This window comes from Microtus oregoni, unplaced genomic scaffold, assembly GCF_018167655.1.
Source record: "Microtus oregoni isolate MIOR12 unplaced genomic scaffold, Mior012 000027F_ref0000203, whole genome shotgun sequence".
Classification (NCBI taxonomy): Eukaryota; Metazoa; Chordata; class Mammalia; order Rodentia; family Cricetidae; genus Microtus; species Microtus oregoni.
The window spans coordinates 19,842,168-19,960,476 of record NW_024543086.1 but is presented as its reverse complement, the minus strand read 5'-3'; the positions used below and the strand labels follow the sequence as shown (position 1 = coordinate 19,960,476).

General features: G+C 50.7%; 12 protein-coding genes, 1 long non-coding RNA gene and 2 other non-coding genes across 22 annotated transcripts; 7 read left to right on the top strand and 8 right to left on the bottom strand.

Annotated features, from left to right (window-relative positions):
- Nucleotides 1-5,850: 5,850 nt before the first annotated feature.
- Npw (neuropeptide W) lies at nt 5,851-7,014 on the bottom strand (the record flags this gene model as incomplete). Its single annotated transcript, XM_041676590.1, has 2 exons — nt 5,851-6,058; nt 6,509-7,014. Coding segments are annotated over 2 exons (618 nt in total), but the record flags the coding sequence as incomplete, so codon positions are not given.
- A 9,837-nt stretch (nt 7,015-16,851) lies between these two features.
- On the top strand, nt 16,852-29,334 carry Znf598 (zinc finger protein 598, E3 ubiquitin ligase). Of its 4 annotated transcripts, none has more exons than XM_041676452.1 (12): nt 16,852-17,126; nt 23,923-24,035; nt 24,416-24,545; nt 24,844-24,995; nt 25,157-25,374; nt 25,892-26,009; nt 26,381-26,568; nt 26,676-26,760; nt 26,869-27,632; nt 27,944-28,103; nt 28,215-28,362; nt 28,441-29,334. In XM_041676452.1, the coding sequence occupies exons 1-12, from the start codon at nt 16,911-16,913 to the stop codon at nt 28,792-28,794; spliced, it is 2,646 nt and encodes an 881-aa protein (XP_041532386.1). In that variant the 5' UTR covers nt 16,852-16,910; the 3' UTR covers nt 28,795-29,334. The 4 variants fall into 4 exon arrangements, with proteins under 4 accessions (XP_041532386.1, XP_041532383.1, XP_041532385.1 ...); XM_041676449.1 differs by having other exon boundaries at nt 24,784-24,995; nt 25,892-26,000; XM_041676451.1 differs by having other exon boundaries at nt 24,784-24,995; nt 28,001-28,103.
- Nucleotides 29,335-31,797: 2,463 nt separating this feature from the next.
- Syngr3 (synaptogyrin 3) lies at nt 31,798-36,738 on the bottom strand. Its single transcript, XM_041676630.1, has 4 exons — nt 36,505-36,738; nt 33,866-34,103; nt 33,241-33,383; nt 31,798-33,162 (listed from the first exon to the last, which is right to left on the bottom strand). Exons 1-4 carry the CDS (start codon nt 36,601-36,603, stop codon nt 32,953-32,955), a joined length of 690 nt encoding a protein of 229 aa, XP_041532564.1. The 5' UTR covers nt 36,604-36,738; the 3' UTR covers nt 31,798-32,952.
- Nucleotides 36,739-40,618: 3,880 nt separating this feature from the next.
- On the bottom strand, nt 40,619-43,195 carry Gfer (growth factor, augmenter of liver regeneration). Its single transcript, XM_041676207.1, has 3 exons — nt 42,793-43,195; nt 42,265-42,461; nt 40,619-41,341 (listed from the first exon to the last, which is right to left on the bottom strand). The coding sequence occupies exons 1-3, from the start codon at nt 43,036-43,038 to the stop codon at nt 41,179-41,181; spliced, it is 606 nt and encodes a 201-aa protein (XP_041532141.1). The 5' UTR covers nt 43,039-43,195; the 3' UTR covers nt 40,619-41,178.
- A 2,107-nt stretch (nt 43,196-45,302) lies between these two features.
- Nucleotides 45,303-47,593, top strand: Noxo1 (NADPH oxidase organizer 1). Of its 2 annotated transcripts, none has more exons than XM_041676535.1 (8): nt 45,303-45,585; nt 45,677-45,757; nt 45,929-46,001; nt 46,092-46,269; nt 46,411-46,592; nt 46,791-46,904; nt 47,057-47,174; nt 47,268-47,593. In XM_041676535.1, exons 1-8 carry the CDS (start codon nt 45,520-45,522, stop codon nt 47,497-47,499), a joined length of 1,044 nt encoding a protein of 347 aa, XP_041532469.1. In that variant the 5' UTR covers nt 45,303-45,519; the 3' UTR covers nt 47,500-47,593. The 2 variants fall into 2 exon arrangements, with proteins under 2 accessions (XP_041532469.1, XP_041532468.1); XM_041676534.1 differs by having other exon boundaries at nt 45,926-46,001.
- A 190-nt stretch (nt 47,594-47,783) lies between these two features.
- Nucleotides 47,784-53,931, bottom strand: Tbl3 (transducin beta like 3). Its single transcript, XM_041676533.1, has 22 exons — nt 53,779-53,931; nt 52,383-52,434; nt 52,205-52,300; nt 52,072-52,119; nt 51,827-51,968; nt 51,662-51,746; nt 51,412-51,582; nt 51,264-51,339; nt 51,087-51,180; nt 50,822-51,003; nt 50,593-50,734; nt 50,425-50,483; nt 50,220-50,323; nt 49,598-49,745; nt 49,279-49,509; nt 49,124-49,194; nt 48,887-49,043; nt 48,751-48,809; nt 48,433-48,536; nt 48,275-48,346; nt 48,012-48,170; nt 47,784-47,918 (listed from the first exon to the last, which is right to left on the bottom strand). The coding sequence occupies exons 1-22, from the start codon at nt 53,817-53,819 to the stop codon at nt 47,809-47,811; spliced, it is 2,403 nt and encodes an 800-aa protein (XP_041532467.1). The 5' UTR covers nt 53,820-53,931; the 3' UTR covers nt 47,784-47,808.
- A 5,114-nt stretch (nt 53,932-59,045) lies between these two features.
- Nucleotides 59,046-62,991, bottom strand: Rnf151 (ring finger protein 151). The gene is made up of 4 exons (XM_041676589.1): nt 62,890-62,991; nt 60,761-60,906; nt 60,368-60,464; nt 59,046-59,597 (listed from the first exon to the last, which is right to left on the bottom strand). Exons 1-4 carry the CDS (start codon nt 62,989-62,991, stop codon nt 59,127-59,129), a joined length of 816 nt encoding a protein of 271 aa, XP_041532523.1. The 3' UTR covers nt 59,046-59,126.
- Nucleotides 62,992-63,160: 169 nt separating this feature from the next.
- LOC121463797 lies at nt 63,161-63,545 on the bottom strand. The gene is made up of 2 exons (XR_005976473.1): nt 63,411-63,545; nt 63,161-63,256 (listed from the first exon to the last, which is right to left on the bottom strand). It is a non-coding gene; the product is annotated as an uncharacterized LOC121463797 (long non-coding RNA).
- Nucleotides 63,324-63,450, bottom strand: LOC121464089. The gene has a single exon (XR_005976492.1). It is a non-coding gene; the product is annotated as a small nucleolar RNA ACA64 (small nucleolar RNA).
- An 86-nt stretch (nt 63,546-63,631) lies between the features above and the next one.
- On the top strand, nt 63,632-65,604 carry Rps2 (ribosomal protein S2). Its single transcript, XM_041676276.1, has 7 exons — nt 63,632-63,769; nt 63,923-64,102; nt 64,178-64,267; nt 64,422-64,529; nt 64,793-65,126; nt 65,296-65,387; nt 65,481-65,604. Exons 2-7 carry the CDS (start codon nt 63,926-63,928, stop codon nt 65,559-65,561), a joined length of 882 nt encoding a protein of 293 aa, XP_041532210.1. The 5' UTR covers nt 63,632-63,769; nt 63,923-63,925; the 3' UTR covers nt 65,562-65,604.
- On the top strand, nt 64,591-64,724 carry LOC121464086. The gene has a single exon (XR_005976489.1). It is a non-coding gene; the product is annotated as a small nucleolar RNA SNORA64/SNORA10 family (small nucleolar RNA).
- Ndufb10 (NADH:ubiquinone oxidoreductase subunit B10) lies at nt 65,601-67,911 on the bottom strand. Its single transcript, XM_041676277.1, has 4 exons — nt 67,662-67,911; nt 66,181-66,319; nt 65,903-66,042; nt 65,601-65,786 (listed from the first exon to the last, which is right to left on the bottom strand). The coding sequence occupies exons 1-4, from the start codon at nt 67,807-67,809 to the stop codon at nt 65,683-65,685; spliced, it is 531 nt and encodes a 176-aa protein (XP_041532211.1). The 5' UTR covers nt 67,810-67,911; the 3' UTR covers nt 65,601-65,682.
- A 3,466-nt stretch (nt 67,912-71,377) lies between these two features.
- Nucleotides 71,378-81,417, top strand: Rpl3l (ribosomal protein L3 like). Its single transcript, XM_041676355.1, has 10 exons — nt 71,378-71,480; nt 71,915-72,107; nt 76,271-76,439; nt 77,660-77,795; nt 78,976-79,162; nt 79,248-79,408; nt 79,582-79,683; nt 80,652-80,747; nt 80,949-81,068; nt 81,257-81,417. Exons 1-10 carry the CDS (start codon nt 71,394-71,396, stop codon nt 81,311-81,313), a joined length of 1,308 nt encoding a protein of 435 aa, XP_041532289.1. The 5' UTR covers nt 71,378-71,393; the 3' UTR covers nt 81,314-81,417.
- A 399-nt stretch (nt 81,418-81,816) lies between these two features.
- Nucleotides 81,817-92,097, top strand: Msrb1 (methionine sulfoxide reductase B1). The gene is made up of 5 exons (XM_041676240.1): nt 81,817-81,948; nt 84,687-84,835; nt 85,271-85,385; nt 87,700-87,731; nt 91,624-92,097. Exons 1-5 carry the CDS (start codon nt 81,894-81,896, stop codon nt 91,642-91,644), a joined length of 372 nt encoding a protein of 123 aa, XP_041532174.1. The 5' UTR covers nt 81,817-81,893; the 3' UTR covers nt 91,645-92,097.
- An 8,649-nt stretch (nt 92,098-100,746) lies between these two features.
- Hs3st6 (heparan sulfate-glucosamine 3-sulfotransferase 6) lies at nt 100,747-107,032 on the top strand. 4 transcript variants are annotated; one of them, XM_041676329.1, is made up of 2 exons: nt 100,747-100,923; nt 106,283-107,032. In XM_041676329.1, the coding sequence occupies exons 1-2, from the start codon at nt 100,865-100,867 to the stop codon at nt 106,896-106,898; spliced, it is 675 nt and encodes a 224-aa protein (XP_041532263.1). In that variant the 5' UTR covers nt 100,747-100,864; the 3' UTR covers nt 106,899-107,032. The 4 variants fall into 4 exon arrangements, with proteins under 4 accessions (XP_041532263.1, XP_041532262.1, XP_041532265.1 ...); XM_041676328.1 differs by having other exon boundaries at nt 100,781-101,329; XM_041676331.1 differs by lacking the exon at nt 100,747-100,923 and adding an exon at nt 101,516-101,628.
- The last annotated feature ends 11,277 nt before the right edge of the window (nt 107,033-118,309 follow it).

The window sequence follows — 118,309 nt, the reverse complement described above, 5'->3', positions numbered from 1 at the left end:
GACACTAAAGAGACTGGCAAGATGGGAGCTCTCCAGACCAGGAGCTGAGGAGGACTGGTGACTTCTCACCTCAACCTTGGACCCTCTCTGGCTTTCTGCCAAGGACTCAGCCCATGAATGAAGACAGAAGAACAAAACCAGACCAGGAACATGCGGTCCCGGAGGGGACACTACACTGTAGTCACAGAGAAGTACCAAAGAAGCTCCCAACGCCAAAGGGCTGAAAAGTCTCGAGGAAGGTGACGGTAACAAGCCAGCAGCTTAGATGTGATGTGTGCTTGAGCCGCAGAGGAAGCCTGGGCCAACAGTGTGGAACAAGAAGGGGAAAGAGGCAGTCAGAGGCAGCGCCTCTGCAATCCCAACACTCCAGAGGCTGAGGCAAGAAGATGACCAGTTTGTAGCCAGCCTGGATATCATGTGTCCAAAACAAGGACAAACGATGGGCCTGGAGAGATGGCTCAGCCTTTCAGAGGACCAGGATTTGATTCCTAGCACCCACATGGCAGTTTATAACCCTCTGTATGGATCCAATGCCATCCTCTGGTGCGCAAACACTAAAAAAAAAAAAAAAAAAAAAAAAAAAAAAAAAAAGCCACCACCACCACCTGGCAACAAATTATATATATAGTTCAGTTTTTGGAGACAGTGTTTCTCTATGTAGCCCTGGAACTAGCTCTGTAGACCAGGCTGGCCTCAAACTCACAGAGATCCGCCTGCCTCTGCCTCCCCAGTGCTGGGATTAAAGGTGTGTGCCACCACTGCCCAACAACAAATCTTTTAAAGTGAACTAACAAAATGTTTTGAAAGTTATCATTTTTTTAAAAAAAATGGAACTTTAGGGCTAGAAAGATGTCTTGGCAGTTAAGAGCCCTTAGAGCATTTATTGTTCTTACGAGGGACCTGGATTTGACTTCCAAAATCCAAATGTCAACCCGCAACCATTCATAATTTCAGTCTTGGGGGTCCCATCCCCTCCCAGGACCTCCCAGCAAGTGGAATATAAATACACACGGAGGCCAAACACATAAAAAATAAATAATTCTATTCCAGGACAGGCTCCAAAGCCACAGAGAAACCCTGTCTCGAAAAACCAAAAAAATAAATAAATAAATAAATAAATAAATAATTCTAAAAAAAAAACTTAAAGACTTTAAAATTAGGCTGAATGGAAGCCAAGGTACTGAGGTAGGAAGGAAGCTGAGGTACTGAGGTAGGAAGACGAGAGACTGAGGCACTGAGGTAGGAAGCTGAGGTACCGAGGTAGGAAGCTGAGGTGCTGAGGTAGAAAGGACGCTGAGGTGCTGAGGTAGGAAAGATACCGAGGTACTGAGGTAGGAAGCTGAGGTACTGAGGTAGGAAGCCGAGGTACTGAGGTAGGATGCTGAGGTACTAAGATAGGAAGGACACTGAGGTACTGAGGTACTAAGGTAGGAAGCTGAGGTACTGAGGTAGGAAGCCGAGGTACTGAGGTAGGGTTGCCATGGGTTAGAGGCCAGCCTAAACTAGAGAAGGACCCTGTCTCAAAAACAAACACAGGAATGTAGCTCGGCTGGAGAAGGCTTGTTTGTCATGCAGGAAGCCCTACGTTGGATCTCTACCACTCCTTAGACCTAGTGTGACTCTGGGAGATGAAGTCAGGAGGATGAGACGTTCAAGACCATTTTCAACTACATAGTGACTTTGAGGCCAGCCTAGGCTACATGAGAATCTGATTCGTGAAAAAAATAAAACAGGAGCAGAAGAGGTGACTCGGTGATTAAGACCACTGCTGTCACGGAGGACCCGGGTTTGGTTCCCAGCCCATTCATGTAGCCCACAATGTAGCTCCAGCTCTAGGGGATTCAATGCCCTCTCCTGGCCTTTGCACCCCACACAGATACATATGCCTAATCAAAACACACACACCCTGCAAATCAAACTGGGCAAGAAAACGCCTCTTTAAACAATAAAATAGAACCAGATGCAGTGGCACACTCCTTTAATCCCAGCACTAGAGAAGCAGAGGCAACTGGATCTCTGTGAGTTCCAGGCCAGTCAGGACTACACAGTGAAATCCCGCCTCAAAATGAAAAGAAAACAGTGAGGACAGACCAAGAGTGTCTTTCTTTCTTTGAAGATTTATTTAATCTATCATTTATGCAATGTTCTGCTTGCAGATCAGAAGAGGGCACCAGATCTCATTACAGATGGTTGTGAGTCACCATGTGGTTGCCGGGAATTGAACCCAGGTCCTCTGGAAGAGCAGCCAGTGCTCTTAACCACTGAGGCACCTCTCCAGCCCCATTATTGTTTTTCAAGGGGAGCAGGAATGAGCGTCAGGCATAGTGGCAGGCATAGTGGAAGAGTGGAGCCCTGGTGCCTGGGAGGTAAGGGGGATCCCCACAGCTCTAAGACCACACCCCTTCTTCTCAAATCCTCCCAGAGGCTTTAGGCAGACAGGATACCCACGGACCTGAGAGGCAGGCAGAGTAGCAAGTAGAAACAGACCAAGGAGTCTTGAAGGGGTATCCTCCCTCGGGGTTAGGGCCTCAGAGAATGGGACAGGAAAGTGGCGTAAGGGTCAGTGGACTTTATTTTTCTAGAGTTGTTTTATTTTGTTTTTTGGGGGCTTGGTTTATCTAGAGAGGGTTTCTCTGTGTCGTCTTGGCTGTCCTGGAACTTGCTCTATAGACCAGGCGGGCCCTGCCTCTGCCTCCTGAGTGCTGGGATTAAAGGTGTGCACCCCCGCTGCCTGGCATTTTTCATCCCTTAAGGATGGAGAGACTGAGACCATCCAAGAAGGTCTTCAGAAGTTTTGAGGAACGTCGCCCACTCGGCCTCTCCCTCTCCAACAACTTATTATCCAAGTGGGTCACCTGTGTGACGAAGAGCTCGCATATCCGATCTCTCAGTCTCCCCTCTTTTGGATCATCTAAGGACACCCCAGACTGGGGCTGCCCTAAACCCCTGATGGGACAGAGAGTTTTTCACTAAACATTGAAAAAAAAAAAAAAAAAAAAAACCAAAGCTGGGTGTCCCAGGGGTGGAGCCATTTTCCTGACACTGGGTAAAGGCTGGGACGTCCTGGGAAAGCGCTAATACCCTAATGGGCAGTAATGGCCCTGCACGCATCCACAAGGTCTCGCTAGGACCTTCTCCCTCAGACTACATGGCGCCTCTCTTTGGAGCAGACGGGATCAGCGTAACGAAAGGAGAAAGAACAGAAACTCAGAGAAAATGAGACGGGGCAGGAAGAGAAAGGGTAGAAAGGAAGGACAGGAAACTGACCACCTTCAAGGATTCCGAGACCTCACCCCGCCCACTTCCCCCGCCCGGGTCTAGCTCCCTTCCCCGGCTACGGGCCGTCTATAGCAGTTGCGTAGCGCCACCTGGCGGAAATAAGTGTGATTGCGCCATCACGGGGAGGAACGGACTGGTGGGGCGGGGTTGGGGGGTGGTGGGGTAGGGGGTGAGGTAGCCCAAAAGTTCATCTTAGACCTCACTTCCCCGGTTTAAACCAATTCCAGTTCTGCAGAGTTGGAATTGTGAGGCCCTGGGGTTGGTTACAGCTCCCAAGCATAGGAATGCAAGCCTTGGGGAGTAATGGCGGAGAAGCTGGGCCTTTGCCCTTCCTCTTAGACCTAGCACCTACTTCTCTAGAATGGGATAGCTCTAGGCCACCTAGCCAAGTGCCCCAGCCCTTGTGACAAAACATTTGCTAACTACTTGGCACCAGCACTGGCAAGTACTGGGTAAACATTGCTCAGACCCAAGGAAACAGGTTTGTGTGCTTTGGCCTAAGCTTGGGAGGCCCAGAGCTGGAGAAGCCCCCAAAGAAACCTGAAGCCCTGGAGGGTCTTTTGTAGTGCACACTCGAGGCTGCCAGGCTGCTCTGGAATCTGCTTATGGATCTTACAAGCTTCCGTAGGAGGTAGGGGCAGCAGGGAACAAAGACAGCTAAGCATAGGGCATAAGATCATTGAGCTTATCTCATGGGCAGTGGGGAACGCTGGGAGACTTGTGGGATGACGAGGTCAGGTCACAGATGGTTTGGAAGGTTAAAGTTGTGGTGGATCACAGTCAAAAATGGAGAAAACTGGGTCAGGTGTGATGGTGCACACTTTTAATCCCAGCACTCAGGAGGCAGAGGCAGGTAGACCTCTGTGAGTTCGAGGTCAGCCTGGTCTACAGAGTGAGTTCAAGGACAGCCAGGGCTATGTAGAGAAACCCTGCTTCAAAAATAAAATAAAGCAAAATAAATAAAAAGTAGGGAAAAGTGGTTTATTTGAGGAGTCAGTCACCTCCAGTTCTCCTGCGCCAAAAAGGGCTATGTGACACCAAAGTAAATAGATTTAGAGCCCCACAGAGTTAGGATAAGGCAGTATTCCTGGGCCAGCAAAAAGGCAGTTGCTATCAAACCTGATAACCTGAATCTGATCTCTGGGATCTTGGTGGAAAAAGAGAACCAAGTTGTCCTCTGGCAGCTACATGTGTGCCCTGGAAGATGTACAGCCACACAAATAAATTAATAAAGAGATGGAATAAATGTAAAAATTCATAAAACTGGTGATATAGCTCAGTGGGTGCCAAGTCTGATGACCTAGATTTGTTTCCTGGGACCCGCATCGCAGAAGGAGAGGATTAATTTTAGCATGTTGTCTTCTTACCTCCAGAGGTGTGCACAAGAACAAAAGTAAAGAAATAAAATGTAATTTTAAAATCCTAGCATACAAGAGCACTACCTGTGTGTGGTACACTTGCATACATGCAGGTAAAACACTCATTCATATTTTTAACCTTTTAAAGGTGGGGAGCACTGACATCTAGGGGCCAAGTTGGGGAGAGGACATACAAGTTGTAGGTCAGAAGGGATGGCCAGAGTGGGCAGCAGGCAAGATCTACCTGCTCTTAGCCTCTGCTAAGTGACCAAGGGAAGACCATGCAACGTGTTTTCAGGAGAGTTTTAACAGCAGGTGACAGGGAGGTTTGAGGTCCCACAGGTAATCCCAGCACTCAGATCTCAGAAAAGACAGACTGAGGAAGTTTAAAGAGGCAGCAAAGGGTGAAGGGTCCCCAGGGTGTGAAGCTGAAGGGAGCCCGAAGATGTGTGTGTGTGTGTGTGTGTGTGTGTGTGTGTGTGTGTTGTTCCAAGCTAGCCTGGAAACTACTATGTAACTCAGGCTGGTCTCAAACTCACAGCAATCATCCTGTCTCAGTCAGCAAAGGTCCGGAGCCACAATGCACAGCTTGACAAAGCCTATTTTTGTGGGACCAGAGGCAATGACTGGAAATGCAGAGGAGGAGAAGTGCGGGCTTCTCTGCAGAGTGGAAGCGTAACTATACAGGAAGCTGACACCTTTTGCTTACCTCCAGGTGCTGAGGGGACGGGAGGGGGTCAAGAAAAGTCAGGCTTAAAACTAATACCAGGAAGAGGACAAAGGTCCTGGTGGGTTTCCTGGACTAGAGGAAAGCTCACGGTGTAGAGAAATCTCTTCAGTCTGGACAGAGGGCAGAGTGAGGGCCACCTGGAGAGCCACTCACTAGGTTCTTCCTCCTGTGTGCGTCAGTGGACAGTCAGGACCCCCGAGGATTGCAGGAGTTTGTAGGATGGGTCACCATATTCCGGTCCCTGAACTGATGTACGCATCAGTTCGCATCAGGGTAGGAATCACTATGCAGGAAGCAACCCAAGGCTCAGCAGCATCTTGCTCCCCCCTGCCCAACTGGGCCCCTAAGGACTGACTGATGAGCTGGTCTGGTCTGGGAGGGGGTTCTTGACATTTGCCAGGGCGTGGGCGCGCGGCTATGTGCGCCTTCAAGCTAGACGCAAAGTACACAACGGAGAAAAAGGGTCACAGGCGGGGGCGCAGGAATCAGGTTGGTTTTATTGACCAGACCAGACCACGAGGCTTGACTGTAGCTATAAGCTGCCCTCCCTGGAAACAGCCGTGACTGCGCCAGCCCAGGTTAGGCATGGGGGCGCCATAAATTCTTGGACCGGTTCTGGAGCCTGACACGGTCGGCAATGAGGATGTGCTGCAGGAACCATGGCTGGGCGCGAAGCGTCTCTCCGAGGGCTCTAGGAAAAAAAAAAAATCAGGACTCTGGAAAAAAGAGCAAAACTCTCTATTCTGCCATTCTGTCCTCAGGATGATAGGGAAAGGACTCTGGGAAATTCTAACATAACGGGAGAGTGGGGGCGTGGTGGCCACACCTGCAAAATCAGTACCCAGGAGGATGGGGAAGAATAATCCCTAACAAAACAAAACAAACAAGGGGCTGGAGATACGCTCTGTGAGCAGAGTGCTTGCTTAGGTCCTAGGTTCCATTCCTAGAACCACATAAACCGGTGTGGTGGTGCACACCTGTAATCCGACCATTTGGTAGGTGAGAAGAGGATCAGAAGGAGCTACAAAGCAAAAGAACAAAACAAAACAAACAAAAAACCAGTACGCAGGAACTAATGGTCACAGACCCCTGAAAACTCCCTTGGCGGCTGCCACCCCTGCCTCCCCCTTCTCCCGCTTACCTATCGGACTCCTCTGAGATCCAGGAACGGCGGCTCAGCGACTGCTCCGGTTGGCGGGCTCGCTCCAGGTCCCGCGGAATCCGGGGCGCATAGACGGGAGAGCCAGCCCGCCAGCTCCTGCGTCGTGCCTCCCACAGCTCCTGCACCGGTGAAGGAAGCAGGAGGAGAGCGCTGCCAGCGACCCGCCCCGGGACCAGAGAGTCTGGGGAGAGCGGTCCAACGGCCCCACCCAGGGCACGGCGCCACAGGTAAGGCGAGCGGCGCAACCCCATGAGCAGACCCGAGGCGCGACCCACGGTGTGATAGCGGGGACTCGCCACGTGCTTGTACCAGCTCCCGGCGGGCAGCGGCAGCAGGAGCAGAAGCAGCAGCAGCGGCAGCAGGGGCCGGTTCACAGGAGCCCCCGGCCCGGGGCACCGCACTTCTCCGTTCGGCGCCAGCGCGCTCACGTCTATGGCCCCTTGGTGGGTAGGCCAAGAACTGGGTTTATGCCAGCTGCAGTGGAATTAGGACGTCGGAGCTCAGGAGGCTGGAGGAGACTAGTCAGTCGGTGCGACTACAGTCTCTCAGTGACCACGCCCCGGCTCGCCCCCGCGGCACCTGCCACGCTCACCCAAGGGAGAGGAGGATGGAGAGTGAGAGGGAGGGAGGGAGAAGAGGGAACCCAGGCAACTAGAAGCATCTCACTGAGTAGGTCGCCAGCTGGACTGCTCTTGAGGCTCCAGGTTGGGATATCCCTGCTTACCCTTTAAGCTTTTATTTTTGTATTTTTTAAATTGTGTGTGTACTTAAGAGCAGGTGCGATAGGAGTTGGATATCCCTGGAGTGAGGTAGGCACAGTAACTAGAAGTATGCTATGTCTCTTCAGAAAGGCCACCCATTAAAATTATAGCTGTTGTGGGGCTGGAGAGATGGCCCAGAGGTTAAGAGTACTGGCTTCTCTTCGAAAGGTCCCGAGTTCAATTCCCAATACATGATGGCTCACAACCATCTGTAATGAGATCTGGTGCCCTCTTCTGGTGCTCATACATGTGGGCAGAACACTGTATACAAAGTAAATAAATCTGGGAGGTGGTGGTGCAGACCTTTAATCATATATATATATGCCGTTGTACAGGCAAGGTGTCCTGTGCCTATAATCCCAGCACTCCGGAGGCAGAAGAGTTACAAAGATTTTGAAGTCAATCTGAGATCTTTTTTTTTTTAAATTATTTATTTATTATATATACAATATTCTTCCTGCAAGCCAGAAGAGGGCACCAGACCTCATTACAGATGGTTGTGAGCCACCATGTGGTTGCTGGGAATTGAACTCAGGACCTTTGGAAGAGCAGGCAATGCTCTTAACCACTGAGCCATCTCTCCAGCCCCCTCAATTTGAGATCTTAACCACGGAGCCAGAGCCCTCACTCCAGGCCCCTGATTTTGGTGTTTTTTTTTTTTTAGATTTATTTATTATGTATACAACATTCTGCCTCTATGTATGCCTGAACGCCAGAGGAGGGCGCCAGATCTCAGTACAGATGGTTGTGAGCCACCATGTGGTTGCTGGGAATTGAACTCAGGACCTCTGGAAGAGCAGCCAGTGCTCTTAACCTCTGAACCATCTCTCCAGCCCCCTGGTTTTGGTTTCTTGAGAGGTTCTCATGTAGCCCAGACTAGCCTCGAATGTGCTATGTAGCTTAGAATGACTTTGAACTACTGATCCTCCTGTTTCTACCTCCAGTGCTAATATTACAGATGCAGGCCACCATTCCCATCTTGAAATACCTTATTTTGATCTCCAAACAAAAGGAGTCGGGGAGGAGGCTGGAGAGATGGTTCAGCAGTTAAGAGAACTGGCTGCTCTTCCAGAGCACCTAGGTGATTCTCAGCACCTACATAGTGGCTCACAACAGTCAGTAACTCTAGTGCTTCTTCTGGCCTCTTCAAGCACCAGGCATGAATGCAGCACAGAGGCGCACATTCAGGACAAACACCCATACATACATACATACATACACCATATATACATACAAACACCATACATACACATATATATGCAAACACCATACACACATACATACAAACACCCATACATACATAAATACACAAACACCATACATACATACAAACACCATGCATATACAAACACCATGCATACATACAAACACCATGCATACATACAAACACCCATACATACATACAAACACTATACATACATACAAACACCCATACATACATACATAAAAACACCCATACATACATGCCAACACCCATACATACATACATACATACATACATACAAACACCATACATACAAATACCATACATACATACAAACACCCATACATACATACAAACACCCATACATACAAACACCTATACATACATACAAACACCCATACATACATACATACAAACACCTATACATACATACAAACACCATACGTACATACAAACACTATATATACATACATACCAATACCCATGTATACATACAAACATCCATCCATACAAACACCCATACATACATAGAAACACCCATACATACAAAATGACAAAAATTTTAAAGATTGAGTTTTAAAAAGAGAGTGGAGGAGGAACCTATTTCAGAGACAGAAGGGTCCCAGGGGTCCTAGCAGGTTCTCTAGGCCTCCCTCACTTGGAGAACTTGACTCTGGGTTTGGGTGGCTTATGAGGGTGGAGAGAGGCCACAGTCTCCTCTGCCTCAGTTCAGCTTCCTCTTTTTTTTTTTTTTTTCGAGACAGGGTTTCTCTGTGTAAGAGCCCTGGTTGTCCTGGAACTCACTTTGTTGACCAGACTGGCCTCAAACTCACTAGTTTCCTCCTTTTAAATGAGGGAATGGTTGTTGGGCGGTGGTGGCGCACGGCTTAACCCAAGCACTCTATAGTCAGAGGCAGGTGGATCTCCGTGAGTCCAAGACCATCCTGGTCTACAGAGGAAGTTCCAGGAAATTCAGAGCTGTTATACAGAGAAACCGTGACTCGAAAAAAAACAAAAAGAAACACAGTCTCAAAAAACAAACAAAGAAAAACATAAAAGGACTGGAGGTGGTGACCACTTCATCTTGTATTTATAAACAAATCATGCCAGGTGTGAACAGTACATCTCTGCTACCCAAACACTTGGGAACCTGGGGCAGGAAGATGGTGCGGTCCAGGCCTGCCTGAGTCACACAGTGAGGACCTGATTTCTATCCGAGGCAGGCCAGGTCCCACACAGCCAAATTCAGGCTAGTAAGACCCCGTATCTAAACAAACAAATACAAAAAGTACACACACATCTGCAAGGTGAGGGTCTTGGTGCCATATCTGACACCCAGTAGGCACTCTGCGCTTGTAAGGGAGATTTTACTGTTGCTGTTTCAACAGCTCCGGGTCTGTCAAAGTGAACGCTTAAGTGAACACTTCTATGGGGTGGGCAGAGGATGCGAGGGGGCGGGCTGTTTGGCGTGAGGACCTTCGGGACCAGACAAGCGTCAATGAAAGCCGCCCCCATCAACCAACGTGTTCCTATGGGAGCCCTAGTCTTGGAGAGAGCGGCCTGGAGAATGCTGTGGGCGGCGGCGAGGCACGACACAGGCCATTAAGGTCCCCAGGCGCTGTTGCTCACTTCCAAATCAGGGACCTCAGGGAAAAGCAATGGAGCAGGGAAAGTGTGGGGCGCCCCCTGGAGGTAGCCTGGGAAATGCAGCTCCATATGACCATATCAATTGTATGGCCCATCCTGAGATTGACCCCCAAGTACTAGACAGGCTGAATTAGAAAGATAGAAAGTTGCCAGTGTGAACAACTTAGGGGAAGACCTTGTCTGCAATTAAAAACTTAAAAAGGGGTAGGAGACTGGAGAGATGGCTCAGTGGTTAAGGACATTTGTTGATACCTGCAGTCAAACACTCAGGCTGATCTCTGAGAGTTCAAGGCCAGCTTAGTCTAAAGAGCAAGTTCCAGGACAGCCAGGGCTACACAGAGAAAACCTGTCATGAAAAAGCAGACAAACAAGCAAACAAACGAAAGCCTGGAGGGAGGGGCAGGAACTGCCTATACGGTTCTGTGATAGAGCCCTTCTTAACATGTGCAAGTCCCTCAGTTCAATTCCAAAGAAAGAAGGGAGGATCCAGACAGAAGACTCAGCAGGTAAGGTGATTGCCACCAAGTCTACCGACTCCAGTTCAATTCCTGAGACTCACACGGTGAAAGGAGGGAGCCAGCTCCTGCAAGCTGTCCCGACTTCCACCCTTGTATCATGGCACACACAGTAAGCATGCACCTACCCACAGAAATAAATAGATAGAACAAGAAGGAAAAAAGAAAAAATTGGCACAGTGAGTGGATGAATAACAAAAGTGAGTGGGGCACAAAAATACAGTTTACATTCCTGACTCAGTGTGCTGCTGTTTCCTGGAGCCTAAAGGCCAGCCACCTCAGTCTGCGGCTGTGGTCCAAGGGAGGGAAAAGATACAAGTCAGGGTACGAGGGGAAGATAAAAGACATGGGCTGGGGGGGGGGGGGGGTGCACAGAAGCTGAACTGTTCAAAGGCAAATAGAAGCAACCCAAAGTGGGGTTAGAGGAGCAGGGCATAGGATTCTCCTGAAGATTAGGGCACAGAGGGGGTCTCTGTGTCCTGCCCCCTCTTTCTGCCCAGGGCCTAGCAACAAAGGATTTTGTTGCTCATCAGGAAACAAAACGCCATTCGATTAGAAAGCAAGGGGCTTGGTTTCTAATCTGCTTCCATCTCTTTCAGCCAGTATTGATTTAAAATTTTTCAGATTGTAAATCTAGTTGCAAGTATTTAACATGTGCACACACACACACACACCACAGCGTGCATGTGGAGGGCAGAGGACAACTAGCCAAGAATCGGCTCTCCCACTCATGTGGTTCTTCATGTGCTTAAGTGGTTAAGGCAGTGCTCTTAACCACTGAGCTGTCTCTCCAGCCCTTGGTTTGTGGTTTTTTAAGACAGGGTTTCAGTTTCTCTGTGTAACAGCTCTGGTTGTCCTGGAACTCACTTTGTGGACTAGGCTGACCTTGAATTCACAGAGATCCTCCTGCCTCTGCCTCCTGAGTGCTGGGATTAAAGGTGTGCTCCACCACCCCTTGTTTGTTTTATTGTGTGTATGTGGGTGTTTTGTCTGTGCATGCCAGAAAAGGGAGTCAGATCCCTTTGAGGTGGAGTGTAAGCAATTGTGAGGGGCCTGACATGGATGCTGGAACCAAACTCAGGTCCTTGGAAGATCAAGTGCTCTTAACTGCTGAGCCATCTCTCCAGTCCTCACGCAGGGTAATATTTACATTTCCTCTCTTCCTGAAAGCTACGTTATTTTCCTGTTTTTCTATACCCTACTTTGATATTTCCTAGATATTTCAATAGCTGATGAACTTTCTTGTAATATTCTTTCCCAGTCTCCAGGCACCTGAAGCGAACCATTACAGCAGCCCTACTCAAGAGACTCTGGAGCTTTCCTTAGAGAGCTGGTAGCTGCTGGCCCAGTCTGAGCCTCCACTCGAAAAGCCTCTACAGTGTCTGTGGCTTCAACTCAGGTTGAAATCCTGTTTTCTGAACTCTGGGTCTTCCATGATGTGTTTCCTAAGTTTGGAGAAGCAAGTACTGCAGGATCTCAGGGAATTCTAGCTGCCAGTGTTCTAGGTTCATAAGTCCACTGTCATTTTTATTTTTATACTTTATTCTTTTATTTAACATTTCTTCGTGTCATTTTTACTTTTTCTTGGTGGTTCTGGGGTTTGAAGCCAGCGTCTTTGGCGGTAAGCAGGCAGGCATTCTACTACAAGATCTACTCCCAAATCTTTCATTTTGACTATTTAGATTTGTGTTATTTTGTATGCACACGTGTATGTATGGCATGCATGCCACGATGTGCAAGTGGAAGCCAGAAGACAACTTGCAGGAATCAGTTCTTTTCCTCTGCCATGCAGGTCCCAGGCTGTTAGGCTTGGTGATAGTACATTCAACTACTCAGCTATCATAGACTCCCATTCTGATTCTAGCCCCTTCTTTTTTTTTTTTTTTAAGATTTATTTATTTTGTATACAGTGTTCTATTTGCATGTATGCCTGCAGGCCAGAAGAGGGCACCAGATTTCATTACAGATGGTTGTGAGCCACCATGTGGTTGCTGGGAATTGAACTCAGAGCCTCTGGAAGAACTATCAGTGCTCTTAACCTCTGAGCCATCTCTCCAGCCCTTCTAGCCCCTTCTTTTTTTTTTTTTTTTTTTTTTTTGGTTTTTCGAGACAGGGTTTCTCTGTGGCTTTGGAGCCTGTCCTGGAACTAGCTCTTGTAGACCAGGCTGGTCTCGAACTCACAGAGATCCGCCTACCTCTGCCTCCCGAGTGCTGGGATTAAAGGCGTGCGCCACCATCGCCCGGCTTCTAGCCCCTTCTTAAAACACTTTATTTATTTTTATTTATGTGTTGAGTGTTTTGCTGCACACATGTGCCCTACGTGCATGCCTGGTGCCCACAGAGGCCAGGAGAAGGTATCAGATCCCCTGAAACTGGACTTACAGATGGCTGTGAGTGCCACATGGGTGCTGGAAAGCCAACGCAGGTTCTCTGCACGAGCAGCAAGTGTTTGCTTTTGGTTTGTTTTTTGTTTTTGGAGACAGGGTTCCACTGTAGCTTTGGAGCCTGTCTTGGAACTACCTCTGTAGATCAGGATGGTCTCGAACTCACAGAGATACACCTGCCTTTGCCTTCTGAGTGTTGGAATTAAAGGCCACCACCACCACCACCACCCAGCCACAGCAGGTGTTTTTAACTATTAAACCATCATCTCTCCAGCTCCATGTTGATTTGTATACATATGTATACATTTGTATACATATGTACTGTGGGATAATGCTCTAGTACACTGTAAAGAATTGTCACTTATATTAGCTTAATAAAATGCTGATTGGCCAGCAACTAGGCAGGAAGTAAAAAAAGGGGAAATGCTGTGAGATAATGCTCTTGTACACTGACTGTAAAGAATCATTGCTTGTATTAGTTTAATAAAACGCTGATTGGCTAGTAGCCTGGCAGGAAATATATGCAGGGAGACCAATTCTGAGCGGAGGAAAGGCAGAGTCAGTCACAAGCCAGATGCAGAGGAAGCAAGATGAGAATGCCTCACTGTGAAAAGGTACCAACCAAGTCATGTGCTAAACATAGACAAGAATTTATGGGTTAATTTAAGTTGTAAGAGCTAGTTAATAATAAACCTGAGCTAATAGACCAAACAGTTTATAATTAACATAAGCCTCTGTGTGTGTCTTTGGGACTGAACAGCTGCAGAAACGGACGGGATAGAAACTTATGTCTACATGTATATTCAGGTGTGTGTGGTTCGAGGACAACTTGCAGGAGATGGTTCTCTCCAGGATCATTTGATAGCAGTGCTGGCACTTCACAAGACATCCAGTAACACTTCTTGTCTTTTTAAAAAAATATTTATTTTTATTTTATTTTATGTTTGTAAGTATTTTCCCTGCATGTATGTGTGTGCACTATGTCCATGTCTGGTGCCTGCAGAGGTCAGAAGCCAGAAGCACACCTTTAAACCCAGTACTTGAGGCAGAGGCAGGCAGATCTCTGTGAGTTCAAGGCTGGCCTGGTCTACATAACAAGTTCCAGGGCTGTGACACAGAAAATCCCTGTCTTGAGAAAAAGAAAAAAGAAAAGGTGGACAAACAGACAGACAGATAGGCAGTCTGTTGACCCTGACTGGCCTCACTGCTTTTGCCCTCAATGAAGGAGAAAAGAGCATGTGTACACCTAGAAGTAGATTCGATTCTTTACAGACTCAGGGATTAAATTCAGCTCCTTAGGCTTGTCCTGCAAATGCTTTTACCTGCTCAGCCATTGCACCAGCCCCACACCCAGCATTTTACATGGATCTAGAGATCGAACTTGGGTTATCATATTTGCAGTGTCTTAGGCACTGTTCTACTGCTGTGAAGAGACACCATGACCATGGCAACTCTTGCAAAGGAAAACATTTAATTGGTTATTATTTATCATTTAGGAGGTTATTCCATTGTCATCATGGTGGGGAGCATCACACAGCAAGCACTCTAGGACTGGTCTAGTTCCTAACCCTCCAAGAGAGCTTTCTTGTTGTCTGCGGTATTCTAGTCTCATGTCACAGGCCTAGTGTCTTTCCTGTGAACATCCAATGGAGTTCTTCCTGCTTCCTTTGACTCTCTCAGTTTGTCTGTTAGTTTGGCTTCTCTTTTGAAGCAGGTTTCTCTATATAGCCCTGGTTGTCCTGGAGCTTACTATGTAGCTGAGGCTTACCTTGATCTTATAGAGCTCTGTCTGCCTCTGATCCTAAGTACTGGGGTTAAAGTCATATGCTACAATGCCTGGCTCATTTGTCTCTTTTTGTTGTTGTTATTTGTTTTTTGAGACAGAGTTTCTCTATGGAGCCCTACCTGTCCTGGAACTCACTCTGTAAACCAGAGCCTCCAACTCAGAGACCTGCCTGCCTCTACCTTCCCTCCCAAGGGCTGGAATTAAAGGCATGTGCCACTATGCTTGGCATTCGTTTGTCTTATTCTCGCCTCATGAATCTGTGAGGCTAAATATCTGCACGCAGCTCCCGTCTTACCTGTCACACAGCAGGCTGCATGACCATCGAGGCCTGCGCGTGCTGACTGTTCTACTGTCGCGTTGTTCTACTGTCGCAGCGCCACAGCTATCGATCTACTGCTTTGTACTAGCGACTCGGCCAGCCCTACTAAAGTAGGTAAGAAAAGACCCCTGTAGAGAAGTCTTTTACTGAATCTAGAAGCAACACCAGGAGGGGCAGCAAAGGAAAGCATCCACGACCCACCAACAGAGCTAGGACAGCCTGCCTGTTTACACGCCAGAGAACAGTGTTTGCACCAATCACAGCCTTGCCACTTCAGTCATAGTAGTCCCCCTGCTGGACCGTCGTGGGAAATTCCCCCATTCTGGCTGCGATGATTACAGGGTCATCTAGAATTCAAGGTTTGTGATTTAAAAAAAAAAAAAAATCTGGGGCTTGCTTGAGGTTGTGCTTTTAGGAGGAGGGGTAACCAACTTTGACGCCGCATTGTCTTCTCAAGGGAGGTCTAAGGTTCAAAATGGTGGCAGGTGGGTAGTGTGGCTAGATGTTTTACTATCAGTCCCTTTGTTGAAAGTATCAAAAGCTGCCAACTAAGGAGTCACATTGTCCCATCCTTCAGTCTTCTCTTATTTTCAGAAATAGGAACAACATAATACTTATTATCAGATTCTAAAGAGCTTCCCATTAACATTCAATTGTTATTTTAACAGAATTTTTTCGTCTTTTAAAATTTATTTTTAGCCGGGCGGTGGTGGCGCAGCCTTTAATCCCAGCACTTGGGAAGCAGAGGCAGGCGGATCTCTGTGAGTTTGAGACCAGTCTGGTCTACAAGAGCTAGTTCCAGGACAGGCTCCAAAACCACATAGAAACCCTGCCTCGAAAAACAAAAACAAAAAATAAATAAATAAATAAAATAAAATTTATTTTTATAGTCAGTCAGTGGTGGCGCAAGTCTTAGGAGTCAGAGGCAGGCACATTTCTGAATTTGAGGCCAGCCTGGTCTACAGAGTGAGTTCCAGGACAGCCAGGGCTTCAGAGAAATTCAGTCTCAGAAAAATAAAATAAAATAAAAAATAAATAAAATGGATTTATTTTTATCTTACATGGATAGGTGTTTTGTCTTCATCTATGCCTGTGTGTCTGGTGCCCTCAAAGAGCAGGAAACCAGAAGAGGATAGTAAATCCCCTGGAATTGAAGTTACAGATAGTTGTGAGCCTTCATGTGGGTGCTGGGAATCGAACTTAGGACCTCTACAAGAACAGCCCCCCACTTTACTGTTTTTTTTTTTTAAGACAGGGTTTCTTTGTAACTTTGGAGCCTGTCCTGGAACTAGGTATATATATATATATATATATATATATAGAGAGAGAGAGAGAGAGAGAGAGAGAGAGAGAGTGTGCTAGGAATAGAACCCAGAGCCTCATGCATAGTAAGTCTCCAGTTAAATTTGAATTTCAGATATGAATATAACACGTCCAGTGTTTGTGTGATACTTAGCTTCTGTTCGTAGTTTATCGGAAATACTGGATTCCCTGAGCTTCATTTGGCGTCTCTAGAACTAGGGCCGGGAGAAAGAGAAGAGACTCCCGCGTCGGAATGACCAGGATGATTCTACGAGTCACAGGATAGAAGGCCTGGAACACGACCTGCTCTGCACCTTACCAAGCCCGGGAGGAAGTCGCAGTGCGTACTTCCGCCAGGCGGGGCGGTTGCCTGGAGGGGCAGTGACGTTGACGGAAGGGGCGGTTCTGTCGGGAGCCAGGCCGCGCCGTGCCGCGCCGGCCGGGAGGGGGCCGGAGCCCGGCCATGGCGGCGGCGGCTGTCGCCGAGGGGCGGCGCGCGGCTCTGGAGGCGGTGGCAGCGCCCGAGCGGGGCGGCGGGAGCTGCGTGCTGTGCTGCGGCGACCTGGAGGCTACGGCACTGGGCCGCTGCGATCACCCGGTGTGCTACCGGTGCTCTACCAAGATGCGGGTGCTGTGCGAGCAGCGCTACTGCGCCGTGTGCCGCGAGGAGCTGCGCCAGGTGCGCCAGCGGGGCACGCGACGGGGAGCGGAGCGGAGAGGGCGGGCTCAAAATGGCTTTGCCTGCTCGGTGTTCGGCCGCGGCCTGGCCGCGCCCGCTGCCGCCGGAGGCCCGGTGGTCGGTCCGAGCGGCATGCGATTGCCGGGTCTCCTGGGACTGGGGAAGCCAGAGGCGTCTGGGCCGGGGGAGGAGGAGCGATGCCTGTGGGAACTCGAAGCCTGTGACCCTCCGCGGGAAGGGCAGGGTCAGGTCGAAAGCTCTCTTGGTCTGTGAGTGTTCATGTTTTCGGGATCGTCACTAAGGTAGAGGAGACAGCCAGGGGGAACCTCCAGGGACTGTCTATCCTGGAAGCTGACTGTTCTGTAGAAAAGGATTAAACTGGACATTTCCAGAGTAGTCGGGCTTCTGGGCCCCACCGGTGACCCTTAGCTCCAGAGAGTGGAGGTGATGCCAGAACTTGATTCCCAGGTGCTTGGCGGTCCACAATGTTAGGAAGTTTTCCTCCTTCTTACTAGTTCTAGTTTTGGGGGTTCCTTCCTAAGTGGAGGGAAGGAGATGCTTCTTATTATCTAGGCTTGGAAACCCCTGAAGGGGTCAGAGGGCGCATGGAGTGTTCCCCCACACTCCAGCAGTGCCAGCTGTTGGTGAGCAGTATCCAGCTGGACTCCTTTGGTTTGCTGCCTTTAGAGATCTGTTTACTTCCAGCATTGTGAAATTACCTTGGTTGGTTCATGGAAGGCTTTGGCTAGTGGCATCTGCCAGGGAATCTCGCTTTCCTGTTCTTAGAAGTAATGCAGAGATAGAATAATGCTAAGAATATTCTCTCTCTCTCTCTCTCTCTCTCTCTCTCTCTTTCTGGTTTCTTGAGACAGGATTTCTTTGTATAGCTTTGACTATTCTAGAACTAGCTCTGTAGACCAGGGTGGCCTCAGATTAGAGATTGACCTGCTCTGCCTCCCTAGTTCTGGAATTTAAGGCATGTACTACCACCACTCGGCCTCTCCTTCAGTTTCTGCCTTCAAATTTTTGATTTGAGTTCTGCCCTGGCTCTTTTTTGAGACAGGGTCTCACTATATAGTCCTGGCTGGCCTGGAACTTGTTATGTTGACTGTGTTTGGCCTCTAAACCAGAGATTTACCTATGTCTGCCTCCTGAGTGCTGGGATTAAAGACAGTGCACCACCATGTCCCACATGTTTTTCTGTTTTGTTTCAAGACAGGATCTCACTACGTAGCTCTGGCTATCCTGGAACTCACCTGTATAGGCCAGGTTAGCCTTGAACTCAGAGATCCACCTGCCTCTGCCTCCTGAATGCTGGGATTAAGAGTTGTGCCACTATGCCTGGCTTTTCTTTCTTAATATTTATGTTAAAGGAGTCAGCTGAAACTCTGGAGCATTCCCTAAGCATCTGCCTATGTCAGATGGGGAAGAGCAACTGGAAGAACTTGGTCTGTAACGTGGTGGAAGGAACCTTACCTTTCTGGGTGAGATCTGGGGTTCAGAAACATTCCAGGAAGCCTTTGGCTGGTGACCTACCCAGAGGTCCTTGCTTTGCTGGCCAGTCGTGCATCATATACTGATGGGAAAGTCAAAACACTGGGGTTTTCTAGCCCGCCTTTAGCTTCCTTCTAGGAAGTAAGACGTTTCGGGGGGTCTTTACATTTGTAGTCGTAGCCCGGCTTTGGATTTCACTCAGGAAGTTAGTGAACACATACATGTGTCAGCTGTAGCCAGTGTCTGCCCTCCCTCGTTCCTTGTGGGCCCCACACCCTCTAAGCTCTGTGGCGGGGGCTGTTGACATGAGCTGTCAGCTTGCCCTGCCTGGGGTGTGGCTTGGCCAAGCCTGGGCTTCCTCGTGGGTTTGCACCACCATGCTGGGCAACAAGAGTTCTTGGGGAATTGGGTGAGGTGATACTGTCCAGCTCAGTCTCTTCATTCATCCTGCGGCTTCTTCACTTGTAACCTTGTAGCTTCCTTGTTCCTGAGTTCTGCATTACCTTGAGTATGACTTGTGTTCCTACCCAGAATCCCACAGTGACCCTTAGTTCCTGAACCCTGCCCTTGGCTTCCCTTAATGTGAATAAATGAAATCAGGAGGGATGTGTGTAAGATGTTGTATGGAGCCTTTAGTCCCTGCGCTTGAGAGGCAGAAACAGGCGGACTTCCGAGTTTGAGGCCAGCCAGAGCGACACAGAGAAACCCTGTCTCGAAAAAGTCATGTGGAACTAGCCAGCTTCCTTTGTTGGATGATCTGTCTACCTTGATCTTCTTTGTACAGACTTTGGAGTGGCGTCCAAGTATAGCAGAAAGACAGTGCACAACTTTGAAGCTGCGTCTGGTGCAGAACCAGGGCAGTCCTGACTTCAACACAGCAGCTTAGGTGGCCTGACATTTGGTGTGAGGCTGTGGAGGTAGTGGACAAAACTGATTCAATGCTGGGTGATGGAGAGCCTTGTGCTCAGTCTTTAGCACTGGGGAGAGAGACCAACACACCCTGGTGATTAAGCCATTGGGAGCTTCTTGTGTTCCTCTGGGCACATCTCTCCAGAGCCATTTTCTTTATCCTGTTGCTTGTCACATCTCTGGACAGGCCACACCCCTCGCCCACAAGCAGGGGAAGTGGGAGGGGAATGTTGAAGGCCTTCCCAGGGTTGCTGCAAGGCCCAGGTCAGCAGACCGTACCTGATGACTCATGGGTATTTTTCTGTTGTGAATTGTCTGCCATCTGTGATCCCTCCCACTCTCCCTTCCTTTCTTTGGACAGTCTCACTGTATACACAGGCTGGCCTGTAACTCATAAAGATCCATCTGTCTCTGCCTCTTGAATACTGAGATTAAATGTCTGTTCCACTATGCCTAGGGATCCTGGTCTTTCCAAAAGTTATCCCTGCTTCTGTCACCAGTTGGACTCCCACCAGGAGATCTAACATCCATTTCTGTCATCGGTGAGCACCACGCATGAACATGGTACACAAACATACATGCAAGCAAATATACACATAAAATAATTTTTAATTAAAAGATTTATTTTTCTTTTATGTGTATGTGTGCATGTTATTCCAGAAGAAGATGTTGAATCCTCTGGAACTGGAGTTACAGATGGTTGTAAGCTTCTATGTGGGTGCTATGAACTGAACCCAAGTTCTCTGGAAGAGAAGCAAACTCTCTTAACCACTGAACCATCTTTCCAGTCCAGTCCCGCTCGTCCCATTACACACACACACACCCATTGCACACTCTTTTTTTTTTTTTTTTGGTTTTTCGAGACAGGGTTTCTCTGTGGCTTTGGAGCCTGTCCTGGAACTAGCTCTGTAGACCAGGCTGGTCTCGAACTCACAGAGATCCGCCTGCCTCTGCCTCCCGAGTGCTGGGATTAAAGGCGTGCGCCACCACTGCCCGGCCCATTGCACACTCTTGATGCATGATGTCTCACCTGTCTTTTTTCAGGGATGGGTTTCCAGACAGGATTTCTTTGTATGTCCTGGAACTCACTCTGTAGACCAGGCTGGCCTCAAACTCACAGAGATCCACCTACCTCTGCCTCCCAAGTGCTGGGATTAAAGGCATGCGCCCCCACCGCCCAGCTTTATCTTCTCTTTACCTAACACACTGGAAGTTAGGAGGAGCAAGGTCCTCTGGCAGCCACTACCCGAGCAAGCTTCCCACCCCCGTCAGTCTCCCCTGGAACTGGGCTGCCAATCCCACATGGCTGATTCAGAAGCATCCTTGCCTGACCTCTGGACCCTATGCTGCCTAGCCCTGGGCTCCCCAGAGTAACCCAGCCTCACACCCAGACCTGACCTGGCCTAAGCTTCCTCCTCAGATCATGACCCTTTTCCTAGGACTCTTCTCTCCCTAACACCTTGTTTTTGTCTCCTTTGCACCTGCCTAGCCTCACAGGGATGTCCACAGGAAGGGAGGGTCTTGCTGCTGGGGATGCCCCAGGATGCCCTGCTCTTCTGTCGCCCACTAAGGCAGTCTAGATGGACAGTCTTGGTCTCTCTGCCTGGAAAAGGGCAGGTTTTGTTCGCCTAGAGCTCCAGGCCTGCTGGCATCAGACCCAACACACCCAGCCTTTGGCCTGCCCTGCCCATGAACCTTTTCCTAGGCCTTTTCCTGTACTTCCGTTCCCTTCTTGAACCAGCCCTGTGTCTCCTCCCCTACCTCTCAGCCTGACCCAGGTGTATGTAGATTAGATTTACCTCCACCAGACTGGTATGCCTGGGCCTTGATGGTCCTGTTTCTGCTTTGCAGATCCACACCCCATTCCTATGTAGACTTGGCTTAGTGGCCTCTTGACATCACTTCTGCCTGCAGTTGATAATTATGTTTCTTGGTTCTTAGCCTCGGTGGCACAAGGTAAAGCAGGTCTCTGGTTCCCTTGCACTCTCATCCCAGCCAGGCCCTTCATAAGAACTCTGTCTGGCTTCTGGTCATACTCATTACAGGATGTGTGCTATCTCCCTGCCTCTCCTCTGGGCACCTCGGGCTGTTCACGGAGATGTGCTGTGGGTGAGCAACAAGCCAGCATGTGTAGGGCATGAACGCACAAGGTGAGAGGTGGCTAGCACAGATGAGTGCTCTGCTCAGCATGTCTTGGCACTAGCTGCCCAACAGAGGTGTTCAAGGGGCTGTGCCCATAGCCCCAAGGTAGATCAACTCTTCCATGATAGCCTGAGATGCCACACAGAGTAGATCCAAGTGCACAGCTGAGCGAGGTCCCGGAGCTGGGAGCAGTGTCGGGGGCGTCCCTGGCGCTGCTTCCTTTAGGGAAGGAAGTTGATCCTCCGCTACGTCTGTTGGGCTTGGATGCTTTTTGGCAGCTTCAGGGAGTTTCCTCAGACTGCTCTTCTGCCCGTCTTGGAGGAGCTAAATGGGGGTGTGGCTGTGCCTGGTGCGTTTGCTTGTGTTGAGGAGCTTTCAAGCTGTTCCTACCAGCACTCTGCATGGTTCATGGCCCTGAGCTCCTCTTCTTGTTTGTTTTTGAGACAGGGTTTCTCTGTAGCCCTGACCATCCTTGATCTCACTCTGTAGACCAGGCTAGCCTCGAACTCACAGAGATCCACCTGCCTCTGCCTCCCAAATGCTTCCAGGGAACAGGAAAGCTGCATTATGGAGGGGGCAGCACAGCCATGTATGGAATCCCCACTGTGAGCCTTCATTGGTTTGCCTTTAGGAGGGCACGGCTGTGACCGCCATTTAAGCATCATCTGTAACGTGGTATTGTGGCTCATGCCTGTAAATTTGGAAACTTTGAAAGCTGAGGCAGTATCGGTTTTTGTTTATTTTTCAAGACAGGGTTTCTCTGTGTTATAGCCCTGGCTGCCCTGGAACTTGGTTTGTAGACCACGCTAGCCTCTCTAACTCTCAAGAAATTCACTTGCCCCTGCCTTCCAAGCACTGGGATTAAAGGTGTGTGCTGCCACCACCCAGCTTTTTTTTTTTTAATGGGTCAGTCAGAACTACTTATTAAGACACTGTCTAAATAAATAAAAGTCTAGATGGTCTTAAACCAGGTAGGTGATACACTCCTATAATCCTAGTACTTGGTAGGTGGAGGCAGGGAGAGTCTGGGAATTCAGAGCCAACTATGGCAACACAGCATGTTTCTGGCAAACCTGGTTTCTATAAAACCCTGTCTAAAAAAAAAAACCTAAAGATGATGTTGGGGGTATAGCTGCATCCAAGGTACTGCCTACTTGTATCCAGCCTTACCAGCTATGACAGTGAGGTTTGTTAGGCCTCTGCTGACTTGTTCCCACCCCTAACTGGGTGTGGCTAGATCATGGAGGTTCACTTGACTCCTGACAAGGGCTAGATTCTTGTCTGTGTGCCATTTCCAAGTATATCATGACAAAGTGGAGCTGGCCTCTCCCCCAGCTCCTCCAGAGAACCAGCTTTAGACGTTTTGCTGCTTGGGGCCCTATGTGTGGGCCATGTGTGTGAGTGGACCCACTTTGCCCTGTCACTCCTGAGCTGCCCGAACTCTTGTATATTTTGGCTCAAAATCCCCTCCTGGGCTAAGCCTAGCCGCAACAGGTGACCTTGCTGTGACCTTTCCCAGCAGGGATGTACTGAAAAGGCTGAGCTGAAGCCTGTGACCAGTGCCAGATGGGGGCCATGGCAGAGAGGCACCTGGCAAGGGCTTGAGTCAGAGAGGTGTGATAACGAGGGTCCCTGTGGTTGGCACTGTAAGTCACCACGTGGAGGAGCTTCATGGAGGAGATGGGGTCAGTCGGGGGAAGGCTTCAGTGTCCAGATCCCTCTCCCAGGCACTTGGTGTACCCGCTAGGCCCCTTCTCCACTGGCTGCAGTGTGTGTATGGCTCATGCCTGGACTTAGGCAGCCTACACAAGCAGAAGCACGGGGCTCTGACAGGAGTGGTCAAGTCCAGGTGCCAGTCTTGTGAGAGCCCTTTTCTCCTGTGGCATCATGGACAGGGTAGCCAGGTGTTGGTCAGCTGACAGCTCCCACATAACTTTTGCTATTTCCGTAGTTGCTCTCTAGGGTGCATGCCCTCCAACCCCACACCACCCAGTGGAAGTTCAGTACTCTGCTCTCCTCCGGGCCTTTACGGTGGATACGAGGCCTACCGAAAGCATGGCTGCCTCCTGGTGGAGAGCCTGGATATCACATCTGTCCTCTAGTTCTTGTATGCTGCTTCCAGTGAGAGGAGCCTTGGCTATCTGTGGAACCAGCGGTTGCTACCCACTTATTACTGTGAGGGCTCCTCTTCTGTCTCTGCTTGGTCCTTGGCCATCCCATCCAGTTCCTGCTCACCACTCTATCTCTCCAGGTGGTCTTTGGGAAGAAGCTTCCTGCCTTTGCCATGATCCCCATCCATCAGCTCCAGCACGAGAAGAAATACGACATCTATTTTGCAGATGGAAAGGTGTTTGCATTGTACAGGTGAGGGGTCCTCAGCTGGAGGGGCGGCAGCTACCTTGCATCTGTATGACCCCTCAGAATCAGAAATGGGGAGTACTTGGTGCTAGTGATCTCAGGCCCATCTTGCAAGACAAGGAGCTCGTTGCTCTCCACCAGGGTGGCAGTGGAAATGAGGGTGTGTGTTAGCTGTTTTAGCCTTTTGAGGGACACAAGAGTATGCAAACAGATATTTAATTTAGGGTCCCCAAAACTCCAAAAAGGGTTAGCTATAACCACAGACTTGGATCCTGTGTCCTGTGAGCACAATCATTGTCTCCCTGGGTGGGGGCCTGGCATGCGGCTCTGTTCTGGACAGTAACACTTAGAGCCCAGCACGGTGGGTGGCTCTGTTGTCTCCCCAGGCAACTGTTGCAGCATGAATGCCCACGGTGCCCCCACCTGCCATCCTTTGGCCTCTTCGGAGACTTGGAGCAGCACATGCGGAAGCAACATGAGCTCTTCTGCTGCAAGTTGTGCCTCAAGCACCTCAAGGTGTGCCCTGAGGATGAGGGGGCTGCCCCGGGGAATCCTCAGAAACTCCCAGGCCCCTACAGAGCCTTAGGTTGCTTATGAATGGGCAAGAAGGGGCCCCCAGTGGCTGCAAGGATCCTCCAGCCTTCAGTTGGCTCTAGGGCAGAGCTGATACTATCAGGGTCCTCTCATTGTCCATGATGCTCCACTGTGAGACTTGGGAGCCCCAACCCTGTGTCTAGCCTTGTGTTTTCTGCAGATCTTCACCTATGAGCGCAAGTGGTACTCACGCAAGGACCTGGCTCGTCACCGCATGCAGGGTGACCCTGATGATACATCCCATCGAGGACATCCACTCTGTAAGTTCTGTGATGAGCGTTACCTGGACAATGATGAGCTGCTCAAGCACTTGCGCCGTGACCACTACTTCTGCCATTTCTGTGACTCTGATGGGGCCCAGGATTACTATAGGTGGGTGAGCCTGGGCTGCTGCAGGGGGTGGAGCCTGGAAGTCCTATAGGTGGGTGAGCCTGGGATGCTGCAGGGAAGGTAGTGGTGATGCTCCTAGGACTTTTCTGGGAGTTACCCGTTGTGCAGTAGATGATCTGGCTTCTGCTGACTCTGTCTGACAGTGATTATGCATACCTGCGTGAACACTTCCGGGAGAAGCACTTTCTGTGTGAGGAGGGCCGCTGCAGCACTGAACAGTTCACCCATGCCTTCCGCACTGAGATAGACCTCAAGGCTCATAAAACAGCTTGCCACAGCCGCAGCCGGGCTGAGGCACGCCAGAACCGGCAGATTGACCTTCAATTTAGCTTTGCACCACGGCACTCACGCCGGAGTGAGGGTGAGCTAAGTGCCTATAGGCTCAGCTAGGCTTAGTTGCTGGGGCCTTCTGTGAGTCCTTGCTTCCCAGACCTCAGATCCAGGTCTCAGTTAGACCCCTGCTCAACTGAGACACACTGGAGGCACCCACTCAGCCTGAGCACCTAAACCTAGTGAGAATTCGTTTCTTTCCTGTCCACTTACACTCCTCTCCTGTGTTTTGCATCTTTGGCTCTGGAATCCCTAGGCTACTTCTCTACCTCAGGAGACTATCACTGAGGCCCACTCTGTATTTCCCATCTCCTAAGGTAGGGACTAGACCTGTCCTTGCACTAACTGGGCACCAGTTTCTAAAGGTCATGGCGGGTTTGGATTCTGCAGTGTCTGGCCTATCGTTACAGATAATATAAGTTTTGGGGGTGGGGAAGCCTCTGCCATCCAGACAGGAGCATGGCCATCAGTATGGTCTGGACCATACTGTTTTTTGGTCCTGCTGCTCTGTTAATCTGGGACAATGACAAGCTATGTACTGACCACAGGAGTCGTCAGTGGTGAGGACTACGAGGAGGTGGACAGGTACAACCGCCAGGGCCGAGCTGGCCGGGCCAGCGGGCGTGGAGCCCAGCAGAACCGCCGGGGAAGCTGGAGGTACAAGAGGTGGGAGGATTTGCATACCACTGACATTCTCCTGGCACCACCTCCACATGGTGGCAGCTGCCAGTAGTCAAGCTGGGAATAGGCATGAGGTCAGTGGGCTCCAGCCAGAGTTCCTGGGGTCCTGAGGGTGGCAACAATGTCTGCTCAGCAAGTAGAATGTTCTTTCTTCTTTATCTATTGCTAGCCAGAGACAGCAGAATCTGGGGGAGGAATGGCACTCAGAAGCAGGGTGCAGTTATGTCAGGAAGTACCTGCGAAGCAACGATGTGCCCAGGCTACAGCAGGGATTGAGCCCAGACACTGCCTGTCTGAGGCTGTGCCTTTGGGTCTTGCCCAGTCTGATGTCTTCCCCCACCCCTGCTCCGTCCTAGGGAAGAAGAAGACCGAGAAGTGGCAGCTGCTATCCGGGCCTCCGTGGCTGTTCAACAGCAAGAGGATACTCATAGGGCTGAGGACCGGGAAGAGGGTAGCAGGCCTAAGAAAGAGGATGCAACAGCCAGGGGGTCTGAGGAGCCCCGTGGCTCCCGGCGCCTGCCTCGGACTCAGGGTGAAGGCACAGGTAACAGCAACCCGCCTGGGTGGGAAAAGCTGCCAGCTCCTAGTCAACATCTCATCTTCCCCAAGCCTGTTCTCACAGACTTCCCTGAACTCATTTCATGTCTGTAGGCTCCAAGGAAGCCTCAACAAATGGTCCTGTAAGCCAAGAAGCCTTCCCAACCACAGGCCCAGGACCAGTGGCTGCCCCCTCAAAGTATGTTTGGGAATTGGGAAGGAGGGTGTGGTGTCTATGATAGACAGGACAGATTTGACCAAGTCCTGCTGATGAACCACTGACCAGTTCTCCCTTCCCTGGATCCAGCACCCTCCCACCACCTAACCCCAAGCTCAAGGATGAAGACTTCCCCAGTCTCTGTGCCTCCACTTCCTCCTGCTGCACAGCGGTTACCCCAGGTTCTGTGGGCCTGGCACTGGCTTATCCTGGTCCTCCCAGGGGCAAAAACACCTTCCAGGAAGAGGACTTCCCTGCCTTGGTTTCCTCGGCACCCAAGCTCAGCAGTGCCCCCTCTAGCCTCATCTCAGCTTGGAACAGCAGCTGCAGCAAGAAAGGGAACCCACCTACACCAGGGGCCCAGGCTGTAGTTGGTGGCAGCCAGCCTCCCCGGAAGGCAGGGAAGGGGAACAGGGGTGGCCGGAAGGGTGACCCAGCCCCAGTGGATGAGGAGGAGGGTGGTGGCCTCACTGTGCAGGAGCTTCGGAGTGTGCCTACTACAGTGGCTGTTTCTTCTTTGCTGGCACCAACTGCCAACCAGAGTTCTACCAAGGTTGGCAAGAAGAAGAAGGTGGGCTCTGAGAAGACTGGTGCTGCGTCATCCCCACTGCTGCCCCCTGATCACATCCCAAAGCCCTCTGGGGCTGAGCAGGCCCCTGACTCCTCTCTAAGCAAAGCTGAAGTGCCAGTAACCATTGTCAATGGACATTCGGAGGGGCCAGCCCTGGCCCGGAGCACCCCAAAGGAGCCTCCAGGGCTTCCGAGGCCTCTGGGTCCCCTCCCCTGCCCCATAGCACAGGAGGACTTCCCAGCACTTGGAGGCCCTTGTCCACCCAGGATGCCTCCTCCCCCAGGTATGTGTTCCTCAGGTTTCTGAGAAGCGCTAGCGTCCTAGGGTCAGGCAGGAGGTCAGCCCACGGTGGGAATGTGTGGTGGACTCCCAGTTCTCCCAAAGAGGAAACCTGTGTGCTGCTGTGTCCACTCTGGATGCAGGAGCCACCCTGAGCTGCCACAGCTAACTACTTCTTAGTGCTTTGTAGGGCAGGGAGTTCCCTACAGTGGTGAGTCCCCCACATAGGGTTCTGGTCCTGAACCTGCTACAGGGTTGGGCACTCAGAAAAACTGGACCAGTTGGGACCACGTTGAGGTTCTTGTCACCCTGCAGGCTTTAACACCGTGGTGTTCTCGAAGAGTACACCGTCTCCACCCCCACTCCCACCAGGCCTGGTGCCTCCCGTCAGCAAGCCACCCCCTGGCTTCTCCAGTTTCCTGCCCAGTTCCCACTCAGCCTGTATTCCCAGTCCCACCACCACCACCATGAAAGCGTAAGTGGGGTGGGCTCCATGACCTTCTGATCTGCCACTGGTCACTGGGTACTCATGGGAGGGTGCAACCTAAGTCACCCTAAATGCTCAAGCCTCCTCATCTGACCTCAGACCCCGGCTAGCACCCACACCACGAGCCTACTTAGTTCCTGAGAACTTCCGGGAGAGGAACCTACAGCTCATCCAGTCCATCAAGGACTTTCTGCAGAGTGAGGCCTGCTTCAGCAAGTTTAAGAGCCATTCAGGGGAGTTCAGACAGGTGAGGTGAGAGCAGTTGGGAGGCTGGCCTGTCTTTGCCAAGGGTGAAAATGACTGGCTGTGGCTCTCTGGGTGGCAGGGGATGATCTCTGCGGCTCAGTACTACAAAAGCTGCCGAGACCTGCTTGGGGAGAACTTCCAAAAGATCTTCAGTGAGCTGCTGGCGCTCCTCCCAGACATAGCCAAACAACAGGAGCTGCTGTCCGCACACACTGACTTCTGCAGTCGTGAGAAGCCTCCCAGCTCCAAGTCTAAGAAGAACAAGAAGAATGTGTGGCAGACCAGCACCAAACAGCTGGGCCTGGACTGCTGCGTGTGCCCCACCTGCCAGCAGGTACTGGCACACGGTGACATCAGCAGCCACCAGGCACTGCACGCTGCCCGGGACGATGACTTCCCCTCCCTTCAAGCCATTGCCAGGATCATTACGTAGCTCCTGTTGGTGAGGGCAAGAGCTGTCACACCCTAGCGCCTCCTTCCTCTTCCCAGCTGCCAGGCAGCTAGGCTGGGCCCTGGGAAGGCTGAGGCTCAGGCCTCCTGGTTATCCAGGCCTGCCAGGAGGGCATCAGGGAAGGTCTACTCTGTGCACCATCACTTATGTTCTGTCCCCTGCTTGGAAGAGAGCCAATCTTGGTTTGTATTGGGATTTTGAAATGTGCCAGGGGAGGGAAGGACTAGGATGTCGGGACCTGAACCTGTGGTCATAGCTAGATGTCTCAGTGGCCTGAAGAGCCCTCCTGAGTCGAGCCCACAGCCGACAGCTTCGGGTGTACTGGTGCTGGAGTCAGAGTCAGTGTGCTGTGTAGACAATTGGCTGTTTCAGAGAGAATGTTCCAGATTAAAACCACACACAAAATTGTGCTACTTGAAGTTCAATCTTTTTATGAGACAAGTTAAACTAAGATCTCAAATTGCCTCTGACATTTTATAAAAGACAGTTTATCTTCAAATAAATTTATTTTACAGTACTGCACATAAGTGGTGTCCTGAGTATCTCTGCCTCTGAGTGTATCAGGAAGCCTGGATACATGCACTGTGTATGCTGGGGTGCAAGGAGGCCTAGAGGAGTGGCTTGGCAGCAGGGGTTTGTTCACAGGAAGAGGTTGGCAGCCCTGGGTCCCACATGGAGCTAAGGCACTGCCCAGATTTCCCAGAACAGACCTGGCCGTGCATGACCTAACAACTGATTATCAATGAAACTGCTTTTCAAAAATAGGGTTACATGGCTGGGAGGTGGTGGCACATACCTTTAATCCCACCACATGGGAGACAAGGGCAGGTGATCTCTTGAGTTCAAGGCCAGCCTGGTCTATAGAGTGAGTTCCAGGATAACAGTGCTATACAGAAAAACTCTGCCTCGATAAATGAATAAATGAATGAATAAAACGAATGAGTAAAACTTGTTAAATAAATAAGCAAGTAAGTAAATAAATAAAGGGGTGTGCGGGCCAGCAAAATGTTTTAGTGGGGGGGCTGGAGAGATGGCTCAGCGGTTAAGAGCACTGCCTGCTCTTCCAAAGGTCCTGAGTTCAGTTCCCAGCAACCACATGGTGGCTAACAACCATCTGTAATGAGATCTGGTGCCCTCTTCTGGCCTGTAGACAGAATACTGAGAATACTGTATACATAATAAATGAATAAATCTAAAAAAAAAAATGTTTTAGTGGGTAAAGGTGCTTGCTGCCAAACTTTGCAACTTGTTTGATCTCCTAGAACCTACCCAGTAGGAGAGACAGCTCCTACAAGGTGGTCCCTAATGTTTACGCACAAGCATACATAAAAGTTTTTTGAGTTTTTCTTTTGTTTTCTTTCTTGAAACAGGATCTTTACAGAATCCTGGTTGTCTTAGAACTTGCTTTGTAGACCATGCTGGTGTCAAACTCCCTGAGATCCGCCTGCCTCTGTTGGGGTTAAAGGCATATGCCACCACTGCCCTGCAAGTTTCTTAACAGGACTAAGGAAAGAGCCCCAGGGAACTAGAAAGTACTACAGAGATCAAATAAAGTCAGAGATTTAGGAAAATGACCCCAGAAAGTAATGAGGTCAAAGTTCATGTCCCAGGTACCCATATACCCTCCACATTTTGCCACCAATCCTGTATCAGACTGGACATTGGGATGTTCACATGAGCCAGGTCTGAATAGCACCCTAACATCTAAAAGATCCAGAACTGATAGTCACCCAATGGAAGGAGCCGCCTGGACCAACCATGTCAATTAGTTACTAAAGCAAGATAAACATTTTTAAAAGCGGGGCGGGGGGGGGGGGTGGGGGGGGGTGGGGGGGAGGACACGACACGTTGAGCCTGGCAGTGGTGGTGAATGCCTTTAATCTCAGCCTTCAGGAGGCAGAGACGGGAGGATCTCTAAGTTCCAGGCCAGTCTGTTGTCACGTTGAGCCTGACAGTGGTAGTGAATGCCTTTAATCTCAGCCTTCAGGAGGCAGAGACGGAGGATCTCTAAGTTCCAGGCCAGTCTGTTGTTTCACGGAAAAACCAAAGGCCGGGCGGGCCGGGCGGGCCGGGTGGTGGTGGCGCACGCCTTTAATCCCAGCGGGAGGCAGAGGCAGGTGGATCTCTGTGAGTTTGAGACCAGCCTGGTCTACAAGAGCTAGTTCCAGGACAGGCTCCAAAGCTACAGAGAAACCCTGTCTATAAGACCAAGAAAAGAAAAAACGGTTGTTTGTATTGAGACTAGATGTAGCTCAATTTGGAAAGTGTTTGAACAAAGTCCTGAGTTCAATCTCTAGCAGCATGTGAAACAAGTGTGGTGATTGATGTGCTTGATGCAAGCCTGTACTCTCAGCAGTTAGCTATCAGAGTCAAGGGAATCATCTCAAATTCGAGGCCAGCCTGGTCTACACATCAATTTCTAAGCCAACCAGGACTATATAGTGAGTCCCTGACTATCTCAAGGAAAAAAAAAATTTGTGTGATTCCATTTATATGGAATTTAAATATATAAATATGGACTTATTCTTTTTTTTTTTTTTTTTTTGGTTTTTCGAGACAGGGTTTCTCTGCGGCTTTGGAGCCTGTCCTGGAACTAGCTCTGTAGACCAGGCTGGTCTCGAACTCACAGAGATCTGCCTCCCGAGTGCTGGGATTAAAGGTGTGCGCCACCAACGCCCGGCTTTGCGACACATCTTTGTATCATTAAACACAGGTTTCACAGCATAAACGAATGTAACACATCTTCAGCTAATTAATACTCCACAGCAGTCTCCAGCATTTCCGAGAGCTTGCACTGAGTAGCAGATTTCACCAGACCAATGTGATCTATTAAGGGATCATAGTCCTGTGGTGTTTCTCTAAAACCTAGTAGTCAGCCTAACTTCCATCTTCCTACCCCCTGCCAAATTCTGGGTCCTGATGTCCTGAGACCCCAGCACAGTAGGGATGGGGGGAAAATGATTCTAGGAGTACCTTAGCTGTGGTCAATGCATTTACAGTCTTTATTGTAAAGAAGTTGCAGTTTTAACAGGGGACACTGAAAATACACAATCACGGATTGTTCTTTCAGAAGAGAGAGAAATAGATCCATATATACAAAAACTGTAAACATGATCACTTAAATATCCACATAATTGGTCTATGCTACAACGTACAGGGTTGTCATTCAACTGCAACTCCACAGGGAGGCATTTTGTCTGGAAGAATGAGATATGGCAACGCATTTGGTTTGACTTGATGTGAAAAGCCAGCTTCAAGCAATGCATGAGTAGTCTGCTATGCACAGGGACCTGGTCTGGGCCTTAAAAGGGAACAGACAATAGAATAGGGGGACTGGTTCAGGAAGCAAGGTTAAGCCATTTACAGGAATGACCCTTCAGCAACACCCTGGGCAGATGAGACCTTGTAAGAGGCTTGTCTTGCCTGTTACCCAGGTACCCAGCTGTCTCACTCTTCCCTAGGGAAGGTCTTACTGAAGAGTGAGTACCCAGGCTCATAGCTGTCTATGCCTTCCTGGGCTTCTGCACCCACACCTGGGCAGGAGCCACACAGAGGGGGGCAGCTTATGGGAGCACTATGAGATGAAATCTGAAGGCTTAATCACAATCACAATACCGACAGGGCTGAGCTGTTCTAGGGAATCCTGCAAGAGGAAGTAGAAGGGGGCCTCTGGACAGGGTGGACCACAATGATAGGAGCCAGGGCAGTCACTGTCCACAGAGACATGGGACTGGGAACAAGGGCCACAACCCCACCTAAGGGTGCAAATAGACTCCCTTTCCCTGGTCCTCAGAAGCCCTTGCACCCTGCCCTGGAAGGCCGCTGGACTTCTGACCCTAGAGTGGACAGGTGAGCCCGTGGTTCGCTGGCCCATGAAAGGAATGTTCCCAGGACAGCCCACTTCAGGCAGTACTGTTTTCTTCTCAGAGGGCCTTAGAACTGGGACCTCTAACTAGGGGAAACTTTGTGGGGACAGTCCAGGAATCCTAGGGAGGCTACTCCCCTTGGTCCCAGAGACCCACAGTGGCCACTTTCTCTGTCCTTGGCACTGGGACGGTAGGACCCAGGAAAGGTCCCAGGAGGCCTCGAGGCCTACGATGGTGAGGTGGCCTTCCAGCCCTGGCCGAAGCGTAACAGCTACTAGTAGGCAGGCACCTGGTACCCTTTGGGGCTGGTGTCCAGGGTTTCGGTGAAGGGCGGGCTCTGGTATGTTTCTGTGCCCTCCACACCACTGCCCACTGGGTAGCCTGGGTAGGCCTGGGCAGCCCCAGCACCTAGCTGATCTGTGGCAAACAGAGACATATCGGTGCCCAGGCGGAACCGCTGCAGGGCCTTCACGGTGAGTGCCACCTGGGTGAGAGAGCCAGGATCAGCTGGAGCAAACCCGGAGACACTCCAGGCCCCACCACCCACGGGACCCGCACTCACCCAGCTGAGTATGGAGAAGAAGCTGAACGCGATGGCGGCCCGCGCCGCATCCCCAGCCTGTGCAGTGCCTGGTCCCGGCGCTGTGCGCTGCCACTGATTGGTGAGGAAACAGAAGCCTACGAACCACAGGAAGGACCAGACACCTGCAGGTGGGGACTGGTGATCAGATGGTGTTCCACCACCAGGATCGGTGGTCTAGTTGAACCAGAGAAGGTCCCTCCGGTTCACCGGAAAATCCCTGTTTACAGGACCTCCAAGACCCCGCCCCTTTGCAGCTCACCCTTGCACCTTGCGTCAGACATTCCATTTACTGTGTTAGCCGTGAGCCCTGAGACCCCCGGCGCTCCCAACACAGGGCTCCCTCCGTACCTCTAGGTGGTTGGGTCCTACGGGCTCAAAATCCTGAGGCGCATCTGGAAACCTGCTACATTCCCCGGAAGAAGCCCCGCGGCAGTCCCCACGCCTGGTCCCATTTCTTAGAGGACCAGTCACGCCCCCCCCCGACCCTTTGATCTCCCCGATTAAGTCAGACTGTACCTCTTCATGCCCCTTCAGCTCAACGCACCAGGTCCCGCCCCACCCCACTCTTCATTAGGCCACGCCTCTCACCGCCGGCCCCGCCCACCTGAGAAGCCCAGGTCCAGAAGCACAGCGCGGCGACGGTCTCGGACGCTGCTGATCTGCTGAAAACGCGCGTCCAGCAGCAGGAAGGCAGCGCAGGCGATGAAGGCCCCGAGACCCAGCACGACGCCGAAGCGACAGGCGCCCGCGTTTCCGTTGAAGACGCAACGCAACTCTGGACCGCTGTCCGCGTTTACATAGCCTTCGTTGACTATGGGCCCGAACACGGCAATAGAGAAAACCTGCCAGCAGCAGGCGGCGTTTAGGGCTATGAGGCCTCCTCATGCCACTGCCCGAAGGCATCTGTTGCCCCTGTCAAAAGCCCCAAGTCTCTATGCCTGTCCCAGAGTTCTCCTGCAGCATCTAACCCATCTTCCCACCCTCTTGCATATTGAGAAATTATTGAAAATAAAGAAGCTGGGTGGGGGTGGCACACACCTTTAATACCAATATTCAGGAGGCAGAGACAGGCGGATCTCGAGTTCGAGGTCAACCTGGTCTATAAAGAAATAAAAAGAAAGAGGCATTTACAGAGTAGCTAAAACCGCTACTTTGCTTAGGTTTGCATGGAGGTAATACTGTATGTCTGTAATCACAACACTCCGGAGGTGGAGTAAGAAGGATCAGAGGAAGACAGCCTTGGCTACCTAAGACACTAATAAAACAATAATACAGAGCTCAAATGAGATGGCTCAATAGTTAAAAGCACTGGCTAGGTCTGATTCCCAGCACCCATGTGGAAGCTCAAGACTGTAACTTGGTGACAGGGAATCCGATGCCCTCTCTGGTCTCTGCCAGTACCAAACACACACATGGTGCACAGACATACATGCAGGAAAACACTCATAAACATAAAATATCTGAGACACCACTCTTCCTATTCCCTTTAGAGGAGGCATATTAGAGTTCCCATGGTGAAGTCGGTCATATGACTGCTAAGAGCCATAGCTCCTTGGCTCCTCTGCAGGTCTTGGAACCTATGGCCTCCCAGAGTTTACTTAAAAGAGACAGAAGCCTTCACCTATATGGGTGACTTCCGGGCTTATGGTAGGCCAGGGCACTGTTGAGGGTAAAGCCAAGGGGCAGCTGTCTAGGTAAATATGCAAGTATGCCAGCCTTTCCCCTTCTGAACTGGACCTCTGCATATGGCAGCTGCGTGTGTCTGCTCCTTAGAGTACCACATGAAGTAAACTGACCTGGCTAGGAATGCTGGGTCCAAGAGTGTCCTCTAGCAATAGTGGACACCAGAAATGATCCCTGTGAGTAACCAGTTAAAATATCAGTCAAAGCCAGGTGGTGGTGGTGGTGCGCGTTTTTAATCCCAGCACCCAGGAGGCAGAGACAAGCAGATATCAGAGTTTGAGGCCAGCCTGGTCTACAGAGCAAGTTCCAGGACAGGCTCCAAAAGCTATAGAGAGACTCTGTCTCAAAAAAAAAAAAAATCAGTCAAAAGCAATGATTCTAAAGCTTTAGAAAATTGGGCTCTCTAAAGTTGAACACTGACCTTTTTTTCTTTTTGGTTATCTGAAACATGGTTTCTCTGTGAAACAGTCCTGGCTGTCCTGGAACTCGTTTTGTAGACCAGGCTGGCCTCAAACTCTGATATCTGCCTGTCTCTGCCTCCTGAGTACTAGGATTAAAGGCGAGCACCACCACTGCCTGGTGACCACTGACTTCCAAGGTTTAGTCTGACTTCAGTACCTCCTGCCCACTAGTTCTCCAGGGCAGGATGGAAGCACACACTAAGTCTAGGCAGGCCTGTGTCTCCAAGAAATGTCCTCCAGTCTCAAATCATATTTCACTCCTTTCTCACCCAAACTTCTTGATAATGTAGCCATGGAACATGCCACAGCATGGACAAGTCCCTTGAGAGCAATGCACAAGTCAGGACCAGAAGAGTCTTGCTTCAGTCCTCGCAATCTTGCGGGGAGGGGATGCCCCACCCTGGGAACCGCCCTCCTCCAAGACAGCTGTGGAAATTAGACGAGTATCAGCTGGACAAAATCCAGAACTTGGCACCCATCTCCTAAATCTTCTGCCCTAGGGGTTAGGACAGGCAAAACATGCTCAATGGGATAGATTACCCCTAGTCTGCAGCTTCCATGCCATTTCCGGGAAGCCTTCCCGGATGAGCCCCTTCTAACTACACCAGCCAGGAGCCCCCTTGCCCTCCTTCAACTGAGACCTAAGGGGTCTAGGAAGGACCACCTCCCTTTAAATGAACCTGGTGAATTTATGATCCAGCAAAGGAAGGAACTGTGCTCCCATGCCCCCTTTCCCATCTGGAATTTAGTCCCTGAACCCCTCGGAGAACCACATCCGCAACCCTATGCCCACTTCCAGGTTTTGGGAACCTGAAAAATGAAGAGAATGCTGAGGAAGGGAACTGGATTAGATCTAAAGAACTGAGGGCAGGGGGAGACCAGCGGTGACCTCTCAAGGTCTATTGGTAACAGTCGGCCCTTCCCCCGTCCGCAGGTGGGCGCGCCTAGCTATGTGACGTCACCCCAACCTGCGGTCGGGGGGGGAGGGGCCGACGGAGAGGAGGGTGAGGGGCTATGGGCAGGGGGCGGGTGAGGGTGGGAGACAGGGATGCTAGGAGAGATGGGGGACCAGGAAGGGGCCTGCTTTGGGGCCACTCACCCAAGACACTGCCCGCAACAGGGTCTGGGGCCGCTTCGCGAAGCTCACGGGATCGAAGGCAGCTCCCGCACGGCCCGCGCCGAAGGAGGCTCCCTCCATGGCAGGACCGGTGCCTTCTGTCCGTTTGTCCCGCCGGTCTACCCTGCCAGAGACTGCCCGGGGCTGCTGCTGAGGCTGCTGATGCTACGGATGCTGCCGCTACCGCCGCCTCCCGGGAGCGCGCGTCGGCTGCGGCGGGGGCGCGCGGGGCGGGGCCGAGCCAGCGCCCCCGACAGGGTCCACGCGCCTGGGACCTAAGCCCTTCCCTGCGTCCTTCCTGCTCACTGTCCCCTGCGTGACAAAGTCGGAGATGGAGACATTCTCTGGAAAGACAAAGCGAGGTCCTCATGGGGTTTAGAGGTGGGCAAGAGAAGGTAAGGACTGAACTCAGATTTTGTCATGGCCAAGATCATTGACAGAAGGATGAGCACATCATCAGTGTGCTTCTCTGACCAGGAGGGCCTTTTGGTGAGTATATAAGGGGAAACTGAGGCCTAGCATCTTGCCCTTTGCATTCAGGGAAAGACAACCAGTCCCCATCCCCTAGTCTCAGAAGACCGGGGGTAAGTCACTGGGGGCCTTTCTCATTAGCCCTTTCATCACTATAGAAAGAAAATCAAAGAACATGTAAGGAAAGAAGCCCCTGTCCTCTTTCTGACTGAGAAAGAAGAAAATCTCAGCTCAGAAATGTGGTACACACTTGTATTGCTGCGGCTCACATCCCCACTGCATTCTGACTTCTCCTTCACAGGTTGTACCTTCCTAACAGAGTCAGGTGAGAAGAGTGGCGTTTGCCTTCAGGGACACTCGTCTGGGAGGCAGAGACCACTGTGGCCAGCAGGAGTGAAGGTTGAACATCTCTGTTCCTTTCCTCTGGTGGGGTCATGTCTTCCACAAGCTTTTTCCATCTCTGGTCTCCAGAATTGATCTGTGGCCATTTAATTCTGAGTTCACGGAGGGGAGAAGCAGCAGAGATACCATCTTGTTCCAGATGTTACCTAGTTACCCTGGCCACTGCTGGGAATCCCACAGACCCGCTTCATGCTTCCAGTGCCAGGCTGGTAGGAGACTGAATGACGCTACCTTCATGGTCACTGCAGAAGTGGGGGTAGAGTAAAAGATGATGGGTGAGACCCCCAGTTGTCTGTCTCTGTCTTCCCTGGGAACAGAGCCAGATATAAGCAAAGTTTACACACATTAAGACTGTGCAGTGCCGGGAGCTGGAGAGATGGCTCAGTGGTTAAGAGCGTTGCCTGCTCTTCCAAAGGTCCTGAGTTCAATTCCCAGCAACCACATGGTGGCTCACAGCCATCTGAAATGAGGTCTGGTGCCCTCTTCTGGCCTTCAGGCATACACGCAGAAAGAATATTGTATACATAATAAAAAAAAAAAAAAAAAAGACTGTGCAGTGCCAAGCACTTTACTGTGACCTGTTGTTCATTCTTCAGAGGGAAGGGCAGCTGTGGTGTCCAGTCCCTAGGAAACCAATTGTTTCTGGGACACAGGTGAACAGAGCAGGTGCAGCCCACCAGTTTGGTCAACTCCCTGATACCTTGAATCCCATTTTAGCTGTGGGCAGATCTGTGTTATCATCCATTCTCCCCTTTTCCTCCATCATTTATATCCGCATTCAGGAAAAAAATGCAGCACATTCTCTGAAAAACAGTTCTTGGGCTGAGTATATAGCCTGGAGGCAGAACACTTGCCTAGCATGCATGGGGTGGGTGTCTCAGATTAAATTCCTAATACCACCAAATAAACAGCTTCTGTTCCCCTTAGCAGCAAATTCAGGCTGTTGCCCATCTATTTCTAGTACCTCTCCCTCCCCTTTTCCCTCAGTACCTGCAATATAATTAAGTCCCTACCCTGCACCTAGCCGGGCTCCTCCGCCTGCCATTTCAGAATCGAGCTTGATTCTCCTCATTCATACACACAGCTCACACCTCCAATGTCTATCTCAGCCTTCTTATTTCCCCATTGCTGGGAAAAGAACCTGGGGTATTATGCATGCCAGGCAAGCATTTCCCCTCAGAGCTACATCCCTAGCCATCGTGAGCCTCTTTTTTAAAAAATTTCTTTAGATTTATTTATAATAAATAAATACAACATTCTGCCTCCATGTATGCCCACACGCCAGAGGAGGGCGCCAGACCTCAGTACAGATGGTTGTGAGCCACCATGTGGTTGCTGGGAATTGAACTCAGGACCTCTGGAAGAGCAGTAAGTGCTCTTTTTTTTTTTTTTTAAGTATTTGTTTATTTATTATGCATACAATATTCTGTCTGCATGTACACCTGTATGCCAGAAGAGGGCACCAGACCTCATTACAGATGGTTGTGAACCACCATGTGGTTGCTGGGAATTGAACTCAGGACCTTTGGAAGAGCAGGCAATGCTCTTAACCACTAAACCATCTCTCCAGCCCCCGAGCAGTAAGTGCTCTTAACCACTGAGCCATCTCTCCAGCCCCTATGAGGCTCTTCTTGAAAGCCCTTTCCTGTCCTCCATTTGCCAGATCTATAGGCTTGTGATCAATCCCTCTGTTGACAGGGTTTCACTATGAGGAACTGGAATTAAAGTGTGTACCATCATGCTGGGCTCGTATTCCTGTGTTGCCTATGTGCTGACCACTGACAGCTCAGACCATAACCTTGCTTTACACTACAGCTTCACTTGTCTTGTGGATGCCCTGTGAACAGGGACAAAATGAAAGTTTTGAGGGTTCTTTTTTTAATATTTATTTATTATGTATATAATATTCTGTGTGTATGCCTGCAGGCCAGAAGAGGGCACCAGAATTTTTTTTTTTTTTTTTTTTTTTTTTTTTTTTTTTTTTTTTTGGTTTTTCGAGACAGGGTTTCTCTGTGGCTTTGGAGCCTGTCCTGGAACTAGCTCTTGTAGACCAGGCTGGTCTCGAACTCACAGAGATCCGCCTGCCTCTGCCTCCCGAGTGCTGAGATTAAAGGCGTGCGCCACCATCGCCCGGCCGGCACCAGACCTCATTATAGATGGTTGTGAGCCATCCAGCCCTTGAGGCTTTTTTTTTTAAGATTTATTTATTATATATACAACATTCCATGTATCTTCTGCACACCAGATCTCATTTCGGATGGTTGCGAGCCACCATGTGGTTGCTGGGAATTGAACTCAGGACCTCTGGAAGAGCAGTAAGTGCTCTTAACCTCTGAGCCATCTCTCCAGCCCCAAGTTTTGAGTTTTTTAAAAATAAATTGAGTTATTGGTTTTCCCTCTCTTGTTTTAAGGCAGGATCTATGTAGACCAAGCTGTCCTCAGACTTCCCAGAGATCTGACCACCTCTGCATCCTGAGCGCTGGTGCTGAAGGCAAAGGCACATGTGTCACACCTGGCTTTTCCTTTTCTTTTTGTAATGTTTTGAACTAAGCAGTGGTGGTGCACACCTTTAATCCCATCATTCAGGAGGCAGAGGCAGGTGGATTTCTGTGAGTTCAAGGCAAGCCTGGTCTACAGAGAGAGTTCTAGACCAGCCAGGGCTACACAGAGAAAACAAGCGGGGGGGGGGGGGGGGACAACAGACACAGACAACAAATAAATGTGTTTTGAGTGTTTGCCCTTGTATGTATTTCTGTATGGGCTTTTGTACCTGGTACCCATGGTATTGGATCCCCTGGGACTGGAGTCACTACATGGGTGCTGGAGAAACAGCCAGCACAAGGAAGTCATACCCAGCTAGTCCTCACCCACAGAAGGGCCATCACAGGAAAGAATAGTAAGTATCTTTACACACTGCTGCTGGGATGCTCTAGTTGGGAGCCTCGCCCAAGGACAGACTGAACTGAGCTGAGCAGATCCAGAGGAGCCCAACTGGAGGGTGTACCCCAAATTCCTAGCTGCCAACACTCTGGCCGCTCCCCATTTGTATCCCATAGTGTCCTAGTCATCTTCAGCTTCTTTCTCGCCCTGGGAATTCTGACTCCACGAAGAGCTTGTCTCAGCCGCTCCATAGTGACTTCTGCCAGTACAAAATGATCCAACCAATCACAGAAAAGCAAAAGCAGGCCTGTCCATCAGTACAAAGCACACAAAGACCAGGCCCTACGTCACTTCATTTTATTTTGGTCTCCAACTCCTAAGGGAGCAGATACTCAGGATCATCTGCTGTCAGGCATGTCACAGCTGTGGAAGAACATGTGCCAGGCAGGCAGTGGGCAGTACGGTGGGCACACCCTCAGAGAAAAACCCTCCTAGAGCTGGGAACAGAGTGCAGAATAGACAGCTCGGTGAAATGGCATAGTTCTGTAGGCACCCCTGGCAATGCAGTAGGATGGCAATGGTCTAGCCTGTCTTCCTATGGGCAGCCATGTCCAAACTGTGTAATGGGCAAGAGGCTGCATTATAAAGGATATGGGGCAGCCTGTGGAAAGATGCCTCTCATCTTCATGGCACCTTAGCTGAGGAGGCCACAGTGGGTACCTCCACTTCTCAATCTTGTGGGTAAGGTTCCCATTGGCAGTGTCCTAGGGACCCTACCTCCCCCACCCCACCGAAGAAAAGCTTTGGCTCAGATGCACTTTAATCGATAGGCTGTCCCTCCCTCTCTAGCCAGGTTGCCCATGGATCCTGGCCAGATGCCCCACACGCTCTGCTGACAATCTTCTAGTCACAGGAGCCGTCCTTCCAGCCGTCACGCCATCGCTCATCTACTCTGGAGCAGTCAAAATCAGGCTTGCCCAGCTTCCGATTCACCTCATTGTGCAGGCGGCACAGCCACTGGCTGAAGGAGACCCGAGTGCTTGTGTCTGGCTGGTTCCTGCTTATCCTTTGTGAGAGAAGCACAGGAAGACGGTAAGGAGGTGTTGACTCTGTTCTTGCCAATGCCTAGAGACAGGGAGCTGGGGCACTGCTATGAATTAAACTTGGGAATGCATTCGTGTTCCAAGCAGATGATGAGCAGGGTTGACTCTGGAGTTTCCTGGGCTTGGGCAACTTGGGCAACTTCCAGGGCTGCTCACTCATTCACCTGACTTGGCAAGAGCCCAGAGAAAGATATACTGACTGAGGCAGGCAACTTTACAACCTTGTAACAATCAGGGAGCACTGTCCCATGGTCTCTAGCCCCAGGCAGAGTAGAGACAGGTGGGGCCTGGCCCAAGAGAGTGTTTCGTAGTACCATGGGCCCAGTTAGCAAGATCACCCTCATTCCTAACTGTCCAGGCCTCAAATAGCAAGCACAACTGCCCAACAGGTCCAACCTAGAAACACAGGTTAAGCCACTGAGAGTGATAGTTTATTTCATTCCTGTTTTTTTGTTTGCTTGGTTTTCTTAAGACAGGGTTTCTCCGAGTAGCCCTGGTTGTCCTTGAACTCACTTTGAAGACCAGACTGGCCTTGAACTCTCAGAGAAGCACCTTCCTCTGCCTCACGGTGCTGGGATTAAAGACGTGTGCCACCACCACCCAGTTCATTCCCGTTTTTAAAATCAGTAACCACGCTGAGGGATTAGGGAAGTTAGGCAAAGTGGAATCTTCGTCAATCTTTAGGAAGTGGAAGGAAGCCCTTCCTAAAAACCTTAAGGATAAGGATCCACAGAACTGGGCTTTTTGAGGAGAAAGGAGAAGGATCCCATGACCCAACATCCCTTTTGGTGACCCCTCTCTCCTGCAACCATTTTCCTAGGCCCCTCTTATGACATCTGCCAGGCCCCCATCAGGGGCCTTACTGGCAGAGATACTGCACACTTACCTCTTCCTTATGTCTTCCGCACACTCCTCGCAGGGGTAAAACTTGGAAAATATATGTATGAACTGGGCCATATCTTGCTGCTGTTCTGGGGTGGGCATGTCCGGGTAATAGGCGGCCAGCGTGTGGAGGAAAGCCCAGGTGTGGCGACCCAGTTCCTCCCGATCCTGTGGGCAATCCTCCCTAAACTTGATGTCCCGCTGCAGAAGTAGGCCGACTAAGGGTCAGTTCATTCTTCCCCAACCAAAAGCCCACAAAATTCCAACCCAGTGGCATACTGTTTGCGTTGCACGCCAGAGGACTTGGGTTCGGATTCCCAGGATCACCAAAAAAATAAAATTGACAAGAATGCTCCCTTTTTCAGTTGACAGCCCACTAAATCGATCCAGCCAGCCGGTGGCTGAAAACTCAAAGTTCGAGCCTAACGGTGTGTGTGGGTGAGGGGATGGACGTGTTTAGGCATAGCCAACCCTGAGAAACCCGGTGTGGGGCTGGGAACCGCGACCGGGCGGCCAGGTGGGGCATCTGCACCTTCTGCTGGGTCCGCATCCACGACTTGAAGTCCACACAGGCCCGGCACGGCCGCTTCCCGTGCTTCAAACCTTGCGGGGCCGAGGCCGAGGCCGAGGCGGAGGCGGCGGCGTCTCGATGCCCTGCGCCCCGGCCCCGCGCGTCAGTCACCAAGTCGTCGTCGGTCATCTGGGAGCGCGCGCCGCCGGGCAGGAAGGAGAAGAGACCGCTGCGAGAGAAGCCCGCGGGTTCGCTGGGCGCCGCCATCTTGCCGGCGTACGGACGGCGGGGCCAAGAGAGGCTCCGGAAGGTCGGCCGGGCCAGCGCGCACGCCAAGGCCAGCGCGCGGCGGCAGGAGCGGCAACCGCGGCCCGGGGCTGGGCTCACGCTGGATCGGGAGGCGGAGCCTGGCGGCGGGGCGGGGCTGGGGGCCGAGGCGGCCGCCCCGGTTGGGGAGGAGCGGGAGGCATGGACGCGGGAGGAGGCCTGGGTGCGGGAGGAGGCGGGGCGGGAGGCAGGGGCAGAGGCGGCGTGCACTTGCGCCTGGCTGCCCGCAGCGGGCCGGGCGCGCGTGGTCCATGGTGGCGCTCGGGCTTCCTCCAGCAGAAGTGTCGTGGGTTGTGGGAGGTGCGCTGCGGCCCCGCTGAGAACTCGGGCTGAGACGAGGTCCGAGAAGCTTCTCGCGTCGCCCCCAAGGCTCGGTTCACACCCTAACCAGCGGCCAAGTTTTGGGTTTTTCTGCCATAGGACGCTTCTGGGTGCCTTGGCAACGCGGGGCGGGGCGTGGTCTCACGGACCAGACAGCGCCGGAGGACCAGGGTCGACCTTTGCCCTAGTAATTGGGGCCCGGGAACCTTAGTAGAGTCTGCGGGCGGGTCCCCAACCTAAAACCTGGAAATAAAAAGTTATTATGCCTATTTCAGCCGCAGGTATTCCTTTTTTTTTCTTTTGAGACAAGGTCTCATGTGACTTGGGCTAACTTCGAACTCTATGTAGTTGAGTGAAGATGACGCTAAATTCTTCAGTCTTCTGCCACCACCAGCAACTCCTCAAGAACTTGACTTAAAAGCCTGGGTCATCACAGGAAGAGTTCCTTTCCCTGCCTCCATGTGTTCATTCATTCATCTGCAAATATTTGTACAGTGGTACCCTGCTCCAAGCGCTGCTTCCGGCACTGAGCAGAACAAGGAACAAGCTTCTGTCCCTGGCCTCTTTGGCCTTTGACCAGGGGTGAAGACGGGGAAAACCCAGTCACTGGAATAAATTTTATTTCCGAACTAGTGAAAACCATGTATAGAGTATGGAAGTACAGCTCTCCTAAATTGGAGACCCTGAGGCACAGGCCTGTAGGGAGAGGTACCAACTCAGGCTATCTGCATTTTACAGAAACACTAGGCCACTGGGGACAGAACTCTGGGGAGGAAGATGGAGGCCAGGATTCAGAGTTGGGCAGTATCCCACCACCATGCTAGAAACTGGGATTTGCTCTAAAACAGGAGGAGACGTTGGACAATTTGGGACAAAGCTGTCTTGACCTGATCCCATTTCTATTTTTCAGTATTTCTCCTATTTTGTGAGAGTGAGTGTGTGTGTGTATCTTTGGTTGTCCTGGAATTCTTTCTTTAGACCAGGCTGACCCCAAACTCAGGAGATTCTCCTGCCTCTGCTTCCCTTTGTGTGCTGGGATTAAAGGTGTGCACCACCTGTAATTATCTGCCCAGCCCAGCTTTTTTTTTTTTAATTCTTATTTTGTGTGCATTGGTGTTTGTCCTGCATGTATGCCTGTGTGAGTATGTCAGATTCCCTGGAACTAGAGTTACAAACAGTGGTGAGCTGCCAATGTGGGCACTGGGAATTGAACCTGGGTCCTCTGGAAGAGCAGCCAGTGCTCTTATCTGACCCACCTCTCCAGTTGTGAGGAACCTCTGGCCAGAGTTGGGCTCCTCCGTGTGCATCTATGTGAGAGGAGGTGGCGGCTGTGGTGGATGAGTAGAGGGCGGCTCTGGTTGGTAGGGCTGACAGGCCACCTGTTGGTGGTGAGGCCCTAGTGGTAGGGACTCAGCCCTTTCCTGTTGCTCTTACATCTTCCAATGCTTCTGAAAGAACCAGTTGATTAAGGCGATACCAAGACTTGACCAAGGAAAGAGGTAGGTTTCATGGCCATGGCCTTGTTACACAGGTCTGAGCCTCAGATGCTCAGGACACTGAGGCAGGAATATCGCAAGTTTAAAGCCAGCCTTTGCGAATTAGCAAAACCCTATCTCAACCCCCCCCCCCAAAACAAACAAAAACCAGACCTAAAAGGACCCAGGGGTGAAATAGTTGGCTCGGAGGACAGCAGCATATGGCCCACAGGCAAATTTAAAAACCATGCTGTTAGGCACACCTTGGGAGGAGGTAATAGCAGGGTGGGGAAGAGGCCGAGGGGGCAGGTGAGGCGGAGACAGCACTTGGTCAAGTAACTGCCTACCTCCTTTCTTCAGCTGGCTAGGGGAGGAGAGGCCCCCGGTGGCAGTTCCAGTACAAAGGACTTCATTTATCCTCCCACCTGCCCTGGCTTGCCCCTCCCCCAACACTAGTCCTCCGGTGATGAATCCTTAGATTTTGTGCTTGACGAACAACCAGGAAACTGAGAAGTTTCCAGGTGTGAACGCTCTGCAGGGACTCGGGTTTAGGGCAGTGCGGGGAAATTCCATTTCACTTCTTCCGGCTGCTCTGAGCCCCTTCGAGCACCCAGCAGAAGGCACAATGGCAGGTCCACGACACCCGGTATCAGCGCATGCGGTAGCCCTGGTGCAGATGGAGCGACTCCAGGTAGAACCACACGGCCCGCCCTCCTCCCCTGCCCGAAGGGTAAGGTGACAAAGTCTGAGGGGAGATGGCACCTCCACTTTTCCTCACGCAGACATTTGTCTTCTCCGTGCGCTGGTCAGACGACAGTGATTCGTCTGTTCTCAGGAGCTGGGATGAGTTCAGGCAGCTCCAGGTGAGTAACACTGGGACTACTTCAACTGGGGGGGCTCACCCCCCAATCCAGAGGCCTCTAGATACACGACCTCCCTGCCTGCTTGTAGGAACTCTTCCAGGGACCCTTCCTCCCTCTCCCTGGGGTTCTCTCCACTTTTGGAGACTGATGCCTGCCTCTCCCCCTCAGAAGAGCCTTAAGAAAATCTTCCCGGTGGAGGCGGGCCTGCTCCGGAGATCTGACCGCGTACTTCCCAAGCTTCCTGGTCAGGCCTACAGGGGTTACAGGGTGGTCACAGGGGAGGTCTGGCAAACAAGCGTGGGGGCGTGGTCCCAGTGTGTTTCCGTCCGGGCAGATGCTCCACTGCTGACGCGCCGGGGGCATACTGGCCGAGGCCTGGCGCGGTTGCGGCTGCTGAAGACCTACGTACAGGCACTGCTGGCAACCTCCGAGCACGTATTGAGGAGCTCGGCGCTCAGTGACTTCTTCGCACCCAGACCTCTGGATCTGGAGCCTATGCTGCCTCCGGGCAGGTGACTAATATACACCCTTCTCCCAGCCCATGCACTTGTTGGAAGGGCGGATGAGAAGGCTGGGCTGGCCTATGCATAGGTGGGGAGAGGGGTTCCCATCCTGTCTTCTCATTTTTCACACGTGCTGGCTGCCCTGCCCAGCCTGGTGATCCTGCCCACACCAGAGGAGCCGTTATCTCAACCCGCAAGCAGCCTTACCATTCATAGCCTGGAGGCTCAGAGCATGCGCTGTTTACAGCCATTCTACACCCATGACACAAGAGACAGGCCTTTTCACACAGAGGCTCAAGAAATTCTGGATGTATTATTTCGACATCCATCAGGTAGGGCCACAGTATTAAGAACCTGGGACAACTGGGTGATGGTGGCGCGTGCCTTTAATCCAAGCACCTAAGGCAGAAGCAGGTGGATCTCTGAGAGTTCAGGGCCAGTTCCAAAAACAAAATAAACAAAACATCTGCTCTCTGACCAAGATGGGTACAGGCCTTGGCATCTGAGCCCTTTCCTGGCCTCTTGAACAGGCTGGTGGCTGGTGGAGAATAAGGATCAGCAGACGGCCTGGTTTCCAGCTCCCTACCTGGAGGAGGGAGCCCTAGGCCAGGACCAGGAATCAGGCCTGGCTTTGCAATGCAGAGGTATGAGACCATCCCTACCATAAGCTCACCATTAAGAATGGGCCTGCAGCAAGGCTGAGAGCAAGCTCAGGAGGGAGGTGACAGTGGGGCACCAGGAGAAAGGTCAGGACTCTGGCCTTACAGTTCCAGTGACCCCCAAACACCCACCCTAGGGATGCAATTCTGTGCTACTCAGGCCTATGAGGGCAGTCGTACTGATGAGCTATCAGTGCCTGCAGGGGCACGCGTGCATGTGCTGGAACCCTCAGACCGCGGCTGGTGGCTGTGCAGGTACAGTGTGCGTGTGTTGGAGCAATGGCAGGTGCTGCCTGGCAGGAGGGGCACATCAGGTAAATCCTTAACCAAGCCCTGCCTTTCTCGTAGGTACAATGGCCAGGAAGGTCTGTTTCCTGCAGTGCTGCTGCAGCCTGAAGGGCTGGGTTCCCTCCTGGGCAGGCCAGGGCTCCCAGATGGCAGGGAAGACAAGGTGGCTGCAGACAGGCCTGTTCCCCCTGTAGTACCAACTCACCCCTGTGTGAGTACCATTCAAAGCCGATGCTGCACCATCACCCGCAGGGCACTGGGACAGGACCAAAGGACCCTGGGTTCCCTTTGAGGATTTGTGTAGCCCTGCAGAGAGGTTGTATTGTCAACCCCAACCATAAGCAAAGCAGGGATTCAGACCTGCCAAGAGGGTGGGGCTGGATGGATGACAGGGCCAAGGGGCCACAACTTCCCATTTTCTCTAAATAAAAGTGGAATGATTTCACCTAATCTCATTGTGCCATGAGGGCTTGAAATGGGGTGGGAGGGCTTGAACTTCTACAGTTGAAATTACGGTGGACCAATGTGGCCAGTGATTTTGGGGGAGACTGGTCAGATTCATATGAGAAGCAGAGATAGAAAAGTGCAACTTTTATGTGCCTCACAGGGCTGGGGGAACAGCAGGGAGTGGGGACAGCTTCATGTTGTGCCACAGGAAGTCCAAGAAGGTGGCTGCTTGTAGCGTCCGGCTAAGCCGCTGAAAGTGCCGCTCTGGAGGAAGACAGAGGAGTTGGGGCTGGGGGAAGAGGGGGCTGTCTGCGAACCCACCAGGGGCGTCCCAGGGTCTAAGGCCATGTCCCATACCGGTATAAGGCAGCAGGGCCTCCAGTGTACCCCGCACCCCGTCATAGGCCAGCAGCTCCTCGGGGGCCTCATGCCGCAGCAGCACACCCAGCACAGCCTGGGCGTCGTGACAGTGTCTGGAGTTGGTGTTCCACGTGACACAGAAGCGCAGCAGGGCCTCTGTGAGTATAGGGACAGACACCCGGTTTATTGGGCCATTCCACCGTGTTCTGCCCACCAGGTCACCCCCTCCCCTGGCTGATCCCTTCCAGCTTGCCCACAACCTTTCTGGTCTCGTCGCAGTTGGAGCACAGTGGCCTCCAGCTTCTCACAGGCCTCAGGATCCCTCCGGATGGCTGTGAGAGGGAAGTCAGCTTAAAGAAAGGGTTTGTTGGTCCCTGGGGCTATCCCAACCCCAGCCTGCACTGGGGCAGGTACTGACCCTGGATAACAGTCAGTACAGTGTGGGGGCGGTCCAGGGAGATGGCAAGTCCTAGTGCCCGGAGATACCGCTTCTCATGGAGCAGGTTGTCCAGTTCTTGCTGCCTGGTGGGATAGAAGAAAAAGACATCAATCGGAGACACTGGCTGGGCCCAAGAGCCACAGGTGTGAGTCCTACCTCAACCTGCTTCCTATGCCTCACAGGGGCTACCGCTGCTGAGGGCTCTAGGAGATGCTATGCTGGAGACGTGCAAGGGTGCTGTGGGCATGAAGAGGTCTGCTGAGGGTATGCAGCGGGTGCCACTGAGCCCAGACTTACTTGATCACCTGCTCTTCCCGTTTGGCCTGCTCTTCTGCCTGGTCGGCCTCTGTCACATCCTGGGATCAAATTAGGATCAGACAAGCCCCAGTGCTGTCCCATGCCCTGCCTCATCCCACCCCTTAGGATTCACAACCTTCCAGAGAATGATTCGGGAGTCACTGCCCCCAGTGATGGCGTGGTCATCTAGTCGGCTACAGTGCAGCCCCCAGACCTTATCTTCATGAGCATCCAGTGTCCGTACACACTCATTGCTCTTAATGGTCCACAGCTTCAGAAGCCCATCAGAACCACTGAGGTTGAAAACGGAAGGACTTAGTTTTGAGGCATGACCCCCCACTACACACCCCCAGCCCTCTCCTAGCCCACTCACCTAGACAGCAGCTGTGAGCCACGGCTCACAAAGGCCACCTTCAGCACAGAAGCATCATGGCCCTCAAAGGTCTGCAGGGGAGAAAGAGAGGAACCCAAGCCTTATGAGTATGAACTGTTACCAGAGGGGGAAACAGGATAAGGGGAAACACTTACTTTGAGACAACTGAAGTCCTGCAGTGCCCAGAGCTTGATGGTGCCATCAGCAGAGGCTGTGGCTAGCACCTGGTCTGTGGGTGAGAACTGGACATTCCAGAGGCCACGTCGGTGGCCGGAAAAAACACCCAACAATTGGCACTGAGGCAAGGCCCAGAGCTTAGCTGTGCGGTCCTGTGAGCCCGTGGCTAACAGCTTATCATTGGGGGAGACAGCCAGACTGTTGATGTCCTGGTGATGAGAGCAGGTGGTAAAACTCAGACACTCACTCCAAGCTAGGGATCAGTCACACCCCATCCCAGAGGCCATGTGCGGCTACTTTGTCATGGCAGCGCTGGGTGGTCTGGGACTGCAGAAGCATTGGGCCACTGTCCACAGCTGTGTTCTTGGACAACAGGGCTTCAGGGAGGGGCCACAGCTTCACAGTGCAGTCCTGGCTGCCCGTCACCAGGAAAGATTCTTTTAGCCTGTAGCCAACAAGAAAGGGAGACATTGTTCAGGTCCAAGGACACTGTCTGCAGTATAACAAGCTCTGGCCTTCCAGACCATCATCAGGACCAGAGGGATCATCTCAGGATGTAGATTGGTCTACATCGCCCCCAATGCCTCTACTTGCACCACCTATCCTTAGAGTCACCACATCTAGCAACTGGTTCCAACCAGAGTCAAACTCTTAGTGAAGGTCACCTCCCCCAGCAGGACCTTGTTCAGTGCCATTTTGTCTGTCTCAAGTCCTTCCTATGTTGTCCACCTTCCAAGGCCACTTCCAAGAAATCTGCCATGGCACCTGAGTCTCCTTGGGCCTCTTCTCTGTTCTACATCCTTGTGAAAGCCTCAGAGTGTGGTCAAACCAGCACACCCATTCTCCACCCTGGGCTAGAAACCAATGGCTTGGGCCTCTACCTCCTTGGATACCCCTGGGTCCGGTCCTGATCCAGTACCTAGAACAGCAGATAGTGCCCACGCTGTGTGTGTGTCCGGAGCCCTGAGCGACACAGGCCACCTGGCCAGCCTTGTTCATCCTCCAGATGCGTATGCTCTGATCCTGTAGACAGTAGGGATGGAAGAAAGGCGATGGGTCATGGGGCCATTGCCTTTGTTTTCACTTGGGAGGCCTGTTCCTTTGTATCTCGTATGGAGTCTCACCTTGGCACAGCTAGCAAAAAGCCACCCCTTCCGGAACACATCCAGGGCCAGGACAATGTCTGGAAGAGAGGGGAAGAGTGGTCAGAGATGAACTATACAAAGGGGGCAGGGAAGGGAAGCTGTCAAAGCCAGGCTAAGGTGCCAGGGATGTCAGAGGGCATGACCTGCCTGTGTGACCGTGGAGGATCTGACAGGCCAAAGTCTGCAGCTCAAACACTTTTAGGCAAGGGCTGTTGGAAGCCACGACAATATGAGAGTCATTGGGCCCAAGGAACCGAACATCCAACACCTCCTCGCTATAGCCAGCAAACTGCGGGAGATAGGAAGGTCATAGTGAGGGCCTGTAAGAAAGGAAGCCTAACCCCCAATCCCTGCACCGGCAGAAGGAAGTGCTAACCTGTTTCTGAAGCTGTAAGGAACGTGCCTCATAAAGAAGCAGGTTGTGATCAGTGGTGACCGTGAGGAGCAGGCCCGCAGAGCGGGCCAGGGTACAATGGGTCAGCTCCTGCCCTAGTCCTGGCATCTGTGGCTGGGTGTACACACACTGCCCAGAAGCAGCCTCCCACACACGGAGGATCCCTATATGAAGACAAGGCTGTTGGGGGATGAGGTCCACAGGCTTCTCCCCGCCCTTCATGTACATGTGGCCAGCCTCCCCACACCTTGGTCACCAGCTGTTAAGAAGTGTAGGCCTGAGTTCTTCACACCCAGCTCAGGTGCCGGCTCCTCGGGCAACAGCACAGCAGCTTCCACGCTCTGTGGATGAGCAGGGTCAGGGCCTATACAGCCAGGACTCCCATCCCTGCCCCCTTCGCTGGCCCTGGCTTGTCAGGCCATACCTCAAACACCGGCACTGTCCTCTTGGCCTGGTAGCTCTGAAGGTCCCAGACTATGCAGATCTTATCACGGCCAGAACTGAGGAGAAACAGATCCCTCAGTTCCAGATCCCTCCCCTTCCACCCGAGCCCTGTGTGGCCAGCCGCTGACCTGAGCATGGTATGGCCATCCTCACTAAAGGAGAGGGACGTGACAGCACTGTAGTGCGAGGTCAGAATGGCCAGACACGAGCGGTCCTGCAGGGACCACACACGGATAGAGGTGTCCACGGCTGAGGAGAAGAGCAGCAGACGAGTGGGGTCTGGATGGAAGGCCACCAAACTGGAGCAAGATAGAGACGAATTAGCCGTACTTCCAAGGGCGGTACTTCTAGCCACCCTTCCTCCACCGACCCACTCACTGAACGACACCGGGGGAGCCTCGGAGGTGGTGTGTCCCATAATGTTGCACAATGTCCCAGACACGTACGGCGCCATCACAGCCACCTGTGGGAATGTTTGAGGTAAAGGTGTACAGAGTCCTTGCCCTTGTGCCCTCCAGCACCCCCACCTAGCTGGGGTCCCACCTGTAGCTAACAGTGTAGAGGTGGTGTCGAAAGCCATGGAGGCCACAGGGGCTGTGTGTATCGCCTTCCACAGACGAGTGACGGTGCCTTCTCGCCAGGCCCACTGAGCCAGCAGCAGTGCCCGGCTGGCTGTTACCAGGACCTGGGGGCAGGGTAAGACAGTACAGCCAGAGGATAAGACACATTTGCCAATTCAGTGTGGAAGGGAGGTACCAGCGCTTACCCACCACCCCTACCCATCATACTTCATCATTAGGACTGAGGTCAAAGGCAGTAATGTCCTCTTGGTCCTCCTAAGGGGAGAGTGGGAATACAGAGCGCCATAAGAATATGCTACCTTCCCTTCAAGCCCCTCACACCTGCCTAGCCTGTCCTCACCTGCTCCAGGCTCCGAAGCAAAGCCCCTGAGGCCACATCTAGGATGTTGACTTTGGTACCACAGACACAAAAGAGGTAATTGCCGGTCTGGTCCAGCTAGGGACAAAGAGGTCTCAGTCAAGGAACCACTCAGTATTCCCTATCCCTTTGCCCCCTAACTGCCCGTGGAGATAGTTACCTGCGCTTTCCCGCCCTTGTAGAAAGGTTCAATCTTTCGCTCAACAGCATAGCTGGAAAGAGAATACGATACTGAGTGATTGCCCAAGTCCCTCGGCCCATTCCACGCCCTGTCCTGGGTGTTCTCCCAGAGATGAGTCAAATCCTTGACCTTGCAGAGTACCTAGGCATCGGCAGGAACCTAGAGATAAAAACTAATAGCTCAGCCAGGCAGTGGTGGCGAGCGCCTTTAAACCCAGCACTTGAGAGGCAGAGGCAGGTGGATCTCTGTGAGTTTGAGGCCAGCCTGGTCTACAAGAGCTAATTCCAGGACAGCTAGGACTATTATATAGAGAAAACCTGTCTCGAGAAAAACAAAACAAAAAACCTACACACAAAACAAAAAAACAACAAACAAACAAAAAAACCCTAACAGCTCAGAGGGTGGATGCTATCATCACTTTACAGAAAGGTTGAGACTCAAGGCTAGTTGGTGATCATGCCTCTTGGCCTTCAAGGGGTGGTCATATAACTTGAAGAGGTAGGCCTGAATAAGGTGAAGGCAACAGACCAGGCTTCGGAAGAGAGGCTTTTGGGGGCTCCCTGCTAGCTGTGGGAGGCCAGAAAAAGGTAACACACTCTCGAGGTCTTCACCAGTGAGGCCCAGCATGCCACTACACTACCAAGTCTCCCTCCTCCTGCCTCAGCCTCATTTGGTTTCTCCCCAACTAGCTGTCCTCTTTCCCATTTTCTCCACTGCTTTGGTCCAAGCCAAGCCACTGCAGTTTCCTGGGAGGTGCGGGAAGTGGCCTTACCAAACTCCTTACTGGGTGCCCTGCCTACCCTTCCATCTCTATTGTCTAGTGCCCTTTAGAACAGTCGATGGGTGACATCGCAGTGCTCAAAGCTTCCCTTCGTCTCACGTGCTTCCGCGACCCTGCCCAGGAAGGACTTCTGCCCATCTTTCTGAACTGTCAACTTGTTCCTGGCCCAGGTCCTGTGACAGGTCTTCTGCCTCTATCCTCTATGTGGGCTGGGCTGGTCTTCCCAAATCCAATGCTCACCTCCCGCAATGCCCCCAGCCCCAAGTCCACTCTCTGGAGGTCTGCCCATCAGGATAAAACCAGCCTCCCGTGCTCTGCACCCAGTGAACCCACCAACAGCGGTGCTTTCTTTGCTAACAATAATCTAATCTACTCAGCGACCGGTAAAAACTGTCTGGAAACTACACTACGGATAAAGGCAGGGCCTGTTCCCATCCTAGCACTAAACAGAGCTGCACACAGCCAGGGGGGCTGACTGAGCACAGGCCTCAGCCCCCTGTATCACCGTGAACGCCCTCCTAAACTGGCTCTTCCCGGTTCCTCAGACAGCGAACCCGTCTCCCTTCGCCGCCGGCGCCTCCGCCCAGGGCTTACTTGGCTTTGAAGCGGCTCACTCCGGCCGCAGGCTCGGCCATCTCCGAGTGCAGTCGATTCCTCCAAGCTCAGCAGCCCTTGGCCGCGTGAAACAGACAACGCGGTGCTCTGTACTTCATGGCACGTTCTGATGACATCACGAGCTGCAACTACTTTGACATCATCAGTACTCGCCCTGGGAGACTACTGTGGGTACCGGCTTTGGCGACCGGAAGTGGAAGCTGAAAGCAGCGGCCAACTTGCTGAACGTCTTGCATTTTTTGACTACTTATTTACTATTTTTTTAATTTATTATTTATTTTCATTTTGTCTTTTCTTTTTTTAAGAATTATTTATTTATTATGTATACACTGTTCTGTCTGCGTGTATGCCTGCATGCCAGAAGAGAACACCAGATCTTATTACAGATAGTTGTGAGCTGTCATGTGGTTGCTGGGAAAGGAACTCAGGGCCTCTGGAAGTACAGCCAGTGCTCTTAACCTCTGAGCCATCTATCCAGCCCTCATTTTGTCTTTTCTATTTATTTGTTTTAATTTTGTCTTGTTTTTTTCTTCTTTTTTTTTGTTTGTTTTTTTTTTTGTTTTGTTTTGTTTTGTTTTTTCGAGACAGGATTTTTCTGTGCAGCCGTGGAACTCGCTCTGTAGTCCAGACGGGTCTCGAACTCATGAAATTCCTCTGCCCTCTGCCTCTCCAGTGCTGGGATTTAAAGGTGTGGGCTACCAACACCCCAACATCAGGCTGTCTTGTTTTCTTTTCATTAAAAAAATATTTGAGCCGGGCGATGGTGGCGCACGCCTTTAATTCCAGCACTCGGGAGGCAGAGGCAGGCGGATCTATGTGAGTTCGAGACCAGCCTGGTCTACAGAGCTAGTTCCAGGACAGGCTCCAAAGCCACAGAGAAACCCTGTCTCGAAAAACCAAAAAATAAAAAAAAAAAAAATATTTGAAACCGGATGGTGGTGGCGCACGCACCCTGTTTCTACCCTGCCCTCAGGAAGCAGAGGCAGATGGGTTTCTGAGTTCGAGGCCAGCCTGGGTCTACAGAGCTAGTTCCAGGACAGACAGTGCTACACACAGACAAACACTGACTCAAAAAACATGAATAAATAAAATTTAATTTAAGCCAGGTAGTTGTGGTAAACACCTTTAATCCCAGCACTTGGAGGCAGAGGCAGGAAGATCACTGAGTTTAAGGCCACCCTGGTCTACAGAGTGAGTTCCAGGGCTACTCAGAGAAGCCCTATCTTGAAAAACAAAACAATTTAACTTAAGGAAAATTCTGGTTATGTATTGTTAGTTTTAGGCTGGTCTGGAACTGTGTGGTAGCAAGGTTGGCTTCAGGCTCAAGATTTTTCTGTTTCAGGGGCTGGAGAGATGGATGGCTCAGTGGTTAAGAGCACTTCCAGAGCTCAGTGGTTAAGAGGACTTCCAGAGGTCCTGAGTTTAATTCCCAGCAACCACATGGTGATTCACAATCATCTGTAATGAGATCTGGCGCCCTCCTCTGGTGTGTGGGCATACATGGAGGCAGAATGTTGTATACATAATAAATAAATGAATCTTTAAAAAAAAAAAAGATTTTTCTGTTTCAGCCTCTGAATACCATACCCTCAATTTATCACTAAGTGTGTATGTGTATGCCACCTGACCTCCCACTCTCCATAGTGTGTGTGGAGATAGAAGACATGGAAGTAGGCTTTTTCTTCCACTGTGTAGGTCTCATGAATGAAACTCAGATTATCAGACTTGGTAGTGTTGGACCCTACTGTCCGATTACCAAGGAGGAGGAGTCGCCCCAAGAGACATCTCTCATCACAGCTGATGTAAAAGCATGAGGATTTTATTAATTCTGTCATGACAGGGTCCTCCAGCAGTCGGGAGGCTAGAAGACCCTGAATGTCTGGTACAGGCTATTTTTAAAGGAAAAAACCACAGAAGGAAGGGGTGTCAGGGGGTTGTCCTTTAACTATTATGATTGGCTTATTCAAAAAGGCTATTACCAATAATTGGCTGGAGAGTGGTTGCCAGATCAGATGAGGTAAGGGAAAACATCTGAGGGTCACTTTGCCCCTTCCCAGGGCCTAAGTCAAAACATCAGTCACTGAATCGATACCTAAGGGTTATCTTGCCCCCCTATTTAATAACTGAGATCTATTTGGAGAACATTCACAAGGACTCAGGAAGGTGATGGAACGTTCCCAACATTTCAGTATGTGTGTGGGTAATTGTTAGGTGCTTGGTTCCCAGAGGGGAAGGGGGAGCATTACTGCTGAGACTGAGAGTTGTCAGAAATGGCTTCAGAATTGTCTTACAGTTCTACAGTAGCAGGTACTTAGTGAGCCATCTCTCTGGCCCAGGCCATTTAGAGACAGGGTTGCTCTGTGTAGCTCTGGTCGTCCTAGAACTCCCTCAGGCTGGCCTTCAACTCTCAGAGATCTGCCTCTAACTCCCGAGCGTGTACAGCTCTTTAAAATGCTTCTGAGCCGGGAGGTGGTGGCGCACGCAGGCCTTTAATCCCAGCACTCGGGAGGCAGAGGCAGGCGGATCTCTGTGAGTTCGAGGCCAGCCTGGTCTAGAAGAGCTAGTTCCAGGACAGGAACCAAAAAAGCTACAGAGAAACCCTGTCTCGAAAATCCAAAAAAAAAAAAAAAAAAAAAAAATTGCTTCTGGCCTGGGCATGGTTGCAACAGTTTTTAATCCCTGCACTCAGGAGGCAGAACCAAGATCTCTTTAGAATTCAGGGCCTGCCTGGTATACAAAGCAAGTTCCAGGACAGCCAGAGTTATACACATAGAAACTTTGTTTCAAAAAATAACAAAACAAAGTCTACAAAGCTTTTGTTTTAAACTGCCAGGGGTTTATTTTAGGTCAGGAGGGTGAGAAGAAGCCAGCTATCTGGGAAGTTCACTATCCCGTGATGGGCGTTCTTGGTTCTCAACTTGACTACATCTGTAACTAACTAGGTAGATTATTTTTTCTTTCTTTCTTTCTTTTTTCTTTCTTTCTTTCTTTTTTTTTTTTGGTTTTTCAAGACAGGGCTTCTCTGTGTTGTCCTGTCCTGGAACTCACTATGTAAGAGCAGGTTAGCCTCAAACTCACAGAGGTCTGCTTACCACTGTTTCCTGAGTGCTTGGAATAAAGGTGTGGGCAGCCACCACCACCCTCCTGGTTAAAAGCTTTTATTTATTTATCTATTTATGTATTCACTTGGTTTTTCCAGACAGGGTTTCTCTGTGTATCAGCTCTTGACTTTCCTGAGGAACTTTTTCTTTTTCTTTTTTTTTTTTTTTGTTTTTTGTTTTTTTGAGACAGGGTAGAAACTTTTTCTTAATTAAATCATTTGAAGTTACTACCCAATTGTAATCTGAATTTTTTTCTTTTATTTTGGTTTTCTGAGACAAGCTTTCTCTATATATAACAGTCCTAGCTGTACTGGAACTTGCTCTGTAGGCCTTGAACTCACAGAGATCTGCCTGCTTCTATCTCTGAGTGAGTGCTGGGATTAAAGGTGTGCACTACCAGCACCTGGCTTAATCTGAATCTTTTGAGATGGAAAGATCCACCTTTGATCTGAGACACATCTTCTGGCAGCCTATAAAAAGAACGTGGGGGGCTGGAGAGATGGCTCAGTGGTTAAGAGCATTGCCTGCTCTTGCAAAGGTCCTGAGTTCAATTCCCAGCAACCACATGGTGGCTCACAACCATCTGTAAAGAGGTCTGGCGCCTTCTTCTGGCCTTCAGGCATACAGACAGAATATTGTATACATAATAAAAAAAAAAAAAGAACGTGGAAGAAGGGTGCTTGCTCTTTGCCTGCTTGCTTGCTGGTTTCACTAGCCAGTCCTTTTTCCTTTCCTCTCTTCTTTCCTCTTCCTTTACCTTTCCTTTCCTTTTTCTTTTCCTTCCCTTCCCTTCCTTTTCCTTTCCTTTCCTTGCCTACTTCCTCAGGATTCTGGTATATACTGAAGACCATCTGAGACATCAGCTTCGTGGAGTGAACACCTACTGGATTCTTGGACCTTCCCAATGGTCACTGCTCAGCAGTTTAGAACACTCATTCTTGAAGAGGACCTGGGATTGATTCCCAGCAATCACATGGTGACTCACAACCATCCATAACTCCGTTTCCAGGGTACTCAATGTCCTCTTCTGACTTCTAGGGCACCAGGAATGCATATACAAACATTCATACACTCCAAGTGGTGGTGGCATACACCTTTAATCCGAGCACTCAGGAGGCAGAGACAGGTGGATCTCTGAGTTTGAGGCCAGCCTGGTCTACAAAGTGAGTTCCTGGACAGTCAGAGATACACAAAGAAATTCTGTGTCAAAACAAGAAAAACATTGATAAACATGAAGTCAATCTACAGAGCTACTTGTGGCCAGGCATGGTGGTACATGCCTTTAATCCCAGGCCTTGGAAGAGGGTCTAGGATCCTTGTGAGTCTGAGACAGCCTGGTCTACATAATGTTTTAGTATAGCTAGGACAGCATAGAGATCCTGCCTCCAGAGGCATAGTTTGTCTTCTGGAAAGAGATCTCAAATTCTAAAAGCGTGTCAGACCACCTTACAGGATATACTGACTCACATAATGATGGGTCAATAATTGGACCACACCTTTTTTTTCTTGCATCTCTGTGGAAGCCAGAAGAAAGCATAAGTTCCCCTGGAGCCCTGGACTAGAGTTACAGATTATATTAATAGCTGGATGCTGGGAATCAAACCTGGGAATAAAATCCAAGTCCTCTAGAAGATCAGCCAGTGGTTTTGTTTTGTTTTTTGTTAGAGACAGGGTTTATCTGTATAGACAGACTGGCCTTAAACTCAGAGATCATCCTGCCTCTGCCTCCCGAGTGCTGAGATTAAAAGTATGTACTGCCACTGAATGACATGTCATCTACTCTTGATTTAGAGTTTTGAGTTATTTGTGTAACTAGCTAGGAAGCTATTAGGCCGAGAGAAAAGCGGAAAGAAGAGTGAGTTCAAGAAGGGAACAGCTGCCGGCCGGTGGTGGCACACGCCTTTATTCCCAGCACTCGGGAGGCAGAGGCAGGCGGATCTCTGTGAGTTCGAGACCAGCTTGGTCTACAAGAGCTAGTTCCAGGACAGGCTCCAAAACCACAGAGAAACCCTGTCTCGAAAAACCAAAAAAAAAAAAAAAAAAAAAGAAGGGAACAGCTTTGCAGGGTCTACTCAGTGGTAGATCCAGTCAGAGGAAAAAACGTCTGGGGGAGGAAAATGCCATTGTCTGGTATTGAAGGTTAGCAGAGGTGACAAGGACAACAAAGAACAGCACACACAGGATATGAGGTGGGCTAGGCCTGGGCTTAGCGTCTATATAACTCCTTTATAAGACACCTTGGCCCTGCACACCCCACATCTCAGCCTCCTGGGCAACCCCAGTTTCCTGTGCCCTGGAACTCAGAAGCAGGGAATCATCCTCCAGGAAGTCGCCCAGCTGTGCCAGCTGCCGGCGGATGAAGTTGGTGGTGCGGTGCACCCGACGCACACGCCTCAGCAGGCTCAGTAGCAGGGTCCGGTTGCGCTCGTGGCGCTGTTCCCAAGCATCACGGAGCTCACGGTAGCAGTTGTGTTGCTCACCCTCCGAGGCAGCCAAAGTGGCTCCACAGCCTAAGGGGCAGCGTTGCTGGCCATCCTGCTGGCAATGCTGGCGGTGTTCATCCAGGTCCCCACGCAGAATCCGTGCAGTACAGCCCTCATTGGGGCAGGTCATCAGCTCAAAGGGGCATGAGTTTTGGTGACTCTTGCGATGAGCCAGAGGGCATGTCACCAAGCAGCCAGCTGCAGCGTTCTTGCACTAGGGAGTATAAGAAAGCAGGGTGTGAATTAAACTAGGTTAAGGTATTGTCACGTGGGGCTCCTGTATAATCTCTAATCTATGATATTCCCTGACAGGGGAACAGTGAACTCTGGAACCTCCTATGCTTTCTGTTTGCTTGCTTTTTGGTTTTTCAAGACACGGTTTCTCTGCAGCTTTGGAGCCTGTCCTGAAACTAGTTCTTGTAGATCAGACTGGTCTTGAACTCACAGAGATCCTCCCGCATCTGCCTCCTGGGTGCTGGGATTAAAGGCATGCACTACCACTGCCCGGCTTGCCTCATAAGCTTTTTATTGGTTTTTGGAGACAGGGTTTGTCTATGTACTCTTGGCTGTCCTGGAACTTGCTCTGTAGACCAGCTGGCCCTCTCAAACTCAGATCAGCCTGCTTCTGCTTCTTCAGTGCTGGGATTAAAGGTGTGCGCCACCACACCTTGCTGCCTGCTAACTTTTTGATTCCAAGTTTCTCCATTTTGTAAGTTAGAGGGCCAAGGGCTAGTGACCAGGCACTTTATCTCTGAAATTCATTTATGATTCCCACATTACACCTGAAGTTCCAAGGAACCAAGGAAGAATAAGCAGCTTGCCCAGTCACACAGCAAATGGTAGACCCTAATTCATGTCTTTAACCATGTCTATGACCTTTGCCTTCTACTCAGTTCTGACAAGGGGCTTCTTGACAACTCTTCTGGCTCTGCTCCACCCCCCCCCCCGCCCCCAGGACAGGAGTGGATGGATGCCCTGAGCTACCTTGACTTGTAGGCGGCCAATGGTTTTCCGGAGTTTATTCACTTGGACCATCTTTCTTCTTTTCACCTCTTGTCTACAGCATGGACAGGAGTTTTGTCTAGAAAGAGGTATCAGTGTGATGTTGGAAGTGGTAAAGTCATGTGACTTCCAGAGCAGCCTTCATGGGGGCAACCCAGCTAGTCCCTCCTTTCTGGCTGGAGGAGACATCATGGGGGTGGGGCTAGAGTGAGGATGTGGGACTTCAGACACCAGAGAGGGAGGCACACACATTCTGAGTGTCCCAGATTTTGCAGCTGAGTCTTATAGCCATTGGAACCCAGTTTTGGATAGCCCTTCCCTTCCCATTCTTGGCTGCAGGAGTTGCCCCCCACCCTCCTGGATTCCCAATGGCACCTGGCTAGCCACTGGAAGATGCACTTTTTGCAGAAGATGTGACTGCATGGCAACCTCATTGGCTTCTTGAGAACCCCATGGCAGACGGAACACAGGAAGTTGTAGTCAGGAGGGCTGGTAAAGAGGTTGAGATCATACCCACCACTCTGCAAAGGCCAGGTCAGTGTTAAGGCCTGGGTGAGACCAGACTCCATGCCTCCTGCCCCCAAGCACTCATACCAACAAGATACCTCAGCAATTTTTTTGGTAGGGAGGCAAGCTACATGAAGAAACCTAATTACAGAGCCCCCAAGGACCAGACCCCACTTCAAGGGTGAATCTGTGGGAGTTGACTCTCCCAAGATTTGACTGAAGAGGCTGGGAATAGCTCAGGCTATACCACCTAGAGCCTTCTGAAAGGTGTTCTTGTCCCATAAAACAGCTGGCATCCATTCTCAAGCGTGAGATACCATGGATTCCTGATGGCATCAGGGCAGGTGGAAAGAGACCCGGGGCTCACCATGATCTGCGTCTGGACGGCAGCTCCACTGAGGCTTAGCGGTCAGGAGTGTCCATTTCACAGCACATGGGGATTGACATCACAGTGGCATTGTCTAGCTTTGGCCAATCACAGCTCTGGCCCAGGGCCACCTTACCCTTTCCCTCTGAAGGTGGGTGGTAGAGTAGCCTCAACTCAGGGTAGTCTATGGTTTCTCCCTTGCCGCCTAGGTTTTGGCTGACAGCTTCTAGTTCCCCAAGGCCAGCAGGATCACAGGGATTGAAGCCTCCTCCATTATCATCCCTTCCCAAGGACTAGGCCATCCTGTAAAAGAGCCCAGGCTTTTCAACTTAACTGTAAAACCAAGAAACAAAAAAGGCCTTGGTTTTTGGAGACAGGGCTTCTCTGTGTACCCCTGGCTGACCTCAAACTCAGAGATCCACATGCTTCTGCCTCCCAAGTGCTGAGATTAGAGGCATGCACCACCACCACCTAGTTAATAAATTTTAGTATACGTGTTGCAGTTTCTTCTTTACTATAACAGTCTCCATATTAGTATAGAGGTCACACTGGCCAAATAACCATAACTAAGCAGAATACAAAGGAGGCCTACGGGAACAGTAGCGGAGCCACTGACATTCACAGACAATCCGCTCCTTCAGCTGCAGGCTTGGGAGATTCCAAAGCACACACCAAGTAACTACAAAGGTCACTCCACCATGCAGCTTCTAGGTCATCTCTGATGGGGTAGGACTGCTGTTTTGGGGCCGCATATGCTCAGTGAAGTCACACACTTTGGCCATCACTGGTGCCCTATTTGGGGTGGACAGATGTCTCCCTAGGGAAAAAGATGCCAACACATTCCTTCAAGATCACTTTTTGTATAGGTGGTCAGGTCAGTCATTTAAAAAAAAAAAAAATTATATAGTGTTCTGTCTACAGGCCAGAAGAGGGCGCCAGATCTCATTACAGATGGCCGTGAACCACCATGTGGCTGCTGGGAATTGAACTTGGGATCTCTGAGAAGGCAGCCAGTCTCTTAAGCCTCAGCCATCTCTTCAGTCCCTAGGTGGTCACTTTCTAAATAATTTTAAAATAGTTGGGTGGTGGTGTTGCACACCTTAATCCCTCCAGCACTCGGGAGGCAGATGGATCTCTGAGTTTGAGGTTAGCCTGGTCTACAAAGCAAGGTCCAGGACAGGCTCCAAAGCTATACAGAGGAACCCTGCCTCAAAAAAAATATATATATAGCCGGGCGATGGTGGCGCACACCTTTAATCCCAGCACTCGGGAGGCAGAGGCAGGCGGATCTCTGTGAGTTCGAGACCAACTTGGTCTACAGAGCTAGTTCCAGGAGAGGCTCCAAAGCCACAGAGAAACCCTGTCTCGAAAAACCAAAAAAAAAAAAAAAATAATTAAAAAATAAAATATAACCCGGCTTAAAGCTGTCACATAAACTCCCTAATTCTACCTGTATAGTGTCCAAAACAGTTGGAAACCCAGGTGTGATCTGAGCATTTGGAAGGCTGAAGCAGGATTGTTAAATTCTATGCCTTCACTGAATACAGACCAAGACCTGCCCTCCAAACAAAAACAAAAAAGCTATGCCCGGGGCTGGAGATGGCTCAGAACCGGAGTTCTTTCAAAGGACCTGGGTTTGGTTTCCAACAGCCACATGGACGCTTTCAACTACACGAAACTCCAGTTCCACAGGATCCGAGGTCATATCCATGGGGACATCAGGGACGCACATGGTACACATACATACATGTAGGCGAAATAAAAACACATTTTAAAAAAGCTAGTTTTGAAAGAGATCCGACTGCGTCTGCCTTCCAGATGCTGACCGCTGGGACCAATACACCTGGCCACGAATGCATATCTCACTTAAACTGAAAGGAACACCCCAAAACACAAATACATACACGGAAAGTTAAACCACTTTATTTAACAGGACGCCGGAACCCTGCCATTTTCGCGGGCGAAGCGGCGGTAGCAGTCTCCAGATCCGGTGGAACCTGCGGAGAAATGACGTGGTTAGGATCGATGGCACCAGCCAGGCAGCCAGAGCGGCGAGGCGATCCGGAGTGTAGGGGCCTGGGTTTCACCCTCCCACACTGGGGCAGCGGGCGGTGAGCTGAGGCCCCTGTGGCTCTGGGCGCCGAATCTCACCTCCGGCCACAGCCAATGCAGAAGATGATTTTCAACGAACGCCCATTTACCGGGACAACAGCGAACGCGGATAGAGGCCGGTGAGGCGCAACCTACCTGACACACAGCGCGGTGAGACACACTCTTGAGCACGACGGGGCCCGAGAGGCGCCCGCCCGAGCTCTTTATAGTCCCGCCCCGTCGCGGCTTCGGCGAGGGAAAACGCGCAGGCGCAGAGAGAACGTGGCGGGGGCGGGATAACACTCAGCCAATTACAGCTCGGGATGATCTGCGCCGGCAGTCGAGATATCGCGGCGCTTGGTGCACTATAAAAACTCCCTTCCGCGCACCCTTGCTCTTCTTCTTCTTCTGGAAAACACGTGAGTCTGTGTGGCTGGGGCGGGCGTGAGGCCTGGGCAGTGGAAATCCGAGGACATCCGGAGCGAGACACCCCTAGCCGGAAAGACCGGCTTCGGAACCCCAAGCGGCCGCGGCGTTTAGGGTCCTGCTGAGTTGCTTCCTTTTGTCTCTAGCAAATGGCGGATGACGCCGGTGCAGCGGGAGGGCCCGGAGGACCCGGGGGCCCAGGATTAGGAGGCCGTGGCGGCTTCCGCGGAGGATTTGGCAGCGGTCTGAGGGGCCGCGGCCGTGGTCGAGGCCGTGGCCGAGGCCGAGGCCGCGGGGCTCGCGGAGGTAAAGCTGAAGACAAGGAGGTAGGTCTGGGCCGTGGGCGGGCCGGGCCATGCGCTCTTGCCTGAGGCAGCCTTTTGACTGGCGTCTTCCTGCAGTGGATTCCCGTCACCAAGCTGGGCCGCCTGGTTAAGGACATGAAGATCAAGTCCCTAGAGGAGATCTACCTGTTCTCCCTGCCCATTAAGGTACAGACACACCTCGGTGCTGAAAGGTCGCTTGGGGTGGGAAGGTTGCTATCGTGATGACCCTCTGCTGCCACATCCGTTATCGGGGTGAGAAGACTACTTGGCAATAGCTTCCTTTACTATCTAGTGACATGTTTCCCACTATCTGTTTTAGGAATCTGAGATTATTGACTTTTTCCTGGGAGCTTCCCTAAAGGATGAGGTTCTGAAGATCATGCCCGTGCAGAAGCAGACGAGGGCAGGCCAGCGGACCAGGTTCAAGGTATTCAAGTCTGTCCTTTGGCAGGGTGAAGGTTTAAGATCAAGTGGTGGGGTTGAGCAAAACTCTCTCACTCTGCATAGTCACACTAGGTTTCACCCGTGTGACTTTCGTACCGGGAGAGAGAGAAAAAGAGTTCCTCAAGTACCTTGGATTGGCCTCCCAGTGGCCTCTCTTGCCTAGAGGAGCACCACAGATCCTAGAGTCGAGATATGCTGGATCTGTGAAACACCACCAGCCATTCCACCTAAGTCTCCTCTTCACAGGCTTTCGTCGCTATTGGGGACTACAATGGTCACGTAGGTCTCGGTGTCAAGTGCTCCAAGGAGGTAGCCACTGCCATCCGAGGGGCCATCATCTTGGCCAAGCTTTCCATTGTCCCTGTGCGGAGAGGCTACTGGGGGAACAAGATTGGCAAGCCCCACACTGTTCCTTGCAAAGTGACAGGCCGCTGTGGTTCTGTGCTGGTGCGTCTCATCCCTGCCCCCAGAGGCACTGGCATAGTCTCTGCTCCTGTGCCCAAGAAGCTACTGATGATGGCTGGCATTGATGACTGCTACACATCAGCCAGGGGCTGCACTGCCACCCTGGGCAACTTTGGTAGGTGGATCACACACAGGCCATGGGTGCTTGGTGTGTTTTTAAGGGATGGAGATCGGACCTGTCACCAAAGTGACCTCTGCTCCAAGGAGTGCAACAGCTCCTTAGTGGGAGGGACTTTTATCTTCAGAAATCAAGCCACCAACCCTTTTCGCTTTTTTTTTTCCAGCCAAAGCCACCTTTGATGCCATCTCTAAGACCTACAGCTACCTGACCCCCGACCTCTGGAAAGAGACTGTTTTCACCAAGTCTCCTTATCAGGTACACTGATTTAGCTGGTGTTGGTGTTGGCTGGCTTTGACTTTCTTCAAGAGTAGGGAATGTGTTGTATTAATATTTTACTTCTCTTTTTAGGAATTCACTGACCATCTTGTGAAAACCCACACCAGAGTCTCTGTTCAGAGGACCCAGGCTCCAGCTGTGGCCACCACATAAGGGTTTTTATACAAGGAAAATAAAAGTGAATTAAGTCTGTTAACATTTATTTGTCTCTTGCATTTATTTAGAGGACAATAAAATAGGTAGGGTACACCCAGTCACGAGAGTTCTTGGAGTCCTAGGCAGCAGCCGATTGCTTGGCAGCCTTTCTCTCTTCCAGCATCCTCTGCTTCTGCTTTGCCAAGCACTTTCTGGCAGAATAATAGGCTCCCAGGTCATAATCTGTAGAAGAGATGGGGTGGAGAGAGCTTGTTAAAGGATGGGAATTTGGGTGAGGTTTTAGCGGCTAGGAAAAGCCATAAGATCCCAAACCCTGGAAAGAGCTTAGGGTCACTCACAGCGGTCATGGAAGGCTTTAGCCACCTTGTGGAACTGCTCCAGTTCCTTGGCACAATTCTGCTTTGAGCTCTCTCCTTCTCTCTGTTGACAAGCCTTAAGTCTCTCCTGGATGATGTTCATAATTTCCTGGTCAACTTTGCTGAAAGAACAAGGGCTATCAGTGACTGTCAAGAATTTGAAAGGATGGAGGCTTGTTCCAGTTTGTATGGGTTCTTTATTGGAAGGGGGGTATGCTGGATAAAGCCATTCAGTCAATTGTTCCCTGCTGTGAACTTACTAGTCCCTTCTCCATTGCATCTCAGCCTCAAAGACACACAGGATATCACCCTCTTTGCATTCCGTGATGTCTGGCACACGTCGGTACTGCCGGTGATAGTAGTAGGTTCGGTTCTTGGCATGTTGTCGCTCAATAAACTCTGCAAAGAAAAACACCTCAAACTCAAGGCCTGTCTGAAGTCCCAAGGTTTTACAGTAACAGGCACCTTCAGTGGCATATCTCACCTCGTGCCCCTAGCCACCTTAGAGGGCAGGTCCTTATATACAAGAGACATAGCTGGGTATTTAGAACGCAGTTAGGCCTATGTGCCCCACAGTACAGATAGGGTTTGAACAGGCAAGGAAGCTCCATTGGGAATTCAGCAGTAGGACCCAATGTTTTCCATTGGTTAGTTAAAGAGCACAGGGTTCACACACGCGTTTAGACATCCTAAAATGTTACTAAAAAATGAGCTGACCTTAATGCAGTAATCCACCTGGCACTGGCTTGAAAACTTAACTTTTCCTAAGCCAAGGACCATCTGTAAACCTGGGGCAGTGACTTGTCTGGGAAGCTGACAAAAGTATTTGCTATGTTGTCCTGGACAATAATGAAGGTGCTGTATCAAATAATCTACCTTAGCAGAGCCTCAACACTTGGAAGAAGGAAAAGCAAAAACAACCACCTGAGTATGCTCTGTACCCCAAATGCTTAACAGATGAGCCGCTTAGTCCACTGGACATAGTGCCCAGCATGTCCCAACTGTTTACCATGCTGGCAAACTGGGCCATCAAGGGTTGAATGGAGCACTCTCTGGGACCAGGGATAAAGAGCAGTCATTTAAAACACAAACTTTGGACAAATGAAGCTGTGACCCAAAAAGAACGAATGAACACCCTGCCCATGCAAATGGACAAACACCGTCCATTTCAACCGGGGCTTACTGGCCGGCTACTCGTGACACAGAGATGACTGGTGGTGGGCTAGATTCCTGACCACTACCGTTTTGTTTCCTTTCAAGACAGGGTTTTTCTGTGTAACCCTGGCCGTCCTGGAACTCGCTCTTTAGATCAGTCTGGCTTCGAACTCATCACCGGCCCTACCACCACCCGCCCAGCTTCCCGCTACTACCGTTTAAAAGAGCGACCAGGGTCAAGAGTAGTCAGGGTTCTGCTGAAGGCAGAAAGAATTATGGGCAGGGTGTAGTCCCGCAAAGGGGACTATTCCGCGGGGGCGACGGGAGGGCCTGGGAAGTGGTCTGGGGTGCAGCGGGGAAACAAAAAGTGACGGCTCGGTTCCGGGGTGTCTCAGATTCAGTGTCATAAGTGCACTGGGGAGGTTAAGAGACAATTTGGAAAAGGAAAAAGAATCGATTTAGACTCGGGGGCTCTGGATGAGGGGCAGCAACATGCATCGGGTGGTGGTTCCTGGGGACGGGAACTGGACGTGGGATCCGTGGGGGACCAGGAGCTACTGAGCGGGCGGAATCCTAGACCCTGTACCTCTCACGAGGGTCACGGGCCGGTCCACGACGAGATCGAAGGCCTTCATAAAGTAGGTCAGGGGGTTGGGGAGCGAGGTTTGTGGCGAGGGAGCCGGCGTGCGGCGCGGGGGCTCGGGGTACACATCCTTGTCCCAAGAGTCCGGCATGGGTGCAGCAAGCCCTCCCCGCAGACCTTCAATTTCGCTCCGCGTCCGGACCAGCCCGGCCAGAGGACGCGGAGACCTCTACGCCTGCGCGGAAAGGCGGCACCGCGCCTGCGCAGTGCTTAGCCGCGGGGCACCACGGGATCGTGGCCAGCCTCTCGGGCACCCCCTTGTGGTTCCTAGCGCTATTCCACAAAGGCAAAGTTCACCAGACGCTACGAAGTGCTCTTCCCTGAACCACCAGCTAAGTCAGCAGGGAGCAAGTAGAACACGACTTGGCAAGAGAACACACACAAATCAACAAGTAATAGAAACAGCAAACGCCCTCACTACTCCAGGAAGCCACTCTGGACTGCCCAGCCGTCTGGCCTGTTACGGGCTCTGCTGGTGGGTGCCAGTGAACCTGGGGGCTTCTCTGAAAAGGCGGGGCTTGTCCCATTGTAGTCTGTGGGGGGAAAAGGGTCTCCTACCCTAGGCACGGAGTACCTTTTCCTGCTTCTGGGGGTTCTCCTCTAGTCTTCAGCTCATGTGCCCCCAGCTGTCCACTGTCCAGGACTGCACTGCCCAAACTCTGAGTTTACGTGTTTAGAACTGGTTTTGCAGCCTGGGTAGTGGAAATCCTTACCTGTCATCTTGGTGCTGGTCACCTCCTGCCAGTGCTGGGGACTAAGAACATAGAGCTATCACCTGCGGTGACTTACCAAATCTAGTATTACACAAAAATCAGTTTATGACACTAAAGTCAGACCCACAAATCTTAACATTTTGGTAGCATAGACAGAATCTTTTTTCCCCAAAGACTGGGTTTCCTTGTAGCTTTGGAGCCTATCCTGGAACTAGCTCTTATAGACCAGGCTGGCCTTGAGCTCACAGAGATCTACCTGCCTCTGTCTTCCGAGTGCTGGCATTAAGGGTTTGTGCCACCAACGCCCGGCTGGTAGCATAGAATTTTAGTACCTAATGCAAAACCGCTGTTCCTGAGGATATCTTAAGCCTGGTGGACTCGGTGATTCTACAACTATAGAACCTTGATTCTGTAACAATAGACTCTCAGGATTGAAAAATAACAGGGGGGTGTGGGGGTGGCACACGTCTTTAATCCCAGCACTCTGGAGGCAGAGGCGGGCACAGTGGCACAAACCTGTGGGAGGAGCTACACAAGGGCTGAGCTGGGATGATCATTCGAGTCCAGGAGTTCAAGATCAGTTTGGAGAGCCAGATGTGTAGGTTCACACCTGTAAACCTGCCTGCCATTTTGGTAGCCAAGGTAGAAGGATTGCCAAGAGTTCAAGGCCAGATAGGCTATAGTGTGAGACCTTTCCTCAAAAGAAAAAGAAGGAGCTGGAGAGATGGCTTAGCAGTTAAGAGGTTTTCCAGAGAACATGGGTTTGATATCCACCACTCGGTTTGTAACCGGCTGTAAATCCAAGTCCAGAGGATCTGATTCCCTCTTCTGGCCTTCAATGACACCAGGCAGGCAAATGGTGCACAGATATACATGTAGGCAAAACACCCATACACATAAAATAAAATTTAATTTAAAAAAAGGGAGCCAGGCAGTGGTGGTGCACGTCTTTAATCCCAGCATTTGGGAGGTAGAGGCAAGTGGATCTCTGAATTCAAGGTCGGCTTGATCTATAGAAATAGTTCCAGGACAGTCAAGGCTACACAAAGAAACCTGGTCTCTAAAAACCAAAAAGGCTTATATAATTTGCGGGGTGATGGTAGCAAATGCCTTTAATCCCAGTAATTGGGAGGCAGAGGCAGATGGATCTCTGAGTTTGAGGCCAGCCTGATCTACAGAGTAAGTTTCAGGACAGCCAAGCAAGGCTACACAATAAAAGGACGGTCTCCAAAAACCAAAGGAAAAGAGAAAGGAAGAAAGAAAGAATATCAGAGCTAAGAGTGTAGCTCAGGTAATAGAGTGCTTGCCTAGCATGCACAAAGCCCTAGGTTTAATCTCCAGCACTGTGTAACCAGGCATGGTAATACCAACACTTGCCCTTGGGAGGTGGAGGCAGGAGGATCAGAAATTCAAAGTCATCCTTACCTATATACTAAGTTCCAGGCCAGCCTGTGATGCAGAAGACCCTGAGACAAAGAAGCAAAGAAACGTGAAAACAGATTCATTCAAGTACTTGTTCTGGCTAGGTTCATGTCAACTTGACACAAGCCAGGGTCACCTGGGAAGAGAGAACCTCAACTGAGAAAATGCTTCCATCATACTGGCTATAGATAGGCCTGTAGGGCATTTTCTTGATTAATAACTGATGTGGAAGGACCCAGACCATTGTGGGTGGTCCCAGGTTCTATAAGAAAGGCTGAATCAGTCATAAAGAGCAAGCCAGAGGGGCTGGGGAGATGGCTCAGTGGTTAAGAGCACTGCCTGCTCTTCCAAAGGTCCTGAGTTCAATTCCCAGCAACCACATGGTGGCTCTAGTGAGATCTGGTGCCCTCTTCTGGACTGTAGGAATACATGCAGACAGAATACTGAGAATACTGTATACATAATAAATAAATTTAAAAAAAAAAAAAAGAGCAAGCCAGTGAACAGCATTTTTTTTTTTCATGGCCTCTACTTCAGTCTCTTTCTTTCTGTTTTTTGTTTTTCATGGCAGGGTTTCTTTGTGTAGCCTTGGCTGTCTTGAAACTAGCTCTGTAGACCAGGCTGGCCTCAAACTCACAGAGACCTGTCTGCCTCTGCCTCCCCCAAGTGCTGGGATTAAAGGCGTATGCCACCACCCCCGTCTTCTACTTCAGTTTCTGCCTTCAAATTTTTGACTTGAGTTCTGCCTCAGTTTTCCCTCAATGATAGGCTGTGATCAGGACATGTAAGCCAAATAAATGTTTTCCTTCTCAAGTTAATTTTGATTATGATGCCTTTATTTATTTATCTTTTTTTTTTTTGAGACAGGGTTTTCCTGTAGCTTTGGAGCCTGTCCTGGAACTTGTGCTGTAGACTAAGTTGGCCTTGAACTCACAGAGATCTGCTTGTCTCTGCCTCCTGATATGCGGAGATGAAAGAGCACACACCGCCACCGCCTGGTAAGTTTTTTTTTTTTAAGTTTTATTTTGTGTGTGAGTGTTTTGCCTGCATGTATGTCTTTGCCCCATGTGCATGCTTGCAGTGTTCACGGTGGTGAAGAGAATGCCAGATCCCCAGGGACTGGAGTTACAGACAGTGTGAGCGGCCACACAATTCCCCTCTGCTGGGAATTGAACTTGGGTCTTTTGGAAGAGCAGCTAATGCTCTTAACAGCTGAGCTATCGCTCCAGAATCAATCATGGTGTTTCTATTGCAGCAATAGAGCTCTAGCTTACAACTCTCCGGGCAGGAGACCTCTTTACTGGACTCAGATTTTCCTTCTGGCTGTGGCCTGAGAACAGGACCCTCATCAGGCCACAGTTGCCTGTCCTTGAAGAGTTATCCCCCAGGCCCCTGGAAGAAAAAAATATGATCCCTGGTCCCAGGTGTTCTTACCACTGTAGACTGCCCATCTAATGCCCCTCCCAGGTTTGTTCCTGGCACCAAAGGCCATGCTGGCTACAGGAGCCAGCCAAGGAGCCTGCCAGGTGCTAAATCTGGGATGTGGCAGCTGAGTGTTCTGGCCCTGTCATTCTACCTCTGGTGCCCCGTGGGGAGGCCCCTTCCTGACCTGCAGGGACCGGCCATGGTCAGTGGGCTGGGACTACCTCCTGAACAAACTGGCCTTCCGGGGGAGGGGGAAGGGGCAGCCCTGGAGCTGTGAGGAATGGGTCTGAAGAGATAGCAAAGGGCCAGGGGCCGCGCTTTGGGTCTGGAAGGGGCGTGAGAAGGAGAGGTCACGGTAGTCACCTGCTCTTGACACATTACTTTACTGTCTTTGGTCCATCCAGGCCTCGCCAGCCTGAGTTCACAAGAGCAGGAAGTCTGCGATTTTAAAGAAACCCCGTCCCTAACCCTGCATCATTTGCATAATTTGATGGGGTAGCACGGAGGACTGCCTGGACCCCTCCCTCAGGCCTCTAGCCCACATTGTATTTGAGGTGCTGAGTCTCCTGGATCATCCTGAAGCCACCACAGGGAGATCCCAGTTCTGAACTCCTTTTTCTCCTATCCTATCCCAAGTCCCACCGGAAGTTCTCTGCCCCTCGACATGGACACCTGGGCTTCCTGCCCCACAAGAGGAGCCGGAGGCACAGGGGCAAGGTGAAGAGCTGGCCACGGGATGACCCCAGCCAACCTGTGCACCTCACGGCTTTCCTGGGCTACAAGGCTGGCATGACCCACACCCTTCGAGAAGTGCACCGCCCTGGACTCAGTGAGTCACTGCGGGGGACACAGGGCAGAGTGGGGAATGGAATCTTGTAACTGATAGGAGCCAGAAACTGTTCGTGTGGTCCAAGCGGAGCCACAGTTCCACAAAAGATGATGGTCTGTGCATGGAAATTGCCTTGGGACGGGAGGATCCATGCTGAACTTTGTCAAGCCCTGACCATGAGCAATACCCGGAGGGAGGGGTTTCTAACAGTACTTACCATGGAGAGGCTAGAAGAGTGGCCCCAGGTAGGTAGTAAGCAGAGCTACTGGGGTTCAAAGATGGGCACCCTTGTGGGGCTCAGGACTGTAATCCTACCTTCTTGGGATACTGAGGCAGGAGGATCACTAGTCTAAGACTAGCCTGAGTAACTTAGTTAGCCTGTCTCAAAATAAAGGAAAAAAAAAGATTTGGGGAATGTGGCTCAGTAGTAGGAGTTTACCTTGTATACTCAGAGTCCCAGGTTCAATCTCCAGTACTGTTAAGAATAATATAACAGAAATTTAAAAAGTGGGTTGGTTACCCATCTTCCTCAAAGCCTCCTGTGTAGTGTCTCTGTAGAACTCTAGAACACATATTTTAGAAGAACTAGTATACAGATGTGGATTGCTGTGTGACAGTTTCCGTGAGTTTGAAACATTCCGTCTTGCAGGGAAAACTCCTTAAGCAGGGAGGGTAACAACTCAAAATAGTTCTAGAAAGTCCCTGAAACTGACCAGATTTACTAGGCCTCTCCCTGCAGGAGTCAGCAATAAAAGCCAAGTGTACCCCTTCAGAGGGCCAGAGCTGGCCCGCCAAGAAACTCTCAGAAGTCTGGAAGAAGCAGAGACCAGTGGAGTTACCTGGAAGAGGTTAAGACGAGGAAGAGGTTTAGACCAGAGTCACTTGGAAAGGACAACCTGTTGAACTGCCTGTGGGTTGTGCAGTGTGCTCCAGGTTTAGTTTTGTGACCTGTCCCCCATGCGGGAGTGGGTTTTGGTGAGGCATCTGTCTCTGAGCCATTTCTACTTCTGTAAATAGCCCCTCAACCATATTCCTGAAATAACACCAGTACAATTCTATTGGTCCACAGCTGAACTTTGGTGGTAGCCGTACTTTGACCTGTTGTGGAGAAGATAAGTAGTGTCTCCCCAGGAAAGTTTTGTCACACAAGATATAGTTCAGGGACTGGAGAGATGGCTCAGTGGTTAAGAGCACTGACTGCTCTTCTAGAGGACCCAGGGTTCAATTCCCAGCACCCATATGGCAGCTTACAACTGTCTGTAACTCCAGGATCCAGCACCCTCACACAGATATACATACAGGCCAAAACACCAATAAAACAATAAAAAAAGATATAGGTCAATCCCTCATACTGTTTGCTTGATGTTAAAAGACTTAATTTTAATTATGCATGTGTATGTTTGTTCTGGGCATATGCACACAGGAGCGCAAGTTTGCAGAGACCAGAAGGGGGTGGTAGAGATCCTGGAGCTGGAGTTACATGTGGTTGTGCTATCTAATTTTTTTTTTTTTTTTGGTTTTTCGAGACAGGGTTTCTCTGTGGCTTTGGAGCTCGTCCTGGAACTAGCTCTGTAGACCAGGCTGGTCTCGAACTCACAGAGATCCGCCTGCCTCTGCCTCCCGAGTGCTGGGATTAAAGGCGTGCGCCACCATCGCCCGGCGGTGTGCTATCTAATTTTATGTCAAATTGACACAAGCTAGAGTCATTTGGAAAGAAAAAAAAAAACTAAATTGAAAAAACTGCCCCCATAAGAATGGCCGTGATGCATTTAAAACTTACTGATTGAGGTGTGAGGGCTGGTGGTTCTGGGTGCTAAAAAGCAGGCTGAGAAGCAAGCAGTAAGCAGGACTCCTCCATGGCCTCTGTTTCTGTTCCGGCCTCCAGATTCTTGTCCTGCTTGAGCCCGGCTCTGACTTCCCTCAGCGATGGAGTAGAACCCGAGAGCCAACAGAAACCCTTTCTTTCCCAGGTTTCTTTGGTCATGCTTTATTACATCACCAGGAAACACTAAGCCAGTCAACACGTGTGCTAGGAACCAAACTTGGTTCCTCTGAAAGAGCATTATGTGGATTTTGTTGTTGTTGTTTTGTTTTACTAAGACAAGGTTTCACTATGTAGCCCTGGCTGTCCTGGAACTCATGCTGGTCTTGAATTCACAGAGATCTGCCTGCTGCTGCCTCCTGAGTGCTGGGGTTACAGGCGTGTGTACTGTGTCTATTCAGCTTGCCTAAATTCTGTTGCATGCACTTATGTGTCACTTGTGTACCTGCTACCTGTTCTGTGTCAGACTTTTCCTGGGAAGATACAACACATGCACACACACATGTACACACACACATGCACACACACATGCGCACACACACATGCGCACACGCACATGCACACATGCACATGCACACAGACATGTACACACATGCACACTCGCACATGCACACACACATGCACACATGCACACACAGTACACTCATGCACACAATGCACACACATGTACACACACATGTACACACATGCACACACATGCACACATGCACATCTATTCACTCTAGATAGGAAGCCCATAACAGACAAACTCCAACTTGATGAATCAAAGAGTTTTACTGGGATTACTACAGGAATATGGGTGAGGGGTTACACACAAGAGCTGAAATGACTCAAAGACAGCTACATTACCCAGATCCATCCCAGCATGGTGACAGCTCACAAAAGCTGGGAACCTGGAGTACACAGCACAGCCTGCAGGCAGCTCAGTTGGTTGGAAGGTGGTCTTTCCAGGTGACTCAGTTTGTTTGAGCTTCTTCCAGGCAGCTCAGCTACTCTGTTTTTTACAGGCTTTTGGGCTGGTCTCAGTTGGCTAGGCTTGTCTGAGAGTTTGCCGTGCAGTTTGGCGTGTCTCCATGTGATGCTTAGCATCCTTGATGTTTCTATACTCTTGGGGAGTGAGGGTCCCAGTGGATCTGGTCAGTTTCAGGGACTCCATGAAGTTATTCTGAGTTGTTTATTTACTGCTTTTACTACCCTATTTGCAGTATCTCTCCTTCCCTTGGGATGTTCTGTGCTTTGACCCCTTTGTTGAAAATAGTTTCTTGCTGGGCGCTGGTGGTGCACACCTTTAATCCCAGCACTTGGGAGGCAGAGGCAGGCGGATCTCTGGGAGTTCGAGTTCTACAAGAGCGAGTTCCAGGACAGGCCCCAAAGCTATAGAGAAACCCTGTCTCAAAAAAAAAAAAAAAAAAACAACAACAACAACAACAAAAGAAGTTTCCCTCTAGCCGGGTTTTTATTTTTGAGACCTGTTTCTCTGTGTAGCTCTAGTTGTCCTGTTCTGTAGACCAGGCTGGCCTTGAAATCACAGTCAACCTGCTGGGATTAAAGGCAGTCCAAACCCTAGCTAGCTCATATATTGGAAACTTTGTTTTGTTTTTATTTCTTTTTTGGGGGGGTTGGAAACAGGAGTTCCCTGTGTAACAGTCCTAGCTGTCCTGGAACTAGCCCTTATAGACCAGGCTGGCCTCGAACTCACAGGGATTCACCTGCCTCTGCCTCCCGAGTACTGGGATTAAAGGTGTGTGCCACCACCGCCTGGCTTGTTTTGTTTTTAGAGACAGGTTTCTCTGTGTAATAGCTCTGGCTATCCTGGAATTCGTTTTGAAGACCAGGCTGGCCTCAAATTTAGAGAGATCCTCTTGCCTCTGCCTCCTGAGTGCTGGGATTAAAGGTGTGCGCCACCACCGCCTGGCTTCCTATCTTCTTTCATTTTTAGAACACATACTTCGGTTGGGCATGGTGGTGGATGCCCATAATACCAACACTTGGGAGGTCGAGGCAGGAGGATCAGGAATTCAAGGCTGTTCCCAACTACATAGCAAGTTCAAGGCCAGCCTGGGCTACAGGAGATGCCCCCCAAATAAACCTAAACAAAAGAAAACGCCATGATGAAATCCATGGCGGCCTAAGACTCTCCATGAAATGATGGGTCTCTGGTTTCCCTGGTGCTTATGACACTATATTTAGAATTATTAAAAATAAAATAAGATTTTGGTGGTCTAATTAGTCGGCCAGGCAACAGCTCTGTCTCTTGGGCTGCCTTGTGTAGTTGACCCTTGTGGTTCCTTCCCCATTGGCTGAGAAGGTCCCCTCAACTCTTGTTCCTTGGTCCAAACAGAAATTTCCAAACGAGAGGAGGTAGAAGCTGTGACCATTGTGGAGACGCCACCGCTGGTGGTGGTGGGCGTGGTGGGCTACGTGGCCACTCCTCGAGGTCTTCGGAGCTTCAAGACCATCTTTGCCGAACATCTCAGTGATGAGTGCCGCCGACGCTTCTACAAGGATTGGTGAGAGCCTCGCCCTGGCTCTGTGCTAGAGCAATGGAGGGGGAGGGGAGCCTTGCCCAGGTAGAGAGTCTGTGTGGTGCCTTCAGTGCAGCAAGACAGGAAGAAGTATCAGAGAGCTGGAGAGGACATTGGAATCCAGAGATAGGAAGAATCAAATATTCAGCCTAGGGTTGGGCTGGTGGGATGACTCGGGTGTTTGCTGCCCAGCCTGCCAACCTGTGTGCCATACCTGGGATAAGGCGGAGGAGAGAACTAATTCTTGAGTTGTCCTCTGACTACCACATGTGCACTGCGGTGCTTGTAAACATATACATACAATATATCAAAATAAGTGCAAAAAGTTTAAAATCACCAGTCATTATATTCATGGCGATAACTGGATGAAATTTCAGAATTGACATGCGTGGACTGGAAGCCAGCCTGGCCTACAGAGCGAGTTCCAGAACAGCCAAGGCTACACAGAGAAACTGTGTTTCAGAAAACGAAAAACAAACAAACAAATTAAAAACACCCCCCCCACACACACACACAGAGCAGGACTATATGACTGAAGCAATATGGCTGACATCTTGAGTTCCTTGCATGGCTAGATGAAGGGTGTAGAATGTGGCTCCCCCCTACTCCCCAAAGTGACTGGTGAGCAGCAAGGATGCCGATTTTACTGTTTGTACCATGAATTTGCTCTTCATCCAGAGTTTAGCCTCTGGGACCCGTGGCTTCTTCATCTCTAGGATTGGGCTCATCATTCTACCTGAGCCCCAGTGAGGGGTGGGAAGGGTATCTGCCTAACTGGAGGGACAGCATTTGCCCACAGTGTCTGAGGGAGGTGTTAGAGCCCCAGAGAGGGGTGGGAAGGGTGTCTGCCTAACTGGAGGGACAGCATTTGCTCACCGTGTCTGAGGGAGGTTAGAGGTCTGATTACTGCTGGGCACACACCTGGAATCCTAACATTTTAGAAGGATTTGGAGTGTTAGTCCAGCCTGGATGACATAGTGGGACCCTCTTGAGACACACACGCCCACACACATACAAAGAGGAGAAGTGGGGAAGGAGGGCTGGAGGGAGAGGACATGATCACCAATGGTGCCTGGAAACATCCCAGGCTCTTCGGGAGGGCCTGGGCCAGGCCTCTGGCTTGGTGGGCTGCAGGTAGGGTGAGGCAGGCAGGACAACACAGAGAGCTACCTGGCTGGGTGTTGAGCACTCTGTGTGTGGCTCAGGCACAAGAGTAAGAAGAAGGCCTTTACCAAAGCCTGCAAGAGGTGGCGAGACACCAACGGCAAGAAGCAAATCCAGAAGGACTTTGCGGCCCTGAAGAAGTACTGCAAGGTCATTCGGGTCATTGTCCACACCCAGGTCAGCCCAACCCCCACCTCCAGCCCATCCCCCACATCCAAATAAAGAGCCCTGACAAATGTCAGCTTAAAAATAGCACCAGCCTTGGGAACAGGCTCAAGATCTGGCCAGCTACCTCACTAGCCACTCTTGTCCCAGAGTTGAGAGGTCACTGGCATGTGATGTTATATGCCAGTGTCGTCAACAGCTATTGTGCCCCACGGACGACTCAGGTGCCCAACCGTCCTGAAAGGCTTGAGTCTTCAGTCAAAAGTCCAGCATGGAGAACTGGCTGTACCTGGGGTCCAGCTTGATGCTGACTGAAATTTAACCAGAACACTCGCTCTGGAATTTTCCTACACATCTTGTCTTCAGAGAAGTATTCCCCGGCTGCAACCCTATCCTCACCCCTCCTGGGCGCCTCCCCTGCTCTGTGAACACGGGGCTCTTGTTCACTCTCATACCTGTAGCTCATGGGGAAGCAAGTCAGGGCTTGATGTTTGCCAGTTTGCCCTCCAGGGATCATGGAGGCAAGGGTCACACTCATCTAATTCCCCTGTGAGCCCCAGGCCATACAGTATACATAATAGCCTGGTAGGAGCTCTATAAATACTGTGCTGTGACCTAACAGGTGTGTTTACACTGGTATATCCTCTTAGCATATGAAGCTCACAGCAGCCAGGGACTTGCCCAATGGTCTAGTTGGCACCCTACACTTGGAAGGAAGTTGGAGCCCACTCCTACATCTGCCTGTCCTGGCAGCCTCCTGCTCCCATCTGGCCAGATGATCCCAGCAACTTTCCAAGATCTTTCCTAACACAGTGCCTTTCTGCATGCTGCTTGCGTCCTCGTAAACTCACGTGGAGTTCTGTGTAGTGACTTTTTGCTGGTTTTGGTCACTTCTTCAGAGAGGCCCTTCCTGACCACTCTACCTGAGGTGCTATCTGTTGTTTACCAGAACACTGAGCCCTCTCCAAGAGTTTACTTGGCTTTAATCTGTCCTGAAAGGAGACGGCAGAACTCCCTGAGATACAGGATGCTGCCTGCCCCAATCTGTGGTGTACCTCCAGCACCCAGCATGTGGCAGGAGCACAATAATGTCTGAATAGACACAAAGGGGAAAGACTTGGGGTTACCAGCGGGCTAGCCATCTGGAGTGGGGGGGGGGGCTTGTGAAGTGACCTTCCCACTGTGTCTGCAGATGAAGCTGCTGCCCTTTCGGCAGAAGAAGGCCCACATCATGGAGATTCAGCTGAATGGTGGTACCGTGGCTGAGAAGGTGGCCTGGGCTCAGGCACGGCTGGAGAAGCAGGTGCCTGTACACAGTGTGTTCAGCCAGAGTGAGGTCATTGATGTCATTGCTGTGACGAAGGGCCGGGGTGTTAAAGGTAAGGCCTGGTAGAGACAGTAGCTCCAGGGAAGAGTGTTTAGTGGGGGCCAGAGTGGCCTCTTAGCCTCCCTTCCTCTCTACAGGGGTCACTAGCCGCTGGCATACCAAAAAGCTGCCAAGGAAGACCCACAAAGGCCTGCGCAAGGTGGCCTGCATTGGTGCCTGGCACCCTGCCCGAGTAGGCTGCTCCATTGCCCGGGCTGGGCAGAAGGGATACCACCACCGTACAGAGCTGAACAAGAAGGTGTGTCCATAGCTCTGAGTGGTATCTAGTGGGACGGCACGATTCAAACTCTGATTGGGTTCATGAAATATCATTACTAGTTCCAGAGTCTGAGCATGCGTGCTTGGGGATGTGTGTGGCTGTGTTGCTAGCCCAAAACCCACCTCTGGTTCCTACTGCTGTTTTCCCGGCAGATCTACAGAATTGGCAGGGGGCTGCACATGGAAGATGGGAAGATGGTTAAAAACAATGCGTCCACCAGCTATGATATTACTGACAAGTCTATCACACCTCTGGTGAGGCTGGCAAACGGGATCTAATGGGGGCTGGAGGTATACCCGAGGTGGTGCTACCCTGCCCCCCCCCAGTTCCATTATGTAAGCTCCGCAACTGGATATAGGCCCCCACACAGACTAGGCCTAGGGCCTTAGCAGGAAGTCAGTGATGGGAGGCCTGATATGCCAGTGAGCAACCACTTGGAAGCCCCATTCCTTGTTTGTTCCTGCACCCTTTATACCTGCTGAGAGGAGACATGCATACAGCTGCATACAGCAGTACCGCGGTGGCCTAGGAACCAGCTCTGAACTAGCGGGAAGCAGCCATGGAGCCTAAGCATGTGACTGCATTTCCCGTAGCCCGAGTCGACCTCCAACTCCCCATACAGCTGAGGATGACCTTGAAATGCTGATCCTGTTTCTACCTTTTTCTGAGTGCTGAGAGCATGTGGCCGCACACCGTTTATTCCTCTGTGTAGCTCTGGCTGTCCTGGAACTTGCTCTGTAGACCAGGGTGGCCTCAAACTCTAAGATCCTCCTGCCTCCTCCCAAGTTCTGGGATTAAAGGCATGTTCCACCATGCCCAATTATCACCTAAGTTTTTAATGTGGTGCCCAGGATCGAACACGGGGGCTTGTGAACACTAAGCTAGCATTCTTCCAGCTGAGCTACGGAGCCAGGAACTCACTGTTATGCAGGCTGGCCTTAAGTGATCCTGCTGTATCGGTCTCTCAAGTGCTAGATTTATAGAGGTATACTACCGTGCTCAGCATTCCCAAACTTCTGAGCTTCAGTGTCCCCCACAAAAAGGCATGTTAATGTTAAGTGAGATAAGGCAGGAAGAAGAATACTAAAAACAGGGCTCAAATGCTGTTGCCCTGACAAGTGGTCCAGTGTGAGGTACCCTGGGGTCTGAGCATGGGGCTCCTACACATCAGTCGCCTAACCTGTCTGCCTTGTACCTGCTTGGTGTGATCTTCTCCCTGCAGGGTGGCTTCCCCCACTATGGGGAAGTGAACAATGACTTCGTCATGTTAAAGGGCTGCATTGCAGGCACCAAGAAGAGGGTGATCACACTGAGGAAGGTAAGCGCAGCATGGCAAGCAGGGTCGAGGGCTCCATCCAGTAGCCTGTCCTGTAGCCTGCTCTGCTGCGGGTGGGGTGGTGGGAGAGTGGAGGAAGGGATCTGGCAGGGGCAGGTGATCGACTGAGTCCTTCTTGGTGTGGAGCAGGGGGTCCGGGGGAGTTGGGGCTCTCCATCCTTGACGTCTCTCTTGGATCCCCAGTCCCTCCTAGTGCACCACAGCCGCCGAGCTCTGGAGAATATCGAACTCAAGTTCATTGACACCACTTCCAAGTTTGGCTATGGACGCTTCCAAACAGCGCAGGAGAAGAGAGCCTTCATGGTGAGCTAGTCCCACTTGTTCTCTGGGTCCCAAAACTCCATACCCCGCTTGTTTCGGAGAGGAGCTGGGGAAGGGCGCTTTTAGGGATCTAGCAGAGAGGCCCTCGGTAGCCTTGGTGACGGTCGTAGACAGTATTTCTTGATTGATTCTGGTCACTAACACTCCTCCTGTCCCTCCACTTGAACCAGGGCCCCCAAAAGAAGCATCTGGAGAAAGAGAAGCCGGAGACCTCGGGAAACATATAAGATGCCTGGAATGGAGCACACTAGGGAGTGCTTCTGCTGCGCATCCTGTCGTTTTTATCTAATAAAGTCCTGAGGCAACTCTTAAGCCTGGGTCAGAGGGTTGCAGGGTGGAGGCGCCAAAAGGCGGGCAGACGTCTCAAGGCGCAAGGTTTACGGCCAGATTACGGCGGACTAGGCATGCAGCTGGGTGGATGTGCTCCCACTCCAGTCCCGAGTCATTACCACTGGGGTCCTGAGGTCTACTGGAGCCCTGGCTGAACCCCGGTTTCTGCTGAAGGAGAGAGGCTCCACGGAAGAGGCTCTCAGAGCGGGACCTCCTGGAGGCGGAAGTGGGAAACCTGGTTCCTGGGAAGGATTGGTTGGACGGGTGGAGTTTAGGACCTACCGGAGGAAAGACAGACAGGTCGAGGGCGGGGCTTCTAGGAGGAGGGTAGTGGGAAATCCTGGAGTGATTCTTCTCTAGGGGCGGGGCTTAGAGCAGACCGGTACGTGATTGGTTATTAGGAAGGGGGCGGGTTTGCGTCTAGAGCTGAGGGATTTCGTGTTCCGGAGGGGTGCTTTGGTTTGTCCTATTGCGGCCATGTCGTTCTGCAGCTTCTTCGGGGGCGAGGTTTTCCAGAATCACTTCGAGCCAGGTACAGCCTGTGGCATTAAAGCAGGCATCGCCTTCTGGATGGTGGTGGAGTCCCCGAGCCAGGATGGGGCGACCGTGGCTGCTGAGGAGAAGCGAGCTTGGGAAAGAAGGACTAAGAAGGACTAAGAAGGCTGGCGAGGGCTGGAGCAGGAGGACTTGAGAGGAGAGGGGGCATTCCAGTAATATCTGTTTTCGTGGGGGGCAGGCCTTGAACCTCAGTGTAGATCTCACTGGGGATCCTCCGGGCCGAGTGCTTTGGGGTGGTACTATCCATATGGTTTCAGAGTGGAGCGGGATTCCGAGGATATGTGGTCCAAGGTTCCCTGTTGTGTGTTCCTTCCCGGACTCGTTCGGCACTTTCCGTTGAGTCCTGAATGTGCCTGCCCGGGTGTCTCCCTGTCCTCTCTTTTAGCTGTCAGTAAAGAGTAACCCGTCCAGCCTGGGCGCAGTAGACCCAGGCTGGGAGAGACTCTGGTGAGTCCCCTTCTGTTGATGCGCGACTAATTTGGTAAAAGTATGGCATTGGCATTCCTGGGGCCGGATTTGTTGGATGTCTGTTCTCTAGAGGGCTGAGCTGTGACACTGGGCATCTGTATATGCCAGCTGTAATACAGGGTCACTCCCTTGAGTCCGTCTTGGCTGCAGGACTCCAGATGCTCCCAGGCTGCCCTGGCAAGCTGAATACTCCACTATGTTTTGCCTCCTCTCCAGTTCCTGGTACAGTCTGAACAGTTCACACCCTCAAGGGGTGGGTGGTGGATGATTCAGTACCCTGCAACTTCCCATTTTTTAGTCTTTCAAGTAGTTATGCAATTCAGTTTTGTAACCTTAAAGACTCCTTCCACTCAGGTGATCTTTTGGGGACAGGTTGAAACCTTTCTTCTGAGCAGCTGTTTTTCTGGGGTTCCCTGTTTGGCTCAGAAGACTGTTCCCTAAGGCCAGTGTGTTCCTGCTCAGAGAGTAAGGCCATGGCTGGGTATCCACTTTGAAACTTTGTAGAGTAGCAGAGATGCCCACTCGAGGGAGACCAAATGGTTACACTGGCAGTGTTAGGGGCCCTGCTGCGTGGATCTTGTCCAGGAGTAAAGGAAGGCTATCATCAGGTATTTAGGGTTCTCTCTTGGCCACACACCTTATTGTGTGTCTGCAGCACCAGCCTTCCACCTTCTTGCCCATAAATGGATATGTTAGCCAAGTATGGTTCACATCTGTAATCCCAGGGTATAGGAAGCTCAGGCAGAAGCATTGCCTTTATTTTATATTTTTTTATTTTTTAGTTTCTCGCGACAGGGTTTTTCTGTCCTGGAACTCGCTCTGTAGGCCTCAAACTCACAGAGATCCACCTGTCTCTGCCTCCTGAGTGCTGGGATTAGAGGCGTGCGCCATTACCACCCAGGGCATTGCCTTAGATATGAGGCCAGCCTGGATTACAGAGTTTCAGGCTAGCCTGGGCTACAGTGTGAGACGTGTCCTACTTTTTAGTGTCTCTGTTGTGATAACACTGGCCAAAACCTGTCCGGGGAGGAAAGAGTTTATTTCAGTTTGCAAGTCACTGTCCATCATGGAGGGAAGCCAAACCGGGAGGCAGGAACTTAGCAGAGACCACAGAGAAATGCTGCTTACTGGTTTGCTGCCCTAGCTTGCTCAGCTTCCTTCCTTTCTTCCTTTTCTTCCTTCCTTTTCATTTTTTCTTTTTCTTCTTCTTCTTTTTTTTTTTTTTTTCAAGACAGGATTTCTCCTTGTAGCCTTGGCTGTCCTGGAACTCACCTCGAACTCAGAGATCTTCCTGCTTCTGCCTCTCCAGTGCTGGGGTTAAAAGTGTGCACCACCACACCTGTCTCAGCTACCTTTCTTCTATAGATAGTCTAGACCCACTTACTTAGGGGTGGTACCACCCACAGTGAGCTGGGCCCTCCCACAGCCGTCATTAATCAAGAAAATGCCCCCATAGACATGCTCACCGACCAGTTTGATCAGGTAAGGCCTCGTCTGGAGTCCTCTGCCTGGGCAACTCCAGTTTGTTTCAAGTTAACAGAAACTGACCACACAAATGATGGCACAAGATGTTGTTTCAGAACAAATGAAACACACCCCCAAGGGGCCGGGGTTTTATTCCCACATGATGGTTCACTCCAGTCTCAGGGAATCTGACCCTTTATTCTGGTCTCTTCCAGTGTCTGTGCGCACTGCATACATGTGGTACGTGCAGGCAAAACATACATAGATGTACATGCAGGCAAAACAGCCATATGCATAAAATAAAGTCTTAAAACATCCAAAACTAAATAATTAAATTAAAAGGTTAAAGATTTCATCACGGGCCGGGCGATGGTGGCGCACGCCTTTAATCCCAGCACTCGGGAGGCAGAGGCAGGTGGATCTCTGTGAGTTCGAGACCAGCCTGGTCTACAAGAGCTAGTTCCAGGACAGGCTCCAAAACCACAGAGAAACCTTGTCTCGAAAAACCAAAAAAAAAAAAAAAGATTTCATCACGGGCCACTGAGAGTAGCAGAAATGAGCGCAGAGAGTGATTCCTCATCTCCTGTGACCCAGCCAGGCCTTGCTGGGTCTCCCAGAGCCAATCAATGGGCTATGAGCAGGGATACATGGGGACGGCGTGCTCTACCACCACGATGGGACGGTGCTAGTGTTGTCGTTTCCTGGGTCCAAAGACAAGGAAAACTGCACAGACAGATGGAGCTGACGGTTGACTCTGCGCTTGTTCTTCCCCTGCTGCAGGCGTCTATGTCTGCACCAAGTGTGGCTATGAGCTGTTCTCCAGCCGCTCCAAATATGCACACTCCTCCCCATGGCCAGCGTTCACTGAGACCGTCCATGCAGACAGTGTGACCAAGCGCCCCGAGAAGAACCGGCCTGAAGCTTTAAAGGTGGGTGCGATCGTCCTGGGGAGTGCCAGCCAGGGAGGGTCTTGGCACCAGTTACGCTTTTCTTCCTTTGCTCCCTCATGAGGCTATTCCAGGTCTCCATCTTCAGCTGAGACACTGGCACCTAAGATTTTTTGTTGTTGTTTGAGACATGGGTTTCTCTGTGTAGCCCTGGCTGTCCTGCTCTATAGTGCAAGCTGGCCTCAAACTCAAGAGATCCATCTGCCTCTGCCTCCTGAGCTGGGACTAAAGTCGCCACATGTGGATTTTGAAAGTGCTTGTAGTCTGAGAGAGCATGAGAGAGCGTGAGCATCTGAACAGCTTCCTTGCACAGGCCCCACCCCTCAGAGCTATAGTTAGCTTGGGAAACGGGCAGATGGTGGAAGCGTTATCTCTCTGCAGCAGGCAGGGCGACTAACTGTGTTTGGGTTTTCCCAGGTGTCCTGTGGTAAGTGTGGCAATGGGTTGGGCCACGAGTTCCTGAATGATGGTCCCAAGCGAGGACAATCCCGATTCTGAATATTCAGCAGCTCGTTGAAGTTCATCCCTAAAGGTGAGCACCTGTAGTTGTGGGGACATCCTGTTGTCACTGAGGAAAATGCAGCAGGGAGGCACGTGGTGGAGGCTTGACTGTTGACTGTCGCAAAATACACCTACCAGTGGCGCCTCAAAAACTGGCTGAAGGACAGGACTAGGAGGCTAGCATCTAGGGTGTCTCATATGGGTCCATCTCAGGGAGAGCGTGGTGTGAAGTTCTCTCTGTAGGCCTGGCCTTTCTATGTGCCTGGAATCTTCGGTTGATTGTAGGGGTGGGTGAAGGCTGAGGACCTGGTGGGCCATGTGACCAAAGGCTTGCTTCTGAACCTGAGTGCCTGTCAGTCATTTCTCTGCATAGTGGCCATGGTAGCATATTTTCTATCCCAGGACTGCTAGGACAACTGAATGTGATATAGTACCTCCTAGGGCCTAGCACATAGTAACAACTCAATAAAACCGCTCCTTTATCAACCTTTTTAGTGGTGGTCAAGGGCCAGACCCTTTATCCAGTTTCTTGATCTGCAAAATGGAGCTGTCAAATAACAGCTGATAGTCTTCGTTGTGGGGTTAGTGAGCAGTCTGGAAGGCCAGGGGCAGCTGACAGTCTTCACTGCGGGGTTAATGGCAGTCTGGAAGGCCGGGGGCAGCTGACAGTCTTCACTGCAGGGTTAATGGCTGTCTGGAAGGCCAGGGGCAGCTGACAGTCTTCACTGCAGGGTTAATGGCAGTCTGGAAGGCCGGGGGCAGCTGACAGTCTTCACTGCAGGGTTAATGGCAGTCTGGAAGGCCAGGGGCACACTGAGCTATGGCGGTATTTGTGCCCTGCTGTCCTCTTTGTTCTCGTGTCTGGTGAAGGAAGAAGAGACTGTGTGTCCTGTAGATCTCAGGAAATGAACAGTGCGCCCACTCCTTTGTGCTGGCTCCCTGGGCTTCCACCTGGCCTGGAGTCTGCTGACTCATGTTTGGTCTTAGTACTTTTCAGAAAAAGTACATTTTCCTCCATTTATTTATTTATTTGTGTGTGTGTTTAATCCAGGAACTTGCTCTGTAGATCAGGCTGGCTTGGAACTCAGAGATCAGCACCACCTACCTCTGTTTCCCAAGTGCTGGAAAGGCATGTGCCACTACCCCCAGCTCTCTTTTTACTTTTATATTATGTATATGGGCATTTTGCCTGCATGTATTTCTTTTTTTTTTTTTTTTTTAAGATTTATTTATTTATTATGTATACAGAGTTCTGCCTGCATGTATGTCTGCAGGCCAGAAGAGGGCACCAGATCTCATTACAGATGGTTGTGAACCACCATGTGGTTGCTGGGAATTGAACTCGGGACCTCCGGAAGAGCAGTCAGTGCTCTTAACCTCTGAGCCATCTCTCCAGCCTGCCTGCTATGTACCATGTGTGTGCAGTGCCAGAGGAGCCAGAAGAGGGCATTGGATCCCTGGTGCTGGAGTTACAGATGGTGTTAGCCGCCATGTGGGGGCTGGGGACGGATCCTGGGTCCTCTGGATGAGCCGTCCATCTCTCCAGCTCCCTGAAAAAAATACATTTTAGTTTATTCACTTAGTGTACTGTGGGTGTGTACATGCCAGTACATGTGTGGCCGTCAGAGGACAGATATGGGAGTTGGTTCTCAGTCTCCCACTTTTAACCTGGGTATCAAGGTCAGGGTCTTAGGCTTGGATGGCAAGTGCCTTTACCCACTGAGCTACCTATCCCTGGTTTTAGGTTTTTGTTTCCTGGTTTTAGGTTTTTGTTTTTTTTTTTTTTTTTTCTTTTTGGTTTTTCGAGACAGGGTTTCTCTGTGGTTTTGGAGCCTGTCCTGGAACTAGCTCTTGTAGACCAGGCTGGTCTCGAACTCACAGAGATCCGCCTGCCTCTGCCTCCCGAGTGCTGGGATTAAAGGCGTGCGCCACCACCGCCCGGCAGGTGTTTGTTTTTTTAAGACAGGAGCTTGTGCTCGGCAGTGGTGACACACACATTTAATCCCAGCACTTGGGAGGCAGAGGCAGGCAGATCTCTGTGAGTTCCAGGCCAGCCAGGGCTGTTTCACAGAGAAAACAAACAAACAAACAAAGCCAGGGTCTTGCTATATAGCCCTGGCAGTCCTTGAGCTCACAGAGATCTACTTTCTTAGTCTCCAATACATTTTAATATTTTGAGATAGGTGTCACTGTGGCCCATAGTGGCCTGGAATTTACCATACAGCCCTTCCTGACCGCGCCTCATGAACCTCCTGCCTCTGGAATGCTGAGCTTGCAGCTAGGAACCATCACACCAGATAAAGCTTGACTTAACAATGATGTGTTTTCTCTCCTATCTTTTCCAGACAGAGAAACTCCTGCTCCCCAGGAGCACAAGGTGAGCAGCTGTCCTTCCAGATGGGCATGCCCACTGTCGGGCAGCCCCACTTTAGTGATGGAACCCTGGACATTCAGACTGGGAGGCTGGGAGGAGGTGGTTGAAGCATCAGGAAGGCACCCAGTGCCCTGGCTCTGAATGGAATCACCTTAGATGGAGCACCTTTGGAAAGTCTACTGTTCTACCATGATAGTCCTGGGGATGGTGTTAAGCCATTAGCTATTTGAGTCTGTAAGAGACTCTGGGTTTAGCTCATCTTTGAATGACATTGTACCCTGTAGGCGGAGACTGCTCTTTTGTTTCCCTGCCACCCAGACCTGAATAATCACACAGAAACTATATTAATTACAACACTGTTTGGCCTATTAGCTCAGGATTCTTATTGGCTAGCTCTTATATCTTAAAATAACCCGTTTCTATTATTCTGTATATTGCCATGAGGCTGTGGCTTACCAGGTAAGGTTCGGGCGACTGTTTCCTTCAGCAGCTACATGGCATCTCTCTGACTCTGCCTACTCTCTCTATAGATCTCTGTTCAGATTTCCTGCCTGACTTTGCTCTGCTAAGTCATTGGCTGAAACAGTTTTATTCATCAACTGATAAAAGCAACACATATACAGAAGGACATCCAACATCATCTCCCCTTTTCTGTCTAAATAAAAAGGAAGGTTTTTAAACTTTAACATAGTAAAATTACATATAACAAAAGAAGTATCAAGCAAGTCTATTTGTTTTTTTTTTGTTTGTTTTTTTTTTTTTTCGAGACAGGGTTTCTCTGTGGTTTTGGAGCCTGTCCTGGAACTAGCTCTTGTAGACCAGGCTGGTCTCGAACTCACAGAGATCCGCCTGCCTCTGCCTCCTGAGTGCTGGGATTAAAGGCGTGGGCCACCAACCACCCAGCTAAGCAAGTCTATTTGTATCTGGCAAAATCAAATATTCTATCATCTGTTTTATCTTTGTGATTCTAAAGTTTCATATCTATTATTATTATTTTTTTTTTTTTTTTGGTTTTTTGAGTCAGGGTTTCTCTGTGGTTTTGGAGCCTGTCCTGGAGCTAGCTTTTATAGACCAGGCTGTCTTGAACTCACAGAGATCCGCCTGCCTCTGCCTCCCAAGTGCTGGGATTAAAGGCATGCGCCACTACCGCCCGGCTCTAATTTATTTTTTATCATAACTAAGGAAAACTATAACTATCTGTCTTCAACTCCTCAAAGATTCCAGAAGGATATAACATAACCTAAGTAAACAGGAAGCGCATTGTAAACAACTTCCAAAGTTCTAGAATTGATTGAGATATCTTGCTGCCTAGACAATCACCCAAAGTTCTTCTGTAACGTTGGGGCATCTATCTTCAGCCTATAGGCCCATAGTATCTGGCAGACTTTTCCATGAAGCAAGAAATTTGAAAGGCTATTTCCCCTATCTTGGCAGTTTGTCAGTCACTTTCTTCTGTATCTTACAGAATGTCTGGCAGTTTCTTCTGTGAAACAGAAACCCTGAAGAAAAGTCAAGAAAAGTCTTAAGTTCTTAAAATATTTTAAATATTATATTCTGTAGGTTTTTGAAGTATTAAAGATTATCTCTCGGGCTGGATAGATAGCTCAGTGGTTAAGAGCATTGCCTGCTCTTCCAAAGGTCCTGAGTTCAATTCCCAGCAACCACATGGTGGCTCACAACCATCTGTAATGAGATCTGGTGCCCTCTTCTGGCCTGCAGACATACAGACAGAATATTGTATACATAATAAATAAATATTTAAAAAAAAAGATTATCTCTCTAGCTAAAATATGTTTCTATATATCTAGAAAACCTAACATGACTACAAGCTTGACTATTATGACTATCTATTAATCTATACTTTTAATTATACATTATATTTTAAAATGAACTGCACAAATATAATACCTTAAATAAAAGTAAAATAATGTATATACAGTGTAACAAAATCAACCTTAAGTTTGTGTTAATAGACTAAAGTCCATACCAATGCAAAGTATTCTTTTTTGTTTGTTTGTTTTTCGAGACAGGGTTTCTCTGTAGCTTTGGAGTCTGTCCTAGAACTAGCTCTTGTAGACCAGGCTGGTCTCAAACTCCCAGAGATCCGCCTGCCTCTGCCTCCCAAGTGCTGGGATTAAAGGCATGCGCCACCACTGCCCGGCTCTTTACTCCTTTAATCTATGATTGTCTGTACTCTTTTGTATTACTTTTACTGTCTCTTTAAAGACTTTGTTTTATTTTTTAAAACTATTAATTTTGCCAGGCAGTGGTGGCTCATGCCTTTAATCCCAGCACTCAGGAGGCAGAGGCAGGTGAATCACTGGTGAGTTCAAGGGTTCAAGGCCAGCCTGGTCTACAAGAGCTAGTTCCAGGACAGTTAGAACTGTTACACAGGGAAACCCTGTCTTGAAAAACAAAACAAAACAAAAAACAAAAACAAAAAAAACCCTATTTCTTTTTATAACTCTCTGTATTCTTTTTTTTTCTCTCTCCTAAGCCTATGTACATTTATCTAACACTGTGACCCATTCAGAGGTTTATTTTTGTCTAAATCTGTCTTTATGTTTATCTATAATCATTTTCTGACCAGGAGTGCTGCCTTCTTTTTTGGTTTAAATGCTAGCTGGGCATGGCTAGGACCAATTCAGTCCTGCTCAGTCCAACATGGCGGAGGCATGTTCACCGCCTCTGCGAGCCACGCTCACTACCCCAGCTCCAGGGCCACAGCAGGTCTCTGTCACCGTTAAGCAACTAGTAGCATGCTGCTCACAGACCCCATTTATGTGTAGGACCAGAGGCACAAACCAGGAAGCCAGTTCCTAAAGAAGCCACACAGTTTTTGCTGCTAGTGCCCAGTCAGGAAACCTCTTAAAGGAGCCGCGCCTCTGCCTGCCACCAGCAAACAGAGCGCACCTGAGAAAATGCTGCTACCAAGAAGCTGTGCTTACCTCTGTTCTCTAGTGTCCAGAATTCCTTCTTACGCTCTCTCAGGTTTTGTGTGGTTGTAGCTGCCCACATTGGCATTCCATTTAGAGGCTGCTCTTTTGTTTCCTGACCACTGAGATCCAAATAATCGCACAGAAACTGTATTAATTATAACACTGGCCTATTACCTCAGGCTTCTTATTGGCTAGCTCTTATATCTTAAAATAGCCCATTTCTATTATTCTATGTCTCGCCACTAGGCTGTGGCTTGCTGGGTAAGGTTCTGGTGACTGGCTCCTTTGGCAGCTACATGGTGTCTCTCTGACTCAACCTACTCTCTCTATAGATATCTTGATGGAGGAAGGTCATTGGCTAATAAAGGAGCTGCCTTGGCCCATTTTATTGGTTGAAAGATAGGTGGGAGGAGTAGGCAGAACAGGACGCTGGGAGGAAGAGGAAGTGAGCTCAGTCTCCACTGCTCTGCTCTCGGGAGCAGACGCCTGAGAGAGACGCCATGCCCCGCTCCCCGGATGAAGCTGCGACCCAGGATGGACTAGGCTAGAATCTCCCCGGTAAGTGCACCTTGGGGTGCTACACACAGATGATTAGAAATGGGCTAAATTAATATGTGAGAATTAGCCTAGAAGAGAATGGGCCAAGCAGTGTTTAAAAGAATACAGTGTCCGTGTAATTATTTCGGGGCATAAGCTAGCCGAGCAGGCAGCCGGGGTGCTGGGGACGCAGCCCCGCCGCCGCCCTAATTATTACAATATCTGTTCAGATTTCCCTCCTGGCTTTGCTCTGCTAAGTTATTGGTTAAAAGCAACACATATACAGAAGGACCTCCAACATCAGTGCCCAAGCCTTCTGCTCTCATCCTGCTACCCACCTCCTTGGCTGTCCACAGTTACCCCTATGGGGCTCAGTTCTGAGTGTGGCCTTCACTAAAGCTTGTGCCTATCTCCTCCAGGCTACGCAGCAGATGGAATAACACTGGGGCTTCCCTGGCCACCCACTCCAACCTTGGTCACCGCATGATCTGCTCTGGTTAAATCCTTCTAAGTCAGCCAGGGTCGTGATGACCTGTGACCTTCAGGGAGGGGAGTGGGCCGAGCCTGATGTCCTGGACTCTTGGACCCTTGTCTTCTGACAGAGAAAACAGAACTCTGTTTCACAATCCGGATCCATCTTGCCTCACTCTGACTTGGGAAAATGACTGTTGCCCCATTACCTGACCAGTGTAGCAGGGGCCTTGATCTCATTGCTCCCTCCAGTTCATACCTCCAGGGGTGTCCCTGCCCGAGATAAAGCCACTGTACCTTGCTGTATGTGCTTGGGAGCTCTTGACGTCTGGGAGCATGGGTGATGCTGAAACTCACCCCATCTTGAATCCTTTCTGGAGTAATCAATTGGAAATCAATAAACATGAAGTCTGGACTGGTTACTATATTTACTTATTTATTTACTGCAGTGCTGGGGGTTGAACTAGGATTATATGTGCCACCACACTTGACTTGATTTAAACAGGGTGCTTCTTTTTTTTTTTTTTTTTTTTTTGGTTTTTCGAGACAGGGTTTCTCTGTGGCTTTGGAGCCTGCCCTGGAACTAGCTCTGTAGACCAGGCTGGTCTCGAACTCACAGAGATCCGCCAGCCTCTGCCTCCCGAGTGCTGGGATTAAAGGCATGCGCCACCATCGCCCGGCAACAGGGTGCTTCTTTATTCTCTCATACAATACATTCCAACTGCAGCCTCCACTCCCTCCTCTCAGGTGCCTGTCACAACCACCTCCTTTCTCCCTCAGATCCACTGCCCCTGCATTTCCCTTCAGAAATGAGCAGGCCTGGGCTGGAGAGATGGCTCAGTGGTTAAGAGTATTGCCTGCTCTTCCAAAGGTCCTGAGTTCAATTCCCAGCAACCACATGGCGGCTCACAACCATCTGTAATGAGGTCTGGCGCCCTCTTCTGGCCTTCAGGCATGCACACAGAATATTGTATACATAATAAATAAATAATTATTAAAAAAAAAAAGAAATGAGCAGGCCTGTTAGAGATATCAACCTAACCTAGCATGACAAGATGCAATAAGAGTGAGCACAAACCTTCCTATAAAGGCTTGGATGAGGCAATCCAGCAGGAGGGAAAGGGTCCCATAAACATATGGCCAACACCTGCCCAGAGTCTCAGGAACAGGTGGACCTCGCTCACCTGCCTCTGAGCCAGGAGGAAAATTCCTCAGTCTGTGGGAAGGCAGCGTAGGTTAGGGTTGACAGTCTTGAAGCTTGGAAGAGTCTGTCAGGGTTCAGGGCTGCAGGAGTTTGAAGCATTTTTGTGAAGACACTCTGGGCTTGGGACTTCCCATTACTAACACTGACTGCGTGCCTGTCTGGCCCACTGTTGAGATGCCCCAGGAGGTGGTGCCTTCTCTGATGATGCTATCTGCTGATCAGCTGGGACTTGCCATTCTGAATGGCTTCAGTGGTCCCAGTCTTGATATTGGGGGAGGTTCGTGCTCTGGGTTTTCTATATTGAGGGAGAGGTAAGTGTACCTTGGCGCAGGACCTCTGGCTCCCTCTTCAGCCTCCAGCAGACCGACTACCTGCACAGGTGCTCCTCGCCTGGGGCACTGGGCAGGTGTTCAGCATTGTTAAACTCTGAAAAACTACTATTAGTGTTAACCATGAGTCCTTGGCCTAAGTACATCTTCTGAAGTCTGTGTTCCTATAATTTTCCTAATTGACTCCCTAATTGGCAGCTATGGAGCTCTCCCTTGCTACCCTCGCTGCCTTGAGCAAAAGGACTGTCAGACAAATAGCCTGTCAGACTACTGTCCTTACACCAGCACTGGCTGTCTCGAACATTCCGTGGCTGTCTAGAGCAAACTCCAGGATGATTAAAGTTGATTGCTCCAGGCTCGGCTTCAGTTAAGAGTGTTTGAAACAGTTCACACCAGACATTTTGCTGTCACCAACCTCTGGATTCTAGATGATCCTGCAACTGTTTATACCCAGGTCAGAGGAGGAGAGCTTCTTTTGGTGGCCTGGCAGAGGGATGCAGAGGACTGCAGTGATGGGTGCTAAGCAACAGGACGCAGGGGCTTGAGTGATGACTCAGTGCCTGAGAGCACTTGGGGCTCTCGCGGGGGACCTGGGTTTGGTTTCCATCATCCACACGGTGGCCAGGGGATCCAGTGCCCTCTTCTGACTTCCATGGGCACCAGACAAGCACATGGCGCAATACACTCAAACACGTGTAATAAATATAAGCACAAAATGCTAAAAGAAAAGAGAAGCAGGCTGTGACTGGTGCAAGAACAAATTGTCATTTGCACAGGAGGTGTGCTGTGATTGGTACACTTTCTTGCTCTATATAAGCAAGGCGTTCCACTCAGTGAATTGGCTGGAAGCCTCAGTCTTGTGCTATTTGCCTTAGTGTTACTACATGAGGCCCAACAAGAGGCTTCTGTTGGTGTCTTATCTTGCTCACAGTTAGCAGTGCAGGCTGAGGTGAAAACGAAGAGAAAGTGGCGGGAATAGTGGAGCAAAGGCAGAGGTGTGGCAGCCCGAGCTGCAGAAGCAGAGGGACCGAGGCTGCTTGACAACTCTAACTTCAGCCAAAACACGAGAAACAGGAGGGAAGAGTCTAGCAGTAGCTGCTTTCCAAAGGGCAGCATGGGCGGCAGCAGTCAGCAACAACAGCAGCTTGGGAGGCCGTGGGAAGAGTAGTGAAGCAGGGGCTGAAGGAGAGGACTGGAATGCCTACCCAGAAGCTGCAAGTGAGCAAGAGCTAACACTAGAGGGCGCCACTAGTTCACACAGCTCCCTGCTGTCAAATTCGGAGGGTTATAGCGCTCGGCCCCTGAAGCGCTAGCTTCTTGATGTCTCACAGTTTCTGTCCATTCTACCCCTAGAGTCAGAGGACCCAAGTCAGTGAATCATCCTCAGAGCATGGATCCAGGTCTCTTGCTTCTGTTGTTCACCTTCTAGTCCTTGGGGTCATCACTGGGGATAGATAGGTGGATAGACTGGGTCATAGAGTAGTCAGCTGTGAAATCATTTAGATATGCTCAGCCCTCCCAGGGTGCTGAAGGGTATCCATGGCAACATGGGCGGGGCTATGACACTGGAAGAGTGGAGTAGGCAGGGAGAATCCCCTTCTTCCCGCTCACCCACCCATCCTAACCCTAACCTAATCATCTAAAGATCACCAGTCTCACTGCTCTGAGTCGGTACTGAAAACTTGGAAGCACTACACTGTTAAAAGTTGGATTGGGCTGGATGCGGTGGCGCATGCCAACGTCAGCACTTGGGAAGCAGAGGCAGGCGAATCTACAAAAGGACATTGCAGACCAGTCAGGGCTACACAGTGAGACCTTGTCTGACAAACAAACAAATAAACAGCAACAACAAAACCAAGATGATCTGGGCCACCTTGAAAGAAGCAATCATAGTTCCTAGTTATAGATTCTGGGAACCAGGAGGGAGGCCCTGTCTGAAGAAAAATAAAGAAAATGAGGAACTTGGCTGACCAGAGCAAAAGCAGGTGCTTTTCACTGCTGCTGTCTTCCATCCTCTGATGACTGAAAGCCAAGTGGGGGCTGGGATCTTGTTTTTGTCTGTTTTATTTTTTTGTTTTTTGAGACAGGGTTTCTCTGTGTAGCCTTGACTGTCCTGGAACTCACTCTGTAGACCAGGCTGGCCTCGAACTCAAAGAGATCCACCTGCCTCTGTTTCTTGAGTGCTGGGATTAAAGGCCTGCGCCACCACAGCAGGCTAGGGTTCTCTTTTAATAAAATAGGAAAGGACGGTTCAGGGGGCTGAATCTCTGTCAAGGTCACCTATGGGAAAGGGACAGAGAATGCTCCTAGATCCTTTATATTGCCAGCATTGTCCCTCACTGTCCCCAGAGTGGGCTCTTGCCTGGCCTCCTTTCCCATCGGGGTGAAGTAAAGTGAACTCTCTAGGGCTGGGTGGAAGGGGTGGGTCTCTCTCAAGGGCTCCTCCCTGGGATGGAGCCATATCCGGCCTCCAAAGTGGAAAAACCTCCACACAAATCAAGGACATCTGGGCCCACCCTCTGGTCTTAGCCCCTCCCCATCACTCCCTTCAGGCTCGGGCTCGGGGTGAAGGGTGTGGTTTGAAGGGAGGAGGTCTTGGGGCTCTCACATGTGTTTAATGCCCCCAGCAGTCCCCCATGGAGGGAGAGACTGAGCAATGCTATTAATCATCTTCCAGAGAGGGGCAGCCCTGCTGGCCTGCCCTGCTGTTGGGGAGGGGGGCAGACTAGGGGGTACCCACTGCTGCTGTGGGGGCCCAGACTAGGGGTACCCACTGTGAAGAGGAGTCCAGATTGCAAAAGGCTGAAAAATCAGACAGAAAGACACAGTCGCACTGAAGGCACGGACGAGTGCCCACCATGCTTAGGTTTGGAGCCCCAAAGGGGTCCTGACGATGCTCATTTCTGCCTCTTGGAACTGATTGTGAGGTCAAGATAACCAGGGGTCAGAATTACCTATAAACCTTGATGAGGGTGTAACTCATAGGACACTTGGCTAACATGGGCAAAGCCCATCCCTAGCACTGAAAAACAAACCACACACAAAGAACTAATTAGTCTCTGATGGGAGCATAGGCAGAGGTAGGTGGCTGGCATTTCCATCTGTCCATGACCGCCCTGGTCAGCTTTCTTCCCCAGGGGCATGCTCACAGGCCTGCGTCCTAGTCCTCTCCCTTCCATCCTCAACACCGAGCTGAACTACCCACATGCTGGCTGGCCCACGTCTCAGAGACTACCAAGCACCTGCCTGGCTGTCCTTCCTTGACAAAATTAGCGAACCATGGGTTCCCTCCAGCTTGGGTTATGTAGGAACTCTGCCACACCCTGAGCTTTTTTTTTTTTTTTTGAGACAGGGTTTCATGTAATCCACGATAACTTCAAATTCACTGTGTACCTGAGGATGACCTTGGACTCCCAATTATCCCGCTTTATTTCTTGTAACATTCATTTCTATCAATAAATCCTCAGAGCTGTTCCAGAAGGAGAGTCTGCCATTACCTCCATTAAAAAAGAAAAGATCTATTTATATTTATGTGGTGTGTGCGTATAAGTATAGGCTACATGTGTGAGTGAGGGCCCATGGAGGCCACAAGAGGGGCATCGGGTCTCCTGGAGCTGGACTTACAGTAGGTATGAGCCGCCCAGTGTGGGCGCTGGGAACTGAATTTGGGTCCTCTGAAAGAGCAGCAAGCACTCTAAGCCACTGAGCCTCCTCCCATTATCGCCACTCTCTTTGGGAGGACAGGGTTTCTCTGTGTAGCTCTGGTTGTCCTGGAACTCGCTCTGTAGAGCAGGCTGGCCCCAAACCCTGAGATCCGCCTGCCTCTGCCTCCCAAGTGCTGGAATTATGTGTGGTGCTCTTAAGATGAAGACTCCTCAGGAACTTCGTGTTTAATTTTGAGCAAAAGAGGTAGAACCAGACAGCAGGAAGCAAGTCACCCTTCCAGGATTCCATGGCTTAGAGATAGGATCCACTGTCCATAGGTTGGTCACACAGGAGGATGTTAGCAAAGATCTGGGGCTGGGTCCTGCCAGCAAAGATCTGGGGGGCTGGGTCCTGCCAGCAAAGCAGGCCAGGAGCCAGGCCGAGGACCAGCCTTGACGTCCCAAGGGAGGGAGGTGGGTAAACATATTTTTGAGAAACACAGAGGATGTTTCTGGAATCAACTTTTACCTTCAAAGAGGCATTTCTGGGTTGGCAAAATGGCTCAGTGGGTAAAGGTACTTTCTGTGCAAACCTAGTAACCCAAGTTCAAATCCTGTGACCCATGTAAAGGCTGGAAGACAAAAGATGCCTTTGTTCTTTGGCATCCATATGTGCACACAGTAAGTTGTCACACTCAAAACAAACAAAGCTTTTCTATTCCTTCTTCTCTTTCTTCTTTTTGTTTTGTTTCTCTGTGTAGCCCTGGTTGTCCTGGATCTCACTCTGTAGACCAGGCTAGCCCCAAACCCAGAGATCCGCCGGCCTCTGCCTCCTGAGTGCTGGGATTAAAGGCCTGCGCCTCCACTCCCCAGCATTAAGAAAGTTTTTCAAAATGAGGTTCTTTGGAGCTAGAGAAATGGCTCATTAGTTAAGAGTGTGTAATTGCCTTTGCAGAGGACCTTAATCCAGGTCCTAGAACTCATGTCAGGGAGCTCGCAACTGCCCTTGACTTCAGCTCCAGAGGAGCGCAATGCCTCCAGCCTCCTTGGGCACTGACACACACATAGATATTCACATAGAAGTCCACACACATACACGGAATTAAGATGATAAATCCTTAAAAAGAAAGAAAAAATAAGCAGGAGGCTCTTCCCAAAGTATTAAGTGGAGTTACCTTAAGACCTAGAAATTCTCCTCCAGAGCAAAATTCCAAGACCTTGTAGATGAATGTTTATAACCAGAAATAGTTATATCCAGAAAGTGGACACTATCCATGGGTTCTGCAGTGGTTGAAGGGAGACAGGGAGCTATATGAAGTTCCCACACGAAGGAACTAAAAGGCCCTGCAGGATGGAGCCTCAGTGTGCAGCACAGTGGAAGAGCCCGCGAGAAGATGGAGGCAAACTGACGGACAACGAAGAGTTGATTTCTAGGAAATAGGCCCGCCAGTCCAGAGAGGCAGAAATGCGTTGGTGATTTGCCACCAGGCACAGCTGGGGAGAGATAATGTGGAATGACTGCTAACGGTTCTAGGGTTCCTTTTGAGAGCGATAAAAATGTTCAATGCTGGATAAAAGTGAGAGTTGATCAGTGGCTAAGAGCATTGACTACAGCCAGGCGGTGGTGGTGCACACCTTTAAACCCAGCGCTCTGGAGGCAGAGGCGGGCAGATCTCTGAGTTCGAGGCCAGCCTGGTCTCTAAGGCCACACAAAGAACTCTGGTCTTGAGGAAATAAACAATCCCCCTCAATTCCCCCAAAAAGATAATGACTGATTTTCCAGATGACTTGGGCTTAATTTCAGGCACCCACATGGTATCTCACAACTGTTTGTAACTCCAGTCCCAGGGAACCAGACTTTCTGACCTCACGCACCAGGCATATGTGGTACGCATACATACATGCAGGCAAAACACTCATGCAGTTAAAACAGAATAAAAATTAAGATTGATGATAGTCATGATTGCACAGCATGATGAAAAACTGGAAGTCAGTGACCTCTGGCTTTGGATAGTATGTGACTTGTACCTCAATAATAAAGCTGTTTTCCCAAAGACCCTGGGTCAGGATCTTGGTTTCCTTTCTACAAGGAAGGAATGAAAACTTGGAGGTAGCCAGAGTCTGTGGCCACAAGGCTAGAGGAAGGGACTTTAAGGCCCTCCCCTACTTCTCTAAAGGATGAGTTTGCATGCCCACTTCTGGTCTCCTTCAGATGTATTCCGCTGTGGAGCCTGTACACCTACCACCACCTCACTCTCTCTTCTGCCTGGAATGTATTTACCTCCTCGCCTGGCCTTCACCCCAGAAAGCCTTTCCTATCTCCTCACTAATCAGATTTATTAAGTACTCATTGCACGCTGGGATCCCCATTGGGTGCTTGGGAGACCTTGGCCATTCGTGTCACCCAGGAAGTTCCCAGATTTGTACCCATTTCCTCCAACAGAGCCAGAGAGAGTAGAGAAAGGGGGTCAGCTTCCAAATGCTCAACTCATCTCGCTGTTGGGCCAGTGTCTCCTGGGAAGACTTCAGCCCTGTGGAAAAGGCTCCCTGCAGAGGAAACAGGGGAACCAAGAGCAGGAGGTGGGAACTTAGCCAGTGCTGGGAAGATGGAGAGTTACTAGGGAATACACTTGGGAATAAGGGTGGGGATTTAGAGTCCCAAGTGGCGACAGTTCGGACTGTGTTGGTGCAATACTGCAGTGTGGGACCTCCCTAGGAGGGCTCTGAGAACCAGCACGCCTGCAACAAATCCCATTTACAGCTAGACCTGAAGGAGAACTTCCTGGGATCTTGCATGTACTGACACGCTTCCCAGACGGTGCTGGGCTAAAACCTGCCCACAGGACTGCTGGCACCAGCTTGCCCTGACAAGCAAAGGTAGCCTGGTGTCTGGGACTGGATTTGGGTGACTCCTTGGACCCAGCTGCCCTGGGTGTGGGAACTAAATGTCTGTGGGTCATTTGAAGTTCTCTGCCCCCCTCAGAGACAGCCCACAGTGATGAGAAACTTTCAGATGCCTCAAGGCCCAGGAACAGAACCTAGGGCAGAGGCTGGGGAACGGGGCTGAGGTTCTATGGTGGGGTCAGGGACTGGACCTAGCAGCCAGGAAGTTGGACAAAGGCAGAAAGAAGCCCTAGGCATAGTTACCCTTCCCCTGGGTCAGGATGGCTTATTCACCCTCCTGGAGTCTTTTTTCCCCTCCGCCTTTCTAGCAAGCACCTGGTGAGCCTGGAACAGGAGATGGGGGAGAACTGTCCTCGACTGGCAAGTTCCATACACGTAGGAGCCCGGGGACCTCTCCATACTTAGAGGAAGCTCCACAGACAGAGGCTAGGTGCCTGCCTTCTCTGCCTCCTAGTACAGGTCTCTCCAATTTCTGGGGGAGCCACTTTGCAATTTCTCGAGGGGATCACCGACATCTTGGGGAGGCCAGCTCTATCTGTCACCTGGACTCTAAAATGGTCACCAGACCATTTAATAAGTTCTCTCCCCGGAGCAGAGCTCTCACTCTAGTGGATGGTTAGGTGGACTGCTGGCAAGGAGTGAGCATTCCTGCCACAAGCTCAGGATTGGGGACCGCCCCTTCTGCGCCGGGCTTCATCCTCCCTAGGCGGACTTCTGGACCCTCTGTGTCTGCCGACTCGCCCAGCGATGAGGCTCCGGCTTCAGGAAACCAGGGTTGAGACCGCACACCTGTCGCCCTGGATCTCTCATTCTCCGAGTCCTTGTCGCTGCTTTGTGTCCCTCCCTGCCACCGCATTCCCGTAGTCTAAGACTTTGGAGTCAAGTGAGCCGGAGACCAGCTTAAGAGTGTTGGGAGTAGCCCGAATGGCTTCCTTTCGAGCTCGAAGTTAGCGGGAGCCTGCGAGTTCCAGGCGTGGCCGGAGCTCGGGACAGGGAGGGGCATCTCGGCCCCGCCCCGCCCCCCATCCTCCTCCAGCTCCCAGGCGGCTGGGCTGCTGAGCTCAACCCAGAAGCCCGGAGCCCACGGGCTGTGCGTGCGACAGCCGAGATGCGCTCCTGTCTGCTTTCCCCGCTCCCAGACCTGGGCGCCGCGCGACCCGATGGCAGGTAGTGGCGGTCTAGGCGGGGGAGCTGGGGACCTCCAGAGCGCCGGGCCGGGGCAGGGGGCTGCACTGCGTGCTCCCCGTGCTCCGCTGGCGTTCGTAGCTCTGTTGCTAGGCGCCTACTGCCTTTTTGCCCTCCCGGGCCGCTGTCCAGCTGTCGCCCGTGTCCCTGCACCGGTTCCCGTGCCCGCCGAGCCTCACCATTCCTCCCGCCGTCTGGGAGCGCCAGGTCTGCCGGTGGCCAGCGGCCCGGGGCGCCGGCGCTTCCCACAGGCGCTCATCGTGGGTGTGAAGAAAGGCGGCACGCGCGCATTGCTGGAGTTCCTGCGGTTGCACCCTGACGTCCGTGCACTTGGTTCCGAACCCCACTTCTTCGACAGGTGCTACGAGCGCGGGCTCGCCTGGTACCGGTGAGCGCCCCTGCTGGTCTGCCCCTTCGGCGTTTGTGTGCGCCACGGACTGTGCTTTTAGCTCAGGGGCTTCGTGCGATCCCGGAACCCAGGACAAATAGGGTCTGAAATAAGCCTGTTAGAGAAACAAACTTGACCTCGTGGATGAGGCCCCCAAAGGAAGGCCTTTTATAGCCAAGGGCCCCAGGGATTAGAAAACCTCAGGGAAAACCCCGTTCTCCTGTTGGGTGGGCTCAGGGACTCGGCAAGGTGTAATCCTAGCTGGGAAGTATTTTCAAGCCAGTGAGATAACTGGGCAGGTAAGTAGACTTTCCTTTTCAAAGGGTCGGGTACTGGGGACTGAACCTGGAGCCTCATATGTACTAAACAAGTATTCCACCACTAAACTATTAATATATACCCATATATTATTATGGAGTATATTAATATAACCCCAGTGGGATTATTTGGGAGCCTTAGAAATACTTGGAGTTTAGGCGCCTTATCATCCCTTCGTGCCCGCCCCCCAATTATAAGTCTGGGTAAGTATGGGTAATTATCTGAACACTAGTCAAGTATATTAGGAAGGACCTCCAGGTTTCTAGACGCTCTCTAGAAAGTTCCTACCCCCCCCCCCCCCCCCCCCCGCGAACCTCTCCCCACCCTCCATCAGGTGAGCCTTTCTCGACTGCTGGAATCTGGAGAAAGTTAGGTTTGGTCTTTGGAGAGGGAGACCCTGCCCTGCAGAGCAGCCCAAGGGTGGGGATCTCTCCACCCAGGACAGACTTGGGGTGCAGCAGTGGAATGTGGGGAGCACCGCCCCAGCCATAGGTCCTGGTGGATGGTCAGCCCCTCCCCTACTGAGTTTGGTATTAGAGGCTGAAGGCAGGCCCACCGCCTCCTGCAGCTGTTCAGGCCTCTAGGTACTCTGTCCCTTCCTGTGGGGAAATGGGGGTTCACAGACTGGCTTGCCTCATCTGCAAGTCCGTGCTGAGTTGAAGTCACCTGGAGAGCCGGGCGGTGGTGGCGCACGCCTTTAATCCCAGCACTCGGGAGGCAGAGGCAGGCGGATCTCTGTGAGTTTGAGACCAGCCTGGTCTACAAGAGCGAGTTCCAGGACAGGCTCCAAAACCACAGAGAAACCCTGTCTCGAAAAACCAAAATAAATAAATAAATAAATAAATAAATAAATAGATAGATAAATAAAGTCACCTGGAGGATTAGTGAGGGTGGCCCAGGCACACCAGCTTCTTTTTCCCAGGTCCTTCCTTCCTTCCATTTGTTAACTTGCATTGAGACTGTTGGATTTGGGAGATAAGCTCCTGGCTCTGCAGGTTTGTACTACCTGAGGAGAGTACATGTTCCCGGCATGGTCGTAGGGAGTGTGAGGACAGCACACCATATTTGTAGAGTCCATCTGGAAGCATAGAATGCTGGGAAGGAGTGGAAGCCATGGCCTCATTCTATTAATCAGAAGCGTGGGGTGAGCAGAGTGACCCTGGTAGGTTTCGGAACTGTGCAGCTTAGCATCTTCACCTGGCTGTAGCCACAAAGGCTGCTGTCCTCTCTAGTAACCGCTCCTCGGGTAGTGTTCTCGTGTATACACCGAGCCTCTGAGAATGAGCACCTCTGACTCAGTATCTCCAGTCACAGGACCTGGGCTGAGCCCCCAGAACCTGCAGAACTCTGTCTGGGTATGGGTTGAGGGAAAGGAGCAGCCACCGGTGAGGTTTTGGAATAGTGCTCGCATTGGGCTGTGAGCTGACCAGCCCTGGACTCAGCAGAGGGGGCCTGGGTTGCCTCCCCCCCCCATTCTCCTCCCTGCTTCTCCATTAGATCACTTCTTTGACTTTGTTGTTGTTTTGGGGTCTCTTGTAGCTCAGGTTGGCCTCAAATTCTCTGTGTGGCCAAGGATAATGTTGAACTTCTTGCCTATACCTCATGAGTGCAGGGAATGATTAATGGTATCTCTAGTACAGGTACCACTATGGCGTGTGTGTGTGTGCGCGTGCACGGGAGAGAGAGAGAGAGAGAGAGAGAGAGAGAGAGAGAGAGAATGCTGCTATGAGCATGTAGGTCAGAGGCTAACTCAGGAGTCTTCTCTCCTCCCACTCACAGTCTAGGGACTGAATTTAGTCACCAGGTTTGCACAGCAAGTGTCCTTACTTGTGAAGCCATGTCATCAAATCAAGAGGACTTACTTTGTTTATTTCTGTTTTTTTAAAATATTTATTTATTTATTATGTATACAATGTTCTGTCTGTGTGTATGCCGGCAGGCCAGAAGAGGGCACCAGACCCCATTACAGATAGTTGTGAGCCACCATGTGGTTGCTGGGAATTGAACTCAGGACCTTTGGAAGAGCAGGCAATGCGCTTAACCTCTGAGCCATCTCTCCAGCCCTGTTTATTTCTGTTTTTATTTTTTGAGGCAGGGTCCCATTTCTGCAGTTCTGCCTGGCCTAGAACTTGCTGTGCAGATGTGCAGACCAGATGTGCAAACTCAAAGAGATCCAGGCGCATGCCACCATGTCCAGCCTATGGCTAGTTTGTATGCGGTTCTAAGAGCTGAACTCAGGACCTGTGCACATTAGGCAAATACTGTATCAACTGAGTTAAATTCCCAGCTTCTTAAGCTTTTCAGGGTCTTTTCTCTTGGGGGCCATGGCTCCTGGCCACTCTCAAAACCATGCAGCATTTACTAGCCCACTCTCCCTCACTTATTGAAGATTTGGGGTGTCAGTCAGTAATATTTTCTGAAAAAGCAAGAAAAGGTAAGGAGGGGTACAGGTAGGGGAATCCCTGTAGCTCCTGGGGTTTAAGATCAGGCCATAGGTGTGCCTGGGTCTGCAGGGGGAGGTGCTGAGCTTTCTTCCCTCCTGTGACTGGGGACTTGGTTCCTTAGCACTCTCTGACACTGGGATAAGGTCCCCTTGGAACTGACCCAAATGAGGTGTGGGATACAGTGGTGGTTCTGGAGGGGCTGGGCAAGCAGGGGGCGTGGTCTCAGGCTGGCTGGGAGCCACGGAGAAATGCAAACCAGATGGGGTGAATGCAGCAGGAGAGAGGGAAGGTTTATGGGGCAGCTTGACAGAACTCTGCTCTGCTCGGTCTCACCTTCCAAACACACCGCTCTCTCCTCTCCACGCTCACTCGCTCACTCGCTCCTGAGGTTCGCGGAGGATCACTGATGCCTAAGATGTCAGGTTGCAGAAGGGCTTGGGACTGGTTCTCAGACCTTAGAGTTGTAGCTTAAGCTTACTGAACTTTCCCTGACAGTATGTGGATCCTGATTGTACAAGACAGAGTACCGGGGACAGGGGCTCTGGGAACAGAAACCCCATGGAATCCATGGTGGGCTGGGAGGAGGCCTGAGGCTTCTTGTTTCTCCTCAGTCCTTCCTATTCTTTCTCAGTCTTAAGATTCCTTCCTATCGAATGGGGGAGTTTCCCGGTTCACCGTGTCATCCAGGTGGAGGACCAAGTCACAAATCCTTATAACTTCTACAGACCAGCTTTGCCTGCATCCTTGCTCTGCAGGGTTTCCCACATGTCACTCACCTCCCTTGGCTTTGGTCATGGATGATGTTAGGAGCCTGGTATTGCTGGGGGTCTCTGTCTCTCTCTTTCTCTCTCCTCTCTCTCTCTCCAACAAGATCTTGTGTAGTTTAGCCTGTTTGCAGACTCTCTATCCTATCTGCCTCTGTCCCCAGCGTCCTAGGTAATAGACATGTACCACCATATCTAGGCTTCATCTCATTTTTGCCTGGTCTAATGGGGGTAGATGCATATATCCCTTGTCCATTATTAGCAAACCAAACACCCCGGCATGGCACCTGTGCATTGCCTGTATTTGCCTGGGAGCCTGGACAGAGAGAGGAGAATGAAGACCCTTGACTCAGTAAAGATGGGCTTAGTCCAGTGTGTCAGCTTGACCAGAGTGAGTCCTAGGGGTGGTCAGTGAGGGGTGGACAATGTCCCCAAGAGGATGGGAGTCACGACTGGACAGGTGTCCCTCTCTCTCTCTAAGCCCCGCTGCCTCTGCCTCTGTTGACCCAGTTCTTGGCTTTTCTTTGGAGCTGTTTGCTTACCTGCCCCACCCTGCCCTACCTCACTGTGTACTAACTGGCTGGCAGGCGCAGCCTGAGGCCACCTCTCAGGGTGCCTGGGCCTGCCTGGGCTCTGTGTGGGCTCCCCTCAGTTTCGGGCTTGGCTCTAGTCTGCCAACTTTCTCTGAATATTTGGATTAGGCCAACACTCTTCTCCAGAATGAAGGAAATTTCAGAAACGCTGGCTCTTGGCACCCTAAGGCTACTACAGGACTTGGGGATAGGCCCCAGGTGGATCCCTGACTTTCTTAAGGGTGCTAGACTCTGCTGGTGACTGTTTGGCGTTCTTCACTGGGCCCAGAGAAAACTGAAGGTCAAGAGGGGAAGATTGAATTTAGGGGAGGGAGGGAGGGAGGAAGGGAGGCTAGACTTTGGTAGCTGCATAATCAATGACCTAGTTCATGGTCAGTGATTACAGTAAAGAGGCCTAGAGGGTCTGTGCTGGTCAGCCTTGGGGTGCCTGGTCAAGGATAGGCAGAGCAGCCTTGGAAGGGGTGGGTTGGTCTCTGGTGTGGGACTGGCTTGGACTCTGTGGGGGTGGTACTTCAGGGAGAAGGGTCATAAAACTTGAAGAATGTCTTGGTGGCCATCACCCTCTGGGGCTGTCACTTTTTTTTTACCCTAGAGCTGTACTGACTAGGGCAGCCCTGGCTTTGGGCTCCACTGCAGGCCCACACTGGGTTGGGGTCCCCAGGACTTCAGGAGGATGAATCTAAGAGGGGAGAAGGATAGCCCACCTTAGGCTTCTCTCAGAGGAGGAGAGGTTGGTTCCTGGGCCCCAAGGGCTGAGCTCGCTGGGAAGGGAAATAAATGGCTTTGGAAGAAGTGTGTGCTTTGATCACTCAGTTACTCTCTGCAATTCCACAGGGGTCTGATGCCACGCACCCTGGATGGGCAGATCACCATGGAGAAAACCCCCAGCTACTTTGTGACTCAGGAGGCTCCCCGCCGGATCCATAGCATGTCCTCAGACACCAAGCTGATTGTGGTGGTGCGGAACCCTGTGACCCGGGCCATCTCTGATTATGCACAGACACTCTCCAAGACCCCAGGCCTGCCTAGCTTCCGTGCCCTGGCCTTCCGCCGTGGCCTGGGTCCCGTGGACACAGCCTGGAGCGCTGTGCGTATTGGCCTCTATGCCCAGCACTTGGACAACTGGCTTCGATACTTCCCTCTGTCCCACTTCCTGTTTGTCAGTGGAGAGCGCCTAGTCACTGATCCAGCCGGTGAAATGGGCCGGGTACAGGACTTCCTGGGCCTCAAGCGGGTGGTCACTGACAAGCACTTCTACTTCAATGCCACCAAGGGCTTCCCCTGCCTCAAAAAGGCCCAGGGCAGTGGTCGCCCCCGCTGCCTGGGTAAATCCAAGGGCCGGCCTCACCCCCGAGTGCCGGAGGCTGTGGTTCAGCGCCTGCGGGCTTTCTACCGGCCCTTCAACCGCAAGTTCTACCAGATGACTGGCCAGGACTTTGGCTGGGACTGATGAAGGTCCAGCTCAGCCTTTCTCTGGACGCCCAGTAGCTTTAATTTATGTTTGTCTGCCTGGCCGTAGCAGGCGCTACACATGCTGTGTTGAGAGAGTATTTAAGAAATAAAGCCCATATCTGTTTTCTTCCACTTGGGCTTGACGTTGGGGGTGGGAGTGGTATCCATGGACCTAACTCTATTAGACACTGATTGAATGGCATCGTGCCCTGGGAGGCAGTCAGTGTCCTTGGTCCCACGTCCCAGATGAACGTGTGAGCCTAGTGAGGTTGATCACCTGCCCAGTGACACACAGGTGGCTCTTTTCAGCCCTAGGAGGCTGAGGAGGGTTGCTCTCTGTCTAGGTTGAAAACAGGCTCCAGGCTCCTGAGCGGCAGAGCAAGACAAAGCTGGTTTGACTAACTGTGTGTGCCGTATCCACCGCTTCATGTGGTCCTTAGCCCCACCTGGAGCCTAATGGTGTGGCTGGGTAGTGAGTAACTGGTGAGCAAGTCCTTCTAGCAGCCACCACGTGGTTCCAGTGCAGCCACACTCTGGCTCTTTCCACCTGGCACCGCTCCCACAATGCCATGCCTGCTCTCCAGATCTGCCTCTATCCTGTACACCCTCAGCAGAGCAGAGCAGGAACCAGTGCCCATCAGCAGCCCTTGCTCATTCCTAGCTGAAAGAGGCCAGACGTGAGCAGGCCAGGTACTCTCCCACGCCCCAGATGCCCAGCTGTCCTGATAATGACCTCAGAGGCCACCTAAGCCACATCTTACCTCTACTGTCCCAGGCCTGCCTAAGAGCCTGGCTGTGACCTTTGCATCTGGGACTCCTTGGGTCTCAGGGCCTGTCCTTGACTGTTATATGGCTTTTCCCTCTCAGAGATACTTAGGGAGTAAAAGATTTCCTGGGGATGAGGATAGTCTGTCAGCATCTGCCTCACTTGAGTGTTCACTGCAAGAGAAAGGTCCTGCAGATCACATGACCCCATCGGCAGTGTGGACACAGAGTCTGTTAAAGTCTCTGCCAAAAAGAGGCTCAGGGCTGCAGGGCCCTGCCTTCACTCCAGTGCTTCTGAGCTCATACTCCTGGCTGGGGCTGCCCTGAGGGGCTGGTGCTTTCTCCAGCTGTGTTGCCCTGGGTCAAGATAGTGGAGTTGGGAGCTGGTACTGGGTTTTCCTTCCAGTACCTGCAGGGCAGCTACCATGGCAGATGCTGGACAGATGTTGGTCTAGATGCAGGTGAGAGGAATGTACAGTCTCCTCCAGACACAGGCTGATGTGGGTGAAGGGAGCTATAGTCCACACCTGGCCCTGGTAGATGGGACCTAATGAGATTGGTGACTGTCTTTATTTCCTGGGCCAGAGGTGGTAAGGAGGGCAGGAAACCCTTTAGCTCCTGGGTCAGTTGCCAGCCCATTGCACTCACATCTGGTTTCTCCCTGGACAGTCCCAGGGCCCTCACCGTCACCTTGATCCACTATTGTCCTTTAATGGAATGGTGTCTTCAGAAGATCCCATGATTTTAAACTGTTCTCATTCCCAGCCCTGCCCCATTACTTCTAGAGTTCTAGGATGAGGCCTAGAAGCTCACTTGCAGATGTTCAGCTCTCCAGCACTGCACCCCAATCCCCCTTATTTTTGTTGTTGAGATAGGGTTTCTCTGTGTAACCCTGGCTACCCTAGAACTCACCTGTAGACCAGGCTGACCTCGAACTCACAGAGATCCACCTGCCTCTGCCTCCCGAGTGCTGGGATTAAAGGTATGTGCCACCACCACTAACTGTTAAAACCCTTTAGAATCACCTCAGCTCTAAGTTCCTGCCCTCCTGCCCCTGCCAGCTGCAACTCTCTGTTATGCTTTTTCTACCTTCCCAGGCTTTGGATCTACTGTTTTCTCAGCCCCATGGCCTCTGTGCAAATGAATCAGATAGAAGCCAAGGGGCACGAGAGTCAGGGACAACCTTGAGCTGGGCAACTGTCCCCCCAGTCTGGTTTTCCTGCTTCTCTTCCCATGTTTAGAGCTCTCTGTCTGAGGCCACTGAGGTGAGTACTCTCCCCTCCGTGGAGCTTTGTTTGGTGCAGTGTGAGGGGGGCACTTGTTCGCCTGGACCCAGGCTCTAAGGGCCGTTTCTAGATGCAGCAAGGAGAAAGCTGGACTGGTGTGTTCTGCTCACACCCGCCCAATGGAAACTTAGCCTGAGGGGCAACGCCCAGTGTGAGGTGCCCAGCTGGGCCTCAGAACACGTTGTGGGCAGATGTGGTGGGTCTTACAGGCTGTGTGGAGGTGGAGCTCCTTGGGGGGAGTCATCAGCCTTTAATTAAAGTCCCTAAATTGCTTCCCCAGCTGCTCTGTGGGTTTTCCATGTTGGAATGTTCCAGATGGAGAGAGAAGTGCTGATTCAATTACCTTCTTCCTGTCTTGACCAGGGGAGAAGTGGCCTTTCTCCAGCTCTCAGTTAGACAAGGATGGAGTAGGAGGGGACAGGGCTCCCCACCGCCCTGGGTCCAAGAATGGGCTTGGAGACACCTTGGGGTGAGGCTGCTTTTATCTGTAGGAGCATCCTGCCCCAGTTTCCTGGCCATACCTAGCAAGGGTTGCTAGGCCAGCCCAGTGTTCTTGCTCCTGACTTTGTGGTATTGTATACAGCAGGTACTGAGATCCTAAGCAGACGCTGGCCTTAATGCCCAAGGTCAAGGTGGGGGAAGGGAGAGACAGCACCTGGACCTACTTCTCTGTTGCCTGAATACACTTTCCTTACTTATCCTCGGGTACCTACAAAATGCTGGCACCTTGCCCACCCTTCTCCTTTGTCAGTCTCCTGGAAGGGCCATTACCATCTCACCCATTCTGGAGTAGGTCAAGGCCAAGAAAGGATCTGGGAGTTCTCTGAACAGAGCAAGGCTGTGCTCGATGACCCCTCCCTCCTGCCAGTGAGGTGAGCCCAAGGTCTCTAGTTGTGGGTGTTCTCTCTTCAAAGGGCTGGGCCAGCCTCCGTGGTCAGGGCGTGGTTAGAGGATCAGAGGGAGGCAGCCTCTGGTTTACTTCCTCCCAAGGGCAGGGCAGGGCTAGGAAAGAAAGGAGGAGCCAAATTTGTGCTCCTTTCATTACTGAGGGAACACCTATGAGTCCCTGCAGCCCAGGTTGAGGGCTGCTTTGGGGACAGGTCTTATTCTATTGGTCCTCACAGCTGACCTTCTAGTAGCTTATGGTGTACAAGTCTGATCTAGAGGTCATTCTCAGAGGACCTCCCCAGCTGTCCAGGACCCCTATGCCCGAGTCAGCCTGCCCTGGGTGTTTGCTTCTGCTAGGGAGCTGCTGCCGTATTGTGGCCTTTCTTTCTTTCTTTCTTTTAAAAATGTTTTTTATATTTATTTTATTTTTATGTGCATTAGTGTTCTCCCTGTAAGTATGTCTAGGTATGTCTGTGAGTGGGTGTCAGATCGCCATGTGGGTGCTGGGAATTGAACCTGGATCCTCTGGAAGGGCAACCAGTGCTCTTAACCGCTGAGTCATCTCTCCATTGTTTTCTAAGAAGTCTCTACAGCACTTCAGTGCAGCTGAAGACAGGCCAGGGCCAGCGTGAAGGCCTTTGATGCTTTAGTTTGCACAGCCACCCTTGAAGTTTTCAGTGCGATTTCTGACGCTGTGTGGGGAGGACTGGGACTATGCTGCCATCTTGAATGTTACAGACTTTGAATCTATGGAAAAGACCACAGACTCATCCCAGTCGCAGTGAAATGAGTTTATTGTTACTGCTAGCAGGAGGACAGCCTTAAAGTCAAGTCAAAGATGTGCAACCATGCAGAAGGAGCTTGAGGGTTTTTTGTTTGTTTTTAAGGTGGAGATGACAATCATCTCATTTTTCTGGAATAGGCAGCTGAGTGAGAAACTGCTTCGCCCCCCTCAGCTGATGAGGCGCTTGCTCTCACCCCCTGTTCCCTAATGGTAAACAGGTTTACAATCCTGGGGAGGCGGTCAGGAGTCCGGGTTGCCAGGAGCTTATCTTTTAGGAACTTTGTGTCCAGCACAGAATGGAGTTTTCTATAGCCATCACAATGAACCTGCAGGGCTCCCCATTTCTAGGAAGTTCCTCACAAATTGGATGACACCAAGTGGAGATTAGGACGGTCCTGGTGCAGCTTTGGGCAGAGCGATGATTGGTTTTAATGTCAATTTGCCATAGATTAGGATCACCTGAGTAGGGAGCACCACCTAGGGAGAATTGTTCTGACTGCCTTAGTTCTCAACCTGTGGGTCTCAACTCTGATGACCCTTTAACAGGGATCCCCTAAGACCATTGAAAAACATAGATATTTATATTACTATTCATAACGATAGCAAAAATACAGTTATGAAGTAGCAACAAAAATAATTTCATGGTTGAGGGGTCACCACAATATTAAAGGGTCGCAATATTAATGCAATATTAAAGCGTTAGGAAGGTTGGAAACCACTACCTTAGTTGATTCAAGAAGACCCATCCTGAATGTGGGCAGCATTTTCTGATAGCAGTTCAAAATTTTTTGGTTGTTTATTTGTTTGTTTTGTTTTATGAGGCAGGGTCTGCTATGGAATAATCCTTTTATACACTGTGAAGATTTGTCTCTTGGATCAGTTTAATAAAAAACTGATTGACTGCCAGCCAGGCAGGAATTACAGATAGGACAGCTGAACTAGGAGACTGGTGAGAAAAAGGAGGGTGGGGTCAGAGAGGACGCCGGCCACTGAAGAAGCAGGATGTGTAGAAAATGAGGTAGCAAGCCGTGAGTCACGTGCCAAAGCACATATAAGAAATATGGGTTAATTTAAATGTAAGAGCTAGTTAGTAATAAGCCTGAGCTATTGGCCAAGCATTTGTAATTATATTAACTCAGAAGTCACTTTTTGGGAACAGGCAGTCAGGACAGGAAAATTCCATCTACAAGGGTCTCTATGTAGCCCTGACTGTCCTGGAACTCACTAAGTAGACCAGACCGGCCTCAAACTCACAGAGATCCACCTGTCTCTGCCTCCTGAGTGCTGGGATTAAAGGCATGCACCACCCACCACTCCTGGCACAGCTCAGATTTTTTGAAGGGCATGGTGAGTGCCTTTAATCCCAGCGTTTGGGAGGCAGAGGCAGGTGGGATCTCTGAGTTTGAGATCAACCCGGTCTACAGAGTGAGTTTCAGAATAGCCAGGCCTACACATATAAACCCTGTCTCGAAAAACCAAACCCAAAACAAACAAACAAACAACCCAAAAAACAAGAGTTCAAGAACATTCTCAGCTACATAAATAGTTTGAGGCTAGCCTGGGCTACTGAAGACCCGGTCTCAACAGATGAACAAACAAACACAAAATAAGACAAGAACAGAGCCTAAGAGAGAATGAGAGCATGGGCTTTTTGTCTTAGACTTCAGGCAAAGGCCCTTCCCACTATAGACCAGCCCGTCTACAAACTGTGCAGCTGCCGTCCTGTCTTGGGAGTTGCCTCAGATGCAAGCTGTGTTCTGGTTCATTCTGGGTCCCAGCCTGTGGTAGCTCTGTGTTGGCGTGGTGTTAAGACCCACTGGTAGGTGCTGTAGCACCTCTAAGAACAGTGGTTTACTCCAGGCACACCTCACCTCCTTCAGCAGCAGATCCATGGGAGATCCAGAACAAACTGGTCTGGGTAAAAAATTTGCTCAAAATCCTAGTGGACTGAGGATGGGAAGGCTATGCAGGGCTCTTGATGGCTCTGGAGGCTAGCCAGTCTGCTGGGGTTCAGAGGCAGGACCACACCTTCTGTCGAGTTTGACCACAGGCTTCTTCTCCAGATGGGCTGTGGGCAGGGCCTAACCAGGAGCACAGCTGAAGGCCTGGCTTTGGGGAATTTGGGCTGTTTATGCCACCAAGAAGATGTGAGGAGCGACAGCCCAAGGAGGCTGGGAAGACCCTCAGGTAGATGCAGGCCATCAAGCCCTGCTGCACAGCCTGCTGCCAGGGGACATTTGGCACTGGCTTTTCAGAAACGATGAGCCTATCTAAATGTGGTGCCCAGCAACAGGCTCTGGTCGAGGCTTCTGGGACATAAGGCAAGGACCCATCTCCAGTTAAAACCAAACTTCTGGCTTCGAGGCTGAGAATTCCTTTCATACTGCCTAATCTGAGCCACAATGTGCGTGCTTTTGGCTGGAAGAGCAGTACAGAAACAGTCAGTCAACCAAAACAGTTAATGCAAAACTGTTGCCAGAAGCATTTCATACACGAGCCTTCTGATTAAGGGGAAAACGAGATCTCCAGTCAGGCAATTGAGAACAATCGGAGATCTTGTTCTCGCTGTCTTTCTGCTCCCAGAGCTCTGCACCGGGCCTCTCTCTGGAAGAGAGAGCTGGCCTGACTTGACAGCCTCCCACGGTCAGATCCTATCTTCCTTCTTCCGTCTTCTATGAGGGAGGACAGGATATCTGATGGGAAGCTGATCCCAAGACAAAGGCTCGGACTGCCGCGGGGAAAGCCTGTCCCTCATAGAGGAGCTCAGAGGCTGCACAGCAGGGGGGGGGATTCTGCCAACCACAACGGTTGGGGTGGGGGAGCATCCGGAGACTGTCTGGCCCCTTGGTCTCACTGTCTGGACTTGAATTGGAAAGGGGGGCAGGGATGGTGCTTTAGCAGGAATGACAGAAGAGGCCCTCATGTTTCTTCACTAGCTAGTCCTGTATGGGGTAAGAGAGAGGAGAGACATGGATTAGGAATATGGTGGGCAAGACACGGGACCTGAAGCCAGACAGTGCCAGTCTTAAGGAGTTTACTAGATCCTCGTGGTATCTGCAGAAATAAACCCCAGGACGGGAGGAACCAATCCAACGAGGAGGTGATGGTCTTTATTGATGAAGATTGGGATGATGGCGAAGGTGGTGATGGTAGTGGTGATGGTGGTGATAATAATGGTGATGGTTATGGTAGTGGTGATGGTGGTGATAACGGTGATGGTTATGGTAGTGGTGACAATTTCCACTGAATGCTTTTAAAGCGTTTGGTGCTACACAGATGCTCAGTCAGTGGTACTTATGTCAAGTAACTATGCCAGCACCTTTAATTACGAATGAGTAAGCCAAGGGTGAGAAGGGGTGGAGTTACTCAGGTTTATCTGCCCATGGTATGCACGCGTATTGGCCCTGTGGAGCAGAGGGAGAGAGCATCCCTTGGGTCAAGCTCTCCAGGGCATAGATGTAGGAGGTAAAACAGCAGGACCTCTGTAAAATACTCTGCCCCTGAATATGGGTGACTGCACATTTGATGGCTGTCACTCAAGCGATTGATTGTTGAATTCCTCCTAAGGGAGCGGCTCCCAGGCAAGCCTACCTGATGAGGTGTGCTCTTCTAAGGGAGTCTCCATTTGGGGGCAGTAAGAATGTTCTGGGACTTTCAGGGGTAACGCTTGGACGCTAGTATGATTGTACTAAATGCCACTGAGCCGTGTACTCTTGAGCGGTTAGTTTTATGTAATACGACTATTGCCTGTATAAAAATAAATAAAAAGTGGCAGAAGGTGTTAGAGAGAGATCTGCTGGCCCAGAGGAAGCAATCAGTTGAGTGAGGACTGTGGGGGTCACCAGGCAGTTTCTAAGAGCAGAAAGAGGCTCAGGACTATCAGCTACCAAGCACAAAGGGACTCGGCCTACAGTGCAAGGAATTAAATTCTTCCCTCAACTGAGTGAGTTTGAGAAGAGTCATAGCCTCATAGTCACCATAACCCTGACCAACTCCTGGACCGCAGCAGGAAATGTCATTCAGCCATCTAGAATTCACAACCCCCAGCAAACGAGCTGACATGCCCACATGGGGAGCCCCCTGGCTGGAAGGAAGGGTGGCTAGGTATAAGAAAAGCCATGCCTCAGCTGGGTGTGCAGGCTTATGCCTGTAATGTCAGCTCTTAGAAACGGAGGCAGATCAGAGCTGCTCGACTAGCCTGTGCGAGACCCTGAGTTCAATCCCAGCACAGGAAAGAAAGTTCAAGGCCAGTCTGAGCTACCTCAACAAATAACAGGACAGACCAACTCACAGACAGTATCCTTACTCTGGTATGATGTCCCTATGGACTGGCAGAGGGTGGCTGCGTCTTTGGAGGGTGGCATACAGTATACACCACCTTAGCAATATTTCTGTTCCTGTGACACACCTGTAATGGCCTCGTGCCTTTCCCTTTCGTGTTGCTGGTGACGGAACTAAGGGCCTTGTGTCCCAGTTTGCTTGCTTTTTCTTTTCCTTTTCTTTTCCTTCCTCCCTTCTTTGGTTCTTTTTGGTTCTTTAAGACAGGGTTTCTCTGTATAACAGTCCTGGCTGTCCTGGAACTCCCTCTGTAGACCTGGCTGCTCTAAAACTCAGAGATCTGTCTGCCTCTGCCTCCCAAGTGCTGGGATTAAAGGTGTGTGCCACCACCGCCTGACTCTAGTTTGCTTTCTGTGGCTGTGATAAAACGTTCTGACCAGAAGCAATTTGAAGAGGAAAGGGTTTATTTCACCTTACAAGTTGCAGTTTTTTACTGAGAGAGCCAGGGCAGGAACTCAGCGGGTATCTGGAATCAGGAACCAAAGGGGAGGCACGGAGGGGTGCTGTCTATGGCTTGCTCTCTCTCTGTGCTAACTCAGATTGCTTTCCTTTCTCCTTCCTTTCTTTCTTTCTTTCTTTCTTTCTTTCTTTCTTTCTTTCTTTCTTTCTGGTTTTTTCGAGACAGGGTTTCTCTGTATAACAGTCCTGGCTGTCCTGGAAACTAGCTCTTGTAGACCAGGCTGGCCTCAGACTCACAGGGATTCACCTGTTTCTGTCTCCTGAGTACAGGGATTAAAGGCGCCATCACCGCTAGGCTCTTGTTTATTTCTTTATTTTACATCCTGACCTCAGTTTCCCCTCCTGCCTCTCCTCCAAGTCCCTCTCCTACACCTCCCTTCTGCCCATCCCCCAACCCACCCCTTCATTTCTATTCAGAAAAGGGCAGGCCTCCCATTGATAGCAACCAGCCATGGCACGTGAAGTTGCAGTAAACTAAAGACTAAGCACCTCCCTTGTATTAAGGCTGAGCAACAATCCAAGACCACCTGCTCAGAGATGGCATTGCCCAGTTAGGTCAGACACCCCCCCCCCCCCATCCATCACTAATCAAGAAAACGCACTACAGACTTGCCTACAGGCAGTTATTATGGGGTATTTTTTTTTTTTTAAATATTTATTTATTATGTATACAATGTTATGTCTGTGTGTATGCCTGCAGGCCAGAAGAGGGCACCAGACCTCATTACAGATGGTTGTGAGCCACCATGTGGTTGCTGGGAATTGAACTCAGGACCTCTGGAAGAGCAGACAATGCTCTTAACTGCTGAGCCATCTCTCCAGCCCCCTGGGGTATTTTTTTTTTTTTTCAATCCCAATCTTTCTTTTTTTTTATTTATTTAACTTTATTATGTTTGTTGGTGTGAAGGTGTCAGATCTCATGGAACTGCATTTTCAGACAGTTGTGAGCTGCCATGTGGGTGCTGGGAATCGAACCCGGGTCCTCTGGAAGAGCAGTCAGTGCTCTTAACCGCTGAGCCATCTCTCCAGCCCAATCCCAATCTTTCAAATGACCCTAGCGTGTGTCAAGTTGACATAAAACTAACCAAGTTAACACTAAATTTTGCACAGTAAGTAAAATAGATGACATTACTATTAACTGGGTTAAGTCTTCAGAGCTCTTATTGGGAAGTGAGGACCATTTCCCACATCAGGGAAGCTGTGGAAGGAGCAGGCACAGTGGCAGAAGGGACAGGCTCTGCTTCTGCGGACATCTAGATAACATGTCCAGTCAGAAGTGGAGCTTGATGGCTGAGGAGAGGCGGTCTTCTTGGGTTTTACCTTGGGAGCACCATGGACCATGGAGCTGTTGTCTCTAATCTAAGGAGAGAAGGCATACAGCAGAAGGAAAAAGGAAGATACAGCATCCTTGAACAGCCCCTCCCCAAGCCTCAGTGAGAGTCAGATACTGCTGTAGGGCAGCCAGACAGGAGCTAACAGGAGGGCAATTGGGAGAGTGCTTCCCTGGGCTCCAAGGGAAAAGCCCTGGAGAAGGTGGGAGGTGGCAGCTCTGGGGTTAACCCATCGGTACAGTGCGGGCATCTCACCTTTGGCACTGTGGATGTTGGTGGCTGACCTGCGCAGTGAAGGATGTTTAACACTTTCTTCAGCTGCTACCTGATAGAGACCAGCAGCACTTCCCCAAGGACACCTAATGGTGCCTCCAGCTGTCCCATGGTGGGAGGAGCAACAAAACCCCACTGGCTGTCAGGTGGATTTACTGGCTTGGAGCCCGTCCCAGTCACCTCTCATTCATGTGCTGGCGAGGGTGGAATCCCTGTTGTGGACAGATGAGATATACAGTGGTGACTGGTTACATGACTCATGGTCCAGAGAGGACACCACAGAGCAACAGCACCTGGGGGGTGGCTCTGGGGAGCAGGGGAAGCAGCAGGACTGTAGGTGCCCCTGTATCCTTCAGGATACAGATGCTTTGGGAGCCTTGCTCAGAAACAGGGAGGAGCCATGTGCAGCTGGATTTACACAGTTGCTGGCTGCTGCTCCTATCTCAGATGGAGATTAGGGAGGGGAGCAGGTAGTGTGGCCGTTCTGGGCAGTTTTGCTTTCGGATATTCATGGAACACATGATGGTGCATCCTACGAAGCCATGGCAGTTTCACAAGAGCTGTACAGTAGGAGCACACTTTCCTTAGCTGGTTTGCAGGGCACCCCAGGATGGATGTGACATCCATGAATGAGCATGGGACTGTGTCTACTTCAGCTATCGGAGCCTGGAGCTAGGTGGGGTTGGTTCCTCTCTCTCACTCTCCAGGGCTGCGGCTGATTGCCGTTTCTGGATGGAGTTCACCTGTGCAAATATTTGTGGTTGGCCCAGCCAGCTGCTGCCAGGTCCCTTGGGGCTGCTGTTGATGGAAAGCTGAATTTTGGAAGAGTGTGTCTTATACACTTTGTTCTGTTTGTCCTCCCTGCTCCCCTGAGCACTGGCACTGTTTATGCTCCCCTACACAGCATGCACGCATACAAGGCTCTATTTTAAGAGTAATTAAGGACACACAGTGTTCTGTGCACGGATGGAAAGGCACAATTGGAAGGTACAGTTCACAGTTGGTCAGGGGAAGACCTGCATTTATCAGTCCAGTGCTCTGCGGCACAGGAGAAAGCACCGGCTGAGTTTCCTTGCCAGTCCCTAACTTGCTGCATTGTCTTTCTGTGACAATGCCCGTCTGCTGCTCCTGCTCAGGTTCCAATCGCTGCAGCAAGGAAAGCTATAATGACGTTCTAAGACACCGTTCAGAGCATGCAAAAGGCCCTGGGCTTGATCTCTCATTCCTGCGGGGAGGATTCTTTGAGACGAAGCCTATGTGCTTTCTGAGGCCACAGGTTGATGCT

Excerpts from the sequence above, each read along its gene's own strand:
- Rps2 (XM_041676276.1), top strand. The coding sequence starts at position 63,926 with ATGGCGGATGACGCCGGTGCAGCGGGAGGGCCCGGAGGACCCGGGGGC. Across the intron at positions 64,103-64,177 it reads GTAAAGCTGAAGACAAGGAG|TGGATTCCCGTCACCAAGCT; the intron begins GTAGGTCTGGGC and ends GTCTTCCTGCAG. Across the intron at positions 64,268-64,421 it reads TGTTCTCCCTGCCCATTAAG|GAATCTGAGATTATTGACTT; the intron begins GTACAGACACAC and ends TATCTGTTTTAG.
- Noxo1 (XM_041676534.1), top strand. The coding sequence starts at position 45,520 with ATGGCAGGTCCACGACACCCGGTATCAGCGCATGCGGTAGCCCTGGTG. Across the intron at positions 46,270-46,410 it reads CCTATGCTGCCTCCGGGCAG|CCTGGTGATCCTGCCCACAC; the intron begins GTGACTAATATA and ends TGCCCTGCCCAG. Across the intron at positions 47,175-47,267 it reads CGCGGCTGGTGGCTGTGCAG|GTACAATGGCCAGGAAGGTC; the intron begins GTACAGTGTGCG and ends CCTTTCTCGTAG.
- Rpl3l (XM_041676355.1), top strand. The coding sequence starts at position 71,394 with ATGTGGCAGCTGAGTGTTCTGGCCCTGTCATTCTACCTCTGGTGCCCC. Across the intron at positions 77,796-78,975 it reads GGGTCATTGTCCACACCCAG|ATGAAGCTGCTGCCCTTTCG; the intron begins GTCAGCCCAACC and ends CTGTGTCTGCAG. Across the intron at positions 81,069-81,256 it reads AGGAGAAGAGAGCCTTCATG|GGCCCCCAAAAGAAGCATCT; the intron begins GTGAGCTAGTCC and ends CACTTGAACCAG.
- Rnf151 (XM_041676589.1), bottom strand. The coding sequence starts at position 62,991 with ATGTGCGTCCCTGATGTCCCCATGGATATGACCTCGGATCCTGTGGAA. Across the intron at positions 60,907-62,889 it reads CTGTTGGAAACCAAACCCAG|AGTGGTGGGTATGATCTCAA; the intron begins GTCCTTTGAAAG and ends TGGCCTTTGCAG. Across the intron at positions 60,465-60,760 it reads ATCTTCCAGTGGCTAGCCAG|ACAAAACTCCTGTCCATGCT; the intron begins GTGCCATTGGGA and ends ACCTCTTTCTAG.
- Ndufb10 (XM_041676277.1), bottom strand. The coding sequence starts at position 67,809 with ATGCCGGACTCTTGGGACAAGGATGTGTACCCCGAGCCCCCGCGCCGC. Across the intron at positions 66,320-67,661 it reads GCCCGTGACCCTCGTGAGAG|AGTTTATTGAGCGACAACAT; the intron begins GTACAGGGTCTA and ends TTTTCTTTGCAG. Across the intron at positions 65,787-65,902 it reads TAAAGCCTTCCATGACCGCT|ATTATGACCTGGGAGCCTAT; the intron begins GTGAGTGACCCT and ends TCTCTTCTACAG.
- Gfer (XM_041676207.1), bottom strand. The coding sequence starts at position 43,038 with ATGGCGGCGCCCAGCGAACCCGCGGGCTTCTCTCGCAGCGGTCTCTTC. Across the intron at positions 42,462-42,792 it reads GGATGCGGACCCAGCAGAAG|CGGGACATCAAGTTTAGGGA; the intron begins GTGCAGATGCCC and ends CTACTTCTGCAG. Across the intron at positions 41,342-42,264 it reads GCGGAAGACATAAGGAAGAG|GATAAGCAGGAACCAGCCAG; the intron begins GTAAGTGTGCAG and ends TCTCTCACAAAG.
- Znf598 (XM_041676448.1), top strand. The coding sequence starts at position 16,911 with ATGGCGGCGGCGGCTGTCGCCGAGGGGCGGCGCGCGGCTCTGGAGGCG. Across the intron at positions 24,546-24,783 it reads TGTGCCTCAAGCACCTCAAG|ATCTTCACCTATGAGCGCAA; the intron begins GTGTGCCCTGAG and ends TGTTTTCTGCAG. Across the intron at positions 26,010-26,380 it reads GGAAGCTGGAGGTACAAGAG|GGAAGAAGAAGACCGAGAAG; the intron begins GTGGGAGGATTT and ends GCTCCGTCCTAG.
- Syngr3 (XM_041676630.1), bottom strand. The coding sequence starts at position 36,603 with ATGGAGGGAGCCTCCTTCGGCGCGGGCCGTGCGGGAGCTGCCTTCGAT. Across the intron at positions 34,104-36,504 it reads TGTTGCGGGCAGTGTCTTGG|GTTTTCTCTATTGCCGTGTT; the intron begins GTGAGTGGCCCC and ends TGCTGCTGGCAG. Across the intron at positions 33,384-33,865 it reads TCTGGACCTGGGCTTCTCAG|GTGTCTGGTCCTTCCTGTGG; the intron begins GTGGGCGGGGCC and ends CCCCACCTGCAG.
- Tbl3 (XM_041676533.1), bottom strand. The coding sequence starts at position 53,819 with ATGGCCGAGCCTGCGGCCGGAGTGAGCCGCTTCAAAGCCAA. Across the intron at positions 51,340-51,411 it reads GATGGCCATACCATGCTCAG|TTCTGGCCGTGATAAGATCT; the intron begins GTCAGCGGCTGG and ends GTTTCTCCTCAG. Across the intron at positions 48,537-48,750 it reads CGGGAAGAGCAGGTGATCAA|GCAGCAAGAACTGGACAACC; the intron begins GTAAGTCTGGGC and ends CTATCCCACCAG.
- Hs3st6 (XM_041676328.1), top strand. The coding sequence starts at position 100,917 with ATGGCAGGTAGTGGCGGTCTAGGCGGGGGAGCTGGGGACCTCCAGAGC. Across the intron at positions 101,330-106,282 it reads CGCGGGCTCGCCTGGTACCG|GGGTCTGATGCCACGCACCC; the intron begins GTGAGCGCCCCT and ends GCAATTCCACAG.